This window comes from Doryrhamphus excisus, linkage group LG8, assembly GCF_037039965.1.
Source record: "Doryrhamphus excisus strain RoL-2023G ecotype Guam linkage group LG8, RoL_Dexc_Guam_v1.1, whole genome shotgun sequence".
Taxonomy (NCBI): Eukaryota; Metazoa; Chordata; class Actinopteri; order Syngnathiformes; family Syngnathidae; genus Doryrhamphus; species Doryrhamphus excisus.
The window spans coordinates 241,071-374,427 of record NC_136364.1 but is presented as its reverse complement, the minus strand read 5'-3'; the positions used below and the strand labels follow the sequence as shown (position 1 = coordinate 374,427).

General features: G+C 51.1%; 9 long non-coding RNA genes across 11 annotated transcripts; all 9 read left to right on the top strand.

The window, feature by feature from the left end:
- The first annotated feature begins 23,452 nt into the window (after positions 1-23,452).
- On the top strand, positions 23,453-31,660 carry LOC144899638 (uncharacterized). 2 transcript variants are annotated; one of them, XR_013627931.1, is made up of 8 exons: positions 23,453-24,183; positions 24,252-24,423; positions 25,691-25,747; positions 26,715-26,818; positions 28,919-29,961; positions 30,057-30,198; positions 30,357-30,453; positions 30,794-31,660. It is a non-coding gene; the product is annotated as an uncharacterized LOC144899638 (long non-coding RNA). The 2 variants fall into 2 exon arrangements; XR_013627932.1 differs by having other exon boundaries at positions 24,256-24,423; positions 30,794-31,659.
- A 1,098-nt stretch (positions 31,661-32,758) lies between these two features.
- On the top strand, positions 32,759-34,067 carry LOC144899618 (uncharacterized). Its single transcript, XR_013627892.1, has 3 exons — positions 32,759-32,895; positions 33,121-33,367; positions 33,797-34,067. It is a non-coding gene; the product is annotated as an uncharacterized LOC144899618 (long non-coding RNA).
- Positions 34,068-39,819: 5,752 nt separating this feature from the next.
- On the top strand, positions 39,820-40,154 carry LOC144899697 (uncharacterized). Its single transcript, XR_013628037.1, has 3 exons — positions 39,820-39,840; positions 39,930-40,076; positions 40,136-40,154. It is a non-coding gene; the product is annotated as an uncharacterized LOC144899697 (long non-coding RNA).
- Positions 40,155-40,520: 366 nt separating this feature from the next.
- LOC144899617 (uncharacterized) lies at positions 40,521-41,986 on the top strand. 2 transcript variants are annotated; one of them, XR_013627891.1, is made up of 5 exons: positions 40,521-40,833; positions 40,910-41,022; positions 41,133-41,210; positions 41,630-41,856; positions 41,960-41,986. It is a non-coding gene; the product is annotated as an uncharacterized LOC144899617 (long non-coding RNA). The 2 variants fall into 2 exon arrangements; XR_013627890.1 differs by lacking the exon at positions 41,960-41,986 and having other exon boundaries at positions 41,630-41,878.
- A 10,313-nt stretch (positions 41,987-52,299) lies between these two features.
- Positions 52,300-52,634, top strand: LOC144899695 (uncharacterized). Its single transcript, XR_013628035.1, has 3 exons — positions 52,300-52,320; positions 52,410-52,556; positions 52,616-52,634. It is a non-coding gene; the product is annotated as an uncharacterized LOC144899695 (long non-coding RNA).
- Positions 52,635-53,000: 366 nt separating this feature from the next.
- Positions 53,001-54,395, top strand: LOC144899616 (uncharacterized). Its single transcript, XR_013627889.1, has 4 exons — positions 53,001-53,313; positions 53,390-53,502; positions 53,613-53,690; positions 54,110-54,395. It is a non-coding gene; the product is annotated as an uncharacterized LOC144899616 (long non-coding RNA).
- Positions 54,396-60,956: 6,561 nt separating this feature from the next.
- On the top strand, positions 60,957-61,291 carry LOC144899696 (uncharacterized). The gene is made up of 3 exons (XR_013628036.1): positions 60,957-60,977; positions 61,067-61,213; positions 61,273-61,291. It is a non-coding gene; the product is annotated as an uncharacterized LOC144899696 (long non-coding RNA).
- Positions 61,292-61,657: 366 nt separating this feature from the next.
- LOC144899615 (uncharacterized) lies at positions 61,658-63,052 on the top strand. The gene is made up of 4 exons (XR_013627888.1): positions 61,658-61,970; positions 62,047-62,159; positions 62,270-62,347; positions 62,767-63,052. It is a non-coding gene; the product is annotated as an uncharacterized LOC144899615 (long non-coding RNA).
- Positions 63,053-66,630: 3,578 nt separating this feature from the next.
- LOC144899614 (uncharacterized) lies at positions 66,631-68,549 on the top strand. Its single transcript, XR_013627887.1, has 2 exons — positions 66,631-67,390; positions 67,460-68,549. It is a non-coding gene; the product is annotated as an uncharacterized LOC144899614 (long non-coding RNA).
- The last annotated feature ends 64,808 nt before the right edge of the window (positions 68,550-133,357 follow it).

The following is a 133,357-nucleotide window of genomic DNA, read 5'->3' as shown; positions in this document are numbered from 1 at the left end:
AGCTGGCCCTTTAAGGCTGGCCCTTTAAGCTGGCCCTTTAAGGCTGGCCCTTTAAGGCCGGCCCTTTAAGCTGGCCCTTTAAGGCTGGCCCTTTAAGCTGGCCCTTTAAGCTGGCCCTTTAAGGCTGGCCCTTTAAGGCTGGCCCTTTAAGGCTGGCCCCTTAAGGCTGGCCCTTTAAGCAGGCCCTCTAAGGCTGGCCCTTTAAGCTGGCCCTCTAAGGCTGGCCCTTTAAGGCTGGCCCTTTAAGCTGGCCCTTTAAAGCTGGCCCTTTAAGGCTGGCCCTTTAAGGCTGGCCCTTTAAGCTGGCCCCTTAAGGCTGGCCCTGTAAGCTGGCCCTCTAAGGCTGGCCCTTTAAGCTGGCCCTCTAAGGCTGGCTCTTTAAGGCTTGCCCTTTAAGGCTGGCCCTTTAAGCCGGCCCCTTAAGGCTGGCCCTTTAAGCTGGCCCTTTAAGGCTGGCCCTTTAAGGCTGGCCCTTTAAGGCTGGCCCTTTAAGGCTGGCCCTTTAAGCTGGCCCTTTAAGGCTGGCCCTTTAAGCTGGCCCTTTAAGGCTGGCCCTTTAAGGCCGGCCCTTTAAGCTGGCCCTTTAAGGCTGGCCCTTTAAGCTGGCCCTTTAAGCTGGCCCTTTAAGGCTGGCCCTTTAAGGCTGGCCCTTTAAGGCTGGCCCCTTAAGGCTGGCCCTTTAAGCAGGCCCTCTAAGGCTGGCCCTTTAAGCTGGCCCTCTAAGGCTGGCCCTTTAAGGCTTGCCCTTTAAGGCTGGCCCTTTAAGCTGGCCCCTTAAGGCTGGCCCTTTAAGCTGGCCCTTTAAGGCTGGCCCTTTAAGCTGGCCCTCTAAGGCTGGCCCTTTAAGGCTGGCCCTTTAAGGCTGGCCCTTTAAGCTGGCCCCTTAAGGCTGGCCCTTTAAGCTGGTCCTCTAAGGCTGGCCCTTTAAGCTGGCCCTTTAAGGCTGGGCCTCTAAGGCTGGACCTCAAAGGCTGGCCCTTTAAGCTGGCCCTTTAAGGCTGGCCCTCTAAGGCTGGCCCTTTAAGGCTGGCCCTTTAAGGCTGGCCCTCTAAGGCTGGCCCTTTAAGGCTGGCCCTTTAAGGCTGGCTTTTTAAGCTGGCCACTTAAGGCTGGCCATCTAAGGCTGGCCCTTTAAGATGGCCCTTTAAGGCTGGCCCTTTAAGCTGGCCCTTTAAGGCTGGCCCTTTAAGCTGGCCCTTTAAGGCTGGCCCTCTAAGGCTGGCCCTTTAAGACTGGCCTTTTAAGGCTGGCCCTTTAAGCTGGCCCTTTAAGGCTGGCCCTTTAAGGCTGGCCCTTTAAGGCTGGCCCTTTAGGCTGGCCCTTTAAGGCTGGCCCTTTAAGCTGGCCCTTTAAAGCTGGCCCTTTAAGGCTGGCCCTTTAAGGCTGGCCCTTTAAGCTGGCCCCTTAAGGCTGGCCATCTAAGGCTGGCCCTTTAAGCTGGCCCTTTAAGGCTGGCCCTTTAAGCTGGCCCTTTAAGGCTGGCCCTCTAAGGCTGGCCCTTTAAGACTGGCCCTTTAAGGCTGGCCCTTTAAGCTGGCCCCTTAAGGCTGGCCCTTTAAGCTGGCCCTCTAAGGCTGGCCCTTTAAGCTGGCCCTCTAAGGCTGGCCCTTTAAGCTGGCCATCTAAGGCTGGCCCTTTAAGGCTGGCCCTTTAAGGCTGGCCCTTTAAGGCTGGCCCTTTAAGCTGGCCCCTTAAGGCTGGCCCTCTAAGGCTGGCCCTTTAAGCTGGCCCTTTAAGGCTGGCCCTTTAAGCTGGCCCTCTAAGGCTGGCCCTTTAAGGCTGGCCCTTTAAGGCTGGCCCTTTAAGCTGGCCCCTTAAGGCTGGCCCTCTAAGGCTGGCCCTTTAAGCTGGCCCTTTAAGGCTGGCCCTTTAAGCTGGCCCTTTAAGGCTGGCCCTTTAAGGCCGGCCCTTTAAACTGGCCCTTTAAGGCTGGCCCTTTAAGGCTGGCCCTTTAAGCTGGCCCTTTAAGGCTGGCCCTTTAAGCTGGCCCTTTAAGGCTGGCCCTTTAAGGCTGGCCCTTTAAGGCTGGCCCTTTAAAGCTGGCCCTTTAAGCTGGCCCTCTAAGGCTGGCCCTTTAAGGCTGGCCCTTTAAGCTGGCCCTTTAAGGCTGGCCCTTTAAGGCTGGCCCTTTAAGGCTGGCCCTTTAAGGCTGGCCCTTTAAGGCTGGCCCTTTAAGCTGGCCCTTTAAGGCTGGCCCTTTAAGCTGGCCCTCTAAGGCTGGCCCTTTAAGCTGGCCCTCTAAGGCTGTCCCTTTAAGGCTTGCCCTTTAAGGCTGGCCCTTTAAGCTGGCCCCTTAAGGCTGGCCCTTTAAGCTGGCCCTTTAAGGCTGGCCCTTTAAGCTGGCCCTCTAAGGCTGGCCCTTTAAGCTGGCCCTCTAAGGCTGTCCCTTTAAGGCTGGCCCTTTAAGCTGGCCCTTTAAGGCTGGCCCTTTGAGGCTGGCCCTTTAAGCTGGCCCTTTAAGGCTGGCCCTTTAAGGCTGGCCCTTTAAGGCTGGCCCTTTAAGGCTGGCCCTTTAAGGCTGGCCCTTTAAGCTGGCCCTTTAAGGCTGGCCCTTTGAGGCTGGCCCTTTAAGCTGGCCCCTTAAGGCTGGCCCTTTAAGCTGGCCCTCTAAGGCTGGCCCTTTAAGCTGGCCCTCTAAGGCTGGCCCTCTAAGGCTGGCCCTTTAAGGCTTGCCCTTTAAGGCTGGCCCTTTAAGCTGGCCCCTTAAGGCTGGCCCTTTAAGCTGGCCCTCTAAGGCTGGCCCTTTAAGCTGGCCCTTTACGCTGGCCCTGTAAAGCTGGCCCTCTAAGGCTGGCCCTTTAAGCTGGCCCTTTAAGGCTGGCCCTTTAAGCTGGCCCTCTAAGGCTGGCCCTTTAAGGCTGGCCCTTTAAGCTGGCCCCTTAAGGCTGGCCCTCTAAGGCTGGCCCTTTAAGCTGGCCCTTTAAGGCTGGCCCTTTAAGCTGGCCCTTTAAGGCTGGCCCTTTAAGGCCGGCCCTTTAAGCTGGCCCTTTAAGGCTGGCCCTTTAAGCTGGCCCTTTAAGGCTGGCCCTTTAAGCTGGCCCTTTAAGGCTGGCCCTTTAAGGCTGGCCCTTTAAGGCTGGCCCTTTAAGCTGGCCCCTTAAGGCTGGCCCTTTAAGCAGGCCCTCTAAGGCTGGCCTTTTAAGCTGGCCCTCTAAGGCTGGCCCTTTAAGCTGGCCCCTTAAGGCTGGCCCTTTAAGCTGGCCCTTTAAGGCTGGCCCTTTAAGCTGGCCCTTTAAAGCTGGCCCTTTAAGGCTGGCCCTTTAAGCTGGCCCCTTAAGGCTGGCCCTTTAAGCTGGCCCTCTAAGGCTGGCCCTTTAAGCTCTCCCTCTAAGGCTGGCCCTTTAAGGCTTGCCCTTTAAGGCTGGCCCTTTAAGCTGGCCCCTTAAGGCTGGCCCTTTAAGCTGGCCCTTTAAGGCTGGCCCTTTAAGGCTGGCCCTTTAAGGCTGGCCCTTTAAGGCTGGCCCTTTAAGGCTGGCCCTTTAAGGCTGGCCCTTTAAGCTGGCCCCTTAAGGCTGGCCATCTAAGGCTGGCCCTTTAAGCTGGCCCTTTAAGGCTGGCCCTTTAAGCTGGCCTTTTAAGGCTGGCCCTTTAAGCTGGCCCTTTAAGGCTGGTCCTCTAAGGCTGGCCCTTTAAGACTGGCCCTTTAAGGCTGGCCCTTTAAGGCTGGCCCTTTAAGCTGGCCCCTTAAGGCTGGCCCTTTAAGCTGGCCCTCTAAGGCTGGCCCTTTAAGCTGGCCCTCTAAGGCTGGCCCTTTAAGGCTGGCCCTTTAAGGCTTGCCCTTTAAGGCTGGCCCTTTAAGCTGGCCCTTTAAGGCTGGCCATCTAAGTCTGGCCCTTTAAACTGGCCCTTTAAGGCTGGGCCTCTAAGGCTGGACCTCAAAGGCTGGCCCTTTAAGCTGGCCCTTTAAGGCTGCCCCCCTAAGGCTGGCCCTTTAAGGCTGGCCCTTTAAGGCTGGCCCTTTAAGGCTGGCCCTCTAAGGCTGGCCCTTTAAGGCTGGCCCTTTAAGGCTGGCCCTTTAAGCTGGCCCCTTAAGGCTGGCCATCTAAGGCTGGCCCTTTAAGCTGGCCCTTTAAGGCTGGCCCTTTAAGCTGGCCCTTTAAGGCTGGCCCTTTAAGCTGGCCCTTTAAGGCTGGCCCTCTAAGGCTGGCCCTTTAAGACTGGCCTTTTAAGGCTGGCCCTTTAAGGCTGGCCCTTTAAGCTGGCCCCTTAAGGCTGGCCCTTTAAGCTGGCCCTCTAAGGCTGGCCCTTTAAGCTGGCCCTCTAAGGCTGGCCCTTTAAGGCTGGCCCTTTAAGGCTTGCCCTTTAAGGCTGGCCCTTTAAGCTGGCCCTTTAAGGCTGGCCATTTAAGCTGGCCCTTTAAGGCTGGCCCTTTAAGGCTGGCCCTTTAAGCTGGCCCTTTAAGGCTGGCCCTTTAAGCGGGCCCTTTAAGGCTGGCCCTTTAAGGCTGGCCCTTTAAGGCTGGCCCTTTAAGCTGGCCCCTTAAGGCTGGCCCTTTAAGCAGGCCCTCTAAGGCTGGCCCTTTAAGCTGGCCCTCTAAGGCTGGCCCTTTAAGCTGGCCCCTTAAGGCTGGCCCTTTAAGCTGGCCCTTTAAGGCTGGCCCTTTAAGATGGCCCTTTAAGGCTGGCCCTCTAAGGCTGGCCCTTTAAGACTGGCCCTTTAAGGCTGGCCCTTTAAGGCTGGCCCTTTAAGCTGGCCCCTTAAGGCTGGCCCTTTAAGCTGGCCCTCTAAGGCTGGCCCTTTAAGCTGGCCCTCTAAGGCTGGCCCTTTAAGACTGGCCCTTTAAGGCTGGCCCTTTAAGGCTGGCCCTTTAAGCTGGCCCCTTAAGGCTGGCCCTTTAAGCTGGCCCTCTAAGGCTGGCCCTTTAAGCTGGCCCTCTAAGGCTGGCCCTTTAAGGCTGGCCCTTTAAGGCTTGCCCTTTAAGGCTGGCCCTTTAAGCTGGCCCTTTAAGGCTGGCCATCTAAGTCTGGCCCTTTAAACTGGCCCTTTAAGGCTGGGCCTCTAAGGCTGGACCTCAAAGGCTGGCCCTTTAAGCTGGCCCTTTAAGGCTGGCCCCCTAAGGCTGGCCCTTTAAGGCTGGCCCTTTAAGGCTGGCCCTTTAAGGCTGGCCCTCTAAGGCTGGCCCTTTAAGGCTGGCCCTTTAAGGCTGGCCCTTTAAGCTGGCCCCTTAAGGCTGGCCATCTAAGGCTGGCCCTTTAAGCTGGCCCTTTAAGGCTGGCCCTTTAAGGCTGGCCCTTTAAGCTGGCCCTTTAAGGCTGGCCCTTTAAGCTGGCCCTTTAAGGCTGGCCCTTTAAGGCTGGCCCTTTAAGGCTGGCCCTTTAAGCTGGCCCCTTAAGGCTGGCCCTTTAAGCAGGCCCTCTAAGGCTGGCCCTTTAAGCTGGCCCTCTAAGGCTGGCCCTTTAAGCTGGCCCCTTAAGGCTGGCCCTTTAAGCTGGCCCTTTAAGGCTGGCCCTTTAAGATGGCCCTTTAAGCTGGCCCTCTAAGGCTGGCCCTTTAAGGCTGGCCCTTTAAGCTGGCCCCTTAAGGCTGGCCCTCTAAGGCTGGCCCTTTAAGCTGGCCCTTTAAGGCTGGCCCTTTAAGCTGGCCCTTTAAGGCTGGCCCTTTAAGGCCGGCCCTTTAAGCTGGCCCTTTAAGGCTGGCCCTTTAAGCTGGCCCTTTAAGGCTGGCCCTTTAAGCTGGCCCTTTAAGGCTGGCCCTTTAAGGCTGGCCCTTTAAGGCTGGCCCCTTAAGGCTGGCCCTTTAAGCAAGCCCTCTAAGGCTGGCCCTTTAAGCTGGCCCTCTAAGGCTGGCCCTTTAAGGCTTGCCCTTTAAGGCTGGCCCTTTAAGCTGGCCCCTTAAGGCTGGCCCTTTAAGCTGGCCCTTTAAGGCTGGCCCTTTAAGGCTGGCCCTTTAAGCTGGCCCTTTAAAGCTGGCCCTTTAAGGCTGGCCCTTTAAGGCTGGCCCTTTAAGCTGGCCCCTTAAGGCTGGCCCTGTAAGCTGGCCCTCTAAGGCTGGCCCTTTAAGCTGGCCCTCTAAGGCTGGCCCTTTAAGGCTTGCCCTTTAAGGCTGGCCCTTTAAGCCGGCCCCTTAAGGCTGGCCCTTTAAGCTGGCCCTTTAAGGCTGGCCCTTTAAGGCTGGCCCTTTAAGGCTGGCCCTTTAAGGCTGGCCCTTTAAGCTGGCCCTTTAAGGCTGGCCCTTTAAGCTGGCCCTTTAAGGCTGGCCCTTTAAGGCCGGCCCTTTAAGCTGGCCCTTTAAGGCTGGCCCTTTAAGCTGGCCCTTTAAGCTGGCCCTTTAAGGCTGGCCCTTTAAGGCTGGCCCTTTAAGGCTGGCCCCTTAAGGCTGGCCCTTTAAGCAGGCCCTCTAAGGCTGGCCCTTTAAGCTGGCCCTCTAAGGCTGGCCCTTTAAGGCTTGCCCTTTAAGGCTGGCCCTTTAAGCTGGCCCCTTAAGGCTGGCCCTTTAAGCTGGCCCTTTAAGGCTGGCCCTTTAAGCTGGCCCTCTAAGGCTGGCCCTTTAAGGCTGGCCCTTTAAGGCTGGCCCTTTAAGCTGGCCCCTTAAGGCTGGCCCTTTAAGCTGGTCCTCTAAGGCTGGCCCTTTAAGCTGGCCCTTTAAGGCTGGGCCTCTAAGGCTGGACCTCAAAGGCTGGCCCTTTAAGCTGGCCCTTTAAGGCTGGCCCTCTAAGGCTGGCCCTTTAAGGCTGGCCCTTTAAGGCTGGCCCTCTAAGGCTGGCCCTTTAAGGCTGGCCCTTTAAGGCTGGCCCTTTAAGCTGGCCACTTAAGGCTGGCCATCTAAGGCTGGCCCTTTAAGATGGCCCTTTAAGGCTGGCCCTTTAAGCTGGCCCTTTAAGGCTGGCCCTTTAAGCTGGCCCTTTAAGGCTGGCCCTCTAAGGCTGGCCCTTTAAGACTGGCCTTTTAAGGCTGGCCCTTTAAGCTGGCCCTTTAAGGCTGGCCCTTTAAGGCTGGCCCTTTAAGGCTGGCCCTTTAGGCTGGCCCTTTAAGGCTGGCCCTTTAAGCTGGCCCTTTAAAGCTGGCCCTTTAAGGCTGGCCCTTTAAGGCTGGCCCTTTAAGCTGGCCCCTTAAGGCTGGCCATCTAAGGCTGGCCCTTTAAGCTGGCCCTTTAAGGCTGGCCCTTTAAGCTGGCCCTTTAAGGCTGGCCCTCTAAGGCTGGCCCTTTAAGACTGGCCCTTTAAGGCTGGCCCTTTAAGCTGGCCCCTTAAGGCTGGCCCTTTAAGCTGGCCCTCTAAGGCTGGCCCTTTAAGCTGGCCCTCTAAGGCTGGCCCTTTAAGCTGGCCATCTAAGGCTGGCCCTTTAAGGCTGGCCCTTTAAGGCTGGCCCTTTAAGGCTGGCCCTTTAAGCTGGCCCCTTAAGGCTGGCCCTCTAAGGCTGGCCCTTTAAGCTGGCCCTTTAAGGCTGGCCCTTTAAGCTGGCCCTCTAAGGCTGGCCCTTTAAGGCTGGCCCTTTAAGGCTGGCCCTTTAAGCTGGCCCCTTAAGGCTGGCCCTCTAAGGCTGGCCCTTTAAGCTGGCCCTTTAAGGCTGGCCCTTTAAGCTGGCCCTTTAAGGCTGGCCCTTTAAGGCCGGCCCTTTAAACTGGCCCTTTAAGGCTGGCCCTTTAAGGCTGGCCCTTTAAGCTGGCCCTTTAAGGCTGGCCCTTTAAGCTGGCCCTTTAAGGCTGGCCCTTTAAGGCTGGCCCTTTAAGGCTGGCCCTTTAAAGCTGGCCCTTTAAGCTGGCCCTCTAAGGCTGGCCCTTTAAGGCTGGCCCTTTAAGCTGGCCCTTTAAGGCTGGCCCTTTAAGGCTGGCCCTTTAAGGCTGGCCCTTTAAGGCTGGCCCTTTAAGGCTGGCCCTTTAAGCTGGCCCTTTAAGGCTGGCCCTTTAAGCTGGCCCTCTAAGGCTGGCCCTTTAAGCTGGCCCTCTAAGGCTGTCCCTTTAAGGCTTGCCCTTTAAGGCTGGCCCTTTAAGCTGGCCCCTTAAGGCTGGCCCTTTAAGCTGGCCCTTTAAGGCTGGCCCTTTAAGGCTGGCCCTTTAAGGCTGGCCCTTTAAGGCTGGCCCTTTAAGGCTGGCCCTTTAAGCTGGCCCTTTAAGGCTGGCCCTTTGAGGCTGGCCCTTTAAGCTGGCCCCTTAAGGCTGGCCCTTTAAGCTGGCCCTCTAAGGCTGGCCCTTTAAGCTGGCCCTCTAAGGCTGGCCCTCTAAGGCTGGCCCTTTAAGGCTTGCCCTTTAAGGCTGGCCCTTTAAGCTGGCCCCTTAAGGCTGGCCCTTTAAGCTGGCCCTCTAAGGCTGGCCCTTTAAGCTGGCCCTTTACGCTGGCCCTGTAAAGCTGGCCCTCTAAGGCTGGCCCTTTAAGCTGGCCCTTTAAGGCTGGCCCTTTAAGCTGGCCCTCTAAGGCTGGCCCTTTAAGGCTGGCCCTTTAAGCTGGCCCCTTAAGGCTGGCCCTCTAAGGCTGGCCCTTTAAGCTGGCCCTTTAAGGCTGGCCCTTTAAGCTGGCCCTTTAAGGCTGGCCCTTTAAGGCCGGCCCTTTAAGCTGGCCCTTTAAGGCTGGCCCTTTAAGCTGGCCCTTTAAGGCTGGCCCTTTAAGCTGGCCCTTTAAGGCTGGCCCTTTAAGGCTGGCCCTTTAAGGCTGGCCCTTTAAGCTGGCCCCTTAAGGCTGGCCCTTTAAGCAGGCCCTCTAAGGCTGGCCTTTTAAGCTGGCCCTCTAAGGCTGGCCCTTTAAGCTGGCCCCTTAAGGCTGGCCCTTTAAGCTGGCCCTTTAAGGCTGGCCCTTTAAGCTGGCCCTTTAAAGCTGGCCCTTTAAGGCTGGCCCTTTAAGCTGGCCCCTTAAGGCTGGCCCTTTAAGCTGGCCCTCTAAGGCTGGCCCTTTAAGCTCTCCCTCTAAGGCTGGCCCTTTAAGGCTTGCCCTTTAAGGCTGGCCCTTTAAGCTGGCCCCTTAAGGCTGGCCCTTTAAGCTGGCCCTTTAAGGCTGGCCCTTTAAGGCTGGCCCTTTAAGGCTGGCCCTTTAAGGCTGGCCCTTTAAGGCTGGCCCTTTAAGCTGGCCCCTTAAGGCTGGCCATCTAAGGCTGGCCCTTTAAGCTGGCCCTTTAAGGCTGGCCCTTTAAGCTGGCCTTTTAAGGCTGGCCCTTTAAGCTGGCCCTTTAAGGCTGGTCCTCTAAGGCTGGCCCTTTAAGACTGGCCCTTTAAGGCTGGCCCTTTAAGGCTGGCCCTTTAAGCTGGCCCCTTAAGGCTGGCCCTTTAAGCTGGCCCTCTAAGGCTGGCCCTTTAAGCTGGCCCTCTAAGGCTGGCCCTTTAAGGCTGGCCCTTTAAGGCTTGCCCTTTAAGGCTGGCCCTTTAAGCTGGCCCTTTAAGGCTGGCCATCTAAGTCTGGCCCTTTAAACTGGCCCTTTAAGGCTGGGCCTCTAAGGCTGGACCTCAAAGGCTGGCCCTTTAAGCTGGCCCTTTAAGGCTGCCCCCCTAAGGCTGGCCCTTTAAGGCTGGCCCTTTAAGGCTGGCCCTTTAAGGCTGGCCCTCTAAGGCTGGCCCTTTAAGGCTGGCCCTTTAAGGCTGGCCCTTTAAGCTGGCCCCTTAAGGCTGGCCATCTAAGGCTGGCCCTTTAAGCTGGCCCTTTAAGGCTGGCCCTTTAAGCTGGCCCTTTAAGGCTGGCCCTTTAAGCTGGCCCTTTAAGGCTGGCCCTCTAAGGCTGGCCCTTTAAGACTGGCCTTTTAAGGCTGGCCCTTTAAGGCTGGCCCTTTAAGCTGGCCCCTTAAGGCTGGCCCTTTAAGCTGGCCCTCTAAGGCTGGCCCTTTAAGCTGGCCCTCTAAGGCTGGCCCTTTAAGGCTGGCCCTTTAAGGCTTGCCCTTTAAGGCTGGCCCTTTAAGCTGGCCCTTTAAGGCTGGCCATTTAAGCTGGCCCTTTAAGGCTGGCCCTTTAAGGCTGGCCCTTTAAGCTGGCCCTTTAAGGCTGGCCCTTTAAGCGGGCCCTTTAAGGCTGGCCCTTTAAGGCTGGCCCTTTAAGGCTGGCCCTTTAAGCTGGCCCCTTAAGGCTGGCCCTTTAAGCAGGCCCTCTAAGGCTGGCCCTTTAAGCTGGCCCTCTAAGGCTGGCCCTTTAAGCTGGCCCCTTAAGGCTGGCCCTTTAAGCTGGCCCTTTAAGGCTGGCCCTTTAAGATGGCCCTTTAAGGCTGGCCCTCTAAGGCTGGCCCTTTAAGACTGGCCCTTTAAGGCTGGCCCTTTAAGGCTGGCCCTTTAAGCTGGCCCCTTAAGGCTGGCCCTTTAAGCTGGCCCTCTAAGGCTGGCCCTTTAAGCTGGCCCTCTAAGGCTGGCCCTTTAAGACTGGCCCTTTAAGGCTGGCCCTTTAAGGCTGGCCCTTTAAGCTGGCCCCTTAAGGCTGGCCCTTTAAGCTGGCCCTCTAAGGCTGGCCCTTTAAGCTGGCCCTCTAAGGCTGGCCCTTTAAGGCTGGCCCTTTAAGGCTTGCCCTTTAAGGCTGGCCCTTTAAGCTGGCCCTTTAAGGCTGGCCATCTAAGTCTGGCCCTTTAAACTGGCCCTTTAAGGCTGGGCCTCTAAGGCTGGACCTCAAAGGCTGGCCCTTTAAGCTGGCCCTTTAAGGCTGGCCCCCTAAGGCTGGCCCTTTAAGGCTGGCCCTTTAAGGCTGGCCCTTTAAGGCTGGCCCTCTAAGGCTGGCCCTTTAAGGCTGGCCCTTTAAGGCTGGCCCTTTAAGCTGGCCCCTTAAGGCTGGCCATCTAAGGCTGGCCCTTTAAGCTGGCCCTTTAAGGCTGGCCCTTTAAGGCTGGCCCTTTAAGCTGGCCCTTTAAGGCTGGCCCTTTAAGCTGGCCCTTTAAGTCTGGCCCTTTAAGGCTGGCCCTTTAAGGCTGGCCCTTTAAGCTGGCCCCTTAAGGCTGGCCCTTTAAGCAGGCCCTCTAAGGCTGGCCCTTTAAGCTGGCCCTCTAAGGCTGGCCCTTTAAGCTGGCCCCTTAAGGCTGGCCCTTTAAGCTGGCCCTTTAAGGCTGGCCCTTTAAGATGGCCCTTTAAGGCTGGCCCTCTAAGGCTGGCCCTTTAAGACTGGCCCTTTAAGGCTGGCCCTTTAAGGCTGGCCCTTTAAGCTGGCCCCTTAAGGCTGGCCCTTTAAGCTGGCCCTCTAAGGCTGGCCCTTTAAGCTGGCCCTCTAAGGCTGGCCCTTTAAGGCTGGCCCTTTAAGGCTTGCCCTTTAAGGCTGGCCCTTTAAGCTGGCCCTTTAAGGCTGGCCCTTTAAGCTGGCCCTTTAAGGCTGGCCATCTAAGTCTGGCCCTTTAAACTGGCCCTTTAAGGCTGGGCCTCTAAGGCTGGACCTCAAAGGCTGGCCCTTTAAGCTGGCCCTTTAAGGCTGGCCCCCTAAGGCTGGCCCTTTAAGGCTGGCCCTTTAAGGCTGGCCCTCTAAGGCTGGCCCTTTAAGGCTGGCCCTTTAAGGCTGGCCCTTTAAGCTGGCCCCTTAAGGCTGGCCATCTAAGGCTGGCCCTTTAAGCTGGCCCTTTAAGGCTGGCCCTTTAAGCTGGCCCTTTAAGGCTGGCCCTTTAAGCTGGCCCTTTAAGGCTGGCCCTCTAAGGCTGGCCCTTTAAGACTGGCCTTTTAAGGCTGGCCCTTTAAGGCTGGCCCTTTAAGCTGGCCCCTTAAGGCTGGCCCTTTAAGCTGGCCCTCTAAGGCTGGCCCTTTAAGCTGGCCCTCTAAGGCTGGCCCTTTAAGGCTGGCCCTTTAAGGCTTGCCCTTTAAGGCTGGCCCTTTAAGCTGGCCCTTTAAGGCTGGCCCTTTAAGGCTGGCCCTTTAAGCTGGCCCTTTAAGGCTGGCCCTTTAAGCTGGCCCTTTAAGGCTGGCCCTTTAAGGCTGGCCCTTTAAGCTGGCCCCTTAAGGCTGGCCCTTTAAGCAGGTCCTCTAAGGCTGGCCCTTTAAGCTGGCCCTTTAAGGCTGGGCCTCTAAGGCTGGACCTCAAAGGCTGGCATTTTAAGCTGGCCCTTTAAGGCTGGCCCTCTAAGGCTGGCCCTTTAAGGCTGGCCCTTTAAGGCTGGCCCTCTAAGGCTGGCCCTTTAAGGCTGGCCCTTTAAGGCTGGCCCTTTAAGCTGGCCCTTTAAGGCTGGCCCTTTAAGCTGGCCCTTCAAGCTGGCCCTTTAAGGCTGGCCCTTTAAGCTGGCCCTTTAAGGCTGGCCCTTTAAGCTGGCCCTTTAAGGCTGGCCCTCTAAGGCTGGCCCTTTAAGACTGGCCTTTTAAGGCTGGCCCTTTAAGGCTGGCCCTTTAAGCTGGCCCCTTAAGGCTGGCCTTTTAAGCTGGCCCTCTAAGGCTGGCCCTTTAAGCTGGCCCTCTAAGGCTGGCCCTTTAAGCTGGCCCTCTAAGGCTGGCCCTTTAAGGCTGGCCCTTTAAGGCTTGCCCTTTAAGGCAGGCCCTCTAAGGCTGGCCCTTTAAGGCTTGCCCTTTAAGGCTGGCCCTTTAAGCTGGCCCCTTAAGGCTGGCCCTTTAAGCTGGCCCTCTAAGGCTGGCCCTTTAAGCTGGCCCTGTAAAGCTGGCCCTCTAAGGCTGGCCTTTTAAGCTGGCCCTTTAAGGCTGGCCCTTTAAGCTGGCCCTCTAAGGCTGGCCCTTTAAGGCTGGCCCTTTAAGGCTGGCCCTTTAAGCTGGCCCCTTAGGGCTGGCCCTCTAAGGCTGGCCCTTTAAGCTGGCCCTTTAAGGCTGGCCCTGTAAGCTGGCCCTTTAAGGCTGGCCCTTTAAGGCTGGCCCTTTAAGCTGGCCCTTTAAGGCTGGCCCTTTAAGGCTGGCCCTTTAAGGCTGGCCCTTTAGGCTGGCCCTTTAAGGCTGGCCCTTTAAGCTGGCCCTTTAAAGCTGGCCCTTTAAGGCTGACCCTTTAAGGCTGGCCCTTTAAGCTGGCCCCTTAAGGCTGGCCATCTAAGGCTGGCCCTTTAAGCTGGCCCTTTAAGGCTGGCCCTTTAAGCTGGCCCTTTAAGGCTGGCCCTCTAAGGCTGGCCCTTTAAGACTGGCCCTTTAAGGCTGGCCCTTTAAGCTGGCCCTCTAAGGCTGGCCCTTTAAGCTGGCCCTCTAAGGCTGGCCCTTTAAGGCTTGCCCTTTAAGGCTGGCCCTTTAAGCTGGCCCCTTAAGGCTGGCCCTTTAAGCTGGCCCTTTAAGGCTGGCCCTTTAAGGCTGGCCCTTTAAGGCTGGCCCTTTAAGGCTGGCCCTTTAAGGCTGGCCCTTTAAGCTGGCCCCTTAAGGCTGGCCATCTAAGGCTGGCCCTTTAAGCTGGCCCTTTAAGGCTGGCCCTTTAAGCTGGCCTTTTAAGGCTGGCCCTTTAAGCTGGCCCTTTAAGGCTGGTCCTCTAAGGCTGGCCCTTTAAGACTGGCCCTTTAAGGCTGGCCCTTTAAGGCTGGCCCTTTAAGCTGGCCCCTTAAGGCTGGCCCTTTAAGCTGGCCCTCTAAGGCTGGCCCTTTAAGCTGGCCCTCTAAGGCTGGCCCTTTAAGGCTGGCCCTTTAAGGCTTGCCCTTTAAGGCTGGCCCTTTAAGCTGGCCCTTTAAGGCTGGCCATCTAAGTCTGGCCCTTTAAGGCTGGCCATTTAAGCTGGCCCTTTAAGGCTGGCCCTTTAAGGCTGGCCCTTTAAGCTGGCCCTTTAAGGCTGGCCCTTTAAGCTGGCCCTTTAAGGCTGGCCCTTTAAGGCTGGCCCTTTAAGGCTGGCCCTTTAAGCTGGCCCTTTAAGGCTGGCCCTTTAAGGCTGGCCCTTTAAGGCTGGCCCTTTAAGCTGGCCCTCTAAGGCTGGCCCTTTAAGGCTTGCCCTTTAAGGCTGGCCCTTTAAGCTGGCCCCTTAAGGCTGGCCCTTTAAGCTGGCCCTTTAAGGCTGGCCCTTTAAGGCTGGCCCTTTAAGGCTGGCCCTTTAAGGCTGGCCCTTTAAGCTGGCCCCTTAAGGCTGGCCATCTAAGGCTGGCCCTTTAAGCTGGCCCTTTAAGGCTGGCCCTTTAAGCTGGCCTTTTAAGGCTGGCCCTTTAAGCTGGCCCTTTAAGGCTGGTCCTCTAAGGCTGGCCCTTTAAGACTGGCCCTTTAAGGCTGGCCCTTTAAGGCTGGCCCTTTAAGCTGGCCCTTTAAGGCTGGCCCTTTAAGCTGGCCCTTTAAGGCTGGCCCTTTAAGCTGGCCCTTTAAGGCTGGCCCTCTAAGGCTGGCCCTTTAAGCTGGCCCTTTAAGGCTGGCCCTTTAAGCTGGCCCTGTAAAGCTGGCCCTCTAAGGCTGGCCTTTTAAGCTGGCCCTTTAAGGCTGGCCCTTTAAGCTGGCCCTCTAAGGCTGGCCCTTTAAGGCTGGCCCTTTAAGGCTGGCCCTTTAAGGCTGGCCCCTTAGGGCTGGCCCTCTAAGGCTGGCCCTTTAAGCTGGCCCTTTAAGGCTGGCCCTCTAAGGCTGGCCCTTTAAGACTGGCCTTTTAAGGCTGGCCCTTTAAGGCTGGCCCTTTAAGCTGGCCCCTTAAGGCTGGCCCTTTAAGCTGGCCCTCTAAGGCTGGCCCTTTAAGCTGGCCCCTTAAGGCTGGCCCTTTAAGCTGGCCCTCTAAGGCTGGCCCTTTAAGCTGGCCCTCTAAGGCTGGCCCTTTAAGGCTTGCCCTTTAAGGCTGGCCCTTTAAGGCTGGCCCTTTAAGCTGGCCCTTTAAGGCTGGCCATCTAAGTCTGGCCCTTTAAACTGGCCCTTTAAGGCTGGGCCTCTAAGGCTGGACCTCAAAGGCTGGCCCTTTAAGCTGGCCCTTTAAGGCTGGCCCCCTAAGGCTGGCCCTTTAAGGCTGGCCCTTTAAGGCTGGCCCTTTAAGGCTGGCCCTCTAAGGCTGGCCCTTTAAGGCTGGCCCTTTAAGGCTGGCCCTTTAAGCTGGCCCCTTAAGGCTGGCCATCTAAGGCTGGCCCTTTAAGCTGGCCCTTTAAGGCTGGCCCTTTAAGCTGGCCCTTTAAGGCTGGCCCTTTAAGCTGGCCCTTTAAGGCTGGCCCTTTAAGCTGGCCCTTTAAGGCTGGCCCTTTAAGACTGGCCTTTTAAGGCTGGCCCTTTAAGGCTGGCCCTTTAAGCTGGCCCCTTAAGGCTGGCCCTTTAAGCTGGCCCTCTAAGGCTGGCCCTTTAAGCTGGCCCCTTAAGGCTGGCCCTTTAAGCTGGCCCTCTAAGGCTGGCCCTTTAAGCTGGCCCTCTAAGGCTGGCCCTTTAAGGCTTGCCCTTTAAGGCTGGCCCTTTAAGGCTGGCCCTTTAAGGCTGGCCCTTTAAGCTGGCCCCTTAAGGCTGGCCATCTAAGGCTGGCCCTTTAAGCTGGCCCTTTAAGGCTGGCCCTTTAAGCTGGCCCTTTAAGGCTGGCCCTTTAAGCTGGCCCTTTAAGGCTGGCCCTCTAAGGCTGGCCCTTTAAGCTGGCCCTTTAAGGCTGGCCCTTTAAGCTGGCCCTTTAAGGCTGGCCCTTTAAGCTGGCCCTTTAAGGCTGGCCCTCTAAGGCTGGCCCTTTAAGCTGGCCCTTTAAGGCTGGCCCTTTAAGCTGGCCCTGTAAAGCTGGCCCTCTAAGGCTGGCCTTTTAAGCTGGCCCTTTAAGGCTGGCCCTTTAAGCTGGCCCTCTAAGGCTGGCCCTTTAAGGCTGGCCCTTTAAGGCTGGCCCTTTAAGCTGGCCCCTTAGGGCTGGCCCTCTAAGGCTGGCCCTTTAAGCTGGCCCTTTAAGGCTGGCCCTGTAAGCTGGCCCTTTAAGGCTGGCCCTTTAAGCTGGCCCTTTAAGGCTGGCCCTTTAAGGCTGGCCCTTTAAGGCTGGCCCTTTAAGCTGGCCCTCTAAGGCTGGCCCTTTAAGCTGGCCCTCTAAGGCTGGCCCTTTAAGGCTTGCCCTTTAAGGCTGGCCCTTTAAGCTGGCCCCTTAAGGCTGGCCCTTTAAGGCTGGCCCTTTAAGGCTGGCCCTTTAAGCTGGCCCTTTAAGGCTGGCCCTTTAAGCTGGCCCTGTAAAGCTGGCCCTCTAAGGCTGGCCTTTTAAGCTGGCCCTTTAAGGCTGGCCCTTTAAGCTGGCCCTTCTTCTTCTTCTTCTTCTTAATTTATTTCAGACATGAATACTATGTTACATTATATTCTTTCTCACATATGCACTTACAATATCTATTTATATATATATATATATATATATACATACACAAATATATACATACATATACATACACAAATATCTACATACATACATATATACATATATACACATACACATACATGCATACACACAACACCTCATTACTACACATGTCTGAAAAGGAGCAGGAAGAAGCAAAGCTTATTAAATCCTACCCCTTCTCCACGCCATAGCAGTTACCAATTCAATAAGTTTTTTTTTTTTTTTTGTTTGCTTTTTTTTTCCACACTTATGACAAAACAACAAAAGAAGAGTGGGAACATCGGACACCCCAGCAAAACCCCAGAACATTGCTGAAGCACACCACCAACCCCGCCAGTCAACCCACCTGGCCCCGACCCCCCTAGCCCCTGAGTGCACCCACCGAGTGCCCAGCACCCCAGCAGTCCCCGCACACCCCGCTGCCCTCCAATAAGACGCCATTTTGGCTGAACCCACAAGTATGTGTGATCCCTGGGCGGGCCTACATTTGGATGGATTGTTTGTTCTGTTATCCAACAGACCTCTTCCTCGTGCCACAGACATGTTACCAACATGTGGTCAACGTGACACCCGATGTCCAACCATCATTTACCTCATTATTGTGAGGCCACACGGAATGCTCCCATAAGAAGCACCCACCAAGCCCGGGCGCCCACAGCGCCATCTGCGGCTATTGAGGCCCCAGCCCCGCCAGAGAGCAGCAAGCAGCTGCTGAAGCACCTGAGACCCAGACTCACACCCCCAGTAGCCAGGGGAGGCCAGACAAGGCAGGGTCCACTTTACGAGGCCACAGCACACTCCCGCCCTTCCCAGAGCTTCACCTAGATGCCCGACATCACCCCCCCCTCATGTTGTCTGCCTATAAATGATGTTACCATGATGTAAACATAACAACTGGATTTGTTGCAACTTGGCTCACAGCAACTGTTATGTAATCTATACAATGCGGTTTACAATTTGCTTTCTGGTACTCATGATTCCCTTTCATATTTACTCATAAGATTGTTTATAAATAGTTGTTTAAATCTATTTAGCGTATCACAAGTTTTCATCTTTAAATCTAAATTATTCCATATATCTACTCCGTTGATTGACATACATCTTTGCTTTACATTTGTTCGTACTTTCCCTTTTGTATACACACTCATTCCTCGTAGGTCATATTGACTAGTACGAATCTGAAACATCCCCTGGACAACATTTGGGAGCATGTTTTTATTTACCTTAAACATCATTTGCGCAGTTTTGAAATCAACTAGGTCATAAAATTTTACAATTTGTGAATGTAAAAAGAATTTACTTGTTGGTGCTTGGTAAGCAGCTTGATTGATTATCCTTATTATTCTCTTTTGCATCATGTAAATTGGTTTTGCAATGGTTTTGTAGGTGTGTCCCCAGATTTCAATGCCATAGACAATATATGGCTCTATAAAAGTTCGATATAGTAATTGTAGAGAGTGTTTATTGAGGATATACTTTAGTTTATATAGTATTGCGATTACTTTTGATATTTTGTTTTTTATATGATTTATATGTGATTTCCAGTTGAGTTTGTCATCTACAATAATTCCTAAAAATTTGCTTTCCTTTACGCGTTCAATTTCCGTATTCTCTATTTTAATTTGTGTTTGTTTTATTTTTTTATAGTTTCCAAATATAATATATTTGGTTTTATGTAGGTTTAATGATAATTTATTTGTGGCGAGCCATCTTTTTATGGTTCCGAGCTCCCTCTGCACTGTAACCAGGAGATGTTCCAGATCCCCACCAGTACATAATACATTTGTGTCATCGGCAAACAAAACAAAATGTAACAGCTTAGACACTTTACAGATGTCATTCATATATATAATAAATAATTTAGGACCCAGCACAGAACCTTGTGGTACCCCGCATGTCACATTCAGTAGATCAGATTTATTATCATTTAGTTGCACATATTGTTGTCTATTATTTAAATAATCTTGTAACCACCTTAGTGCTATACCTCTGATCCCATATCTTTCCAGCTTCTTTATTAATAAGTTGTGGTCAATAGTATCGAATGCTTTTTGTAAGTCCATAAAAATACCAATTGCATATTCCTTATTATCTATTGCTGTCGCTATTTTTTCTGTAAGTTCCATGACTGCTAATGTCGTAGATCGCTTTGATCTGAACCCATATTGATGTTCAGTTAGTACTTTTTGTGTTTCTATAAAGTGATCAAGTCTATGGTTAAAAAGTTTCTCTAAAATTTTGGAGAATTGTGGAAGTATAGAGATGGGTCTATAATTAGCGAATATATGTTTATTTCCGGTTTTATATATTGGAATGACTTTTGCTATTTTCATTTGATTAGGAAATATGCCTGTTTGAAATGACTGGTTGCAAATATGGGTCAGAGGTGTAGCTATACAATCTACAACTTCTTTTACTAATTGCATATCAATGCCAGTATAGTCAACTGATTTTTTGTTTTTACATGTATTTACCACATCCACAAGTTCTCTTTCAGTTATTTTCTTGAGGAAGATGGTATTTGGATTTACCTTAATAATATTCTCATCTACATCTTGAGTTGCTGTTGGGTGTACAATTTCTTTTGACAAGTCATGGCCCATATTCACAAAATAGTTGTTAAAGCCATTTGTAATTTCATTAGCTTTGGTTATATGTGGCTGATTCTCTTTAGTAAAGTAATTAGGATAATATAATTTAGTAACTCCTTTTTTAATAATAGTATTAAGCACTTTCCATAAACTCTGTGTGTCATTTTTGTGCTCTTCTAATTGTCTATGATAGTAATCCTTCTTATTGGTTCTCAATATGCTAATTAATTTATTTTTATATTTTTTATATTTATTCTCAGCTTCCTTTGTTCTTGACTGCAGAAACTGTTTGTAAAGTAGGTTTTTCTTTTTACACGCATTTTCCAAACCCCTTGTCATCCAAGGCTTTTCACATTGTATTTTCTTCTTTTTTGTTGTAATGGGACAATGTTTATCATATAATTTGGTAAAAGTTGCCAGAAATTCTTCGTATGCTTTATTAGGGTCATTGTTTGAGTAAATACCTGTCCATCTTTGCTCTTTTAAGTCCTTCTTAAGTGCTTCTATGGATTCAGTTGTTCTATATCTTATGTTGTAGGTATCAGAGTTTGCCTGTGTTTGGGTGTCATATGAACATTGTACTGTTATGAATACAGGTAAATGGTCACTGATGTCATTAAGAAGAAGTCCACTTACTATTTTTTTCTCCATTGCATTGGTAAATATATTATCTATTAGTGTTGCAGTGTCTGTTGTTATTCTACTAGGTTTTAATATGGTAGGAAATAAATTTACACTGTACAGTGATTCAATATAGCTTTTTGTCTTATTGTGTTTATGTGGGTTTAATAGATCTATGTTAAAGTCACCACAGACAATTACCATTTTTCTATCATTCATCTTATGATACATTTCAATAAGTTTATCATTAAATACATCTATACAAGATCCTGGTGTTCTGTAGATGCAACTTATTATTATGTTACTGGTTTTCCCCATATCTATTTCTATTGTGACACATTCCATGATGTTTTCTATTTGCACTGACATATGCTCAATTTTTTTATACTTTAAATCACTGCTCACAAATAGGGCAACTCCTCCTCCCTTCTTATTGCTCCGATTTGTGGTAAATAATTCATACCCATCTAAACTAACATCAGCTTCTTTCTCACTGTCCAACCAAGTCTCTGATATTGCAATCACGTTAAAGGTAGGAATTTGTTTTAAATAGTCCCTGATTTTGGTGAAGTTTCTACTCAAACTTCTGCTGTTGAAGTGTATGACTGAAAAGGTTCCATCCATTAATTTTTTTTCTGTAAATGTCTCATCTGTGTAGTAGTCACAGCTACAGTTAATTGTGTTATAATGATGATTTTCTGAATCAATACTATTGTCTATATCATACATCTTGTGTTCAGTGTATGCAAAAGTTTCCAAATTCAGCTGTTCTAAATCATGATGTTCACTGCTCACGCTGTCTGCCACAGTCTCAATCAGTCCATCATCGTCTAAATCACTGAAGGGAAGTCTATATTCATTGTTCAGTTCCATTATTGGCATCATAGTGTATCATATAAACACAGTTATAATTTGGGATAAATGCACTTTTGTTCATACCCTCATTTACCTCATATATTTCACTCATAATATCAATATCTATATTTATATATGCATCCATGTTCTAATATATGCCCATTTTCTATATCCCACCACAACATATTGTCCATAGCCTGTCTTTCAATCAATTATAACAACAATTGTTCATTTCCTTCTTCTAAGTTGTTCAAGGTCTTTCAAGTCTCTTATCATCCTCGGCTGTGACCCTTCTTGTTCTCTTATCCATATGTTGCCATTTCTGGTCCATGTTGCGAAAATGCTTTTTTGTTTTCTTAGTATCCTTGCCTCTCGTGCAATGTCCCCATTTTTCTTTGTCAAGTGCTCATTTAAGTATACATTTGTACCTTTAAGTTTCTTTGCTTGCATTAACAGTTCATTCCTATGCTTTCTACTGATAAATCTTATGATGATAGCCGGTTTCTCCTTCTCTGTCTTTCTGGGTAATACGTGACAGATAGATATATCAGCACTTTGAATGCTTATGTTCTTACTGTGCAGAAATCCCACTACTTGTTGCTCCAGTGTCAGTAGTTCTTCCCGTGGTGCATCTTCTGTTGTCTCCAAGTTAGCTGTAGCTCGTGCGTAAGTTCGGTGTCGCGTTTCCAGACCTGTTAGTACCAAGTTGTCTCTTTTCGTGTATTGTTCCAATTCGTCCACCCTCTGCTCCAGCACAATAATCCTTCTGTCTTTTTCCATTAGCATAGCCTTCAAGGTTTTTACTTCCTCCACCAGTCCAATTAGTCGTTCCTGTTGTGATGTTAGCTTTGCAAGCTCACCAGACATAAAATTCAATGCTTTTTTAATCTCTTCCATGTCGTCAGCTGCTGCCGTGTCCTTATCTTTGTCCCGTGTATTGCTTCTCCCACTAGGCATTCTCGTTTCACTAGTCAGTGATTTGAGGGGGGGGTAAATAATAATAATAATAATAGTCCGGTGTCTTCCGGGTTTGCGTAAAGCTTCACTCATTTCCCGGTAAGTCAGCATGATGTATTTTGTATGGATGAATTCATTGAAATCTCAAGATATATGATGGTTTGGCAGTAGTTTTAAAGCTCAGTCCGCTATATTGTCAAAAGTGTCACTCTTGTATTTTTTTCCTCTTATACAGCATGATACTCCAAAACAATTAGCTGCACCACATACAGTTGAAATAAAAGTCTATGGTCACGTCGCGGTAAAACAGTTCAACTTTGCAACAACTTTTCACTCCTTTCCCGGTCAGCAAGCATGATGTATTTGGTGTCAATGGATTGGTTGAAATCTCAAGATTCATATAATACCACTGGTTTGGTGCTACCTTTGAGTCCGCTAGATTGTCAAACATGTCCATGTTGCATTTTTCTCTCTTATGCAGTACGCTAGGAGCCTCCAGCACGCTAGGCCTAATGTTTGTAAACATTGCCAATCATGAATTGTTATTAGTAAGGATCATTTGAGATGGTTATGTTTTAATGTGATGTTTTGCTTAATGTCTATAGCCTGTACTATTTACAGCATCATTTAGTTTGTTTTTGTAACCCACATGGAAGTTATGCATCCTTGGAAAATAATGAAAATATATTTTATAATCAAATGATGATTATGAATATTTCTATCATATAAAAATATTCCCCGGTCTTTTATAACGTCCGTGAATGCAACCCAGTCACATGACGGAAGACGGAACGTTCTTCCGCTTGCGCTGCGTCTCAGCCAATCAGGTTCGCCAGGGCCGCAATCAAATACACCGGTGCGCTCTCCCTCACACACACTGGTGAGGAGACAGGCTACAGGACGCTGCTAACACGGTTAGTCTCGAACAAACTACTTCAACTTATATATATTGTTGATCGTTCTCTAAAACTTTGTGCATTATAAAACTTGTAGAAGCCGCGTGCCGTCGCTGCAGACATCTGGGTTCTAGAGGGGACTGAATTACGAGGGAATCGGTGAGTCTGGATGCTATTGTTGCGTGTGGTTAGCTTATGTAGCGTTAGCATATCAATGCGATCGGCAACCAACTTCGCTGCTGTAATGCGATTCATTGTTATGCTAACCCCCAAAACGATAATCAAACTTTTTAACTTGATTAACTGTTTAAATATTGAGCCACTGCTTTTGATTACTGTGTATTCTGAATGTTATGCACCTTAAATTGCATTTTAAAACAATCCTCTTTAAAGCTAAACCGGGGTTGATCATTGAAAATGTATTTTTATATTCTGATTTTGCATACTGATTCATTGATTTGTGTACACTGAGCTAGCTGATGATAATTATGACTGATTTACTGATAGTGGTCCTGTCTGTGATATACAGGCCAGGTGTGCCTGGTTGGGGACCCCGAGGCGAGCTAGACCCAAAGAGAACCGAACCACTTCAACATCCTCCTGCGGTCTGGTAGGGGTGTTGGCAGCCAGTTCTCTCCCACCTATGCACTGGTCACTTTATCTGTTCACATATGAACTCTGTTGCGCGCGATCATGGACAATTTCCACATATACCATGGACTCTGGGTTCCTATGAGATGGACATTCGCTCCACACATTGTTGTGGCCACTGACCCTTTATTGTGAATACTGTGATTTTGTGCTTTGTGTGATTTGAAGGGCGTTTACACCCTGGACTGTGCTGAACCACTGTTGAATTGTGATTTCTTTATTTGTAAGAAACAAATGAACTAGATTGAAAGACTGAAGTGCACTTCATCAAACAGCTATAGGAATTCCCAAAACCTCTATACCATTTTACTGCCGTTTGTAAATATTGTCAATAATTTGTCACTGTTTGCACTTAAAGCAAATAATAAGGCACCAAGCCACTTAAAAGTACATTTTGTGTCTTGTGTGATATTACTGTACCTCAACCTCCCTAGAGCCGAGCATAGATCTTCTGAGCTAGTCCGTACTTGTATTTAATTCATCTTGACCTTTTCTTGCATTTCTCATACGTATATGCTACATTTTCACAAAATGCAATTTGATATTGTAATACTTACTGTAATACATTACCGTTGTGGTGTACTGGCCACCGGTCCAGGGTGTACCCCGCCTCTCGCCCCCAAGTCAGCCGTACTATGTACTATGTACTATGACTGTTGTGATCAGAGGTGTAAATGTTCAGAAATCCCATGTGTTTGATTGTAGGACCTTCTGGGCTGTGACCTGTCTGAGACTTCAGGACCATAGACAGCGATGGTCACAGACTGAGTCAGTCTTAAAGGTACTATATGTAAGAAATGTGTAGATTGATTGATTTTTGAAAAAATGGGACATGGGAGATGATAGCCGTATGGCTAATTTGCACTTCCCATTGGCAGCTTGGTTTTGAACATATAAATCACATTATTCATAAAACATGCAAGGTTATGTGTTTCATGCGTATTACTATATTGCAACTTGCCCAAGTGCACACTAGATGCTGTAAAGTGCTATTTTCATTTGACAATTCTCCAAACATTTTACAATCATGAAATACCAACAATGGTCATTTTATAATACTGAGAGAACTAGACTCTAAAAATGATTCATGGGATTAGTTAGTTGAGCTTAAAATCAAGAGCTTTTTCAACATAAAAGAATAAGGTTGTTACATGGACTTATTATAACAAGTTGGTAACTTATTTGAAGAAGTTGGTCCAGCTGAAAATATGGGCTTAGTTAGTTGAGTTGAGTTAAAATCAAGAGCTTTTTCAACATAAAACGATAAACTTGTGTCACTGACTTATTAAAACAAGTTGTTAACTTATTTGAAGAAGTTGGCCCAGCTGAAAATAGAAAAATAGAAATGTTAACTTAAATATGTATGTATATTTTGAAGCAAACTTTTGAACAAATTCAAATACAAAAACTTTATCTGTCCCCAGGGGTAATTCAAAGGCCACATTAAACATGCCGTTTCAAAACAAGAGCACCGCTCATGTTTCATGTTCATAGTAATGGGAGCTTTTATTTTGAAAAAAACAGGGAAGACGTTCTATTGTACGATGTCTCCGAGATGTCAGGACCAAACGTTTCTCCGAATTTTCTGGATGAAGGTAAGCTACAGGGTCACATTCTCACTTAAAAGGTTGTTAAAACTTGATGAAATGACATATTCCCACAGCTAGAGCCAAATGTTCAACAGCTTTCAGAAGCTGCTCTGCTCCTGCTCCTGCTTCTGGTTTTATCCTGCAATCACGTACAGAGAGGAGCCAGACTGCGACTGCTATTAATGCCTGTTGGAAAATCCCCAAAATCCCAAGAAAAAAACAAGAGTTTCTATGGAGCAATACGAGGTAAGTAACTGTTTTTGCTTTATTTTGTTCATAACGGCTACTAACTGTATCAGCAAATGTTGCACTAATTCGTGTTAACGCAGACATCATTGAAATGAAGCTAATGTAGCCATTTTGTAAAATGGTAGCTTCATAGCTGCCTATAACTGCATGTTACAAAACTTTAGAACTGAAGCTGTTCATAAATGTCCTTTTGCCCGCGCTCTCTCGCCCAGCGCCGCCCCTCGACCGTTTATCGTCAGACAAAGACGTCTGTGGCAGCCGAACGATTTGAATTAGCGGTAAACGTTAGTTAGTATATCACTCTTATCAAGGTAAGAGAAATGAGTGTATTGTTTTGTTCACATTTTTTCCAAGTTTGGACTACATTGATGAAGTTTGGCCAGCTAGTAGTTTCTGTTTTAAGTGACGTGTTGGTGTGTGTCTATGAGAGGTTAAGGCACCCACATTAGTTGTAGATACGCCATAGAACAAGTTTCCTTTTAGTAAGGCTGCAGTAGGCCTGGCTATTTTTCTCTTTTGCTATTGAGACAGGTGGCATTTTCTGAAGTTAGGAATGAATGTATACACACAAAATGTGTGTATAGTGGTGTGTAGTGTTTTTTTTTCTCATTTAGCTCACTTTAAAAGTCCAAAATATTGTGAAGCAGTTCAACCATATTTCAAATCCTTTAGAACCCAAGACAAAGGATCATTTTTGTGCAGTTGGTTGCAAGCACATTTTTCACACTTTTTCCATCTTCAATTTAGAAACACATCATAGGCAATATATTTTAAGTCATAAGTCATGCTGCACACGCTGTAAGCACTAAAGCTATGAATCACTAAACAATTCCAAATGTCATGAAAAAATTCAAAGCCGTTTAAATAGAGCTTTGTTTAGTTTTAAAAATGAATTGGACCTGTAAACTTGTGTCAAGAAAAAGTGATCTTTGAAAGCATTATAGGCTTAGACCATGGTGGCCATGGTGGAGAACTTCTCCCTTGCCTCCATTGGGAGCGTTATTGGGAGCGTTATTGCTCGTTTAAAACATGGGGCAGCCTGAGAACCCATCTGTCAAGAAGCCATTCAACTCGTGAGACAGGGACACGCAGAGAAGTTCTGTCTTTGAAATGTTCATGTTGCTCTTTAAACACCATCTCCACAGAAAGAGAATACTTTGAACACATTGGCCGTCATTTAAAAAAGCAGGAAACAGTGTCTTGTGTTTTTGAAAATTGCTCTTGCTCTCAAAACAAACATTTCTGGAACATTTGCCTCTCATAGGAGCCGGAAACACACTCCTCATTCCCTGGATGACTTCAAGCCTGAGCTCTTGCAGAGGTACTGTATGTTCATCTTTCAAATACAGGGGTCCTTTTGATATGATCCTTTTGACGAGGATATGGAGGTTACAGTGAGTGAAGATCCTGAAGATGAAGAAATGAGAGAACTGCCACTGCAACTTCATTGAAAAAAATGTAGCCCACCTGCTGTTGAAAATGGAAAGCATATTCAATGTACCACAAAGGTGTATTCATGAGTTAGTGGAAGAACTGCACTTTATTTCTTCATCAGCTTCAGGTCCTCTTTTGAAAGATATTTTACAGTCATGCTTAAAGAGGCATAATTGTTGATGAAAAGTTGATGATGTGATCATCTCAGAGATGGCGACAGACCTATCTGTGCAAGTCTAAGCCAATGACATTAGCTCTAGGACATACTGCTCCTCTTTCCACCTTTCCACCTACAAAAGAAGGGAGCATTTTTCCATGGTGGAACCTACAGAATATCTAATCATGTCTTCTCAGTTCTTCTCAGGGAGAAGAAAAGTTTCCAACATGTACCAATTTGAAAGTCCTTGCATGAGGTTTTGAAGAAAAAAAGAGATCCAGGATTTGCTCAAACATAGCTCTGAAGCAGACAGCAGCTCTGACACTCACTACAATTCATTTCATGATGGCATACATTTGAAAATCAATAAATTGCTATGAGAAAAGAATCCAGCCATTTCTCTCATTCTGTATGTGGATGATTTTGAAGTGTGTAATCCACTTGGCACATCAAGAAAAAAACACAAAATGACTGCTGTGTATTGGGTTTTAGCCAATGTGCCACCATTGCTCAGATCCTCGCTCACATCAATCTACCTTGCCATTCTCTGCAAGGCTGATGATGTTCAAAAGTTTGGCTATAGTGCTGTGTTAGAACCACTGCTTAAGGACCTTCCTTGCCAGCCTAGAAGAAGAAGGACTTTACATTCCTTCAATAGGTCTACGAGTCAAAGGTACTGTGTATTGTGTCGTTGCAGATAACCTTGGTGCCCACTCTATTGGAGGGTTTGTGGAGAGCTTCTCACGTCTCACAAGTACACACACCTGCAGGTTCTGTCTTGGAGAAAGATCTCAATTCCAGGTGAGTGAAGTTAAAACAGGAACAACACAAGAGCACAGGTTGCATGTTCAGACAGCACAGAGAGATACAAGTGCATTCTTCTCATTGTTATGGAGTAAAGAGACAGTGCCCACTGACTGACAAACTCAAATATTTCAATGTTTTATCTGGCTATCCACCTGATTTGCTACATGATCTCTTTGAAGGCGTTGTGCCTTTAGAGTTAGCACTATGCCTAAATGTGTTCATCAAAGAGAAATATTTCACACTCGAGGAATGAAATCAATGAATCAAAGAGTTCCCATACAGATGGACAGATAGAACGGATGCACCGCAACCAGTTCCACTGACTTTTGCTGCAAGAAAAACTGTTGGTGGAAATGCCCATGAAAACTGGGCTTTGCTTCGCCTCCTTCCCCTGATAGTTGGAGAAAGAATCCCTGAGAATGAACCAGCATGGCTGATCCTTCTGAACCTTAAGGACATAGTTGAACTTGTCCTTTCTCCTGTTCACACAGACCTCGCTGTTTGTTTCCTTGAAAGCAAGATTTCTGAGCATCGGCACAGATTCCTGGAGGTTTTCCCTCAGGAAAGCATCATTTTCTTGAACACTACCCACACCAGCCAGATGAAAGCTTTTGGTCCACTTGGTTCATTTGGTTCACTTTGTGGACTATGCGCTTTGAAGCTAAGCACAGCTTTTTGAAGCGTGTGGTCAGACATACGCATAGCTTCCGAAACATTCTGTTGTCTCTTGCAGTGAAGCATCAGTTAATGATTGCATACCATCTACATGGCAGTAAAATTGTTCAGTCTCTACAAGTAGCAAAAGTGTCAACAGTGGATTTGACTGTGCTGAGGGAAGACATTAAGAAAGCAGTGGAATGAAAATTCCCTGGTGAATCATTTGTCCACATGGCAAACACAGTGTGCTACAGTGGCACCAGTTATTCCACTGGCATGATCTTGGCACGTGGTTCAACAGGTGGTCTGCCAGATTTTGTAGAATTGATGCAGCTTGTTGTCATAAATGGCAAGGTTGGCTTCATTGTCAAATGTTTCAATTCATGGTATATTGAGCATCTTAGAAACACAACAAGTGTTTTCAAGCTCATTGAGCCTCGTGAGTTGTTTGACATCTTCCCCATGGCAGCATACGGTGTTGCAGGGAAGCGTATGGTGACCCAGAAGTGCTACATGAATGTACCATAGATTGCAAAGGGGTCAGTATAACTCATCATTTGTTTGAGTTTATAGGAGAGACCTCAAAAATGGCATCATCCTCTCTGTATATGGGGTTACTGTCTCATTACAAAAACAAAGTTGTTGTTTTTTTTTCAATGAACGTGCTTGCCCCACACTTGAGCACAAATGATCATTTTCACTTGCAGGTGTAGTGAGAATATACAACTCCTTGAATGTGTGTATTCCAATCATATTTTTGTGACGAAGTGTGATAATGTTCAACCTATAATCAAACATGAGACAATATTAGTTTGTCAATTTGCCAGAAGCATGGTAAGACTTTTAAACCCAGACCACACTGATTCTCGCTGAGGAGAGGATGTTAGGCTCTTGATGACTATGCCAATATGGAGATCTGAAATTATGATTTGTAGTAGTTGTAAATATGAGCTCCATAATACTGACACGAGATGGACAACAAGATGGTACAAGATCTTTGTAGTTTGACTTTTATGACATTATTCTTCAGGGGGAAATGTTCAAGTGAACAAAGCTTTGTTCCTATCCTTGTCTTTGCCACAGAAATAAAAGTCTTCAACATTTAATCATAGTATAAGCAGGCATATAGGATTCTTTGCATTGGCTTTTGTAGAAGTATACTTATGGACACAAATCTAAGACTTGGTGTGAAGTTTGATGATGAGGAAATGTCACGGATGTGTGATGTCAAATTTCTTGGAGACTGAATCAACCAGTACTTGTCAGCATACTAGTTTACTATATGATAAATGTGATGAAAATTCAAAGTCCAAAGCTTTTATTTATCTAGAGTCATTTTTAGTGGTCATATTCTTCTCCCATACTGAATGATGATGATTATATGATGTGTCTGCATGTATTCTAGAACCCAAACTGATGTCATGTTTTCTCTAATAGATACCCTGATGTCTCCTCAAGCCAAACTTGGGATCATTCTTCAGGACCGTGAAATTGGCAAACTGGACTTACCGGATGGAATCCCTGATGAACTTGAGTCTATTGTGAGGGAGAAATTTGGGCTTGATGGGAACTTTACCTTGCATTATAAGGATGCTGACTTTGGAGAGGAATATTTTTCTCTTACCTCAACAAGTGACACCAAGGACAAGGATACCATTAAGGTGGTTCACATTGTTGAACCTCCTACAGTTACTCTGACCTTTACTGATGGGTACTGACAGTTCCTTTGAAAGTGCATCAGTAGCCTCGCTCCCTACTTCTGAGACCTCTGTCCATCCTGCTAGCAGCAGCTGTTGCTCTGGATCGCAGGACACACTGATCACACTTTCATCACCTGAACAGGTTACTCACCGTACACAGTGTTGGCCCACTACATTTCCTGTACCTAATTTTGCTTACGACACAGAGCTTGTGCTGGCCTCAGGAAATGAAGTTTTCAAGAAGGATGGAATTCAGCTCAACTTTGCCACAATCCTTTGCCTCCAGACATCCTTGAGAAGCTGGCTGAAAGCATCTTACCCCACTAGTGCGCAGTTTAACCATGTTGCTGAGGCACTGATTCAGAAGCATCCTTGCCTTAAAGAACCAGGGTCATATAATGGATGCTACGCATGGCAACAAAGACTAAAACATAAAATGGCCAGCTATAGATCTAAATGGAGAGGGCTAGGATGCCCTGAGCTTGATGTGAACTCTCTCAGAAAGAAGCGAGCATAGAGCATGAGAAAGCCCCTGCAAAGAATATCCAAAAAAAAAGCCAAGAAGGGCAGGCAGAGGTGAACTATTTACCTCCTCACCCACAAGGAGAAACAGAAGGAACTTTGGAGCTCCTTGATGAAGTAAAGAAGAGGAACAACTGCCAGGTCATCAGTGAGAAAATGGCAAAGACTTTCTCCATTCGCAGGCAGGAAGTTGCACCACAAGCACCACAAATCTGTGACATAAGAGACCGATGGCCGGCTCTTTTCGATGCAACTCAGGTTAATATTGTTTTATAAAATGGTTTGCAGTATGTGCTATGTCAGTCAATTTACTACATGAACAAATTGCACCTTTTTATTTGTATTTTATACAGATAAATGAAGAATTCAGAAGGATCACCACTGGTTGCCTTGAGAGAACATTCATGGCAAAACTGGACCAGTATACCCCAAAAATAATGGCACTGGTGTCCTCAAGAGGAGGAGATTCAGCACATAAAGAACATGCTGCTAGAGGTATAAATAAATGTAACAAGGTTCATTTCAAATAGAAAAAAAAATCGCTTTATTTTTAGGAGGTGTTGATGGGTTAGTTAAATAAATATTTCAATCAATAAATCATAAATTCATCTTTTTAAAGATTGTTTCATTTTCTTGTATTATTTTATTTACAGGACCAGTCGGTAGAAAGTAGGAGAGAAGCTGCAATCCGTAGCCTAATCGTGTACCTGAGAGAACAGGAGGAGGATCTCTTTAAAGAACAGCTGCTAAGTAATCCAACACTTCAAGGATTTAACCTGGGCAGTATTTAGGGGGGGCAGACTGAATGACTGGGTGCAACTGAATGATAGGAACCAAAATCAGGACCATCAGTGATATATTCAGGAAGTTTTGTGAAAAGTGAAAGTTTTCTACGTTTTATCAGGGCTTTATGGGCAGCGTTTGTTTGTCAAAAGTATGTCATTAAAAATGTTTGTTTTGCTACTAAACAGCCATCCCCAAAGCCCACGTTAAATCCTGAAGTTAACCCAAGTGCAGATTCACTGTACATTATTCTTGTTTTTACATAAGACAAAAAACACTGATGTTGACTCTGATCTACTTATGCCAGAATGGTGATGAAGTGATGAAGATTGTTGTGAGCAGAGGGGCATCTGAACCAGCCAACGCAACAGTGGTGATTGAGGGAGCAGAAGTCCTGGATGGCCTGACTGTCCCAAGAGCATGTGCCTTGCTCATGGGACTAATGTATGCACTCAACCCGAGTTACCCAAAAGAGTTACCTGAAAAGCACTTTTGAGGTATTTCAAAAGATATTCCTTGAGCTGGATGCTCTGAGAGCAAGTCCCAAGGTAATGTCTCTAAAAGCTAAACTGCTGCACTGAAAATTAGGCTGCATTCTAATTTCACTGTTATGTTTAATGCAGTTTAATACAAGTCATTTCTTTGAAGGATCATTTTGAAGACTAGTTTGTCATTTTTTTTTTTTACTTTTGAGCTGTTAGCTGTCAATATTTAGACCTACATACATACGTACACATTTGATATATTCTGTGTTCTTTTTTGGAAGAAGTATGACTGCTATGTAAAATATGTTTCAATATTCTTCAGGAAGAAATATGTATAATATGTAATATTTGATTTCATGTCTTCATTTGGAGCTCCTCCATGTTTATTTGATGGTAAACAGTTGGACAAGTTGGCCATTATATGCAGTGGTGGAGTGAGTACACGACTTCAGTACTTGAGTAAGAGTACAAATCCTCCTTGTCAAATTTACTCCACTACAAGTAAAAGTAGCTCTGTCAAAATGTTACTCGAGTAAGAGTATGAAATCAATTTTCTACTCGAGTAAAGTACAAATCCTTAAAATCTGTACTCAAGTAAATTTACTCCGTTACTTTCCACCACTGATTATATGTAATAAACAAGTTTGACCATTAAACTGACTGAACTGTATTTATGTTCATAAAATTAACGTTATTGATAAAAAAAACAATTGAGAAAACAATTTGAAATATTTGTGATGAGGAATGAAAAACAAATGAGCTGGAATAGCTTAAATTAATTATATTGACAACTTCATTGAACTTTAACCATTTTATTAAAATTGAGTTGGTTCACCTGAATTGAACTTGAACCATTTTATTAAAATGAAGTTGGTTCACCTTAATTAACTGTTTGCAGGATGAAGTAAATCATGTCGGTTGTCCTTAAATAACTTAGTTAATAACATTAAAAGACTTGTTGGATTTACTGAAAGGTTTTAGTTGGAATTTCTTAAAAAGATTGACGCAAATTGTTACCTTCATTGAATTAAGCTGAGCCACTATATTTTTTTTTAGAGTGTATAGAACAGAAATATAAAGTGCTTGTTGAATTGCACGTTGCTCTCCTGCCTAAGAATAAAAGATAAATGATGACAGAATTACAGACTTATGACATACTACAATAATGAATTAGCAGTTATAATTTGTGGCTACCCAACTATGTAAAAATGCAACATTATAACATACAATAGATAATAACACACAACAAATCAGCAGCAGTGGACAAGTTAAAAATGATCACAATCAGTGGCAACGGGTTTGATTTTCCAAAGTTGAAGATGCTTGGAAAATGAAGCAATAGTGGGTAGATCAGGCACTTGGTGTGGAGTTCCAAGAATTTGTCGCTCCGTAGGAAAAAGTTGCTTGACCAAAGGTCCTTCTCCTTAAAAGAACAGTGGGTTAGCACAGCAAATCAGAGACCTTTTCTCCAAAAATAACAGGTGGACGAGAGCTTGGATGACTCTGACCTATCTCGCTTATGGGCGGTACAAAGTCAAAGTCTTCTTTTGGAAGCCTCAGTCCTCCTGTGGGCGTCTCTTTCCCGAGTGAATGGTCTTATATGGTAGAAGCACATGCATGCAGAAGCCAACTTTTAACATACACTTGCATACTTGCACTTAAGTGCGTTCACACTGTGTACAAGCAGAACAGAGACACCTAGTGCCAAAAACGCAGAACTACAGCACACAGACTTCCCACAATGCCATTTTTCTTAAAGGGCCATGACGCACTTTCCGGAAACGATGGTCGCAACATTCAGATGAAGCACGGACGGCCGGAAGCCCCGCCCGGCACGCTATAGAGCGGTTTCAAATAAAAGAGGGACGGCCTGAGGGCAACCTGCTTCTTACGCACTTTGAAGAAAATTGAACAAGTGTGAGTAGTAAGTACGCAAACTCTCTGTACTCTTTGTACACGCTATTAAAACATTATAATTGTTAAATGGCTTTAAGTGACCTTTAAACGGCATACATTGAGCTAGCTTAAGTAGCACACGGCCTTCAACTTCAGAGGCTCATATTCAAAAAACTAAAGCAGACAGCAGGCTGAATTCTATATAGTTTGAAAGCATATTGACTGCGCTTTCCCTCCTTTTTTTGTTTTACAGAACTCCCTTCTATGGCAGGAGGCTGGTCCACCGGTCACACCTGTAATTGATTGCAGCAGCTACTCACAGTGAACATGGCCACCTTGTGCCATGCCATTCTGCGCATGCGTCAGAGGATCGTTTGAGCTCAGACTTCCCAAGGCGAAGTTCGAGGGCGCCATGTTTTCACGGGAAGACAATGGAAGACGACGGAAGACGACGTGGACAGTCGTTTAACAAGGAAATTCATCGATGTGGAGCCATATGGGTAGGTCATATGCTTATCTGACTTGTTTTCTGTCACCTTTCCTGTTCCTGTTCAATGTTTACGTCAGTGTCATAATGTGACATACGCGACGTTAGCATTAGCTTACCTTTAGCCTGCCAGCCAGCTAGCTAGCTAGCGAGCTAGCTCGCTATCAACTGCGAGCTGTTTTCGGTTGCAGAACAGGAGATTTTTATGTTTATTAAATGTGTAAGGATTCGTCCCTTTTATATATGTTATGTGATTATTTTGGCAGCAGCAGTGTCCTCTAAGCCATGGGAACCGCGTGTAGCGCAAACATTTGTTGAAGTATGCTAGCGACCTGAGTCTTGTGGATACCGTCGGGGAGCGGGAGTTTTTGTTTGTGACAAGTATTCCATGGAAGTGAATTTTGGAACTTTAATTTCACCTATACACATACACCATCTCTAGACACCTGGGGTGAAGGACGCGCCACAGAGAGGCCGCCGCCGGGGTCAAGGTGGCCAACCCCTACAGAAGGTAACATTACAATATGTATATGGTTATTTGAATCTGGAAATGGCAGTTTAGCCTTTTAAGTTTTATTGATTTAAAGAGTTGGATAATGGAGTTCCTCAACGATATCCCGTTGTGAGGAAAAAAGAGTTTTGTTTAGGTTAGGTTTCAAGACACAGATGAAAAATGTGTATTAACCCATAGATGCATAAGTGGGTCAAAAATGACCCAGTCAGGTTGTTTTCTTGAAATATCTTCATAATGAATTTTTTTTTTATCATTTCATATTCCAGTTATTCCGAAAAAAACATGTTTTCAATATAATACCATTCAAATTTTTAACTTAGCTTTTATACATTTCAAGAAATATGGACTCTTATGGAAGAGTGTAGGGTCCAGTCACTCATGCATCTTAGGGTTAAGAACTAAGTTGATTTTGAGTGTTTTGTTTAAAAAAAAAAAAAACAAAAAAAAAAACCCAACAAATATTGTCAAGCAGCTTTGTCGTTTGGACTACTAACCATTGTGATGATTTTAGATTTTGTAGTTGCCATAATTGAAATGATTTCTCCATCCATTTAACAGAATGCTGAAGGATGTTGACGCTCAAGAATTTGGTCCCAACAGCTTAGACAAGGTAAGATTACAGTACAGCTGTTGAATGACACCAACATGGTTTAGCATGGTTTAGTTATTCATTCATTTTCTATGTCTCTTATCCTCACTAGGGTGGGGGTATGCTGGAGCCTGATTTGGGGCGAGAGGCGGGGTACACCCTGGACCGGTGGCCAGCCAATCCCAGGGCACATACAGTACATCCGGAAAGTATTCACAGCGCTTCACTTTTTCCACATTTTGTCAAGTTACAGCCTCATTCCCAATTGTATTAATTTAATCTCTTACCTCAAAATTCTACACAAAATACTCCATTATGACAATGTGAAAAAGTTTTTTTTTTTTTACTTTTTTGAATTTATTAAAAATAGAAAACAAAAAAATCACATTTACATAAGTATTCACAGCCTTTGCCATGAAGCTCAAAATTGAGCTCAGGTGCATCTTTTTTCCACTGATCATCCTTGAGATAATAACTGTCTATATAAGGTCCCACAGTTGACTGTGCATGTCAGAGCACAAACGCTAAGCATGAAGTCAAAAGAACTGTCTGTAGACCTGCGAGACAGGATTGTCTTGAGGCACAAATCTGGGGAAGGATACAGAAACATTTCTGCTGCTTTGAAGGTCCCAATGAGCACAGTGGCCTCCATCCCTACAGTGAAGCATGGTGGTGGCAGCATCATGCTGTGGGGATGTTTTTCAGCAGCAGGAACTGGCAGACTAGTCAGGATAGAAGGAAAAATGAATGCAACAATATATAGAGATATCCTGGATGAAAATATTGCTGCATTCATTTTTCCTTCTATCCTGGCTAGTCGAATAATGGGGGCCACTGTGCTCATTGGGACCTTCAAAGCAGCAGAAATGTTTCTGTATCCTTCCCCAGATTTGTGCCTCAAGACAATCCTGTCTCGCAGGTCTACAGACAGTTCTTTTGACTTCATGCTTGGCGTTTGTGCTCTGACATGCACAGTCAACTGTGGGACCTTATATAGACAGTTATTGTATTTCCAAATCATGTCCAGTCAACTGAATTTACTGCAGGTGGACTCCAATTGAGTGTATAGTAGACACCAAACGTCCAGAAGGAGGCGACTGGCACACTAGTGTGGGAAGTCCATACCTGCATGAGGAAAGTGGAAGTCAAAAAATAATCATTCTAATAATACGATTCCCAATTAAGGGAATAAATCCCAGGTCTTTGGTTTAGTTATGAAATGTTGAATTCATTTCACAGGTGCCTCAACCTGTGGCTGTGTTGTGTTTTTGTGCACCGTCATCTGGAAGTAAATACAGCTTTACTACAAATGCAGTGAAGCTGTTCTGGTTTGAAATAATGTTTTGTAGAAGATGTGTTAAGATCATTTCATTCAAAGAAGGCCATCTTAAAAAAATACTACACAATCATATTAGAAAAGTGGTGTAGGTGGTAGCTTAAATCATGTAAATATTACTTATAATTTGCTCCAAATAAAGTCAGGGAAAACTAGTTAAACAATCCTGAAAAGCGAGTACATTTATATGGATTTTGAAGTAGATTCAAAGGTAGTTTGGGGTCAAATTTACTAGCAAAGAGTACCTTTTTCATTCAAAAAAAGTAAATTTGACCAGAGTATTTCCCAAGGAAAAGTTGCTTGGGAATTGTGCGTGCAAATTGTTACCTAGCTTTTCTCAAGTAAATGGCACTCCAAATTTTTTTTCAGTGTACTGCCCAGTGGACCGCGACCTCCTCCAGCTGTTTTTGGGAGTTCTTTTGTCTCTGGACTGCTCCATGGTATGCCTTCTGCCCCCATCGCCTTGCTTTTCCTTTTTTGGACTGCACTAATGAATACAGATATTCTGGCTGCCACATGAATTACATGTGCAGCATTCTCCATCCATTTAACAGAATACTGAAGGATGTTGACGCTCAAGAATTTGGTCCCAACAGCTTAGACAAGGTAAGATTACAGTACAGCTGTTGAATGACACCAACATGGTTTAGTTATTCATTCATTTTCTATGTCTCTTATCCTCACTAGGGTGGGGGTATGCTGGAGCCTGATTTGGGGCGAGAGGCGGGGTACACCCTGGACCGGTGGCCAGCCAATCCCAGGGCACATACAGTGCATCCGGAAAGTATTCACAGCGCTTCACTTTTTCCACATTTTGTCAAGTTACAGCCTCATTCCCAATTGTATTAATTTAATCTCTTACCTCAAAATTCTACACAAAATACTCCATTATGACAATGTGAAAAAGTTTTTTTTTTACTTTTTTGAATTTATTAAAAATAGAAAACAAAAAAATCACATTTACATAAGTATTCACAGCCTTTGCCATGAAGCTCAAAATTGAGCTCAGGTGCATCTTTTTTCCACTGATCATCCTTGAGATAATAACTGTCTATATAAGGTCCCACAGTTGACTGTGCATGTCAGAGCACAAACGCCAAGCATGAAGTCAAAAGAACTGTCTGTAGACCTGCGAGACAGGATTGTCTTGAGGCACAAATCTGGGGAAGGATACAGAAACATTTCTGCTGCTTTGAAGGTCCCAATGAGCACAGTGGCCCCCATTATTCGACTAGCCAGGATAGAAGGAAAAATGAATGCAGCAATATTTTCATCCAGGATATCTCTATATATTGTTGCATTCATTTTTCCTTCTATCCTGACTAGTCTGCCAGTTCCTGCTGCTGCTGCATGATGCTGCCACCACCATGCTTCACTGTAGGGATGGAGGCCACTGTGCTCATTGGGACCTTCAAAGCAGCTGAAGTGTTTCTGTATCCTTCCCCAGATTTGTGCCTCAAGACAATCCTGTCTCGCTGGTCTACAGACAGTTCTTTTGACTTCATGCTTGGCGTTTGTGCTCTGACATGCACAGTCAACTGTGGGACCTTATATAGACAGTTATTATATTTCCAAATCATGTCCAATCAACTGAATTTACTGCAGGTGGACTCCAACTGAGTGTATAGTAGACACCAAACGTCCAGAAGGAGGCGACTGGCACACTAGTGTGGGAAGTCCATACCTGCATGAGGAAAGTGGAAGTCAAAAATAATCATTCTAATAATACGATTCCCAATTAAGGGAATAAATCCCAGGTCTTTGGTTTAGTTATGAAATGTTGAATTAATTTCACAGGTGCCTCAACCTGTGGCTGTGTTGTGTTTTTGTGCACCGCCATCTGGAAGTAAATACAGCTTTAGTACAAATGCAGTGAAGCTGTTCTGGTTTGAAATAATGTTTTGTAGAAGATGTGTTAAGATCATTTCATTCAAAGAAGGCCATCTTAAAAAAAATACTACACAATCATATTAGAAAAGTGGTGTAGGTGGTAGCTTAAATCATGTAAATATTACTTATAATTTGCTCCAAATAAAGTCAGGGAAAACTAGTTAAACAATCCTGAAAAGCGAGTACATTTATATGGATTTTGAAGTAGATTCAAAGGTAGTTTGGGGTCAAATTTACTAGCAAAGAGTACCTTTTTCATTCAAAAAAAGTAAATTTGACCAGAGTATTTCCCAAGGAAAAGTTGCTTGGGAATTGTGCGTGCAAATTGTTACCTAGCTTTGCTCAAGTAAATGGCACTCCAAATTTTTTTTCAGTGTACTGCCCAGTGGACCGCGACCTCCTCCAGCTGATTTTGGGAGTTCTTTTGTCTCTGGACTGCTCCATGGTATGCCTTCTGCCCCCATCGCCTTGCTTTTCCTTTTTTGGACTGCACTAATGAATACAGATATTCTGGCTGCCACATGAATTACATGTGCAGCATTCTCCATCCATTTAACAGAATACTGAAGGATGTTGACGCTCAAGAATTTGGTCCCAACAGCTTAGACAAGGTAAGATTACAGTACAGCTGTTGAATGACACCAACATGGTTTAGGTTATTCTATGCTTTACAGTGTCAAAACCTTTTTTCAAGTCGAAGATTGGTTTGAAATTGGAAACGGACAAGGATCTACGTTCTTATATATTGAATGACAGCTGATGCCTTCCATACACAAGGAAAAACTGCCGCAGAAATTGAGAGAGTGAGATTTGTGGTTACAGGAGTTATTGATGTACAATTGAGTTCTTTCAACATAAAAGTATCAATGCCCAATCTGCATCTTTTGTTTTAGAATATTTAATCCTTAATCCATTTGTAGAAAGCTTGCTGGCCACAGTAAAGTAGCAACTCGTCACATTATGAATACATGTACCAGATGATAAATGATGAGTTTTGTTGCTCCATCAGGTTACATCTGGAGGTGTTTGATAAAGACATGGACATGAAGGATGACTTTATGGGAAGGTACTGCTTCCAGTACACATTAGTAGTGTTGTTATTATCGATACTGTCACATACTGCAACTGCTTGATAATACTGCTTACTACCTCCAGCGCAGCGATGCCAGTATTGAGAAGAGCACCGCCATCCTCCTTTATCTACACTTTATTGTCCGATTCACAAGAAAAATTATGTCACACACTTACAGTATATTAAAGACAGGTTGTAGAATTTGATATGGTTGGAATCATTTAGAACATTCATGTAGAACGCAAATGATATTAAATATATATGTATAAATATCAAATATTGCAGTGTAAATAAATAAAAATAAACATGAATTAGAGAAAAGAAATCCATTCCATTATCAAGTGGTTGAAATAATTGTCATGTTTCTCAACATGCAGGCTGAAGGTCAAACTGAAGGACATAATTGATTCTCAGTACACGGATCAGGTATGGAAACGGCTTATATTATTGTCATTGAATTGTTCAAGCATTCAAAGGATTGTGTGTGTTTTATGTATCAGTGTATCAGTACACGCTCAGTGATGTCAAGTCAGGTCGCGTTCACCTGATCCTGGAATGGCTTCCAACAGCCTCGGAGGCAGACCAACTGGATAAGGGGGGTGCTTCCAGAAGAAGAAAAAGCGTACTAATGCTTCATTCAACTATAAAAAATACTAATATCGAACCATTCTCTTCAGATTCTCAAGTTCTACTCCAGGCAGTCCTACCAGAACAAAGCCGTTCCATCTGTGGGACTTTTGTTTGTCTTCATCGAACAAGCAGATGGTTTACCAGTAAGTGAGTCGAGGAGGTACTGAGGAGGCATGATCTGTGTTTTATTATGACCCATGTGGCGTGTCAACAGGTGGAAAAGAGTGGAAAAGAGCCAAAAGTGGGAGCGGATATGCTTCTTGGAAAAACATCCCACAAAACTACTGTGAGACTACTAAGCGTGGCAACTAGCCAAATAATAACCAGGGTATTGGCATCCGGGACTAACACGTCCATCTTTGCTGTAGGTGTGTGATCGCACGACATCACCTCAGTGGAATGAGGCGTTCTGCTTCCTGGTTCATGACCCTAGAGAAGAGAATGTTGTTGTCAAGGTAAGTTAACAATATTATTTTTAGTATTTCCACCATGTGATATCAACAAACTTGACTTGTATTACTACCTTTACACTTTGTTTCTCCAGCTCTCTCACAGCTGGACGTTGCCCATGGGTTCCTTAGTCGTCCCAATCAGAGAGCTGCTCTCGGAACCAGAACTGGTCCTGGATCAGTGGTTCCATCTGGATGGCGCCTCCCCAGAGAGTCAGATTCTTCTTCGAGCTGAACTCAAGGTAGGCGATCTCTCATTCTAGTCTTAACTCGCACCAGACTTCACATGCAATTGTTGCAGATGCTGATTCCGAGCAAATGTCCTCGTGGTGATCATGAGGCTAAATTCACTTCCAAAGACTCCGACCGCTCGACTGAGCAGCAGAAACGGGAGGCAGATGTGATGCAAAAGTGAGCGCTGCGTATATCCAAGCACACTAGTCTCAGGTCTTATTTGGTTTTCATGCTACATTGGGTTCTTAGGTCAAGTTTGGTGGACACTCCGGTAGAAACTCTTTTCTATGTCTTATCCTCACTAGGGTTGGGGTATGCTGGAGCCTGATTTGGGGCGAGAGGCGGGGTACACCCTGGACCGGTGGCCAGCCAATCCCAGGGCACATACAGTGCATCCGGAAAGTATTCACAGCGCTTCACTTTTTCCACATTTTGTCAAGTTACAGCCTCATTCCAAATTGTATTAATTTAATCTCTTACCTCAAAATACTCCACTCCACTAATGAACTGCACTAATGAATACAGATATTCTTGCTGCCACATGAATTACATGTGCAGCATTTTTGGTAGGTTGAGCGTTGTTGCGCTTCCACCTGAATTGGCATCAGCTGTTGGGGCTCGATTGCGAGGCGGTGCCAGGGTTATTGATGGGTCTTGGCGTCACCGGGGCGCTCATTGTTCCTTGCTGTTCACCTGTCGAGGCTGTGTTGGCGCGCTCCGGTGGCGGGCTCTGGTCTGTCGTGCCATCAGCAGCGTATGTGAAAGGTAGGCATAAAATTACTGGGCGTGTACCGGTGACGGTGCATCATGTGACCGCAGCCATGGTTGTTTTAATTTGCAGCGGGGTTGGTTGTTGAGGACCTGGCGTGCATTTTGGAGGGCTTGCAGGAAGTGCAGTGTCAGCCTCTTGAGGCTAGGATTGCACTGGCTGTGTGTTAAGCTACCTTTGCTCCGGTAAGCTGCCGATGCTTTAAACAAGCAGAAAGCTAACTTTAGCACCACATGTTGTCTGTCTCAAAGTTAAATGATCTGGTTAGATAATTATTTTTCTTTTTTGTGGTTAGCACAGAGAGGTTGTCACGTTCCGGCTTGGGAGCTTTACGGCACGACCCCAGGATGCAGAGATGAGGACCCAATAGCAGGTAAAAAGGCATTTATTGTTGATACTATGCAGCAGACCAACGCACTAGCATGTTCAACAGAGAAAACAACATCAATGACCCAACAAAGAAAGGAGCGCGCACCTGAACCAAATAGGCATCACAAATAATGAGAAACAGGTGCGGGAGATAATGGACATCAACTGAAAACACAGCAGAGCAACACAGGAAGGAAATACAAAACAAGGGCATGAACGAGGAACTGAGGAAAACTAAGAGCTGTCACAAGGGGGTGACAGACGTTAAACTATTTGTTGGCAAATTCAGGTTCAACATTCAGTGTGTGTGTAAAATGTTGCAGATTGAATAGTTTAACAGGCTAACACACATAATATTGTTTGAAGCAATGTCGGTTCATATTCAGGTTCATATTCCTGGATTCTATTTTTCAATTTCTCTAGGGTTCTCAACGGAAAGCGAATTCTGACTCCCAATGCCGAAGGGCCTCTGTGGCCTGGGTTGGTGGGGGAGTGGGGGGAACCGATTCCCCTCGCGCCATCAGATCCAAGAGCAGGGACAGCTGGTCACCGTAATCGTCGGATTCCTCTCCCGGTGGCTGACCTTGGTCGAGGTTTTTCTCTTTCCTCGTGCGGTAGCGCTGGAGTCTCAGGGGTTTTGTCCTCTGGCGGTAAGGATGTTTTGCAGGTCTTGGGATGAGGATTTACAGGTTTTACAGGTTTTACAGGGTTCACAGGGTTCATATTCCTGGATTCTATTTTTCAATTTCTTAGGGTTCTCAACGGAAAGCGAATTCTGACTCCCAACGCCGAAGGGCCTCTGTGGCCTGGGTTGGTGGGGGAGTGGGGGGAACCGATTCCCCTCGCGCCATCAGATCCAAGAGCAGGGACAGCTGGTCACCGTAATCGTCGGATTCCTCTCCCGGTGGCTGACCTTGGTCGAGGTTTTTCTCTTTACTCGTGCGGTAGCGCTGGAGTCTCAGGGGTTTTGTCCTTCGGCGGTAAGGATGTTTTGCAGGTCTTGGGATAAGGTTTTACAGGTTTTACAGGTTTTACAGGTTTTACAGGTTTTACAGGTTTTACAGGTTTTACAGGTTTTACAGGTTTTACAGGTTTTACAGGTTTTACAGGTTTTACAGGTTTTACAGGTTTTACAGGTTTCACAGGTTTCACAGGTTTCACAGGTTTCACAGGTTTCACAGGTTTCACAGGTTTCAATTTCTTAGGGTTCTCAACGGAAAGCGAATTCTGACTCCCAACGCCGAAGGGCCTCTGTGGCCCGGGTTGGTGGGGGAGTGGGGGGAACCAATTCCCCTCGCGCCATCAGATCCAAGAGCAGGGACAGCTGGTCACCGTAATGGTCGGATTCCTCTCCCGGTGGCTGACCTTGGTCGAGGTTTTTCTCTTTACTCGTGCGGTAGCGCTGGAGTCTCAGGGGTTTTGTCCTTCGGCGGTAAGCATGTTTTGCAGGTCTTGGGATGAGGTTTTACAGGTTTTACAGGTTCATATTCCTGGATTCTATTTTTCAATTTCTTAGGGTTCTCAACAGAAAGCGAATTCTGACTCCCAACGCCGAAGGGCCTCTGTGGCCCGGGTTGGTGGGGGAGTGGGGGGAACCGATTCCCCTCGCGCCATCAGATCCAAGAGCAGGGACAGCTGGTCACCGTAATCGCCGGATTCCTCTCCCGGTGGCTGACCTTGGTCAAGGTTTTTCTCTTTCCTCGTGCGTTTGCGCTGGGTGCTGACCCAGGGGGTAGCGCTGGAGTCTCAGGGGTTTTGTCCTTTGGCGGTAAGGATGTTTTGCAGGTCTTGGGATGGAATGAGGGCACCCAAGTTTGTTTGGCTTGGGGGTCTCAACGGAAAGCTTGCAGCTGAATTTGTGTAGGCAGAAGTCGGTTCTATGTTTATACGACCTTTCGTTGGGGAGTTACTGGCGAAAAACGTCGCCCATTGAGATTGCATTGTTGGAAGCAGCAGTCCATTAAAGTGACCACGAGATGGTGGTATTTACCGAGTAGAATAGCATTACTTTAAAGTGACCCCTAGTTGGCAGTACATAGCAAGTAGAAATAGCAGCCTCCCCCCTCCCTCACCCCCTGCCTTCCTCATTTGGGCCCAGCCTTCCACACCCCAGTCCCCGAGCCCCCCAGCCTTCTACATTTAGGCCCAGCCTCCCCCGTCCCACACCCCAGCCCCCCACTCCCTCGCCCCAGCCCCCCCAGCCTTCTTACACTTGTGCCCAACCTGTGGAGGGCAGTAATACGCCTTGGAGCGTTGAAACAAAAGAGGAAGAAGACAGACTGGCAGAGAATGGTGGTATCAACGGACCAGCTAACCGAAGGAAACATGAGTAGTCTGCGCTGCGCCGTTGGGTAAGTAGTCAACATAGATCTCGTTTGAATGTTTGGGTTAGGGTTTTAGGGCTATGGTTGGAGGAGGGTTTTAGGGCCGAGTTAGGGCTGGCTAGGGCGAGTTGGGGCCAGGGCTCTTTAGGGCTGGCTAGGGCGAGTTGGGGCCAGGGCTGGCTAGGGCGAGTTGGGGCTAGGGCGAGTTGGGGCCAGGGCTGGCTAGGGCGAGTTGGGGCCAGGGCTCTTTAGGGCTGGCTAGGGCTCGTTAGGGCCAGATATAAATTTGACCATCCATTTAACAGAATACTGAAGGATGTTGACGCTCAAGAATTTGGTCCCAACAGCTTAGACAAGGTAAGATTACAGTACAGCTGTTGAATGACACCAACATGGTTTAGTTATTCATTCATTTTCTATGTCTCTTATCCTCACTAGGGTGGGGGTATGCTGGAGCCTGATTTGGGGCGAGAGGCGGGGTACACCCTGGACCGGTGGCCAGCCAATCCCAGGGCACATACAGCGCATCCGGAAAGTATTCACAGCGCTTCACTTTTTCCACATTTTGTCAAGTTACAGCCTCATTCCAAATTGTATTAATTTAATCTCTTACCTCAAAATACTCCATTATGACAATGTGAAAAAGGTTATTATATTTCCAAATCATGTCCAATCAACTGAATTTACTGCAGGTGGACTCCAATTGAGTGTATAGTAGACACCAAAAGTCCAGAAGGAGGCGACTGGCACACTAGTGTGGGAAGTCCATACCTGCATGAGGAAAGTGGAAGTCAAAAAATAATCATTCTAATAATACGATTCCCAATTAAGGGAATAAATCCCAGGTCTTTGGTTTAGTTATGAAATGTTGAATTCATTTCACAGGTGCCTCAACCTGTGGCTGTGTTGTGTTTTTGTGCACCGTCATCTGGAAGTAAATACAGCTTTAGTACAAATGCAGTGAAGCTGTTCTGGTTTGAAATAATGTTTTGTAGAAGATGTGTTAAGATCATTTCATTCAAAGAAGGCCATCTTAAAAAATACTACACAATCATATTCAAATAAAGTCAGGGAAAACTAGTTAAACAATCCTGAAAAGCGAGTACATTTATATGGATTTTGAAGTAGATTCAAAGGTAGTTTGGGGTCAAATTTACTAGCAAAGAGTACCTTTTTCATTCAAAAAAAGTAAATTTGACCAGAGTATTTCCCAAGGAAAAGTTGCTTGGGAATTGTGCGTGCAAATTGTTACCTAGCTTTTCTCAAGTAAATGGCACTCCAAATTTTTTTTCAGTGTACTGCCCAGTGGACCGCGACCTCCTCCAGCTGCTTTTGGGAGTTCTTTTGTCTCTGGACTGCTCCATGGTATGCCTTCTGCCCCCATCGCCTTGCTTTTCCTTTTTTGGACTGCACTAATGAATACAGATATTCTGGCTGCCACATGAATTACATGTGCAGCATTCTCCATCCATTTAACAGAATACTGAAGGATGTTGACGCTCAAGAATTTGGTCCCAACAGCTTAGACAAGGTAAGATTACAGTACAGCTGTTGAATGACACCAACATGGTTTAGTTATTCATTCATTTTCTATGTCTCTTATCCTCACTAGGGTGGGGGTATGCTGGAGCCTGATTTGGGGCGAGAGGCGGGGTACACCCTGGACCGGTGGCCAGCCAATCCCAGGGCACATACAGTACATCCGGAAAGTATTCACAGCGCTTCACTTTTTCCACATTTTGTCAAGTTACAGCCTCATTCCCAATTGTATTAATTTAATCTCTTACCTCAAAATTCTACACAAAATACTCCATTATGACAATGTGAAAAAGTTTTTTTTTTTTTACTTTTTTGAATTTATTAAAAATAGAAAACAAAAAAATCACATTTACATAAGTATTCACAGCCTTTGCCATGAAGCTCAAAATTGAGCTCAGGTGCATCTTTTTTCCACTGATCATCCTTGAGATAATAACTGTCTATATAAGGTCCCACAGTTGACTGTGCATGTCAGAGCACAAACGCTAAGCATGAAGTCAAAAGAACTGTCTGTAGACCTGCGAGACAGGATTGTCTTGAGGCACAAATCTGGGGAAGGATACAGAAACATTTCTGCTGCTTTGAAGGTCCCAATGAGCACAGTGGCCTCCATCCCTACAGTGAAGCATGGTGGTGGCAGCATCATGCTGTGGGGATGTTTTTCAGCAGCAGGAACTGGCAGACTAGTCAGGATAGAAGGAAAAATGAATGCAACAATATATAGAGATATCCTGGATGAAAATATTGCTGCATTCATTTTTCCTTCTATCCTGGCTAGTCGAATAATGGGGGCCACTGTGCTCATTGGGACCTTCAAAGCAGCAGAAATGTTTCTGTATCCTTCCCCAGATTTGTGCCTCAAGACAATCCTGTCTCGCAGGTCTACAGACAGTTCTTTTGACTTCATGCTTGGCGTTTGTGCTCTGACATGCACAGTCAACTGTGGGACCTTATATAGACAGTTATTGTATTTCCAAATCATGTCCAGTCAACTGAATTTACTGCAGGTGGACTCCAATTGAGTGTATAGTAGACACCAAACGTCCAGAAGGAGGCGACTGGCACACTAGTGTGGGAAGTCCATACCTGCATGAGGAAAGTGGAAGTCAAAAAATAATCATTCTAATAATACGATTCCCAATTAAGGGAATAAATCCCAGGTCTTTGGTTTAGTTATGAAATGTTGAATTCATTTCACAGGTGCCTCAACCTGTGGCTGTGTTGTGTTTTTGTGCACCGTCATCTGGAAGTAAATACAGCTTTACTACAAATGCAGTGAAGCTGTTCTGGTTTGAAATAATGTTTTGTAGAAGATGTGTTAAGATCATTTCATTCAAAGAAGGCCATCTTAAAAAAATACTACACAATCATATTAGAAAAGTGGTGTAGGTGGTAGCTTAAATCATGTAAATATTACTTATAATTTGCTCCAAATAAAGTCAGGGAAAACTAGTTAAACAATCCTGAAAAGCGAGTACATTTATATGGATTTTGAAGTAGATTCAAAGGTAGTTTGGGGTCAAATTTACTAGCAAAGAGTACCTTTTTCATTCAAAAAAAGTAAATTTGACCAGAGTATTTCCCAAGGAAAAGTTGCTTGGGAATTGTGCGTGCAAATTGTTACCTAGCTTTTCTCAAGTAAATGGCACTCCAAATTTTTTTTCAGTGTACTGCCCAGTGGACCGCGACCTCCTCCAGCTGTTTTTGGGAGTTCTTTTGTCTCTGGACTGCTCCATGGTATGCCTTCTGCCCCCATCGCCTTGCTTTTCCTTTTTTGGACTGCACTAATGAATACAGATATTCTGGCTGCCACATGAATTACATGTGCAGCATTCTCCATCCATTTAACAGAATACTGAAGGATGTTGACGCTCAAGAATTTGGTCCCAACAGCTTAGACAAGGTAAGATTACAGTACAGCTGTTGAATGACACCAACATGGTTTAGTTATTCATTCATTTTCTATGTCTCTTATCCTCACTAGGGTGGGGGTATGCTGGAGCCTGATTTGGGGCGAGAGGCGGGGTACACCCTGGACCGGTGGCCAGCCAATCCCAGGGCACATACAGTGCATCCGGAAAGTATTCACAGCGCTTCACTTTTTCCACATTTTGTCAAGTTACAGCCTCATTCCCAATTGTATTAATTTAATCTCTTACCTCAAAATTCTACACAAAATACTCCATTATGACAATGTGAAAAAGTTTTTTTTTTACTTTTTTGAATTTATTAAAAATAGAAAACAAAAAAATCACATTTACATAAGTATTCACAGCCTTTGCCATGAAGCTCAAAATTGAGCTCAGGTGCATCTTTTTTCCACTGATCATCCTTGAGATAATAACTGTCTATATAAGGTCCCACAGTTGACTGCATGTCAGAGCACAAACGCCAAGCATGAAGTCAAAAGAACTGTCTGTAGACCTGCGAGACAGGATTGTCTTGAGGCACAAATCTGGGGAAGGATACAGAAACATTTCTGCTGCTTTGAAGGTCCCAATGAGCACAGTGGCCTCCATCCCTACAGTGAAGCATGGTGGTGGCAGCATCATGCTGTGGGGATGTTTTTCAGCAGCAGGAACTGGCAGACTAGTCAGGATAGAAGGAAAAATGAATGCAACAATATATAGAGATATCCTGGATGAAAATATTGCTGCATTCATTTTTCCTTCTATCCTGGCTGGTCGAATAATGGGGGCCACTGTGCTCATTGGGACCTTCAAAGCAGCAGAAATGTTTCTGTATCCTTCCCCAGATTTGTGCCTCAAGACAATCCTGTCTCGCAGGTCTACAGACAGTTCTTTTGACTTCATGCTTGGCGTTTGTGCTCTGACATGCACAGTCAACTGTGGGACCTTATATAGACAGTTATTGTATTTCCAAATCATGTCCAGTCAACTGAATTTACTGCAGGTGGACTCCAATTGAGTGTATAGTAGACACCAAACGTCCAGAAGGAGGCGACTGGCACACTAGTGTGGGAAGTCCATACCTGCATGAGGAAAGTGGAAGTCAAAAAATAATCATTCTAATAATACGATTCCCAATTAAGGGAATAAATCCCAGGTCTTTGGTTTAGTTATGAAATGTTGAATTCATTTCACAGGTGCCTCAACCTGTGGCTGTGTTGTGTTTTTGTGCACAGTCATCTGGAAGTAAATACAGCTTTAGTACAAATGCAGTGAAGCTGTTCTGGTTTGAAATAATGTTTTGTAGAAGATGTGTTAAGATCATTTCATTCAAAGAAGGCCATCTTAAAAAAATACTACACAATCATATTAGAAAAGTGGTGTAGGTGGTAGCTTAAATCATGTAAATATTACTTATAAATTGCTCCAAATAAAGTCAGGGAAAACTAGTTAAACAATCCTGAAAAGCGAGTACATTTATATGGATTTTGAAGTAGATTCAAAGGTAGTTTGGGGTCAAATTTACTAGCAAAGAGTACCTTTTTCATTCAAAAAAAGTAAATTTGACCAGAGTATTTCCCAAGGAAAAGTTGCTTGGGAATTGTGCGTGCAAATTGTTACCTAGCTTTTCTCAAGTAAATGGCACTCCAAATTTTTTTTCAGTGTACTGCCCAGTGGACCGCGACCTCCTCCAGCTGCTTTTGGGAGTTCTTTTGTCTCTGGACTGCTCCATGGTATGCCTTCTGCCCCCATCGCCTTGCTTTTCCTTTTTTGGACTGCACTAATGAATACAGATATTCTGGCTGCCACATGAATTACATGTGCAGCATTCTCCATCCATTTAACAGAATACTGAAGGATGTTGACGCTCAAGAATTTGGTCCCAACAGCTTAGACAAGGTAAGATTACAGTACAGCTGTTGAATGACACCAACATGGTTTAGTTATTCATTCATTTTCTATGTCTCTTATCCTCACTAGGGTGGGGGTATGCTGGAGCCTGATTTGGGGCGAGAGGCGGGGTACACCCTGGACCGGTGGCCAGCCAATCCCAGGGCACATACAGTACATCCGGAAAGTATTCACAGCGCTTCACTTTTTCCACATTTTGTCAAGTTACAGCCTCATTCCCAATTGTATTAATTTAATCTCTTACCTCAAAATTCTACACAAAATACTCCATTATGACAATGTGAAAAAGTTTTTTTTTTTACTTTTTTGAATTTATTAAAAATAGAAAACAAAAAAATCACATTTACATAAGTATTCACAGCCTTTGCCATGAAGCTCAAAATTGAGCTCAGGTGCATCTTTTTTCCACTGATCATCCTTGAGATAATAACTGTCTATATAAGGTCCCACAGTTGACTGTGCATGTCAGAGCACAAACGCCAAGCATGAAGTCAAAAGAACTGTCTGTAGACCTGCGAGACAGGATTGTCTTGAGGCACAAATCTGGGGAAGGATACAGAAACATTTCTGCTGCTTTGAAGGTCCCAATGAGCACAGTGGCCCCCATTATTCGACTAGCCAGGATAGAAGGAAAAATGAATGCAGCAATATTTTCATCCAGGATATCTCTATATATTGTTGCATTCATTTTTCCTTCTATCCTGACTAGTCTGCCAGTTCCTGCTGCTGCTGCATGATGCTGCCACCACCATGCTTCACTGTAGGGATGGAGGCCACTGTGCTCATTGGGACCTTCAAAGCAGCTGAAGTGTTTCTGTATCCTTCCCCAGATTTGTGCCTCAAGACAATCCTGTCTCGCTGGTCTACAGACAGTTCTTTTGACTTCATGCTTGGCGTTTGTGCTCTGACATGCACAGTCAACTGTGGGACCTTATATAGACAGTTATTATATTTCCAAATCATGTCCAATCAAATGAATTTACTGCAGGTGGACTCCAACTGAGTGTATAGTAGACACCAAACGTCCAGAAGGAGGCGACTGGCACACTAGTGTGGGAAGTCCATACCTGCATGAGGAAAGTGGAAGTCAAAAATAATCATTCTAATAATACGATTCCCAATTAAGGGAATAAATCCCAGGTCTTTGGTTTAGTTATGAAATGTTGAATTCATTTCACAGGTGCCTCAACCTGTGGCTGTGTTGTGTTTTTGTGCACCGCCATCTGGAAGTAAATACAGCTTTAGTACAAATGCAGTGAAGCTGTTCTGGTTTGAAATAATGTTTTGTAGAAGATGTGTTAAGATCATTTCATTCAAAGAAGGCCATCTTAAAAAAAATACTACACAATCATATTAGAAAAGTGGTGTAGGTGGTAGCTTAAATCATGTAAATATTACTTATAATTTGCTCCAAATAAAGTCAGGGAAAACTAGTTAAACAATCCTGAAAAGCGAGTACATTTATATGGATTTTGAAGTAGATTCAAAGGTAGTTTGGGGTCAAATTTACTAGCAAAGAGTACCCTTTTCATTCAAAAAAAGTAAATTTGACCAGAGTATTTCCCAAGGAAAAGTTGCTTGGGAATTGTGCGTGCAAATTGTTACCTAGCTTTGCTCAAGTAAATGGCACTCCAAATTTTTTTTCAGTGTACTGCCCAGTGGACCGCGACCTCCTCCAGCTGATTTTGGGAGTTCTTTTGTCTCTGGACTGCTCCATGGTATGCCTTCTGCCCCCATCGCCTTGCTTTTCCTTTTTTGGACTGCACTAATGAATACAGATATTCTGGCTGCCACATGAATTACATGTGCAGCATTCTCCATCCATTTAACAGAATACTGAAGGATGTTGACGCTCAAGAATTTGGTCCCAACAGCTTAGACAAGGTAAGATTACAGTACAGCTGTTGAATGACACCAACATGGTTTAGGTTATTCTATGCTTTACAGTGTCAAAACCTTTTTTCAAGTTGAAGATTGGTTTGAAATTGGAAACGGACAAGGATCTACGTTCTTATATATTGAATGACAGCTGATGCCTTCCATACACAAGGAAAAACTGCCGCAGAAATTGAGAGAGTGAGATTTGTGGTTACAGGAGTTATTGATGTACAATTGAGTTCTTTCAACATAAAAGTATCAATGCCCAATCTGCATCTTTTGTTTTAGAATATTTAATCCTTAATCCATTTGTAGAAAGCTTGCTGGCCACAGTAAAGTAGCAACTCGTCACATTATGAATACATGTACCAGATGATAAATGATGAGTTTTGTTGCTCCATCAGGTTACATCTGGAGGTGTTTGATAAAGACATGGACATGAAGGATGACTTTATGGGAAGGTACTGCTTCCAGTACACATTAGTAGTGTTGTTATTATCGATACTGTCACATACTGCAACTGCTTGATAATACTGCTTACTACCTCCAGCGCAGCGATGCCAGTATTGAGAAGAGCACCGCCATCCTCCTTTATCTACACTTTATTGTCCGATTCACAAGAAAAATTATGTCACACACTTACAGTATATTAAAGACAGGTTGTAGAATTTGATATGGTTGGAATCATTTAGAACATTCATGTAGAACGCAAATGATATTAAATATATATGTATAAATATCAAATATTGCAGTGTAAATAAATAAAAATAAACATGAATTAGAGAAAAGAAATCCATTCCATTATCAAGTGGTTGAAATAATTGTCATGTTTCTCAACATGCAGGCTGAAGGTCAAACTGAAGGACATAATTGATTCTCAGTACACGGATCAGGTATGGAAACGGCTTATATTATTGTCATTGAATTGTTCAAGCATTCAAAGGATTGTGTGTGTTTTATGTATCAGTGTATCAGTACACGCTCAGTGATGTCAAGTCAGGTCGCGTTCACCTGATCCTGGAATGGCTTCCAACAGCCTCGGAGGCAGACCAACTGGATAAGGGGGGTGCTTCCAGAAGAAGAAAAAGCGTACTAATGCTTCATTCAACTATAAAAAATACTAATATCGAACCATTCTCTTCAGATTCTCAAGTTCTACTCCAGGCAGTCCTACCAGAACAAAGCCGTTCCATCTGTGGGACTTTTGTTTGTCTTCATCGAACAAGCAGATGGTTTACCAGTAAGTGAGTCGAGGAGGTACTGAGGAGGCATGATCTGTGTTTTATTATGACCCATGTGGCGTGTCAACAGGTGGAAAAGAGTGGAAAAGAGCCAAAAGTGGGAGCGGATATGCTTCTTGGAAAAACATCCCACAAAACTACTGTGAGACTACTAAGCGTGGCAACTAGCCAAATAATAACCAGGGTATTGGCATCCGGGACTAACACGTCCATCTTTGCTGTAGGTGTGTGATCGCACGACATCACCTCAGTGGAATGAGGCGTTCTGCTTCCTGGTTCATGACCCTAGAGAAGAGAATGTTGTTGTCAAGGTAAGTTAACAATATTATTTTTAGTATTTCCACCATGTGATATCAACAAACTTGACTTGTATTACTACCTTTACACTTTGTTTCTCCAGCTCTCTCACAGCTGGACGTTGCCCATGGGTTCCTTAGTCGTCCCAATCAGAGAGCTGCTCTCGGAACCAGAACTGGTCCTGGATCAGTGGTTCCATCTGGATGGCGCCTCCCCAGAGAGTCAGATTCTTCTTCGAGCTGAACTCAAGGTAGGCGATCTCTCATTCTAGTCTTAACTCGCACCAGACTTCACATGCAATTGTTGCAGATGCTGATTCCGAGCAAATGTCCTCGTGGTGATCATGAGGCTAAATTCACTTCCAAAGACTCCGACCGCTCGACTGAGCAGCAGAAACGGGAGGCAGATGTGATGCAAAAGTGAGCGCTGCGTATATCCAAGCACACTAGTCTCAGGTCTTATTTGGTTTTCATGCTACATTGGGTTCTTAGGTCAAGTTTGGTGGACACTCCGGTAGAAACTCTTTTCTATGTCTTATCCTCACTAGGGTTGGGGTATGCTGGAGCCTGATTTGGGGCGAGAGGCGGGGTACACCCTGGACCGGTGGCCAGCCAATCCCAGGGCACATACAGTGCATCCGGAAAGTATTCACAGCGCTTCACTTTTTCCACATTTTGTCAAGTTACAGCCTCATTCCAAATTGTATTAATTTAATCTCTTACCTCAAAATACTCCACTCCACTAATGAACTGCACTAATGAATACAGATATTCTTGCTGCCACATGAATTACATGTGCAGCATTTTTGGTAGGTTGAGCGTTGTTGCGCTTCCACCTGAATTGGCATCAGCTGTTGGGGCTCGATTGCGAGGCGGTGCCAGGGTTATTGATGGGTCTTGGCGTCACCGGGGCGCTCATTGTTCCTTGCTGTTCACCTGTCGAGGCTGTGTTGGCGCGCTCCGGTGGCGGGCTCTGGTCTGTCGTGCCATCAGCAGCGTATGTGAAAGGTAGGCATAAAATTACTGGGCGTGTACCGGTGACGGTGCATCATGTGACCGCAGCCATGGTTGTTTTAATTTGCAGCGGGGTTGGTTGTTGAGGACCTGGCGTGCATTTTGGAGGGCTTGCAGGAAGTGCAGTGTCAGCCTCTTGAGGCTAGGATTGCACTGGCTGTGTGTTAAGCTACCTTTGCTCCGGTAAGCTGCCGATGCTTTAAACAAGCAGAAAGCTAACTTTAGCACCACATGTTGTCTGTCTCAAAGTTAAATGATCTGGTTAGATAATTATTTTTCTTTTTTGTGGTTAGCACAGAGAGGTTGTCACGTTCCGGCTTGGGAGCTTTACGGCACGACCCCAGGATGCAGAGATGAGGACCCAATAGCAGGTAAAAAGGCATTTATTGTTGATACTATGCAGCAGACCAACGCACTAGCATGTTCAACAGAGAAAACAACATCAATGACCCAACAAAGAAAGGAGCGCGCACCTGAACCAAATAGGCATCACAAATAATGAGAAACAGGTGCGGGAGATAATGGACATCAACTGAAAACACAGCAGAGCAACACAGGAAGGAAATACAAAACAAGGGCATGAACGAGGAACTGAGGAAAACTAAGAGCTGTCACAAGGGGGTGACAGACGTTAAACTATTTGTTGGCAAATTCAGGTTCAACATTCAGTGTGTGTGTAAAATGTTGCAGATTGAATAGTTTAACAGGCTAACACACATAATATTGTTTGAAGCAATGTCGGTTCATATTCAGGTTCATATTCCTGGATTCTATTTTTCAATTTCTCTAGGGTTCTCAACGGAAAGCGAATTCTGACTCCCAATGCCGAAGGGCCTCTGTGGCCTGGGTTGGTGGGGGAGTGGGGGGAACCGATTCCCCTCGCGCCATCAGATCCAAGAGCAGGGACAGCTGGTCACCGTAATCGTCGGATTCCTCTCCCGGTGGCTGACCTTGGTCGAGGTTTTTCTCTTTCCTCGTGCGGTAGCGCTGGAGTCTCAGGGGTTTTGTCCTCTGGCGGTAAGGATGTTTTGCAGGTCTTGGGATGAGGATTTACAGGTTTTACAGGTTTTACAGGTTTTACAGGTTTTACAGGGTTCACAGGGTTCACAGGGTTCATATTCCTGGATTCTATTTTTCAATTTCTTAGGGTTCTCAACGGAAAGCGAATTCTGACTCCCAACGCCGAAGGGCCTCTGTGGCCTGGGTTGGTGGGGGAGTGGGGGGAACCGATTCCCCTCGCGCCATCAGATCCAAGAGCAGGGACAGCTGGTCACCGTAATCGTCGGATTCCTCTCCCGGTGGCTGACCTTGGTCGAGGTTTTTCTCTTTACTCGTGCGGTAGCGCTGGAGTCTCAGGGGTTTTGTCCTTCGGCGGTAAGGATGTTTTGCAGGTCTTGGGATAAGGTTTTACAGGTTTTACAGGTTTTACAGGTTTTACAGGTTTTACAGGTTTTACAGGTTTTACAGGTTTTACAGGTTTTACAGGTTTTACAGGTTTTACAGGTTTCACAGGTTTCACAGGTTTCACAGGTTTCACAGGTTTCACAGGTTTCACAGGTTTCAATTTCTTAGGGTTCTCAACGGAAAGCGAATTCTGACTCCCAACGCCGAAGGGCCTCTGTGGCCCGGGTTGGTGGGGGAGTGGGGGGAACCAATTCCCCTCGCGCCATCAGATCCAAGAGCAGGGACAGCTGGTCACCGTAATGGTCGGATTCCTCTCCCGGTGGCTGACCTTGGTCGAGGTTTTTCTCTTTACTCGTGCGGTAGCGCTGGAGTCTCAGGGGTTTTGTCCTTCGGCGGTAAGCATGTTTTGCAGGTCTTGGGATGAGGTTTTACAGGTTTTACAGGTTCATATTCCTGGATTCTATTTTTCAATTTCTTAGGGTTCTCAACAGAAAGCGAATTCTGACTCCCAACGCCGAAGGGCCTCTGTGGCCCGGGTTGGTGGGGGAGTGGGGGGAACCGATTCCCCTCGCGCCATCAGATCCAAGAGCAGGGACAGCTGGTCACCGTAATCGCCGGATTCCTCTCCCGGTGGCTGACCTTGGTCAAGGTTTTTCTCTTTCCTCGTGCGTTTGCGCTGGGTGCTGACCCAGGGGGTAGCGCTGGAGTCTCAGGGGTTTTGTCCTTTGGCGGTAAGGATGTTTTGCAGGTCTTGGGATGGAATGAGGGCACCCAAGTTTGTTTGGCTTGGGGGTCTCAACGGAAAGCTTGCAGCTGAATTTGTGTAGGCAGAAGTCGGTTCTATGTTTATACGACCTTTCGTTGGGGAGTTACTGGCGAAAAACGTCGCCCATTGAGATTGCATTGTTGGAAGCAGCAGTCCATTAAAGTGACCACGAGATGGTGGTATTTACCGAGTAGAATAGCATTACTTTAAAGTGACCCCTAGTTGGCAGTACATAGCAAGTAGAAATAGCAGCCTCCCCCCTCCCTCACCCCCTGCCTTCCTCATTTGGGCCCAGCCTTCCACACCCCAGTCCCCGAGCCCCCCAGCCTTCTACATTTAGGCCCAGCCTCCCCCGTCCCACACCCCAGCCCCCCACTCCCTCGCCCCAGCCCCCCCAGCCTTCTTACACTTGTGCCCAACCTGTGGAGGGCAGTAATACGCCTTGGAGCGTTGAAACAAAAGAGGAAGAAGACAGACTGGCAGAGAATGGTGGTATCAACGGACCAGCTAACCGAAGGAAACATGAGTAGTCTGCGCTGCGCCGTTGGGTAAGTAGTCAACATAGATCTCGTTTGAATGTTTGGGTTAGGGTTTTAGGGCTATGGTTGGAGGAGGGTTTTAGGGCCGAGTTAGGGCTGGCTAGGGCGAGTTGGGGCCAGGGCTCTTTAGGGCTGGCTAGGGCGAGTTGGGGCCAGGGCTGGCTAGGGCGAGTTGGGGCTAGGGCGAGTTGGGGCCAGGGCTGGCTAGGGCGAGTTGGGGCCAGGGCTCTTTAGGGCTGGCTAGGGCTCGTTAGGGCCAGATATAAATTTGACCATCCATTTAACAGAATACTGAAGGATGTTGACGCTCAAGAATTTGGTCCCAACAGCTTAGACAAGGTAAGATTACAGTACAGCTGTTGAATGACACCAACATGGTTTAGTTATTCATTCATTTTCTATGTCTCTTATCCTCACTAGGGTGGGGGTATGCTGGAGCCTGATTTGGGGCGAGAGGCGGGGTACACCCTGGACCGGTGGCCAGCCAATCCCAGGGCACATACAGCGCATCCGGAAAGTATTCACAGCGCTTCACTTTTTCCACATTTTGTCAAGTTACAGCCTCATTCCAAATTGTATTAATTTAATCTCTTACCTCAAAATACTCCATTATGACAATGTGAAAAAGGTTATTATATTTCCAAATCATGTCCAATCAACTGAATTTACTGCAGGTGGACTCCAATTGAGTGTATAGTAGACACCAAAAGTCCAGAAGGAGGCGACTGGCACACTAGTGTGGGAAGTCCATACCTGCATGAGGAAAGTGGAAGTCAAAAAATAATCATTCTAATAATACGATTCCCAATTAAGGGAATAAATCCCAGGTCTTTGGTTTAGTTATGAAATGTTGAATTCATTTCACAGGTGCCTCAACCTGTGGCTGTGTTGTGTTTTTGTGCACCGTCATCTGGAAGTAAATACAGCTTTAGTACAAATGCAGTGAAGCTGTTCTGGTTTGAAATAATGTTTTGTAGAAGATGTGTTAAGATCATTTCATTCAAAGAAGGCCATCTTAAAAAATACTACACAATCATATTCAAATAAAGTCAGGGAAAACTAGTTAAACAATCCTGAAAAGCGAGTACATTTATATGGATTTTGAAGTAGATTCAAAGGTAGTTTGGGGTCAAATTTACTAGCAAAGAGTACCTTTTTCATTCAAAAAAAGTAAATTTGACCAGAGTATTTCCCAAGGAAAAGTTGCTTGGGAATTGTGCGTGCAAATTGTTACCTAGCTTTTCTCAAGTAAATGGCACTCCAAATTTTTTTTCAGTGTACTGCCCAGTGGACCGCGACCTCCTCCAGCTGCTTTTGGGAGTTCTTTTGTCTCTGGACTGCTCCATGGTATGCCTTCTGCCCCCATCGCCTTGCTTTTCCTTTTTTGGACTGCACTAATGAATACAGATATTCTGGCTGCCACATGAATTACATGTGCAGCATTCTCCATCCATTTAACAGAATACTGAAGGATGTTGACGCTCAAGAATTTGGTCCCAACAGCTTAGACAAGGTAAGATTACAGTACAGCTGTTGAATGACACCAACATGGTTTAGTTATTCATTCATTTTCTATGTCTCTTATCCTCACTAGGGTGGGGGTATGCTGGAGCCTGATTTGGGGCGAGAGGCGGGGTACACCCTGGACCGGTGGCCAGCCAATCCCAGGGCACATACAGTACATCCGGAAAGTATTCACAGCGCTTCACTTTTTCCACATTTTGTCAAGTTACAGCCTCATTCCCAATTGTATTAATTTAATCTCTTACCTCAAAATTCTACACAAAATACTCCATTATGACAATGTGAAAAAGTTTTTTTTTTTACTTTTTTGAATTTATTAAAAATAGAAAACAAAAAAATCACATTTACATTCACAGCCTTTGCCATGAAGCTCAAAATTGAGCTCAGGTGCATCTTTTTTCCACTGATCATCCTTGAGATAATAACTGTCTATATAAGGTCCCACAGTTGACTGTGCATGTCAGAGCACAAACGCCAAGCATGAAGTCAAAAGAACTGTCTGTAGACCTGCGAGACAGGATTGTCTTGAGGCACAAATCTGGGGAAGGATACAGAAACATTTCTGCTGCTTTGAAGGGCCCAATGAGCACAGTGGCCCCCATTATTCGACTAGCCAGGATAGAAGGAAAAATGAATGCAGCAATATTTTCATCCAGGATATCTCTATATATTGTTGCATTCATTTTTCCTTCTATCCTGACTAGTCTGCCAGTTCCTGCTGCTGCTGCATGATGCTGCCACCACCATGCTTCACTGTAGGGATGGAGGCCACTGTGCTCATTGGGACCTTCAAAGCAGCTGAAGTGTTTCTGTATCCTTCCCCAGATTTGTGCCTCAAGACAATCCTGTCTCGCTGGTCTACAGACAGTTCTTTTGACTTCATGCTTGGCGTTTGTGCTCTGACATGCACAGTCAACTGTGGGACCTTATATAGACAGTTATTATATTTCCAAATCATGTCCAATCAAATGAATTTACTGCAGGTGGACTCCAACTGAGTGTATAGTAGACACCAAACGTCCAGAAGGAGGCGACTGGCACACTAGTGTGGGAAGTCCATACCTGCATGAGGAAAGTGGAAGTCAAAAATAATCATTCTAATAATACGATTCCCAATTAAGGGAATAAATCCCAGGTCTTTGGTTTAGTTATGAAATGTTGAATTAATTTCACAGGTGCCTCAACCTGTGGCTGTGTTGTGTTTTTGTGCACCGCCATCTGGAAGTAAATACAGCTTTAGTACAAATGCAGTGAAGCTGTTCTGGTTTGAAATAATGTTTTGTAGAAGATGTGTTAAGATCATTTCATTCAAAGAAGGCCATCTTAAAAAAAATACTACACAATCATATTAGAAAAGTGGTGTAGGTGGTAGCTTAAATCATGTAAATATTACTTATAATTTGCTCCAAATAAAGTCAGGGAAAACTAGTTAAACAATCCTGAAAAGCGAGTACATTTATATGGATTTTGAAGTAGATTCAAAGGTAGTTTGGGGTCAAATTTACTAGCAAAGAGTACCCTTTTCATTCAAAAAAAGTAAATTTGACCAGAGTATTTCCCAAGGAAAAGTTGCTTGGGAATTGTGCGTGCAAATTGTTACCTAGCTTTGCTCAAGTAAATGGCACTCCAAATTTTTTTTCAGTGTACTGCCCAGTGGACCGCGACCTCCTCCAGCTGATTTTGGGAGTTCTTTTGTCTCTGGACTGCTCCATGGTATGCCTTCTGCCCCCATCGCCTTGCTTTTCCTTTTTTGGACTGCACTAATGAATACAGATATTCTGGCTGCCACATGAATTACATGTGCAGCATTCTCCATCCATTTAACAGAATACTGAAGGATGTTGACGCTCAAGAATTTGGTCCCAACAGCTTAGACAAGGTAAGATTACAGTACAGCTGTTGAATGACACCAACATGGTTTAGGTTATTCTATGCTTTACAGTGTCAAAACCTTTTTTCAAGTTGAAGATTGGTTTGAAATTGGAAACGGACAAGGATCTACGTTCTTATATATTGAATGACAGCTGATGCCTTCCATACACAAGGAAAAACTGCCGCAGAAATTGAGAGAGTGAGATTTGTGGTTACAGGAGTTATTGATGTACAATTGAGTTCTTTCAACATAAAAGTATCAATGCCCAATCTGCATCTTTTGTTTTAGAATATTTAATCCTTAATCCATTTGTAGAAAGCTTGCTGGCCACAGTAAAGTAGCAACTCGTCACATTATGAATACATGTACCAGATGATAAATGATGAGTTTTGTTGCTCCATCAGGTTACATCTGGAGGTGTTTGATAAAGACATGGACATGAAGGATGACTTTATGGGAAGGTACTGCTTCCAGTACACATTAGTAGTGTTGTTATTATCGATACTGTCACATACTGCAACTGCTTGATAATACTGCTTACTACCTCCAGCGCAGCGATGCCAGTATTGAGAAGAGCACCGCCATCCTCCTTTATCTACACTTTATTGTCCGATTCACAAGAAAAATTATGTCACACACTTACAGTATATTAAAGACAGGTTGTAGAATTTGATATGGTTGGAATCATTTAGAACATTCATGTAGAACGCAAATGATATTAAATATATATGTATAAATATCAAATATTGCAGTGTAAATAAATAAAAATAAACATGAATTAGAGAAAAGAAATCCATTCCATTATCAAGTGGTTGAAATAATTGTCATGTTTCTCAACATGCAGGCTGAAGGTCAAACTGAAGGACATAATTGATTCTCAGTACACGGATCAGGTATGGAAACGGCTTATATTATTGTCATTGAATTGTTCAAGCATTCAAAGGATTGTGTGTGTTTTATGTATCAGTGTATCAGTACACGCTCAGTGATGTCAAGTCAGGTCGCGTTCACCTGATCCTGGAATGGCTTCCAACAGCCTCGGAGGCAGACCAACTGGATAAGGGGGGTGCTTCCAGAAGAAGAAAAAGCGTACTAATGCTTCATTCAACTATAAAAAATACTAATATCGAACCATTCTCTTCAGATTCTCAAGTTCTACTCCAGGCAGTCCTACCAGAACAAAGCCGTTCCATCTGTGGGACTTTTGTTTGTCTTCATCGAACAAGCAGATGGTTTACCAGTAAGTGAGTCGAGGAGGTACTGAGGAGGCATGATCTGTGTTTTATTATGACCCATGTGGCGTGTCAACAGGTGGAAAAGAGTGGAAAAGAGCCAAAAGTGGGAGCGGATATGCTTCTTGGAAAAACATCCCACAAAACTACTGTGAGACTACTAAGCGTGGCAACTAGCCAAATAATAACCAGGGTATTGGCATCCGGGACTAACACGTCCATCTTTGCTGTAGGTGTGTGATCGCACGACATCACCTCAGTGGAATGAGGCGTTCTGCTTCCTGGTTCATGACCCTAGAGAAGAGAATGTTGTTGTCAAGGTAAGTTAACAATATTATTTTTAGTATTTCCACCATGTGATATCAACAAACTTGACTTGTATTACTACCTTTACACTTTGTTTCTCCAGCTCTCTCACAGCTGGACGTTGCCCATGGGTTCCTTAGTCGTCCCAATCAGAGAGCTGCTCTCGGAACCAGAACTGGTCCTGGATCAGTGGTTCCATCTGGATGGCGCCTCCCCAGAGAGTCAGATTCTTCTTCGAGCTGAACTCAAGGTAGGCGATCTCTCATTCTAGTCTTAACTCGCACCAGACTTCACATGCAATTGTTGCAGATGCTGATTCCGAGCAAATGTCCTCGTGGTGATCATGAGGCTAAATTCACTTCCAAAGACTCCGACCGCTCGACTGAGCAGCAGAAACGGGAGGCAGATGTGATGCAAAAGTGAGCGCTGCGTATATCCAAGCACACTAGTCTCAGGTCTTATTTGGTTTTCATGCTACATTGGGTTCTTAGGTCAAGTTTGGTGGACACTCCGGTAGAAACTCTTTTCTATGTCTTATCCTCACTAGGGTTGGGGTATGCTGGAGCCTGATTTGGGGCGAGAGGCGGGGTACACCCTGGACCGGTGGCCAGCCAATCCCAGGGCACATACAGTGCATCCGGAAAGTATTCACAGCGCTTCACTTTTTCCACATTTTGTCAAGTTACAGCCTCATTCCAAATTGTATTAATTTAATCTCTTACCTCAAAATACTCCACTCCACTAATGAACTGCACTAATGAATACAGATATTCTTGCTGCCACATGAATTACATGTGCAGCATTTTTGGTAGGTTGAGCGTTGTTGCGCTTCCACCTGAATTGGCATCAGCTGTTGGGGCTCGATTGCGAGGCGGTGCCAGGGTTATTGATGGGTCTTGGCGTCACCGGGGCGCTCATTGTTCCTTGCTGTTCACCTGTCGAGGCTGTGTTGGCGCGCTCCGGTGGCGGGCTCTGGTCTGTCGTGCCATCAGCAGCGTATGTGAAAGGTAGGCATAAAATTACTGGGCGTGTACCGGTGACGGTGCATCATGTGACCGCAGCCATGGTTGTTTTAATTTGCAGCGGGGTTGGTTGTTGAGGACCTGGCGTGCATTTTGGAGGGCTTGCAGGAAGTGCAGTGTCAGCCTCTTGAGGCTAGGATTGCACTGGCTGTGTGTTAAGCTACCTTTGCTCCGGTAAGCTGCCGATGCTTTAAACAAGCAGAAAGCTAACTTTAGCACCACATGTTGTCTGTCTCAAAGTTAAATGATCTGGTTAGATAATTATTTTTCTTTTTTGTGGTTAGCACAGAGAGGTTGTCACGTTCCGGCTTGGGAGCTTTACGGCACGACCCCAGGATGCAGAGATGAGGACCCAATAGCAGGTAAAAAGGCATTTATTGTTGATACTATGCAGCAGACCAACGCACTAGCATGTTCAACAGAGAAAACAACATCAATGACCCAACAAAGAAAGGAGCGCGCACCTGAACCAAATAGGCATCACAAATAATGAGAAACAGGTGCGGGAGATAATGGACATCAACTGAAAACACAGCAGAGCAACACAGGAAGGAAATACAAAACAAGGGCATGAACGAGGAACTGAGGAAAACTAAGAGCTGTCACAAGGGGGTGACAGACGTTAAACTATTTGTTGGCAAATTCAGGTTCAACATTCAGTGTGTGTGTAAAATGTTGCAGATTGAATAGTTTAACAGGCTAACACACATAATATTGTTTGAAGCAATGTCGGTTCATATTCAGGTTCATATTCCTGGATTCTATTTTTCAATTTCTCTAGGGTTCTCAACGGAAAGCGAATTCTGACTCCCAATGCCGAAGGGCCTCTGTGGCCTGGGTTGGTGGGGGAGTGGGGGGAACCGATTCCCCTCGCGCCATCAGATCCAAGAGCAGGGACAGCTGGTCACCGTAATCGTCGGATTCCTCTCCCGGTGGCTGACCTTGGTCGAGGTTTTTCTCTTTCCTCGTGCGGTAGCGCTGGAGTCTCAGGGGTTTTGTCCTCTGGCGGTAAGGATGTTTTGCAGGTCTTGGGATGAGGATTTACAGGTTTTACAGGTTTTACAGGTTTTACAGGGTTCACAGGGTTCACAGGGTTCATATTCCTGGATTCTATTTTTCAATTTCTTAGGGTTCTCAACGGAAAGCGAATTCTGACTCCCAACGCCGAAGGGCCTCTGTGGCCTGGGTTGGTGGGGGAGTGGGGGGAACCGATTCCCCTCGCACCATCAGATCCAAGAGCAGGGACAGCTGGTCACCGTAATCGTCGGATTCCTCTCCCGGTGGCTGACCTTGGTCGAGGTTTTTCTCTTTACTCGTGCGGTAGCGCTGGAGTCTCAGGGGTTTTGTCCTTCGGCGGTAAGGATGTTTTGCAGGTCTTGGGATAAGGTTTTACAGGTTTTACAGGTTTTACAGGTTTTACAGGTTTTACAGGTTTTACAGGTTTTACAGGTTTTACAGGTTTCACAGGTTTTACAGGTTTTACAGGTTTCACAGGTTTCACAGGTTTCACAGGTTTCACAGGTTTCACAGGTTTCACAGGTTTCACAGGTTTCACAGGTTTCACAGGTTTCACAGGTTTCACAGGTTTCACAGGTTTCACAGGTTTCACAGGTTTCAATTTCTTAGGGTTCTCAACGGAAAGCGAATTCTGACTCCCAACGCCGAAGGGCCTCTGTGGCCCGGGTTGGTGGGGGAGTGGGGGGAACCAATTCCCCTCGCGCCATCAGATCCAAGAGCAGGGACAGCTGGTCACCGTAATGGTCGGATTCCTCTCCCGGTGGCTGACCTTGGTCGAGGTTTTTCTCTTTACTCGTGCGGTAGCGCTGGAGTCTCAGGGGTTTTGTCCTTCGGCGGTAAGCATGTTTTGCAGGTCTTGGGATGAGGTTTTACAGGTTTTACAGGTTTTACAGGTTCATATTCCTGGATTCTATTTTTCAATTTCTTAGGGTTCTCAACAGAAAGCGAATTCTGACTCCCAACGCCGAAGGGCCTCTGTGGCCCGGGTTGGTGGGGGAGTGGGGGGAACCGATTCCCCTCGCGCCATCAGATCCAAGAGCAGGGACAGCTGGTCACCGTAATCGCCGGATTCCTCTCCCGGTGGCTGACCTTGGTCAAGGTTTTTCTCTTTCCTCGTGCGTTTGCGCTGGGTGCTGACCCAGGGGGTAGCGCTGGAGTCTCAGGGGTTTTGTCCTTTGGCGGTAAGGATGTTTTGCAGGTCTTGGGATGGAATGAGGGCACCCAAGTTTGTTTGGCTTGGGGGTCTCAACGGAAAGCTTGCAGCTGAATTTGTGTAGGCAGAAGTCGGTTCTATGTTTATACGACCTTTCGTTGGGGAGTTACTGGCGAAAAACGTCGCCCATTGAGATTGCATTGTTGGAAGCAGCAGTCCATTAAAGTGACCACGAGATGGTGGTATTTACCGAGTAGAATAGCATTACTTTAAAGTGACCCCTAGTTGGCAGTACATAGCAAGTAGAAATAGCAGCCTCCCCCCTCCCTCACCCCCTGCCTTCCTCATTTGGGCCCAGCCTTCCACACCCCAGTCCCCGAGCCCCCCAGCCTTCTACATTTAGGCCCAGCCTCCCCCGTCCCACACCCCAGCCCCCCACTCCCTCGCCCCAGCCCCCCCAGCCTTCTTACACTTGTGCCCAACCTGTGGAGGGCAGTAATACGCCTTGGAGCGTTGAAACAAAAGAGGAAGAAGACAGACTGGCAGAGAATGGTGGTATCAACGGACCAGCTAACCGAAGGAAACATGAGTAGTCTGCGCTGCGCCGTTGGGTAAGTAGTCAACATAGATCTCGTTTGAATGTTTGGGTTAGGGTTTTAGGGCTATGGTTGGAGGAGGGTTTTAGGGCCGAGTTAGGGCTGGCTAGGGCGAGTTAGGGCGAGTTGGGGCCAGGGCTGGCTAGGGCGAGTTAGGGCGAGTTGGGGCCAGGGCTGGCTAGGGCGAGTTGGGGCTAGGGCGAGTTGGGGCCAGGGCTGGCTAAGGCGAGTTGGGGCCAGGGCTCTTTAGGGCTGGCTAGGGCGAGTTAGGGCGAGTTGGGGCCAGGGCTGGCTAGGGCGAGTTGGGGCTAGGGCGAGTTGGGGCCAGGGCTGGCTAGGGCGAGTTGGGGCCAGGGCTCTTTAGGGCTGGCTAGGGCTCGTTAGGGCCAGATATAAATTTGACCATCCATTTAACAGAATACTGAAGGATGTTGACGCTCAAGAATTTGGTCCCAACAGCTTAGACAAGGTAAGATTACAGTACAGCTGTTGAATGACACCAACATGGTTTAGTTATTCATTCATTTTCTATGTCTCTTATCCTCACTAGGGTGGGGGTATGCTGGAGCCTGATTTGGGGCGAGAGGCGGGGTACACCCTGGACCGGTGGCCAGCCAATCCCAGGGCACATACAGCGCATCCGGAAAGTATTCACAGCGCTTCACTTTTTCCACATTTTGTCAAGTTACAGCCTCATTCCAAATTGTATTAATTTAATCTCTTACCTCAAAATACTCCATTATGACAATGTGAAAAAGGTTATTATATTTCCAAATCATGTCCAATCAACTGAATTTACTGCAGGTGGACTCCAATTGAGTGTATAGTAGACACCAAAAGTCCAGAAGGAGGCGACTGGCACACTAGTGTGGGAAGTCCATACCTGCATGAGGAAAGTGGAAGTCAAAAAATAATCATTCTAATAATACGATTCCCAATTAAGGGAATAAATCCCAGGTCTTTGGTTTAGTTATGAAATGTTGAATTAATTTCACAGGTACCTCAACCTGTGGCTGTGTTGCGTTTTTGTGCACCGTCATCTGGAAGTAAATACAGCTTTAGTACAAATGCAGTGAAGCTGTTCTGGTTTGAAATAATGTTTTGTAGAAGATGTGTTAAGATCATTTCATTCAAAGAAGGCCATCTTAAAAAATACTACACAATCATATTCAAATAAAGTCAGGGAAAACTAGTTAAACAATCCTGAAAAGCGAGTACATTTATATGGATTTTGAAGTAGATTCAAAGGTAGTTTGGGGTCAAATTTACTAGCAAAGAGTACCTTTTTCATTCAAAAAAAGTACATTTGACCAGAGTATTTCCCAAAGGAAAAGTTGCTTGGGAATTGTGCGTGCAAATTGTTACCTAGCTTTTCTCAAGTAAATGGCACTCCAAATTTTTTTTCAGTGTACTGCCCAGTGGACCGCGACCTCCTCCAGCTGTTTTTGGGAGTTCTTTTGTCTCTGGACTGCTCCATGGTATGCCTTCTGCCCCCATCGCCTTGCTTTTCCTTTTTTGGACTGCACTAATGAATACAGATATTCTGGCTGCCACATGAATTACATGTGCAGCATTCTCCATCCATTTAACAGAATACTGAAGGATGTTGACGCTCAAGAATTTGGTCCCAACAGCTTAGACAAGGTAAGATTACAGTACAGCTGTTGAATGACACCAACATGGTTTAGTTATTCATTCATTTTCTATGTCTCTTATCCTCACTAGGGTGGGGGTATGCTGGAGCCTGATTTGGGGCGAGAGGCGGGGTACACCCTGGACCGGTGGCCAGCCAATCCCAGGGCACATACAGTACATCCGGAAAGTATTCACAGCGCTTCACTTTTTCCACATTTTGTCAAGTTACAGCCTCATTCCAAATTGTATTAATTTAATCTCTTACCTCAAAATACTCCATTATGACAATGTGAAAAAGTATTTTTTTTACTTTTTTGAATTTATTAAAAATAGAAAACAAAAAATCACATTTACATAAGTAGTCACAGCCTTTGCCATGAAGCTCAAAATTGAGCTCAGGTGCATCTTTTTTCCACTGATCATCCTTGAGATCTTTCTACAGCGTAATTGGAGTCCACCTGCAGTAAATTCAGTTGATTGGACATGATTTGGAAAATATAATAACTGTCTATATAAGGTCCCACAATATTTTCATCCAGGATATCTCTATATATTGCTGCATTCATTTTTCCTTCTATCCTGACTAGTCGAATAATGGGGGCCACTGTGCTCATTGGGACCTTCAAAGCAGCAGAAATGTTTCTGTATCCTTCCCCAGATTTGTGCCTCAAGACAATCCTGTCTCGCAGGTCTACAGACAGTTCTTTTGACTTCATGCTTGGCGTTTGTGCTCTGACATGCACAGTCAACTGTGGGACCTTATATAGACAGTTATTGTATTTCCAAATCATGTCCAATCAACTGAATTTACTGCAGGTGGACTCCAATTGAGCTGTAGAAAGATCTGTGAATACTTATGTAAATGTGATTTTTTTGGTTTTCTATTTTTAATATATTCAAAACATGAATGTAACATGACAAAATGTAGAAAAAGTGAAGCGCTGTGAATACTTTCCGGATGCACTGTACCTTCATGGAGACAAACGTGTGACGTCTCATGTAAGGTTAGTTGTTGTGACCTTTGACCCGTACTGTGCACTTTGCTTCCTCTGTCTTTCTTGTGGTTGGTTCAGGACTGAGCGATGACATCCTAGAGACTCATTTGGATCTCGACGTGGACCCCATGCTGTACGACTCTGCTGCAAACTCAGACGAGGATGTCGTGTACTCCAGCAGCCCTTTCACTGACTCTCAACTGTTGGACGTATCTTTGCTGCCGCCCGCTCTCTGACATCCCTGCTTTGGACATGGAGGATTGTCCTTGTCTTCAATTGCTGCTTGGAACCCCAGCCAAGCCCGCCTCACCCATGTGTGTGATGAAATGGCATTGTGTATATTATGCAATAAAAAATAAGTCAACTAAAGAGACCCACTCCAAAGGGCTGGCCTCTATGTGGTTTATATACGGTATGAATATATGGGTTGGTCAAGTAGTTCAAGGTGGAGGACAGCTGGGCTATGGTGGGTCCCGTGCCTGTATCTAGTGCGGTTAAAATAGAAGGGTGACCGAGCCAGAACCATGCCGAGGGCAAAGGAGTAGCCCCAAGGAAACCCCTCACCCCCTCCACACCCAATTGTAGACCAGCCCCCAAGGTTCCTAACGCAGCAGGGAGGATACTTAATAGGTATCATAGCTACATGACAACCTTCCCTCAATCGTTGGAACAAAGTGACAATTTGAAATCACTGCAGTACTGCCATAACGCCACTAGGTGACAGCATTGCTCCGCTAACACCCTCATAACTCCGAGTTAACTCCCAAGACCCAAAGTTTCCACCGTTTTGGGAAATGTGGTGCGTAAATCCGTGTAAAAATTGGCCATGAAGCTCAAGCATGCGACGAAACGATGAACATGCACACTGTAAGAAGGCGAATAGATGTTACACGCATTATTTTCATGATTTCTGCTTTTCCATCAACTATTTGTTTTTAGTAGAGATGGTGAAATGAGCCCGAAGCCTCGAAGTGTGTCAAGTCTTCCTGAGTCACACTGCTTCCAAATGGTGACCATTTCATCACGTGACCGCTGACGTCATGAGCATCTTATGTCACAGCGCGCATTGAAACGGACTGGTTATTTTGGCGCTAACTTGTGCATATAATGACCACCAAGCAATTGAACTGTTAATGACATGAACTAATTAAAGCATTTTTGTTTGTAATGGCGATCTGTCTTTCACTCGTTGTAGCGAGATTGCTTTGCCTTCCTTCTTCCACCAGATGTCGCTAATATTGCCTTTGACGGAGACAACGCTCCCAATGTGTTCCGGGACAATGTGAAGGACAACAAAGCTCAAGTTTTCATCTTCCGAGTACACTCGGACGTTAGGAACACACCATTTCCAGCACATGCATATTTCAACTGCTAAACACATTGCTAGACAGTAGAGTGGGATGAATGCCAATAGTGAACTTTTACTGCAACTATGAAGGATGGCCATCTTGAATTGGATGTATAAGTGTTGGATTATTTACCGGTAAATTTTGTAAAGTGGACTGACATGTTGCTACATGTTTCTGGCCTGAAAGGGCCAGCCTTAGAGGGCCAGCCTTAAAGGGCCAGCCTTAAAGGGCCAGCCTTAAAGGCCCAGCTTAAAGGGCCAGCCTTAGAGGGTCAGCTTTAAAGGGCCAGCTTAAAGGGCCAGCCTTATAGGGCCAGCTTAAAGGGCCAGCCTTAGAGGGCCAGCCTTAAAGGGCAAGCCTTAAAGGGCAAGCCTTAAAGGGCCAGCCTTAGAGGGCCAGCCTTAAAGGGCCAGCTTAAAGGGCCAGCCTTAAAGGGCCAGCCTTAAAGGGCCAGCTTAAAGGGCCAGCCTTAAAGGGCCAGCTTAAAGGGCCAGCCTTAAAGGGCAAGCCTTAAAGGGCCAGCCTTAAAGGGCCAGCCTTAGAGGGCCAGCTTAAAGGGCCAGCCTTAGAGGGCCAGCTTAAAGGGCCAGCCTTAAGGGGCCAGCTTAAAGGGCCAGCCTTAAAGGGCCAGCCTTAAAGGGCCAGTCCTAAAGGGCCAGCCTTAGAGGGCCAGCCTTAAAGGGCCAGCCTTAAAGGGCCAGCTTAAAGGGCCAGCCTTAAAGGGCCAGCCTTAAAGGGCCAGCTTAAAGGGCCAGCCTTAAAGGGCCAGCTTAAAGGGCCAGCCTTAAAGGGCAAGCCTTAAAGGGCCAGCCTTAAAGGGCCAGCCTTAGAGGGCCAGCTTAAAGGGCCAGCCTTAGAGGGCCAGCTTAAAGGGCCAGCCTTAAGGGGCCAGCTTAAAGGGCCAGCCTTAAAGGGCCAGCCTTAAAGGGCCAGTCCTAAAGGGCCAGCCTTAGAGGGCCAGCCTTAAAGGGCCAGCTTAAAGGGCCAGCCTTAAAGGGCCAGCCTTAAAGGGCCAGACTTAAAGGGCCAGCTTAAAGGGCCAGCCTTAAAGGGCCATCTTAAAGGGCCAGCCTTAAAGGGCCAGCCTTAGAGGGCCAGCTTAAAGGGCCAGCCTTAAAGGGCCAGCTTAAAGGGCCAGCCTTAGAGGGCCAGCTTAAAGGGCCAGCCTTAAAGGGCCAGCTTAAAGGGCCAGCCTTAGAGGGCCAGCTTAAAGGGCCAGCCTTAAAGGGCCAGCTTAAAGGGCCAGCCTTAGAGGGCCAGCCTTAAGGGGCCAGCTTAAAGGGCCAGCTTAAAGGGCCAGCCTTAGATGGCCAGCTTAAAGGGCCAGCCTTAGAGGGCCAGCTTAAAGGGCCAGCCTTAAGGGGCCAGCTTAAAGGGCCAGCCTTAAAGGGCCAGCCTTAAAGGGCCAGCCTTAGAGGGCCAGCCTTAAGGGGCCAGCTTAAAGGGCCAGCTTAAAGGGCCAGCCTTAGAGGGCCAGCTTAAAGGGCCAGCCTTAAGGGGCCAGCTTAAAGGGCCAGCCTTAAAGGGCCAGCCTTAAAGGGCCAGCCTTAGAGGGCCAGCCTTAGAGGGCCAGCCTTAAAGGGCCAGCCTTAGAGCGCCAGCTTAAAGGGCCAGCCTTAAAGGGCCAGCCTTAGAGGGCCAGCCTTAGAGGGCCAGCTTAAAGGGCCAGCCTTAAAGGGCCAGCCTTAAAGGGCCAGCTTTAAAGGGCCAGCCATAAAGGGCCAGCTTAAAGGGCCAGCCTTAAAGGGCCAGCCTTAAAGGGCCAGCCTTAAAGGGCCAGCCTTAGAGGGCCAGCTTAAAGGGCCAGCCTTAGAGGGCCAGCTTAAAGGGCCAGCCTTAAGGGGCCATCTTAAAGGGCCAGCCTTAGAGGGCCAGCTTTACAGGGCCAGCTTAAAGGGCCAGCCTTAAGGGGCCAGCTTAAAGGGCCAGCCTTAAAGGGCCAGCTTAAAGGGCCAGCCTTAAAGGGCCAGCTTAAAGGGCCAGCCTTAAAGGGCCAGCCTTAAAGGGCCAGCTTAAAGGGCCAGCCTTAAAGGGCCAGCCTTAAAGGGCCAGCTTAAAGGGCCAGCCTAAAGGGCCAGCCTTAGAGGGCCAGCTTAAAGGGCCAGCCTTAAGGGGCCAGCTTAAAGGGCCAGCCTTAAAGGGCCAGCCTTAAAGGGCCAGTCTTAAAGGGCCAGCCTTAGAGGGCCAGCCTTAGAGGGCCAGCCTTAAAGGGCCAGCTTAAAGGGCCAGCCTTAGAGGGCCAGCTTAAAGGGCCAGCCTTAAGGGGCCAGCTTAAAGGGCCAGCCTTAAAGGGCCAGCTTAAAGGGCCAGCCTTAAAGGGCCAGCCTTAAAGGGCCAGCTTAAAGGGCCAGCCTTAAAGGGCCAGCTTAAAGGGCCAGCCTTAAAGGGCAAGCCTTAAAGGGCCAGCCTTAAAGGGCCAGCCTTAGAGGGCCAGCTTAAAGGGCCAGCCTTAGAGGGCCAGCTTAAACAGCCAGCCTTAAGGGGCCAGCTTAAAGGGCCAGCCTTAAAGGGCCAGCCTTAAAGGGCCAGTCTTAAAGGGCCAGCCTTAGAGGACCAGCCTTAAAGGGCCAGCTTAAAGGGCCAGCTTAAAGGGCCAGCCTTAAGGGGGAGGGCTTAAAGGGCCAGCCTTAAAGGGCCTGCCTTAAAGGGCCAGCTTTAAAGGGCCAGCTTAAAGGGCCAGCCTTAAAGGGCCAGCCTTAAAGGGCCAGCTTAAAGGGCCAGCCTTAAGGGGCCAGCTTAAAGGGCCAGCCTTAAAGGGCAAGCCTTAAAGGGCCAGCCTTAGAGGGCCAGCTTAAAGGGCCAGCCTTAGAGGGCCTGCTTAAAGGGCCAGCCTTAAGGGGCCAGCTTAAAGGGCCAGCCTTAAAGGGCCAGCCTTAAAGGGCCAGCTTAAAGGGCCAGCCTTAAAGGGCCAGCTTAAAGGGCCAGCCTTAAAGGGCCAGCTTAAAGGGCCGGCCTTAAAGGGCCAGCCTTAAGGGGCCAGCTTAAAGGGCCAGCTTAAAGGGCCAGCCTTAGAGGGCCAGCTTAAAGGGCCAGCCTTAAGGGGCCAGCTTAAAGGGCCGGCCTTAAAGGGCAAGCCTTAAAGGGCCAGCCTTAGAGGGCCAGCTTAAAGGGCCAGCCTTAGAGGGCCAGCTTAAAGGGCCAGCCTTAAGGGGCCAGCTTAAAGGGCCAGCCTCAAAGGGCCAGCCTTAAAGGGCCAGCTTAAAGGGCCAGCCTCAAAGGGCCAGCCTTAAAGGGCCAGCTTAAAGGGCCAGCCTTAAAGGGCCAGCTTAAAGGGCCAGCCTTAAAGGGCCAGCTTAAAGGGCCAGCTTTAAAGGGCCAGCTTAAAGGGCCAGCCTTAAAGGGCCAGCCTTAAAGGGCCAGCCTTAAAGGGCCAGCCTTAGAGGGCCAGCTTAAAGGGCCAGCCTTAAGGGGCCAGCTTAAAGGGCCAGCTTAAAGGGCCAGCCTTAGAGGGCCAGCTTAAAGGGCCAGCCTTAAGGGGCCAGCTTAAAGGGCCAGCCTTAAAGGGCAAGCCTTAAAGGGCCAGCCTTAGAGGGCCAGCTTAAAGGGCCAGCCTTAGAGGGCCAGCTTAAAGGGCCAGCCTTAAGGGGCCAGCCTTAAAGGGCCAGCCTTAAAGGGCCAGCCTTAAGGGACCAGCTTAAAGGGCCAGCCTTAAAGGGCCAGTCTTAAAGGGCCAGCCTTAGAGGGCCAGCCTTAAAGGGCCAGCTTAAAGGGCCAGCCTTAAAGGGCCAGCTTAAAAGGCCAGCCTTAAAGGGCCAGCTTAAAGGGCCAGCCTTAGATGGCCAGCCTTAAGGGGCCAACTTAAAGGGCCAGCCTTAAAGGGCCAGCCTTAAAGGGCCAGCCTTAAAGGGCCAGCCTTAAAGGGCCAGCCTTAAAGGGCCAGCTTAAAGGGCCAGCTTAAAGGGCCAGCCTTAGAGGGCCAGCTTAAAGGGCCAGCCTTAAGGGGCAAGCTTAAAGGGCCAGCCTTAAAGGGCAAGCCTTAAAGGGCCAGCCTTAGAGGGCCAGCCTTAGAGGGCCAGCTTAAAGGGCCAGCCTTAGAGGGCCAGCTTAAAGGGCCAGCCTTAAGGGGCCAGCTTAAAGGGCCAGCCTCAAAGGGCCAGCCTTAAAGGGCCAGCTTAAAGGGCCAGCCTTAAAGGGACAGCTTAAAGGGCCAGCCTTAAAGGGCCAGCCTTAAAGGGCCAGCTTAAAGGGCCAGCCTTAAAGGGCAAGCCTTAAAGGGCCAGCCTTAAAGGGCCAGCCTTAAAGGGCCAGCTTAAAGGGCCAGCCTTAAAGGGCCAGCCTTAAAGGGCCAGCTTAAAGGGCCAGCCTTAAAGGGCCAGCTTAAAGGGCCAGCCTTAGAGGGCCAGCTTAAAGGGCCAGCCTTAAGGGGCCATCTTAAAGGGCCAGCCTTAAAGGGCCAGCCTTAAAGGGCCAGTCTTAAAGGGCCAGCCTTAGAGGGCCAGCCTTAAAGGGCCAGCTTAAAGGGCCAGCCTTAGAGGGCCAGCTTAAAGGGCCAGCCTTAAGGGGCCAGCTTAAAGGGCCAGCCTTAAAGGGCCAGCTTAAAGGGCCAGCCTTAAAGGGCCAGCCTTAAAGGGCCAGCTTAAAGGGCCAGCCTTAAAGGGCCACCTTAAAGGGCCAGCCTTAAAGGGCAAGCCTTAAAGGGCCAGCCTTAAAGGGCCAGCCTTAGAGGGCCAGCTTAAAGGGCCAGCCTTAGAGGGCCAGCTTAAACAGCCAGCCTTAAGGGGCCAGCTTAAAGGGCCAGCCTTAAAGGGCCAGCCTTAAAGGGCCAGTCTTAAAGGGCCAGCCTTAGAGGACCAGCCTTAAAGGGCCAGCTTAAAGGGCCAGCTTAAAGGGCCAGCCTTAAGGGGGAGGGCTTAAAGGGCCAGCCTTAAAGGGCCTGCCTTAAAGGGCCAGCTTTAAAGGGCCAGCTTAAAGGGCCAGCCTTAAAGGGCCAGCCTTAAAGGGCCAGCTTAAAGGGCCAGCCTTAAGGGGCCAGCTTAAAGGGCCAGCCTTAAAGGGCAAGCCTTAAAGGGCCAGCCTTAGAGGGCCAGCTTAAAGGGCCAGCCTTAGAGGGCCTGCTTAAAGGGCCAGCCTTAAGGGGCCAGCTTAAAGGGCCAGCCTTAAAGGGCCAGCCTTAAAGGGCCAGCTTAAAGGGCCAGCCTTAAAGGGCCAGCTTAAAGGGCCAGCCTTAAAGGGCCAGCTTAAAGGGCCGGCCTTAAAGGGCCAGCCTTAAGGGGCCAGCTTAAAGGGCCAGCTTAAAGGGCCAGCCTTAGAGGGCCAGCTTAAAGGGCCAGCCTTAAGGGGCCAGCTTAAAGGGCCAGCCTTAAAGGGCAAGCCTTAAAGGGCCAGCCTTAGAGGGCCAGCTTAAAGGGCCAGCCTTAGAGGGCCAGCTTAAAGGGCCAGCCTTAAGGGGCCAGCTTAAAGGGCCAGCCTCAAAGGGCCAGCCTTAAAGGGCCAGCTTAAAGGGCCAGCCTTAAAGGGACAGCTTAAAGGGCCAGCCTTAAAGGGCCAGCCTTAAAGGGCCAGCTTAAAGGGCCAGCCTTAAAGGGCAAGCCTTAAAGGGCCAGCCTTAAAGGGCCAGCCTTAAAGGGCCAGCTTAAAGGGCCAGCCTTAAAGGGCCAGCCTTAAAGGGCCAGCTTAAAGGGCCAGCCTTAAAGGGCCAGCTTAAAGGGCCAGCCTTAGAGGGCCAGCTTAAAGGGCCAGCCTTAAGGGGCCATCTTAAAGGGCCAGCCTTAAAGGGCCAGCCTTAAAGGGCCAGTCTTAAAGGGCCAGCCTTAGAGGGCCAGCCTTAAAGGGCCAGCTTAAAGGGCCAGCCTTAGAGGGCCAGCTTAAAGGGCCAGCCTTAAGGGGCCAGCTTAAAGGGCCAGCCTTAAAGGGCCAGCTTAAAGGGCCAGCCTTAAAGGGCCAGCCTTAAAGGGCCAGCTTAAAGGGCCAGCCTTAAAGGGCCACCTTAAAGGGCCAGCCTTAAAGGGCAAGCCTTAAAGGGCCAGCCTTAAAGGGCCAGCCTTAGAGGGCCAGCTTAAAGGGCCAGCCTTAGAGGGCCAGCTTAAACAGCCAGCCTTAAGGGGCCAGCTTAAAGGGCCAGCCTTAAAGGGCCAGCCTTAAAGGGCCAGTCTTAAAGGGCCAGCCTTAGAGGACCAGCCTTAAAGGGCCAGCTTAAAGGGCCAGCTTAAAGGGCCAGCCTTAAGGGGGAGGGCTTAAAGGGCCAGCCTTAAAGGGCCTGCCTTAAAGGGCCAGCTTTAAAGGGCCAGCTTAAAGGGCCAGCCTTAAAGGGCCAGCCTTAAAGGGCCAGCTTAAAGGGCCAGCCTTAAGGGGCCAGCTTAAAGGGCCAGCCTTAAAGGGCAAGCCTTAAAGGGCCAGCCTTAGAGGGCCAGCTTAAAGGGCCAGCCTTAGAGGGCCTGCTTAAAGGGCCAGCCTTAAGGGGCCAGCTTAAAGGGCCAGCCTTAAAGGGCCAGCCTTAAAGGGCCAGCTTAAAGGGCCAGCCTTAAAGGGCCAGCTTAAAGGGCCAGCCTTAAAGGGCCAGCTTAAAGGGCCGGCCTTAAAGGGCCAGCCTTAAGGGGCCAGCTTAAAGGGCCAGCTTAAAGGGCCAGCCTTAGAGGGCCAGCTTAAAGGGCCAGCCTTAAGGGGCCAGCTTAAAGGGCCAGCCTTAAAGGGCAAGCCTTAAAGGGCCAGCCTTAGAGGGCCAGCTTAAAGGGCCAGCCTTAGAGGGCCAGCTTAAAGGGCCAGCCTTAGAGGGCCAGCTTAAATGGCCAGCCTTAAGGGGCCAGCTTAAAGGGCCAGCCTCAAAGGGCCAGCCTTAAAGGGCCAGCTTAAAGGGCCAGCCTTAAAGGGCCAGCTTAAAGGGCCAGCCTTAAAGGGCCAGCCTTAAAGGGCCAGCTTAAAGGGCCAGCTTTAAAGGGCCAGCTTAAAGGGCCAGCCTTAAAGGGCAAGCCTTAAAGGGCCAGCCTTAAAGGGCCAGCCTTAGAGGGCCAGCTTAAAGGGCCAGCCTTAGAGGGCCAGCTTAAAGGGCCAGCCTTAAGGGGCCAGCTTAAAGGGCCAGCCTTAAAGGGCCAGCCTTAAAGGGCCAGTCTTAAAGGGCCAGCCTTAGAGGGCCAGCCTTAAAGGGCCAGCCTTAAAGGGCCAGCCTTAAAGGTCCAGCCTTAAAGGGCCAGCCTTAGAGGGCCAGCCTTAAAGGGCCAGCTTTAAAGGGCCAGTCTTAAAGGGCCAGCCTTAGAGGGCCAGCCTTAAAGGGCCAGCTTAAAGGGCCAGCCTTAAAGGGCCAGCTTAAAGGGCCAGCCTTAGAGGGCCAGCCTTAAGGGGCCAGCCTTAAAGGGCCAGTCTTAAAGGGCCAGCCTTAGAGGGCCAGCTTTAAAGGGCCAGCTTAAAGGGCCAGCCTTAAAGGGCCAGCCTTAAAGGGCCAGGTTAAAGGGCCAGCCTTAGAGGGCAAGCCTTAAGGGGCCAGCTTAAAGGGCCAGCCTTATAGGGCCAGCCTTAAAGGGCCAGCTTAAAGGGCCAGCCTTAAAGGGCCAGCTTAAAGGGCCAGCCTTAAAGGGCCAGCCTTAGAGGGCCAGCTTAAAGGGCCAGCCTTAGAGGGCCAGCCTTAAAGGGCCAGCCTTAAAGGGCCAGCTTAAAGGGCCAGCTTTAAAGGGCCAGCTTAAAGGGCCAGCCTTAAAGGGCCAGCCTTAAAGGGCCAGCCTTAAAGGGCCAGCCTTAGAGGGCCAGCTTAAAGGGCCAGCCTTAAGGGGCCAGCTTAAAGGGCCAGCTTAAAGGGCCAGCCTTAGAGGGCCAGCTTAAAGGGCCAGCCTTAAGGGGCCAGCTTAAAGGGCCAGCCTTAAAGGGCAAGCCTTAAAGGGCCAGCCTTAGAGGGCCAGCTTAAAGGGCCAGCCTTAGAGGGCCAGCTTAAAGGGCCAGCCTTAAGGGGCCAGCCTTGAAGGGCCAGCCTTAAAGGGCCAGCCTTAAGGGACCAGCTTAAAGGGCCAGCCTTAAAGGGCCAGTCTTAAAGGGCCAGCCTTAGAGGGCCAGCCTTAAAGGGCCAGCTTAAAGGGCCAGCCTTAAAGGGCCAGCTTAAAAGGCCAGCCTTAAAGAGCCAGCTTAAAGGGCCAGCCTTAGATGGCCAGCCTTAAGGGGCCAACTTAAAGGGCCAGCCTTAAAGGGCCAGCCTTAAAGGGCCAGCCTTAAAGGGCCAGCCTTAAAGGGCCAGCCTTAAAGGGCCAGCTTAAAGGGCCAGCTTAAAGGGCCAGCCTTAGAGGGCCAGCTTAAAGGGCCAGCCTTAAGGGGCCAGCTTAAAGGGCCAGCCTTAAAGGGCAAGCCTTAAAGGGCCAGCCTTAGAGGGCCAGCCTTAGAGGGCCAGCTTAAAGGGCCAGCCTTAGAGGGCCAGCTTAAAGGGCCAGCCTTAAGGGGCCAGCTTAAAGGGCCAGCCTCAAAGGGCCAGCCTTAAAGGGCCAGCTTAAAGGGCCAGCCTTAAAGGGCCAGCTTAAAGGGCCAGCCTTAAAGGGCCAGCCTTAAAGGGCCAGCTTAAAGGGCCAGCCTTAAAGGGCAAGCCTTAAAGGGCCAGCCTTAAAGGGCCAGCCTTAAAGGGCCAGCTTAAAGGGCCAGCCTTAAAGGGCCAGCCTTAAAGGGCCAGCTTAAAGGGCCAGCCTTAGAGGGCCAGCTTAAAGGGCCAGCCTTAAGGGGCCAGCTTAAAGGGCCAGCCTTAAAGGGCCAGCTTAAAGGGCCAGCCTTAAAGGGCCAGCCTTAAAGGGCCAGCTTAAAGGGCCAGCCTTAAAGGGCCAGCTTAAAGGGCCAGCCTTAAAGGGCAAGCCTTAAAGGGCCAGCCTTAAAGGGCCAGCCTTAGAGGGCCAGCTTAAAGGGCCAGCCTTAGAGGGCCAGCTTAAAGGGCCAGCCTTAAAGGGCCAGCCTTAAAGGGCCAGTCTTAAAGGGCCAGCCTTAGAGGACCAGCCTTAAAGGGCCAGCTTAAAGGGCCAGCTTAAAGGGCCAGCCTTAAGGGGGAGGGCTTAAAGGGCCAGCCTTAAAGGGCCTGCCTTAAAGGGCCAGCTTTAAAGGGCCAGCTTAAAGGGCCAGCCTTAAAGGGCCAGCCTTAAAGGGCCAGCTTAAAGGGCCAGCCTTAAGGGGCCAGCTTAAAGGGCCAGCCTTAAAGGGCAAGCCTTAAAGGGCCAGCCTTAGAGGGCCAGCTTAAAGGGCCAGCCTTAGAGGGCCTGCTTAAAGGGCCAGCCTTAAGGGGCCAGCTTAAAGGGCCAGCCTTAAAGGGCCAGCCTTAAAGGGCCAGCTTAAAGGGCCAGCCTTAAAGGGCCAGCTTAAAGGGCCAGCCTTAAAGGGCCAGCTTAAAGGGCCGGCCTTAAAGGGCCAGCCTTAAGGGGCCAGCTTAAAGGGCCAGCTTAAAGGGCCAGCCTTAGAGGGCCAGCTTAAAGGGCCAGCCTTAAGGGGCCAGCTTAAAGGGCCAGCCTTAAAGGGCAAGCCTTAAAGGGCCAGCCTTAGAGGGCCAGCTTAAAGGGCCAGCCTTAGAGGGCCAGCTTAAAGGGCCAGCCTTAAGGGGCCAGCTTAAAGGGCCAGCCTCAAAGGGCCAGCCTTAAAGGGCCAGCTTAAAGGGCCAGCCTCAAAGGGCCAGCCTTAAAGGGCCAGCTTAAAGGGCCAGCCTTAAAGGGCCAGCTTAAAGGGCCAGCCTTAAAGGGCCAGCTTAAAGGGCCAGCTTTAAAGGGCCAGCTTAAAGGGCCAGCCTTAAAGGGCCAGCCTTAAAGGGCCAGCCTTAAAGGGCCAGCCTTAGAGGGCCAGCTTAAAGGGCCAGCCTTAAGGGGCCAGCTTAAAGGGCCAGCTTAAAGGGCCAGCCTTAGAGGGCCAGCTTAAAGGGCCAGCCTTAAGGGGCCAGCTTAAAGGGCCAGCCTTAAAGGGCAAGCCTTAAAGGGCCAGCCTTAAAGGGCCAGCCTTAAAGGGCCAGCTTAAAGGGCCAGCCTTAAAGGGCCAGCCTTAAAGGGCCAGCTTAAAGGGCCAGCCTTAAAGGGCCAGCTTAAAGGGCCAGCCTTAGAGGGCCAGCTTAAAGGGCCAGCCTTAAGGGGCCATCTTAAAGGGCCAGCCTTAGAGGGCCAGCTTAAAGGGCCAGCCTTAGAGGGCCAGCTTAAACAGCCAGCCTTAAGGGGCCAGCTTAAAGGGCCAGCCTTAAAGGGCCAGCCTTAAAGGGCCAGTCTTAAAGGGCCAGCCTTAGAGGACCAGCCTTAAAGGGCCAGCTTAAAGGGCCAGCTTAAAGGGCCAGCCTTAAGGGGGAGGGCTTAAAGGGCCAGCCTTAAAGGGCCTGCCTTAAAGGGCCAGCTTTAAAGGGCCAGCTTAAAGGGCCAGCCTTAAAGGGCCAGCCTTAAAGGGCCAGCTTAAAGGGCCAGCCTTAAGGGGCCAGCTTAAAGGGCCAGCCTTAAAGGGCAAGCCTTAAAGGGCCAGCCTTAGAGGGCCAGCTTAAAGGGCCAGCCTTAGAGGGCCTGCTTAAAGGGCCAGCCTTAAGGGGCCAGCTTAAAGGGCCAGCCTTAAAGGGCCAGCCTTAAAGGGCCAGCTTAAAGGGCCAGCCTTAAAGGGCCAGCTTAAAGGGCCAGCCTTAAAGGGCCAGCTTAAAGGGCCGGCCTTAAAGGGCCAGCCTTAAGGGGCCAGCTTAAAGGGCCAGCTTAAAGGGCCAGCCTTAGAGGGCCAGCTTAAAGGGCCAGCCTTAAGGGGCCAGCTTAAAGGGCCAGCCTTAAAGGGCAAGCCTTAAAGGGCCAGCCTTAGAGGGCCAGCTTAAAGGGCCAGCCTTAGAGGGCCAGCTTAAAGGGCCAGCCTTAAGGGGCCAGCTTAAAGGGCCAGCCTCAAAGGGCCAGCCTTAAAGGGCCAGCTTAAAGGGCCAGCCTTAAAGGGCCAGCTTAAAGGGCCAGCCTTAAAGGGCCAGCCTTAAAGGGCCAGCTTAAAGGGCCAGCTTTAAAGGGCCAGCTTAAAGGGCCAGCCTTAAAGGGCAAGCCTTAAAGGGCCAGCCTTAAAGGGCCAGCCTTAGAGGGCCAGCTTAAAGGGCCAGCCTTAGAGGGCCAGCTTAAAGGGCCAGCCTTAAGGGGCCAGCTTAAAGGGCCAGCCTTAAAGGGCCAGCCTTAAAGGGCCAGCCTTAAAGGGCCAGCCTTAAAGGTCCAGCCTTAAAGGGCCAGCCTTAGAGGGCCAGCCTTAAAGGGCCAGCTTTAAAGGGCCAGTCTTAAAGGGCCAGCCTTAGAGGGCCAGCCTTAAAGGGCCAGCTTAAAGGGCCAGCCTTAAAGGGCCAGCTTAAAGGGCCGGCCTTAAAGGGCCAGCCTTAAAGGGCCAGCTTAAAGGGCCAGCCTTAAAGGGCCAGCTTAAAGGGCCAGCCTTAGAGGGCCAGCCTTAAGGGGCCAGCTTAAAGGGCCAGCCTTAAAGGGCCAGCCTTAGAGGGCCAGCTTAAAGGGCCAGCCTTAGAGGGCCAGTCTTAAGGGGCCAGCTTAAAGGGCCAGCCTTAAAGGGCCAGCCTTAGATGGCCAGCTTAAAGGGCCAGCCTTAGAGGGCCAGCCTTAAAGGGCCAGCTTAAAGGGCCAGCTTAAAGGGCCAGCCTTAAGGGGGAGGGCTTAAAGGGCCAGCCTTAAAGGGCCTGCCTTAAAGGGCCAGCTTTAAAGGGCCAGCTTAAAGGGCCAGCCTTAAAGGGCCAGCCTTAAAGGGCCAGCTTAAAGGGCCAGCCTTAAGGGGCCAGCTTAAAGGGCCAGCCTTAAAGGGCAAGCCTTAAAGGGCCAGCCTTAGAGGGCCAGCTTAAAGGGCCAGCCTTAGAGGGCCTGCTTAAAGGGCCAGCCTTAAGGGGCCAGCTTAAAGGGCCAGCCTTAAAGGGCCAGCCTTAAAGGGCCAGCTTAAAGGGCCAGCCTTAAAGGGCCAGCTTAAAGGGCCAGCCTTAAAGGGCCAGCTTAAAGGGCCGGCCTTAAAGGGCCAGCCTTAAGGGGCCAGCTTAAAGGGCCAGCTTAAAGGGCCAGCCTTAGAGGGCCAGCTTAAAGGGCCAGCCTTAAGGGGCCAGCTTAAAGGGCCAGCCTTAAAGGGCAAGCCTTAAAGGGCCAGCCTTAGAGGGCCAGCTTAAAGGGCCAGCCTTAGAGGGCCAGCTTAAAGGGCCAGCCTTAAGGGGCCAGCTTAAAGGGCCAGCCTCAAAGGGCCAGCCTTAAAGGGCCAGCTTAAAGGGCCAGCCTTAAAGGGCCAGCTTAAAGGGCCAGCCTTAAAGGGCCAGCCTTAAAGGGCCAGCTTAAAGGGCCAGCTTTAAAGGGCCAGCTTAAAGGGCCAGCCTTAAAGTGCAAGCCTTAAAGGGCCAGCCTTAAAGGGCCAGCCTTAGAGGGCCAGCTTAAAGGGCCAGCCTTAGAGGGCCAGCTTAAAGGGCCAGCCTTAAGGGGCCAGCTTAAAGGGCCAGCCTTAAAGGGCCAGCCTTAAAGGGCCAGTCTTAAAGGGCCAGCCTTAGAGGGCCAGCCTTAAAGGGCCAGCCTTAAAGGGCCAGCCTTAAAGGGCCAGCCTTAGAGGGCCAGCCTTAAAGGGCCAGCTTTAAAGGGCCAGTCTTAAAGGGCCAGCCTTAGAGGGCCAGCCTTAAAGGGCCAGCTTAAAGGGCCAGCCTTAAAGGGCCAGCTTAAAGGGCCGGCCTTAAAGGGCCAGCCTTAAAGGGCCAGCTTAAAGGGCCAGCCTTAAAGGGCCAGCTTAAAGGGCCAGCCTTAGAGGGCCAGCCTTAAGGGGCCAGCTTAAAGGGCCAGCCTTAAAGGGCCAGCCTTAGAGGGCCAGCTTAAAGGGCCAGCCTTAGAGGGCCAGCCTTAAGGGGCCAGCTTAAAGGGCCAGCCTTAAAGGGCCAGCCTTAGATGGCCAGCTTAAAGGGCCAGCCTTAGAGGGCCAGCTTAAAGGGCAAGCCTTAAGGGGCCAGCTTAAAGGGCCAGCCTTAAAGGGCCAGCCTTAAAGGGCCAGTCTTAAAGGGCCAGCCTTAGAGGGCCAGCTTTAAAGGGCCAGCTTAAAGGGCCAGCCTTAAAGGGCCAGCCTTAAAGGGCCAGGTTAAAGGGCCAGCCTTAGAGGGCAAGCCTTAAGGGGCCAGCTTAAAGGGCCAGCCTTATAGGGCCAGCCTTAAAGGGCCAGCTTAAAGGGCCAGCCTTAAAGGGCCAGCTTAAAGGGCCAGCCTTAAAGGGCCAGCCTTAGAGGGCCAGCTTAAAGGGCCAGCCTTAGAGGGCCAGCTTAAAGGGCCAGCCTTAAGGGACCAGCTTAAAGGGCCAGCCTTAAAGGGCCAGTCTTAAAGGGCCAGCCTTAGAGGGCCAGCCTTAAAGGGCCAGCTTAAAGGGCCAGCCTTAAAGGGCCAGCTTAAAGGGCCAGCCTTAAGGGGCCAGCTTAAAGGTCCAGCCTTAAAGGGCAAGCCTTAAAGGGCCAGCCTTAGAATGCCAGCCTTAGAGGGCCAGCTTAAAGGGCCAGCCTTAGAGGGCCAGCTTAAAGGGCCAGCCTTAAGGGGCCAGCTTAAAGGGCCAGCCTCAAAGGGCCAGCCTTAAAGGGCCAGCCTTGAAGGGCCAGCTTAAAGGGCCAGCCTTAAAGGGCCAGCTTAAAGGGCCAGCCTTAAAGGGCCAGCCTTAAAGGGCCAGCTTAAAGGGCCAGCCTTAAAGGGCCAGCTTAAAGGGCCAGCCTTAAAGGGCCAGCCTTAGAGGGCCAGCTTAAAGGGCCAGCCTTAGAGGGCCAGCTTAAAGGGCCAGCCTTAAGGGACCAGCTTAAAGGGCCAGCCTTAAAGGGCCAGCCTTAAAGGGCCAGCTTAAAGGGCCAGCTTAAAGGGCCAGCCTTAGAGGGCCAGCTTAAAGGGCCAGCCTTAAAGGGCCAGCTTAAAGGGCCAGCCTTAAAGGGCAAGCCTTAAAGGGCCAGCCTTAGAGGGCCAGCCTTAGAGGGCCAGCTTAAAGGGCCAGCCTTAGAGGGCCAGCTTAAAGGGCCAGCCTTAGAGGGCCAGCTTAAAGGGCCAGCCTCAAAGGGCCAGCCTTAAAGGGCCAGCCTTAAAGGGCCAGCTTAAAGGGCCAGCCTTAAAGGGCCAGCTTAAAGGGCCAGCCTTAAAGGGCCAGCCTTAAAGGGCCAGCTTAAAGGGCCAGCCTTAAAGGGCCAGCTTAAAGGGCCAGCCTTAAAGGGCAAGCCTTAAAGGGCCAGCCTTAAAGGGCCAGCCTTAAAGGGCCAGCTTAAAGGGCCAGCCTTAAAGGGCCAGCTTAAAGGGCCAGCCTTAAAGGGCCAGCTTAAAGGGCCAGCCTTAGAGGGCCAGCTTAAAGGGCCAGCCTTAAGGGGCCAGCTTAAAGGGCCAGCCTTAAAGGGCCAGCCTTAAAGGGCCAGTCTTAAAGGGCCAGCCTTAGAGGGCCAGCCTTAAAGGGCCAGCTTAAAGGGCCAGCCTTAAAGGGCCAGCCTTAGAGGGCCAGCTTAAAGGGCCAGCCTTAGAGGGCCAGCTTAAAAGGCCAGCCTTAAGGGGCCAGCTTAAAGGGCCAGCCTTAAAGGGCCAGCCTTAAGGGGCCAGCTTAAAGGGCCAGCCTTAAGGGGCCAGCTTAAAGGGCCAGCCTTAAAGGGCCAGCCTTAAAGGGCCAGCTTAAAGGGCCAGCCTTAAAGGGCCAGCTTAAAGGGCCAGCCTTAGAGGGCCAGCTTAAAGGGCCAGCCTTAAGTGGCCAGCTTAAAGGGCCAGCCTTAAAGGGCAAGCCTTAAAGGGCCAGCCTTAGAGGGCCAGCTTAAAGGGCCAGCCTTAGAGGGCCAGCTTAAAGGGCCAGCCTTAAGGGGCCAGCTTAAAGGGCCAGCCTCAAAGGGCCAGCCTTAAAGGGCCAGCCTCAAAGGGCCAGCCTTAAAGGGCCAGCTTAAAGGGCCAGCCTTAAAGGGCCAGCTTAAAGGGCCAGCCTTAAAGGGCCAGCCTTAAAGGGCAAGCCTTAAAGGGCCAGCCTTAGAGGGCCAGCTTAAAGGGCCAGCCTTAGAGGGCCAGCTTAAAGGGCCAGCCTTAAGGGGCCAGCTTAAAGGGCCAGCCTCAAAGGGCCAGCCTTAAAGGGCCAGCCTCAAAGGGCCAGCCTTAAAGGGCCAGCTTAAAGGGCCAGCCTTAAAGGGCCAGCTTAAAGGGCCAGCCTTAAAGGGCCAGCTTAAAGGGCCAGCTTTAAAGGGCCAGCTTAAAGGGCCAGCCTTAAAGGGCCAGCCTTAAAGGGCCAGCCTTAAAGGGCCAGCCTTAGAGGGCCAGCTTAAAGGGCCAGCCTTAAAGGGCCAGCCTTAAAGGGCCAGCCTTAGAGGGCCAGCTTAAAGGGCCAGCCTTAAGGGGCCAGCTTAAAGGGCCAGCCTTAAAGGGCCAGCCTTAAAGGGCCAGTCTTAAAGGGCCAGCCTTAGAGGGCCAGCCTTAAAGGGCCAGCTTAAAGGGCCAGCCTTAAAGGGCCAGCCTTAGAGGGCCAGCTTAAAGGGCCAGCCTTAGAGGGCCAGCTTAAAAGGCCAGCCTTAAGGGGCCAGCTTAAAGGGCCAGCCTTAAAGGGCCAGCCTGAAGGGGCCAGCTTAAAGGGCCAGCCTTAAGGGGCCAGCTTAAAGGGCCAGCCTTAAAGGGCCAGCCTTAAAGGGCCAGCTTAAAGGGCCAGCCTTAAAGGGCCAGCTTAAAGGGCCAGCCTTAGAGGGCCAGCTTAAAGGGCCAGCCTTAAGGGGCCAGCTTAAAGGGCCAGCCTTAAAGGGCAAGCCTTAAAGGGCCAGCCTTAGAGGGCCAGCTTAAAGGGCCAGTCTTAGAGGGCCAGCTTAAAGGGCCAGCCTTAAGGGGCCAGCTTAAAGGGCCAGCCTCAAAGGGCCAGCCTTAAAGGGCCAGCCTCAAAGGGCCAGCCTTAAAGGGCCAGCTTAAAGGGCCAGCCTTAAAGGGCCAGCTTAAAGGGCCAGCCTTAAAGGGCCAGCCTTAAAGGGCAAGCCTTAAAGGGCCAGCCTTAGAGGGCCAGCTTAAAGGGCCAGCCTTAGAGGGCCAGCTTAAAGGGCCAGCCTTAAAGGGCAAGCCTTAAAGGGCCAGCCTTAGAGGGCCAGCCTTAGAGGGCCAGCTTAAAGGGCCAGCCTTAGAGGGCCAGCTTAAAGGGCCAGCCTTAAGGGGCCAGCTTAAAGGGCCAGCCTCAAAGGGCCAGCCTTAAAGGGCCAGCTTAAAGGGCCAGCCTTAAAGGGCCAGCTTAAAGGGCCAGCCTTAAAGGGCAAGCCTTAAAGGGCCAGCCTTAAAGGGCCAGCCTTAGAGGGCCAGCCTTAAAGGGCCAGCCTTAGAGGGCCAGCTTAAAGGGCCAGCCTTAGAGGGCCAGCTTAAACAGCCAGCCTTAAGGGGCCAGCTTAAAGGGCCAGCCTTAAAGGGCCAGCCTTAAAGGGCCAGTCTTAAAGGGCCAGCTTTAAAGGGCCAGCTTAAAGGGCCAGCCGTAAAGGGCCAGCCTTAAAGGGCCAGCTTAAAGGGCCAGCCTTAAGGGGCCAGCTTAAAGGGCCAGCCTTAAAGGGCAAGACTTAAAGGGCCAGCCTTAGAGGGCCAGCTTAAAGGGCCAGCCTTAGAGGGCCTGCTTAAAGGGCCAGCCTTAAGGGGCCAGCTTAAAGGGCCAGCCTTAAAGGGCCAGCCTTAAAGGGCCAGCTTAAAGGGCCAGCCTTAAAGGGCCAGCTTAAAGGGCCAGCCTTAAAGGGCCAGCTTAAAGGGCCGGCCTTAAAGGGCCAGCCTTAAGGGGCCAGCTTAAAGGGCCAGCTTAAAGGGCCAGCCTTAGAGGGCCAGCTTAAAGGGCCAGCCTTAAGGGGCCAGCTTAAAGGGCCAGCCTTAAAGGGCAAGCCTTAAAGGGCCAGCCTTAGAGGGCCAGCTTAAAGGGCCAGCCTTAGAGGGCCAGCTTAAAGGGCCAGCCTTAAGGGGCCAGCTTAAAGGGCCAGCTTAAAGGGCCAGCCTTAAAGGGCCAGCTTAAAGGGCCAGCCTTAAAGGGCCAGCCTTAAAGGGCCAGCTTAAAGGGCCAGCTTTAAAGGGCCAGCTTAAAGGGCCAGCCTTAAAGGGCAAGCCTTAAAGGGCCAGCCTTAAAGGGCCAGCCTTAGAGGGCCAGCTTAAAGGGCCAGCCTTAGAGGGCCAGCTTAAAGGGCCAGCCTTAAGGGGCCAGCTTAAAGGGCCAGCCTTAAAGGGCCAGCCTTAAAGGGCCAGTCTTAAAGGGCCAGCCTTAGAGGGCCAGCCTTAAAGGGCCAGCCTTAAAGGGCCAGCCTTAAAGGGCCAGCCTTAGAGGGCCAGCCTTAAAGGGCCAGCTTTAAAGGGCCAGTCTTAAAGGGCCAGCCTTAGAGGGCCAGCCTTAAAGGGCCAGCTTAAAGGGCCAGCCTTAAAGGGCCAGCTTAAAGGGCCGGCCTTAAAGGGCCAGCCTTAAAGGGCCAGCTTAAAGGGCCAGCCTTAAAGGGCCAGCTTAAAGGGCCAGCCTTAGAGGGCCAGCCTTAAGGGGCCAGCTTAAAGGGCCAGCCTTAAAGGGCCAGCCTTAGAGGGCCAGCTTAAAGGGCCAGCCTTAGAGGGCCAGCCTTAAGGGGCCAGCTTAAAGGGCCAGCCTTAAAGGGCCAGCCTTAGATGGCCAGCTTAAAGGGCCAGCCTTAGAGGGCCAGCTTAAAGGGCAAGCCTTAAAGGGCCAGCTTAAAGGGCCAGCCTTAAAGGGCCAGCCTTAAAGGGCCAGTCTTAAAGGGCCAGCCTTAGAGGGCCAGCTTTAAAGGGCCAGCTTAAAGGGCCAGCCTTAAAGGGCCAGCCTTAAAGGGCCAGGTTAAAGGGCCAGCCTTAGAGGGCAAGCCTTAAGGGGCCAGCTTAAAGGGCCAGCCTTATAGGGCCAGCCTTAAAGGGCCAGCTTAAAGGGCCAGCCTTAAAGGGCCAGCTTAAAGGGCCAGCCTTAAAGGGCAAGACTTAAAGGGCCAGCCTTAGAGGGCCAGCTTAAAGGGCCAGCCTTAGAGGGCCTGCTTAAAGGGCCAGCCTTAAGGGGCCAGCTTAAAGGGCCAGCCTTAAAGGGCCAGCCTTAAAGGGCCAGCTTAAAGGGCCAGCCTTAAAGGGCCAGCTTAAAGGGCCAGCCTTAAAGGGCCAGCTTAAAGGGCCGGCCTTAAAGGGCCAGCCTTAAGGGGCCAGCTTAAAGGGCCAGCTTAAAGGGCCAGCCTTAGAGGGCCAGCTTAAAGGGCCAGCCTTAAGGGGCCAGCTTAAAGGGCCAGCCTTAAAGGGCCAGCCTTAGAGGGCCAGCCTTAGAGGGCCAGCTTAAAGGGCCAGCCTTAGAGGGCCAGCTTAAAGGGCCAGCCTTAAGGGGCCAGCTTAAAGGGCCAGCTTAAAGGGCCAGCCTTAAAGGGCCAGCTTAAAGGGCCAGCCTTAAAGGGCCAGCCTTAAAGGGCCAGCTTAAAGGGCCAGCTTTAAAGGGCCAGCTTAAAGGGCCAGCCTTAAAGGGCAAGCCTTAAAGGGCCAGCCTTAAAGGGCCAGCCTTAGAGGGCCAGCTTAAAGGGCCAGCCTTAGAGGGCCAGCTTAAAGGGCCAGCCTTAAGGGGCCAGCTTAAAGGGCCAGCCTTAAAGGGCCAGCCTTAAAGGGCCAGTCTTAAAGGGCCAGCCTTAGAGGGCCAGCCTTAAAGGGCCAGCCTTAAAGGGCCAGCCTTAAAGGGCCAGCCTTAGAGGGCCAGCCTTAAAGGGCCAGCTTTAAAGGGCCAGTCTTAAAGGGCCAGCCTTAGAGGGCCAGCCTTAAAGGGCCAGCTTAAAGGGCCAGCCTTAAAGGGCCAGCTTAAAGGGCCGGCCTTAAAGGGCCAGCCTTAAAGGGCCAGCTTAAAGGGCCAGCCTTAAAGGGCCAGCTTAAAGGGCCAGCCTTAGAGGGCCAGCCTTAAGGGGCCAGCTTAAAGGGCCAGCCTTAAAGGGCCAGCCTTAGAGGGCCAGCTTAAAGGGCCAGCCTTAGAGGGCCAGCCTTAAGGGGCCAGCTTAAAGGGCCAGCCTTAAAGGGCCAGCCTTAGATGGCCAGCTTAAAGGGCCAGCCTTAGAGGGCCAGCTTAAAGGGCAAGCCTTAAGGGGCCAGCTTAAAGGGCCAGCCTTAAAGGGCCAGCCTTAAAGGGCCAGTCTTAAAGGGCCAGCCTTAGAGGGCCAGCTTTAAAGGGCCAGCTTAAAGGGCCAGCCTTAAAGGGCCAGGTTAAAGGGCCAGCCTTAGAGGGCAAGCCTTAAGGGGCCAGCTTAAAGGGCCAGCCTTATAGGGCCAGCCTTAAAGGGCCAGCTTAAAGGGCCAGCCTTAAAGGGCCAGCTTAAAGGGCCAGCCTTAAAGGGCCAGCCTTAGAGGGCCAGCTTAAAGGGCCAGCCTTAGAGGGCCAGCTTAAAGGGCCAGCCTTAAGGGACCAGCTTAAAGGGCCAGCCTTAAAGGGCCAGTCTTAAAGGGCCAGCCTTAGAGGGCCAGCCTTAAAGGGCCAGCTTAAAGGGCCAGCCTTAAAGGGCCAGCTTAAAGGGGCAGCCTTAAGGGGCCAGCTTAAAGGTCCAGCCTTAAAGGGCAAGCCTTAAAGGGCCAGCCTTAGAATGCCAGCCTTAGAGGGCCAGCTTAAAGGGCCAGCCTTAGAGGGCCAGCTTAAAGGGCCAGCCTTAAGGGGCCAGCTTAAAGGGCCAGCCTCAAAGGGCCAGCCTTAAAGGGCCAGCCTTAAAAGGCCAGCTTAAAGGGCCAGCCTTAAAGGGCCAGCTTAAAGGGCCAGCCTTAAAGGGCCAGCCTTAAAGGGCCAGCTTAAAGGGCCAGCCTTAAAGGGCCAGCTTAAAGGGCCAGCCTTAAAGGGCCAGCCTTAGAGGGCCAGCTTAAAGGGCCAGCCTTAGAGGGCCAGCTTAAAGGGCCAGCCTTAAGGGACCAGCTTAAAGGGCCAGCCTTAAAGGGCCAGCCTTAAAGGGCCAGCTTAAAGGGCCAGCTTAAAGGGCCAGCCTTAGAGGGCCAGCTTAAAGGGCCAGCCTTAAAGGGCCAGCTTAAAGGGCCAGCCTTAAAGGGCAAGCCTTAAAGGGCCAGCCTTAGAGGGCCAGCCTTAGAGGGCCAGCTTAAAGGGCCAGCCTTAGAGGGCCAGCTTAAAGGGCCAGCCTTAGAGGGCCAGCCTTAGAGGGCCAGCTTAAAGGGCCAGCCTGAAAGGGCCAGCCTTAAAGGGCCAGCCTTAAAGGGCCAGCTTAAAGGGCCAGCCTTAAAGGGCCAGCTTAAAGGGCCAGCCTTAAAGGGCCAGCTTAAAGGGCCAGCCTTAAAGGGCCAGCCTTAAAGGGCCAGTCTTAAAGGGCCAGCCTTAGAGGGCCAGCCTTAAAGGGCCAGCTTAAAGGGCCAGCCTTAAAGGGCCAGCCTTAGAGGGCCAGCTTAAAGGGCCAGCCTTAGAGGGCCAGCTTAAAAGGCCAGCCTTAAGGGGCCAGCTTAAAGGGCCAGCCTTAAAGGGCCAGCCTTAAGGGGCCAGCTTAAAGGGCCAGCCTTAAGGGGCCAGCTTAAAGGGCCAGCCTTAAAGGGCCAGCCTTAAAGGGCCAGCTTAAAGGGCCAGCCTTAAAGGGCCAGCTTAAAGGGCCAGCCTTAGAGGGCCAGCTTAAAGGGCCAGCCTTAAGTGGCCAGCTTAAAGGGCCAGCCTTAAAGGGCAAGCCTTAAAGGGCCAGCCTTAGAGGGCCAGCTTAAAGGGCCAGCCTTAGAGGGCCAGCTTAAAGGGCCAGCCTTAAGGGGCCAGCTTAAAGGGCCAGCCTCAAAGGGCCAGCCTTAAAGGGCCAGCCTCAAAGGGCCAGCCTTAAAGGGCCAGCTTAAAGGGCCAGCCTTAAAGGGCCAGCTTAAAGGGCCAGCCTTAAAGGGCCAGCCTTAAAGGGCAAGCCTTAAAGGGCCAGCCTTAGAGGGCCAGCTTAAAGGGCCAGCCTTAGAGGGCCAGCTTAAAGGGCCAGCCTTAAGGGGCCAGCTTAAAGGGCCAGCCTCAAAGGGCCAGCCTTAAAGGGCCAGCCTCAAAGGGCCAGCCTTAAAGGGCCAGCTTAAAGGGCCAGCCTTAAAGGGCCAGCTTAAAGGGCCAGCCTTAAAGGGCCAGCTTAAAGGGCCAGCTTTAAAGGGCCAGCTTAAAGGGCCAGCCTTAAAGGGCCAGCCTTAAAGGGCCAGCCTTAAAGGGCCAGCCTTAGAGGGCCAGCTTAAAGGGCCAGCCTTAAAGGGCCAGCCTTAAAGGGCCAGCCTTAGAGGGCCAGCTTAAAGGGCCAGCCTTAAGGGGCCAGCTTAAAGGGCCAGCCTTAAAGGGCCAGCCTTAAAGGGCCAGTCTTAAAGGGCCAGCCTTAGAGGGCCAGCCTTAAAGGGCCAGCTTAAAGGGCCAGCCTTAAAGGGCCAGCCTTAGAGGGCCAGCTTAAAGGGCCAGCCTTAGAGGGCCAGCTTAAAAGGCCAGCCTTAAGGGGCCAGCTTAAAGGGCCAGCCTTAAAGGGCCAGCCTGAAGGGGCCAGCTTAAAGGGCCAGCCTTAAGGGGCCAGCTTAAAGGGCCAGCCTTAAAGGGCCAGCCTTAAAGGGCCAGCTTAAAGGGCCAGCCTTAAAGGGCCAGCTTAAAGGGCCAGCCTTAGAGGGCCAGCTTAAAGGGCCAGCCTTAAGGGGCCAGCTTAAAGGGCCAGCCTTAAAGGGCAAGCCTTAAAGGGCCAGCCTTAGAGGGCCAGCTTAAAGGGCCAGTCTTAGAGGGCCAGCTTAAAGGGCCAGCCTTAAGGGGCCAGCTTAAAGGGCCAGCCTCAAAGGGCCAGCCTTAAAGGGCCAGCCTCAAAGGGCCAGCCTTAAAGGGCCAGCTTAAAGGGCCAGCCTTAAAGGGCCAGCTTAAAGGGCCAGCCTTAAAGGGCCAGCCTTAAAGGGCAAGCCTTAAAGGGCCAGCCTTAGAGGGCCAGCTTAAAGGGCCAGCCTTAGAGGGCCAGCTTAAAGGGCCAGCCTTAAAGGGCAAGCCTTAAAGGGCCAGCCTTAGAGGGCCAGCCTTAGAGGGCCAGCTTAAAGGGCCAGCCTTAGAGGGCCAGCTTAAAGGGCCAGCCTTAAGGGGCCAGCTTAAAGGGCCAGCCTCAAAGGGCCAGCCTTAAAGGGCCAGCTTAAAGGGCCAGCCTTAAAGGGCCAGCTTAAAGGGCCAGCCTTAAAGGGCAAGCCTTAAAGGGCCAGCCTTAAAGGGCCAGCCTTAGAGGGCCAGCCTTAAAGGGCCAGCCTTAGAGGGCCAGCTTAAAGGGCCAGCCTTAGAGGGCCAGCTTAAACAGCCAGCCTTAAGGGGCCAGCTTAAAGGGCCAGCCTTAAAGGGCCAGCCTTAAAGGGCCAGTCTTAAAGGGCCAGCTTTAAAGGGCCAGCTTAAAGGGCCAGCCGTAAAGGGCCAGCCTTAAAGGGCCAGCTTAAAGGGCCAGCCTTAAGGGGCCAGCTTAAAGGGCCAGCCTTAAAGGGCAAGACTTAAAGGGCCAGCCTTAGAGGGCCAGCTTAAAGGGCCAGCCTTAGAGGGCCTGCTTAAAGGGCCAGCCTTAAGGGGCCAGCTTAAAGGGCCAGCCTTAAAGGGCCAGCCTTAAAGGGCCAGCTTAAAGGGCCAGCCTTAAAGGGCCAGCTTAAAGGGCCAGCCTTAAAGGGCCAGCTTAAAGGGCCGGCCTTAAAGGGCCAGCCTTAAGGGGCCAGCTTAAAGGGCCAGCTTAAAGGGCCAGCCTTAGAGGGCCAGCTTAAAGGGCCAGCCTTAAGGGGCCAGCTTAAAGGGCCAGCCTTAAAGGGCAAGCCTTAAAGGGCCAGCCTTAGAGGGCCAGCTTAAAGGGCCAGCCTTAGAGGGCCAGCTTAAAGGGCCAGCCTTAAGGGGCCAGCTTAAAGGGCCAGCTTAAAGGGCCAGCCTTAAAGGGCCAGCTTAAAGGGCCAGCCTTAAAGGGCCAGCCTTAAAGGGCCAGCTTAAAGGGCCAGCTTTAAAGGGCCAGCTTAAAGGGCCAGCCTTAAAGGGCAAGCCTTAAAGGGCCAGCCTTAAAGGGCCAGCCTTAGAGGGCCAGCTTAAAGGGCCAGCCTTAGAGGGCCAGCTTAAAGGGCCAGCCTTAAGGGGCCAGCTTAAAGGGCCAGCCTTAAAGGGCCAGCCTTAAAGGGCCAGTCTTAAAGGGCCAGCCTTAGAGGGCCAGCCTTAAAGGGCCAGCCTTAAAGGGCCAGCCTTAAAGGGCCAGCCTTAGAGGGCCAGCCTTAAAGGGCCAGCTTTAAAGGGCCAGTCTTAAAGGGCCAGCCTTAGAGGGCCAGCCTTAAAGGGCCAGCTTAAAGGGCCAGCCTTAAAGGGCCAGCTTAAAGGGCCGGCCTTAAAGGGCCAGCCTTAAAGGGCCAGCTTAAAGGGCCAGCCTTAAAGGGCCAGCTTAAAGGGCCAGCCTTAGAGGGCCAGCCTTAAGGGGCCAGCTTAAAGGGCCAGCCTTAAAGGGCCAGCCTTAGAGGGCCAGCTTAAAGGGCCAGCCTTAGAGGGCCAGCCTTAAGGGGCCAGCTTAAAGGGCCAGCCTTAAAGGGCCAGCCTTAGATGGCCAGCTTAAAGGGCCAGCCTTAGAGGGCCAGCTTAAAGGGCAAGCCTTAAAGGGCCAGCTTAAAGGGCCAGCCTTAAAGGGCCAGCCTTAAAGGGCCAGTCTTAAAGGGCCAGCCTTAGAGGGCCAGCTTTAAAGGGCCAGCTTAAAGGGCCAGCCTTAAAGGGCCAGCCTTAAAGGGCCAGGTTAAAGGGCCAGCCTTAGAGGGCAAGCCTTAAGGGGCCAGCTTAAAGGGCCAGCCTTATAGGGCCAGCCTTAAAGGGCCAGCTTAAAGGGCCAGCCTTAAAGGGCCAGCTTAAAGGGCCAGCCTTAAAGGGCAAGACTTAAAGGGCCAGCCTTAGAGGGCCAGCTTAAAGGGCCAGCCTTAGAGGGCCTGCTTAAAGGGCCAGCCTTAAGGGGCCAGCTTAAAGGGCCAGCCTTAAAGGGCCAGCCTTAAAGGGCCAGCTTAAAGGGCCAGCCTTAAAGGGCCAGCTTAAAGGGCCAGCCTTAAAGGGCCAGCTTAAAGGGCCGGCCTTAAAGGGCCAGCCTTAAGGGGCCAGCTTAAAGGGCCAGCTTAAAGGGCCAGCCTTAGAGGGCCAGCTTAAAGGGCCAGCCTTAAGGGGCCAGCTTAAAGGGCCAGCCTTAAAGGGCCAGCCTTAGAGGGCCAGCCTTAGAGGGCCAGCTTAAAGGGCCAGCCTTAGAGGGCCAGCTTAAAGGGCCAGCCTTAAGGGGCCAGCTTAAAGGGCCAGCTTAAAGGGCCAGCCTTAAAGGGCCAGCTTAAAGGGCCAGCCTTAAAGGGCCAGCCTTAAAGGGCCAGCTTAAAGGGCCAGCTTTAAAGGGCCAGCTTAAAGGGCCAGCCTTAAAGGGCAAGCCTTAAAGGGCCAGCCTTAAAGGGCCAGCCTTAGAGGGCCAGCTTAAAGGGCCAGCCTTAGAGGGCCAGCTTAAAGGGCCAGCCTTAAGGGGCCAGCTTAAAGGGCCAGCCTTAAAGGGCCAGCCTTAAAGGGCCAGTCTTAAAGGGCCAGCCTTAGAGGGCCAGCCTTAAAGGGCCAGCCTTAAAGGGCCAGCCTTAAAGGGCCAGCCTTAGAGGGCCAGCCTTAAAGGGCCAGCTTTAAAGGGCCAGTCTTAAAGGGCCAGCCTTAGAGGGCCAGCCTTAAAGGGCCAGCTTAAAGGGCCAGCCTTAAAGGGCCAGCTTAAAGGGCCGGCCTTAAAGGGCCAGCCTTAAAGGGCCAGCTTAAAGGGCCAGCCTTAAAGGGCCAGCTTAAAGGGCCAGCCTTAGAGGGCCAGCCTTAAGGGGCCAGCTTAAAGGGCCAGCCTTAAAGGGCCAGCCTTAGAGGGCCAGCTTAAAGGGCCAGCCTTAGAGGGCCAGCCTTAAGGGGCCAGCTTAAAGGGCCAGCCTTAAAGGGCCAGCCTTAGATGGCCAGCTTAAAGGGCCAGCCTTAGAGGGCCAGCTTAAAGGGCAAGCCTTAAGGGGCCAGCTTAAAGGGCCAGCCTTAAAGGGCCAGCCTTAAAGGGCCAGTCTTAAAGGGCCAGCCTTAGAGGGCCAGCTTTAAAGGGCCAGCTTAAAGGGCCAGCCTTAAAGGGCCAGCCTTAAAGGGCCAGGTTAAAGGGCCAGCCTTAGAGGGCAAGCCTTAAGGGGCCAGCTTAAAGGGCCAGCCTTATAGGGCCAGCCTTAAAGGGCCAGCTTAAAGGGCCAGCCTTAAAGGGCCAGCTTAAAGGGCCAGCCTTAAAGGGCCAGCCTTAGAGGGCCAGCTTAAAGGGCCAGCCTTAGAGGGCCAGCTTAAAGGGCCAGCCTTAAGGGACCAGCTTAAAGGGCCAGCCTTAAAGGGCCAGTCTTAAAGGGCCAGCCTTAGAGGGCCAGCCTTAAAGGGCCAGCTTAAAGGGCCAGCCTTAAAGGGCCAGCTTAAAGGGGCAGCCTTAAGGGGCCAGCTTAAAGGTCCAGCCTTAAAGGGCAAGCCTTAAAGGGCCAGCCTTAGAATGCCAGCCTTAGAGGGCCAGCTTAAAGGGCCAGCCTTAGAGGGCCAGCTTAAAGGGCCAGCCTTAAGGGGCCAGCTTAAAGGGCCAGCCTCAAAGGGCCAGCCTTAAAGGGCCAGCCTTAAAAGGCCAGCTTAAAGGGCCAGCCTTAAAGGGCCAGCTTAAAGGGCCAGCCTTAAAGGGCCAGCCTTAAAGGGCCAGCTTAAAGGGCCAGCCTTAAAGGGCCAGCTTAAAGGGCCAGCCTTAAAGGGCCAGCCTTAGAGGGCCAGCTTAAAGGGCCAGCCTTAGAGGGCCAGCTTAAAGGGCCAGCCTTAAGGGACCAGCTTAAAGGGCCAGCCTTAAAGGGCCAGCCTTAAAGGGCCAGCTTAAAGGGCCAGCTTAAAGGGCCAGCCTTAGAGGGCCAGCTTAAAGGGCCAGCCTTAAAGGGCCAGCTTAAAGGGCCAGCCTTAAAGGGCAAGCCTTAAAGGGCCAGCCTTAGAGGGCCAGCCTTAGAGGGCCAGCTTAAAGGGCCAGCCTTAGAGGGCCAGCTTAAAGGGCCAGCCTTAGAGGGCCAGCCTTAGAGGGCCAGCTTAAAGGGCCAGCCTGAAAGGGCCAGCCTTAAAGGGCCAGCCTTAAAGGGCCAGCTTAAAGGGCCAGCCTTAAAGGGCCAGCTTAAAGGGCCAGCCTTAAAGGGCCAGCTTAAAGGGCCAGCCTTAAAGGGCCAGCCTTAAAGGGCCAGCTTAAAGGGCCAGCCTTAAAGGGCCAGCTTAAAGGGCCAGCCTTAAAGGGCAAGCCTTAAAGGGCCAGCCTTAAAGGGCCAGCATTAGAGGGCCAGCTTAAAGGGCCAGCCTTAGAGGGCCAGCTTAAAGGGCCAGCCTTAAGGGGCCAGCTTAAAGGGCCAGCCTTAAAGGGCCAGCCTTAAAGGGCCAGTCTTAAAGGGCCAGCCTTAGAGGGCCAGCCTTAAAGGGCCAGCCTTAAAGGGCCAGCCTTAAAGGGCCAGCCTTAGAGGGCCAGCCTTAAAGGGCCAGCTTTAAAGGGCCAGCCTTAGAGGGCCAGCCTTAAAGGGCCAGCTTAAAGGGCCAGCCTTAAAGGGCCAGCTTAAAGGGCCGGCCTTAAAGGGCCAGCCTTAAAGGGCCAGCTTAAAGGGCCAGCCTTAAAGGGCCAGCTTAAAGGGCCAGCCTTAGAGGGCCAGCCTTAAGGGGCCAGCTTAAAGGGCCAGCCTTAAAGGGCCAGCCTTAGAGGGCCAGCTTAAAGGGCCAGCCTTAGAGGGCCAGCCTTAAGGGGCCAGCTTAAAGGGCCAGCCTTAAAGGGCCAGCCTTAGATGGCCAGCTTAAAGGGCCAGCCTTAGAGGGCCAGCTTAAAGGGCAAGCCTTAAGGGGCCAGCTTAAAGGGCCAGCCTTAAAGGGCCAGCCTTAAAGGGCCAGTCTTAAAGGGCCAGCCTTAGAGGGCCAGCTTTAAAGGGCCAGCTTAAAGGGCCAGCCTTAAAGGGCCAGCTTAAAGGGCCGGCCTTAGAGGGCCAGCTTAAAGGGCCAGCCTTAAGGGGCCAGCTTAAAGGGCCAGCCTTAAAGGGCAAGCCTTAAAGGGCCAGCCTTAGAGGGCCAGCTTAAAGGGCCAGCCGTAGAGGACCTGCTTAAAGGGCCAGCCTTAAGGGGCCAGCTTAAAGGGCCAGCCTTAAAGGGCCAGCCTTAAAGGGCCAGCTTAAAGGGCCAGCCTTAAAGGGCCAGCTTAAAGGGCCAGCCTTAAAGGGCCAGCTTAAAGGGCCGGCCTTAAAGGGCCAGCCTTAAAGGGCCAGCTTAAAGGGCCAGCCTTAAAGGGCCATCTTAAAGGGCCAGCCTTAGAGGGCAAGCCTTAAGGGGCCAGCTTAAAGGGCCAGCCTTAAAGGGCCAGCCTTAGAGGGCCAGCTTAAAGGGCCAGCCTTAAAGGGCCAGCTTAAAGGGCCAGCCTTAGAGGGCCAGCCTTAAGGGGCCAGCTTAAAGGGCCAGCCTTAAAGGGCCAGCCTTAGATGGCCAGCTTAAAGGGCCAGCCTTAGAGGGCCAGCTTAAAGGGCAAGCCTTAAGGGGCCAGCTTAAAGGGCCAGCCTTAAAGGGCCAGCCTTAAAGGGCCAGTCTTAAAGGGCCAGCCTTAGAGGGCCAGCTTTAAAGGGCCAGCTTAAAGGGCCAGCCTTAAAGGGCCAGCTTAAAGGGCCGGCCTTAGAGGGCCAGCTTAAAGGGCCAGCCTTAAGGGGCCAGCTTAAAGGGCCAGCCTTAAAGGGCAAGCCTTAAAGGGCCAGCCTTAGAGGGCCAGCTTAAAGGGCCAGCCGTAGAGGACCTGCTTAAAGGGCCAGCCTTAAGGGGCCAGCTTAAAGGGCCAGCCTTAAAGGGCCAGCCTTAAAGGGCCAGCTTAAAGGGCCAGCCTTAAAGGGCCAGCTTAAAGGGCCAGCCTTAAAGGGCCAGCTTAAAGGGCCGGCCTTAAAGGGCCAGCCTTAAAGGGCCAGCTTAAAGGGCCAGCCTTAAAGGGCCATCTTAAAGGGCCAGCCTTAGAGGGCAAGCCTTAAGGGGCCAGCTTAAAGGGCCAGCCTTAAAGGGCCAGCCTTAGAGGGCCAGCTTAAAGGGCCAGCCTTAAAGGGCCAGCTTAAAGGGCCAGCCTTAGAGGGCCAGCTTTACAGGGCCAGCTTAAAGGGCCAGCCTCAAAGGGCCAGCCTTAAAGGGCCAGCCTTAAAGGGCCAGCTTAAAGGGCCAGCCTTAAAGGGCCAGCTTAAAGGGCCAGCCTTAAAGGGCCAGCTTAAAGGGCCAGCCTTAAAGGGCCAGCTTAAAAGGCCAGCCTTAAAGGGCCAGCTTAAAGGGCCAGCCTTAGATGGCCAGCCTTAAGGGGCCAGCTTAAAGGGCCAGCCTTAAAGGGCCAGCCTTAAAGGGCCAGCCTTAAAGGGCCAGCCTTAAAGGGCCAGCCTTAAAGGGCCAGCTTAAAGGGCCAGCTTAAAGGGCCAGCCTTAGAGGGCCAGCTTAAAGGGCCAGCCTTAGAGGGCCAGCTTAAAGGGCCAGCCTCAAGGGGCCAGCTTAAAGGGCCAGCCTTAAAGGGCCAGCCTCAAAGGGCCAGCCTTAAAGGGCCAGCCTTAAAGGGCCAGCTTAAAGGGCCAGCCTTAAAGGGCCAGCTTAAAGGGCCAGCCTTAAAGGGCCAGCCTTAAAGGGCCAGCTTAAAGGGCCAGCCTTAAAGGGCCAGCTTAAAGGGCCAGCCTTAAAGGGCAAGCCTTAAAGGGCCAGCCTTAAAGGGCCAGCCTTAAAGGGCCAGCTTAAAGGGCCAGCCTTAAAGGGCCAGCTTAAAGGGCCAGCCTTAAAGGGCCAGCCTTAGAGGGCCAACTTAAAGGGCCAGCCTTAGAGGGCCAGCTTAAAGGGCCAGCCTTAAGGGGCCAGCTTAAAGGGCCAGCCTTAAAGGGCCAGCCTTAAAGGGCCAGTCTTAAAGGGCCAGCCTTAGAGGGCCAGCCTTAAAGGGCCAGCTTAAAGGGCCAGCCTTAAAGGGCCAGCTTAAAGGGCCAGCCTTAAAGGGCCAGCCTTAAAGGGCAAGCCTTAAAGGGCCAGCCTTAGAGGGCCAGCTTAAAGGGCCAGCCGTAGAGGACCTGCTTAAAGGGCCAGCCTTAAGGGGCCAGCTTAAAGGGCCAGCCTTAAAGGGCAAGCCTTAAAGGGCCAGCCTTAGAGGGCCAGCTTAAAGGGCCAGCCTTAGAGGGCCAGCTTAAAGGGCCAGCCTTATTGGGCCAGCTTAAAGGGCCAGCCTCAAAGGGCCAGCCTTAAAGGGCCAGCTTAAAGGGCCAGCCTTAAAGGGCCAGCCTTAAAGGGCCAGCTTAAAGGGCCAGCCTTAAAGGGCAAGCCTTAAAGGGCCAGCCTTAGAGGGCCAGCTTAAAGGGCCAGCCTTAGAGGGCCAGCTTAAAGGGCCAGCCTTAAGGGGCCAGCTTAAAGGGCCAGCCTTAGATGGCCAGCCTTAAGGGGCCAGCTTAAAGGGCCAACCTTAAAGGGCCAGCCTTAAAGGGCCAGCCTTAAAGGGCCAGCCTTAAAGGGCCAGCCTTAAAGGGCCAGCCTTAAAGGGCCAGCTTAAAGGGCCAGCCTTAAGGGGCCAGCTTAAAGGGCAAGCCTTAAAGGGCCAGCCTTAGAGGGCCAGCCTTAGAGGGCCAGCTTAAAGGGCCAGCCTTAGAGGGCCAGCTTAAAGGGCCAGCCTTAAGGGGCCAGCTTAAAGGGCCAGCATTAAAGGGCCAGCCTTAAAGGGCCAGCTTTAAAGGGCCAGCTTAAAGGGCCAGCCTTAAAGGGCCAGCCTTAAAGGGCCAGCTTAAAGGGCCAGCCTTAAGGGGCCAGCTTAAAGGGCCAGCCTTAAAGGGCAAGCCTTAAAGGGCCAGCCTTAGAGGGCCAGCTTAAAGGGCCAGCCTTAGAGGGCCTGCTTAAAGGGCCAGCCTTAAGGGGCCAGCTTAAAGGGCCAGCCTTAAAGGGCCAGCCTTAAAGGGCCAGCTTAAAGGGCCAGCCTTAAAGGGCCAGCTTAAAGGGCCGGCCTTAAAGGGCCAGCCTTAAAGGGCCAGCTTATAGGGCCAGCCTTAAAGGGCCAGCCTCAAAGGGCCAGCCTTATAGGGCCAGCCTTAAAGGGCCAGCTTAAAGGGCCAGCCTTAAAGGGCCAGCTTAAAGGGCCAGCCTTAGAGGGCCAGCCTTAAAGGGCCAGCTTAAAGGGCCAGCCTTAAAGGGCCAGCTTAAAGGGCCAGCCTTAAAGGGCCAGCTTAAAGGGCCAGCCTTAGATGGCCAGCCTTAAGGGGCCAGCTTAAAGGGCCAGCCTTAAGGGGCCAGCTTAAAGGGCCAGCCTTAAAGGGCCAGCCTTAAAGGGCCAGCCTTAAAGGGCCAGCCTTAAAGGGCCAGCCTTAAAGGGCCAGCTTAAAGGGCCAGCCTTAAGGGGCCAGCTTAAAGGGCCAGCCTTAAAGGGCAAGCCTTAAAGGGCCAGCCTTAGAGGGCCAGCTTAAAGGGCCAGCCTTAGAGGGCCAGCTTAAAGGGCCAGCCTTAAGGGGCCAGCTTAAAGGGCCAGCCTTAAAGGGCCAGCCTTAGAGGGCCAGCCTTAAGGGGCCAGCTTAAAGGGCCAGCCTTAAAGGGCCAGCCTTAAAGGGCCAGCCTTAGATGGCCAGCTTAAAGGGCCAGCCTTAGAGGGCCAGCTTAAAGGGCCAGCCTTAGAGGGCCAGCTTAAAGGGCCAGCCTTAAGGGGCCAGCTTAAAGGGCCAGCCTTAAAGGGCCAGTCTTAAAGGGCCAGCCTTAGAGGGCCAGCCTTAAAGGGCCAGCTTAAAGGGCCAGCCTTAAAGGGCCAGCTTAAAGGGCCAGCCTTAGATGGCCAGCCTTAAGGGGCCAGCTTAAAGGGCCAGCCTTAAAGGGCCAGCTTAAAGGGCCAGCCTTAAAGGGCCAGCTTAAAGGGCCAGCCTTAAAGGGCCAGCCTTAAAGGGCCAGCCTTAAAGGGCCAGCTTAAAGGGCCAGCCTTAAAGGGCCAGCCTTAAAGGGCCAGCTTACAGGGCCAGCCTTAAAGGGCCAGCTTAAAGGGCCAGCCTTAGAGGGCCAGCCCGAAGGGGCCAGCTTAAAGGGCCAGCCTTAAAGGGCCAGCCTTAAAGGGCCAGCCTTAGAGGGCCAGCTTAAAGGGCCAACCTTAAAGGGCCAGCTTAAAAGGCCAGCCTTAGAGGGCCAGCTTTAAAGGGCCAGCTTAAAGGGCCAGCCTTAAAGGGCCAGCTTAAAGGGCCAGCCTTAGAGGGCCAGCTTAAAGGGCCAGCCTTAAGGGGCCAGCTTAAAGGGCCAGCCTTAAAGGGCAAGCCTTAAAGGGCCAGCCTTAGAGGGCCTGCCTTAAAGGGCAAGCCTTAAAGGGCCAGCCTTAAAGGGCCAGCCTTAGAGGGCCAGCTTAAAGGGCCAGCCTTAGAGGGCCAGCTTAAAGGGCCAGCCTTAAGGGGCCAGCTTAAAGGGCCAGCCTTAAAGGGCCAGCCTTAAAAGGCCAGTCTTAAAGGGCCAGCCTTAGAGGGCCAGCCTTAAAGGGCCAGCTTAAAGGGCCAGCCTTAAAGGGCCAGCTTAAAGGGCCAGCCTTAAAGGGCCAGCTTAAAGGGCCAGCCTTAGATGGCCAGCCTTAAGGGGCCAGCTTAAAGGGCCAGCCTTAAAGGGCCAGCCTTAGAGGGCCAGCCTTAAAGGGCCAGCCTTAAAGGGCCAGCCTTAAAGGGCCAGCCTTAGATGGCCAGCCTTAAAGGGCCAGCTTAAAGGGCCAGCCTTAAAGGGCCAGCTTACAGGGCCAGCCTTAAAGGGCAAGCCTTAAAGGGCCAGCCTCAAAGGGCCAGCCTTAGAGGGCCAGCTTAAAGGGCCAGCTTAAAGGGCCAGCCTTAAGGGGCCAGCTTAAAGGGCCAGCCTTAAAGGGCCAATCTTAAAGGGCCAGTCTTAAAGGGCCAGCCTTAGAGGGCCAGCCTTAAAGGGCCAGCTTAAAGGGCCAGCCTTAAAGGGCCAGCTTAAAGGGCCAGCCTTAAAGGGCCAGCTTAAAGGGCCAGCCTTAGATGGCCAGCCTTAAGGGGCCAGCTTAAAGGGCCAGCCTTAAAGGGCCAGCCTTAAAGGGCCAGCCTTAAAGGGCCAGCCTTAAAGGGCCAGCCTTAAAGGGCCAGCTTAAAGGGCCAGCCTTAAGGGGCCAGCTTAAAGGGCCAGCCTTAAAGGGCAAGCCTTAAAGGGCCAGCCTTAAAGGGCCAGCCTTAAAGGGCCAGCTTAAAGGGCCAGCCTTAAAGGGCCAGCTTAAAGGGCCAGCCTTAAAGGGCCAGCCTTAAAGGGCCAGCTTAAAGGGCCAGCCTTAGAGGGCCAGCTTAAAGGGCCAGCCTTAAGGGGCCAGCTTAAAGGGCCAGCCTTAAGGGGCCAGCTTAAAGGGCCAGCCTTAAGGGGCCAGCTTAAAGGGCCAGCCTTAAAGGGCAAGCCTTAAAGGGCCAGCTTTAGAGGGCCAGCTTAAAGGGCCAGCCTTAGAGGGCCAGCTTAAAGGGCCAGCCTTAAGGGGCCAGCTTAAAGGGCCAGCCTCAAAGGGCCAGCCTTAAAGGGCCAGCTTAAAGGGCCAGCCTTAAAGGGCCAGCTTAAAGGGCCAGCCTTAAAGGGCCAGCCTTAAAGGGCCAGCTTAAAGGGCCAGCCTTAAAGGGCCAGCTTAAAGGGCCAGCCTTAAAGGGCAAGCCTTAAAGGGCCAGCCTTAAAGGGCCAGCCTTAGAGGGCCAGCTTAAAGGGCCAGCCTTAGAGGGCCAGCTTAAAGGGCCAGCTTTAAGGGGCCAGCTTAAAGGGCCAGCCTTAAAGGGCCAGCCTTAAAGGGCCAGTCTTAAAGGGCCAGCCTTAGAGGACCAGCCTTAAAGGGCCAGCTTAAAGGGCCAGCCTTAAAGGGCCAGCTTAAAGGGCCAGCCTTAAAGGGCCAGCTTAAAGGGCCAGCCTTAGAGGGCCAGCCCTAAGGGGCCAGCTTAAAGGGCCAGCCTTAAAGAGCCAGCCTTAAAGGGCCAGCCTTAGAGGGCCAGCTTAAAGGGCCAGCCTTAAAGGGCCAGCTTAAAAGGCCAGCCTTAGAGGGCCAGCTTTACAGGGCCAGCTTAAAGGGCCAGCCTTAAAGGGCCAGCTTAAAGGGCCAGCCTTAGAGTGCCAGCTTAAAGGGCCAGCCTTAAAGGGCCAGCCTTAAAAGGCCAGCCTTAAAGGGCCAGCCTTAAAGGGCCAGCCTTAAAGGGCCAGCTTAAAGGGCCAGCCTTAGATGGCCAGCCTTAAGGGGCCAGCTTAAAGGGCCAGCCTTAAAGGGCCAGCCTTAAAGGGCCAGCTTTAAAGGGCCAGCTTAAAGGGCCAGCCTTAAAGGGCCAGCTTAAAGGGCCAGCCTTAAAGGGCCAGCCTTAAAGGGCCAGCCTTAAAGGGCCAGCTTACAGGGCCAGCCTTAAAGGGCCAGCTTAAAGGGCCAGCCTTAGAGGGCCAGCCCTAAGGGGCCAGCTTAAAGGGCCAGCCTTAAAGGGCCAGCCTTAAAGGGCCAGCCTTAGAGGGCCAGCTTAAAGGGCCAGCCTTAAAGGGCCAGCTTAAAAGGCCAGCCTTAGAGGGCCAGCTTTACAGGGCCAGCTTAAAGGGCCAGCCTTAAAGGGCCAGCTTAAAGGGCCAGCCTTAAAGGGCCAGCCTTAAAGGGCCAGCCTTAAAGGGCCAGCTTAAAGGGCCAGCCTTAAACGGCCAGCCTTAAAGGGCCAGCCTTAAAGGGCCAGCCTTAAAGGGAAAGCTTAAAGGGCCAGCCTTAGAGGGCCAGCCCTAAGGGGCCAGCTTAAAGGGCCAGCCTTAAAGGGCCAGCCTTAAAGGGCCAGCCTTAGAGGGCCAGCTTAAAGGGCCAGCCTTAAAGGGCCAGCTTAAAAGGCCAGCCTTAGAGGGCCAGCTTTACAGGGCCAGCTTAAAGGGCCAGCCTTAAAGGGCCAGCTTAAAGGGCCAGCCTTAGAGGGCCAGCTTAAAGGGCCAGCCTTAAGTGGCCAGCTTAAAGGGCCAGCCTTAAAGGGCAAGCCTTAAAGGGCCAGCCTTAGAGGGCCTGCCTTAAAGGGCAAGCCTTAAAGGGCCAGCCTTAAAGGGCCAGCCTTAAAGGGCCAGCTTAAAGGGCCGGCCTTAAAGGGCCAGCTTAAAGGGCCAGCCTTAAAGGGCCAGCCTTAAAGGGCCAGCATAAAGGGCCAGCCTTAGAGGGCCAGCTTAAAGGGCCAGCCTTAAGGGGCCAGCTTAAAGGGCCAGCCTTAAGGGGCCAGCTTAAAGGGCCAGCCTTAAAGGGCAAGCCTTAAAGGGCCAGCTTTAGAGGGCCAGCTTAAAGGGCCAGCCTTAGAGGGCCAGCTTAAAGGGCCAGCCTTAAGGGGCCAGCTTAAAGGGCCAGCCTCAAAGGGCCAGCCTTAAAGGGCCAGCTTAAAGGGCCAGCCTTAAAGGGCCAGCTTAAAGGGCCAGCCTTAAAGGGCCAGCCTTAAAGGGCCAGCTTAAAGGGCCAGCCTTAAAGGGCCAGCTTAAAGGGCCAGCCTTAAAGGGCAAGCCTTAAAGGGCCAGCCTTAAAGGGCCAGCCTTAGAGGGCCAGCTTAAAGGGCCAGCCTTAGAGGGCCAGCTTAAAGGGCCAGCTTTAAGGGGCCAGCTTAAAGGGCCAGCCTTAAAGGGCCAGCCTTAAAGGGCCAGTCTTAAAGAGCCAGCCTTAGAGGACCAGCCTTAAAGGGCCAGCTTAAAGGGCCAGCCTTAAAGGGCCAGCTTAAAGGGCCAGCCTTAAAGGGCCAGCTTAAAGGGCCAGCCTTAGAGGGCCAGCCCTAAGGGGCCAGCTTAAAGGGCCAGCCTTAAAGGGCCAGCCTTAAAGGGCCAGCCTTAGAGGGCCAGCTTAAAGGGCCAGCCTTAAAGGGCCAGCTTAAAAGGCCAGCCTTAGAGGGCCAGCTTTACAGGGCCAGCTTAAAGGGCCAGCCTTAAAGGGCCAGCTTAAAGGGCCAGCCTTAGAGTGCCAGCTTAAAGGGCCAGCCTTAAAGGGCCAGCCTTAAAAGGCCAGTCTTAAAGGGCCAGCCTTAAAGGGCCAGCCTTAAAGGGCCAGCTTAAAGGGCCAGCCTTAGATGGCCAGCCTTAAGGGGCCAGCTTAAAGGGCCAGCCTTAAAGGGCCAGCCTTAAAGGGCCAGCTTTAAAGGGCCAGCTTAAAGGGCCAGCCTTAAAGGGCCAGCTTAAAGGGCCAGCCTTAAAGGGCCAGCCTTAAAGGGCCAGCCTTAAAGGGCCAGCTTAAAGGGCCAGCCTTAAAGGGCCAGCCTTAAAGGGCCAGCTTACAGGGCCAGCCTTAAAGGGCCAGCTTAAAGGGCCAGCCTTAGAGGGCCAGCCCTAAGGGGCCAGCTTAAAGGGCCAGCCTTAAAGGGCCAGCCTTAAAGGGCCAGCCTTAGAGGGCCAGCTTAAAGGGCCAGCCTTAAAGGGCCAGCTTAAAAGGCCAGCCTTAGAGGGCCAGCTTTACAGGGCCAGCTTATAGGGCCAGCCTTAAAGGGCCAGCTTAAAGGGCCAGCCTTAAAGGGCCAGCCTTAAAGGGCCAGCCTTAAAGGGCCAGCTTAAAGGGCCAGCCTTAAAGGGCCAGCCTTAAAGGGCCAGCTTACAGGGCCAGCCTTAAAGGGAAAGCTTAAAGGGCCAGCCTTAGAGGGCCAGCCCTAAGGGGCCAGCTTAAAGGGCCAGCCTTAAAGGGCCAGCCTTAAAGGGCCAGCCTTAGAGGGCCAGCTTAAAGGGCCAGCCTTAAAGGGCCAGCTTAAAAGGCCAGCCTTAGAGGGCCAGCTTTACAGGGCCAGCTTAAAGGGCCAGCCTTAAAGGGCCAGCTTAAAGGGCCAGCCTTAGAGGGCCAGCTTAAAGGGCCAGCCTTAAGGGGCCAGCTTAAAGGGCCAGCCTTAAAGGGCAAGCCTTAAAGGGCCAGCCTTAGAGGGCCTGCCTTAAAGGGCAAGCCTTAAAGGGCCAGCCTTAAAGGGCCAGCCTTAAAGGGCCAGCTTAAAGGGCCAGCCTTAAAGGGCCAGCTTAAAGGGCCAGCTTAAAGGGCCAGCCTTAAGGGGCCAGCTTAAAGGGCCAGCCTTAAAGGGCCAGCCTTAAAAGGCCAGTCTTAAAGGGCCAGCCTTAGAGGGCCAGCCTTAAAGGGCCAGCTTAAAGGGCCAGCCTTAAGGGGCCAGCTTAAAGGGCCAGCCTTAAAGGGCAAGCCTTAAAGGGCCAGCCTTAGAGGGCCAGCTTAAAGGGCCAGCCTTAGAGGGCCAGCTTAAAGGGCCAGCCTTAAGGGGCCAGCTTAAAGGGCCAGCCTCAAAGGGCCAGCCTTAAAAGGCCAGCTTAAAGGGCCAGCCTTAAAGGGCCAGCTTAAAGGGCCAGCCTTAAAGGGCCAGCCTTAAAGGGCCAGCTTAAAGGGCCAGCCTTAAAGGGCCAGCTTAAAGGGCCAGCCTTAAAGGGCAAGCCTTAAAGGGCCAGCCTTAAAGGGCCAGCCTTAGAGGGCCAGCTTAAAGGGCCAGCCTTAGAGGGCCAGCTTAAAGGGCCAGCCTTAAGGGGCCAGCTTAAAGGGCCAGCCTTAAAGGGCCAGCCTTAAAGGGCCAGTCTTAAAGGGCCAGCCTTAGAGGACCAGCCTGAAAGGGCCAGCTTAAAGGGCCAGCCTTAAAGGGCCAGCTTAAAGGGCCAGCCTTAAAGGGCCAGCTTAAAGGGCCAGCCTTAGAGGGCCAGCCCTAAGGGGCCAGCTTAAAGGGCCAGCCTTAAAGGGCCAGCCTTAAAGGGCCAGCCTTAGAGGGCCAGCTTAAAGGGCCAGCCTTAAAGGGCCAGCTTAAAAGGCCAGCCTTAGAGGGCCAGCTTTACAGGGCCAGCTTAAAGGGCCAGCCTTAAAGGGCCAGCTTAAAGGGCCAGCTTAAAGGGCCAGCCTTAAAGGGCCAGCCTTAAAGGGCCAGCCTTAGAGGGCCAGCTTAAAGGGCCAGCCTTAAAAGGCCAGCTTAAAGGGCCAGCCTTAGAGTGCCAGCTTAAAGGGCCTGCCTTAAAGGGCCAGCTTAAAAGGCCAGCCTTAGAGGGCCAGCTTTACAGGGCCAGCTTAAAGGGCCAGCCTTAAAGGGCCAGCTTAAAGGGCCAGCCTTAAAGGGCCAGCCTTAAAGGGCCAGCCTTAAAGGGCCAGCTTAAAGGGCCAGCCTTAAAGGGCCAGCCTTAAAGGGCCAGCTTACAGGGCCAGCCTTAAAGGGCCAGCTTAAAGGGCCAGCCTTAGAGGGCCAGCCCTAAGGGGCCAGCTTAAAGGGCCAGCCTTAAAGGGCCAGCCTTAAAGGGCCAGCCTTAGAGGGCCAGCTTAAAGGGCCAGCCTTAAAGGGCCAGCTTAAAAGGCCAGCCTTAGAGGGCCAGCTTTACAGGGCCAGCTTAAAGGGCCAGCCTTAAAGGGCCAGCTTAAAGGGCCAGCCTTAGAGGGCCAGCTTAAAGGGCCAGCCTTAAGGGGCCAGCTTAAAGGGCCAGCCTTAAAGGGCAAGCCTTAAAGGGCCAGCCTTAGAGGGCCTGCCTTAAAGGGCAAGCCTTAAAGGGCCAGCCTTGAAGGGCCAGCCTTAGAGGGCCAGCTTAAAGGGCCAGCCTTAGAGGGCCAGCTTAAAGGGCCAGCCTTAAGGGGCCAGCTTAAAGGGCCAGCCTTAAAGGGCCAGCCTTAAAAGGCCAGTCTTAAAGGGCCAGCCTTAGACGGCCAGCCTTAAAGGGCCAGCTTAAAGGGCCAGCCTTAAAGGGCCAGCTTAAAGGGCCAGCCTTAAAGGGCCAGCTTAAAGGGCCAGCCTTAGATGGCCAGCCTTAAGAGGCCAGCTTAAAGGGCCAGCCTTAGAGGGCCAGCCTTAAAGGGCCAGCCTTAAAGGGCCAGCCTTAAAGGGCCAGCTTTAGAGGGCCAGCCTTAAAGGGCCAGCTTAAAGGGCCAGCCTTTGAGGTCCAGCCTTAGAGGCCCAGCCTTAAAGGGCCAGCTTAAAGGGCCAGCCTTAGAGGACCAGCTTAAAGGGCCAGCCTTAAGGGGCCAGCTTAAAGGGCCAGCCTTAAAGGGCCAGCCTTAAAGGGCCAGCTTAAAGGGCCAGCCTTAAAGGGCCAGCCTTAAAGGGCCAGCTTAAATGGCCAGCCTTAAAGGGCCAGCTTAAAGGGCCAGCCTTAAAGGGCAAGCCTTAAAGGGCCAGCCTTAAAGGGCCAGCCTTAGAGGGCCAGCTTAAAGGGCCAGCCTTAGAGGGCCAGCTTAAAGGGCCAGCCTTAAGGGGCCAGCTTAAAGGGCCAACCTTAAAAGGCCAGTCTTAAAGGGCCAGCCTTAGAGGGCCAGCCTTAAAGGGCCAGCTTAAAGGGCCAGCCTTAAAGGGCCAGCTTAAAGGGCCAGCCTTAAAGTGCCAGCTTAAAGGGCCAGCCTTAGATGGCCAGCCTTAAGGGGCCAGCTTAAAGGGCCAGCCTTAAAGGGCTAGCCTTAAAGGGCCAGCCTTAGAGGGCCAGCCTTAAAGGGCCAGCCTTAAAGGGCCAGCCTTAAAGGGCCAGCCTTAGGGGGCCAGCCTTAAAGGGCCAGCTTAAAGGGCCAGCCTTAGAGGGCCAGCTTAAAGGGCCAGCCTTAGAGGGCCAGCTTAAAGGGCCAGCCTTAAGGGGCCAGCTTAAAGGGCCAGCCTTAAAGGGCCAATCTTAAAGGGCCAGTCTTAAAGGGCCAGCCTTAGAGGGCCAGCCTTAAAGGGCCAGCTTAAAGGGCCAGCCTTAAAGGGCCAGCTTAAAGGGCCAGCCTTAAAGGGCCAGCTTAAAGGGCCAGCCTTAGATGGCCAGCCTTAAGGGGCCAGCTTAAAGGGCCAGCCTTAAAGGGCCAGCCTTAAAGGGCCAGCCTTAAAGGGCCAGCCTTAAAGGGCCAGCTTAAAGGGCCAGCCTTAAGGGGCCAGCTTAAAGGGCCAGCCTTAAAGGGCAAGCCTTAAAGGGCCAGCCTTAAAGGGCCAGCCTTAAAGGGCCAGCTTAAAGGGCCAGCCTTAAAGGGCCAGCTTAAAGGGCCAGCCTTAAAGGGCCAGCCTTAAAGGGCCAGCTTAAAGGGCCAGCCTTAGAGGGCCAGCTTAAAGGGCCAGCCTTAAGGGGCCAGCTTAAAGGGCCAGCCTTAAAGGGCAAGCCTTAAAGGGCCAGCCTTAAAGGGCAAGCCTTAAAGGGCCAGCTTTAGAGGGCCAGCCTTAGAGGGCCAGCTTAAAGGGCCAGCCTTAGAGGGCCAGCTTAAAGGGCCAGCCTTAAGGGGCCAGCTTAAAGGGCCAGCCTCAAGGGGCCAGCTTAAAGGGCCAGCCTCAAAGGGCCAGCCTTAAAGGGCCAGCCTTAAAGGGCCAGCTTAAAGGGCCAGCCTTAAAGGGCCAGCTTAAAGGGCCAGCCTTAAAGGGCCAGCTTAAAGGGCCAGCCTTAAAGGGCCAGCTTAAAGGGCCAGCCTTAAAGGGCAAGCCTTAAAGGGCCAGCCTTAAAGGGCCAGCCTTAGAGGGCCAGCTTAAAGGGCCAGCCTTAGAGGGCCAGCTTAAAGGGCCAGCCTTAAGGGGCCAGCTTAAAGGGCCAGCCTTAAAGGGCCAGCCTTAAAGGGCCAGTCTTAAAGGGCCAGCCTTAGAGGGCCAGCCTTAAAGGGCCAGCTTAAAGGGCCAGCCTTATAGGGCCAGCTTAAAGGGCCAGCCTTAAAGGGCCAGCTTAAAGGGCCAGCCTTAGATGGCCAACCTTAAGGGGCCAGCTTAAAGGGCCAGCCTTAAAGGGCCAGCCTTAAAGGGCCAGCCTTAAAGGGCCAGCTTAAAGGGCCAGCCTTAAAGGGCCAGCTTAAAGGGCCAGCCTTAAAGGGCCAGCCTTAAAGGGCCAGCTTAAATGGCCAGCCTTAAAGGGCCAGCTTAAAGGGCCAGCCTTAAAGGGCAAGCCTTAAAGGGCCAGCCTTAAAGGGCCAGCCTTAGAGGGCCAGCTTAAAGGGCCAGCCTTAGAGGGCCAGCTTAAAGGGCCAGCCTTAAAGGGCCAGCTTAAAGGGCCAGCCTTAAAGGGCCAGCTTAAAGGGCCAGCCTTAAAGGGCCAGCTTAAAGGGCCAGCCTTAGATGGCCAGCCTTAAGGGGCCAGCTTAAAGGGCCAGCCTTAAAGGGCAAGCCTTAAAGGGCCAGCCTTAAAGGGCCAGCCTTAAAGGGCCAGCTTAAAGGGCCAGCCTTAAAGGGCCAGCTTAAAGGGCCAGCCTTAAAGGGCCAGCCTTAAAGGGCCAGCTTAAAGGGCCAGCCTTAGAGGGCCAGCTTAAAGGGCCAGCCTTAAGGGGCCAGCTTAAAGGGCCAGCCTTAAAGGGCAAGCCTTAAAGGGCCAGCCTTAGAGGGCCAGCTTAAAGGGCCAGCCTTAGAGGGCCAGCTTAAAGGGCCAGCCTTAAGGGGCCAGCTTAAAGGGCCAGCCTCAAAGGGCCAGCCTTAAAGGGCCAGCTTAAAGGGCCAGCCTTAAAGGGCCAGCTTAAAGGGCCAGCCTTAAAGGGCCAGCCTTAAAGGGCCAGCTTAAAGGGCCAGCCTTAAAAGGCCAGCTTAAAGGGCCAGCCTTAAAGGGCAAGCCTTAAAGGGCCAGCCTTAAAGGGCCAGCCTTAGAGGGCCAGCTTAAAGGGCCAGCCTTAGAGGGCCAGCTTAAAGGGCCAGCCTTAAGGGGCCAGCTTAAAGGGCCAGCCTTAAAGGGCCAGCCTTAAAGGGCCAGTCTTAAAGGGCCAGCCTTAGAGGACCAGCCTTAAAGGGCCAGCTTAAAGGGCCAGCCTTAAAGGGCCAGCTTAAAGGGCCAGCCTTAAAGGGCCAGCTTAAAGGGCCAGCCTTAGATGGCCAGCCTTAAGGGGCCAGCTTAAAGGGCCAGCCTTAAAGGGCCAGCCTTAAAGGGCCAGCCTTAAAGGGCCAGCCTTAAAGGGCCAGCTTAAAGGGCCAGCCTTAAGGGGCCAGCTTAAAGGGCCAGCCTTAAAGGGCAAGCCTTAAAGGGCCAGCCTTAGAGGGCCAGCTTAAAGGGCCAGCCTTAGAGGGCCAGCTTAAAGGGCCAGCCTTAAGGGGCCAGCTTAAAGGGCCAGCCTTAAAGGGCCAGCTTTAAAGGGCCAGCTTAAAGGGCCAGCCTTAAAGGGCCAGCTTAAAGGGCCAGCCTTAAGGGGCCAGCTTAAAGGGCCAGCCTTAAAGGGCAAGCCTTAAAGGGCCAGCCTTAGAGGGCCAGCTTAAAGGGCCAGCCTTAGAGGGCCTGCTTAAAGGGCCAGCCTTAAGGGGCCAGCTTAAAGAGCCAGCCTTAAAGGGCCAGCCTTAAAGGGCCAGCCTTAAAGGGCCAGCTTAAAGGGCCAGCCTTAAAGGGCCAGCTAAAAGGGCCAGCCTTAAAGGGCCAGCTTAAAGGGCCGGCCTTAAAGGGCCAGCCTTAAAGGGCCAGCTTAAAGGGCCAGCCTTAAAGGGCCAGCTTAAAGGGCCAGCCTTAGAGGGCCAGCCTTCAGGGGCCAGCTTAAAGGGCCAGCCTTAAAGGGCCAGCCTTAGAGGGCCAGCTTAAAGGGCCAGCCTTAAAGGGCCAGCCTTAGAGGGCCAGCCTTAGAGGGCCAGCTTTACAGGGCCAGCTTAAAGGGCCAGCCTTAAAGGGCCAGCTTAAAGGGCCAGCCTCAAAGGGCCAGCCTTAAAGGGCCAGCTTAAAGGGCCAGCCTTAAAGGGCCAGCTTAAAGGGCCAGCCTTAAAGGGCCAGCCTTAAAGGGCCAGCTTAAAGGGCCAGCCTTAAAAGGCCAGCTTAAAGGGCCAGCCTTAAAGGGCAAGCCTTAAAGGGCCAGCCTTAAAGGGCCAGCCTTAGAGGGCCAGCTTAAAGGGCCAGCCTTAGAGGGCCAGCTTAAAGGGCCAGCCTTAAGGGGCCAGCTTAAAGGGCCAGCCTTAAAGGGCCAGCCTTAAAGGGCCAGTCTTAAAGGGCCAGCCTTAGAGGACCAGCCTTAAAGGGCCAGCTTAAAGGGCCAGCCTTAAAGGGCCAGCTTAAAGGGCCAGCCTTAAAGGGCCAGCTTAAAGGGCCAGCCTTAGATGGCCAGCCTTAAGGGGCCAGCTTAAAGGGCCAGCCTTAAAGGGCCAGCCTTAAAGGGCCAGCCTTAAAGGGCCAGCCTTAAAGGGCCAGCTTAAAGGGCCAGCCTTAAGGGGCCAGCTTAAAGGGCCAGCCTTAAAGGGCAAGCCTTAAAGGGCCAGCCTTAGAGGGCCAGCTTAAAGGGCCAGCCTTAGAGGGCCAGCTTAAAGGGCCAGCCTTAAGGGGCCAGCTTAAAGGGCCAGCCTTAAAGGGCCAGCTTTAAAGGGCCAGCTTAAAGGGCCAGCCTTAAAGGGCAAGCCTTAAAGGGCCAGCCTTAGAGGGCCAGCTTAAAGGGCCAGCCTTAGAGGGCCTGCTTAAAGGGCCAGCCTTAAGGGGCCAGCTTAAAGAGCCAGCCTTAAAGGGCCAGCCTTAAAGGGCCAGCCTTAAAGGGCCAGCTTAAAGGGCCAGCCTTAAAGGGCCAGCTAATAGGGCCAGCCTTAAAGGGCCAGCTTAAAGGGCCGGCCTTAAAGGGCCAGCCTTAAAGGGCCAGCTTAAAGGGCCAGCCTTAAAGGGCCAGCTTAAAGGGCCAGCCTTAGAGGGCCAGCCTTCAGGGGCCAGCTTAAAGGGCCAGCCTTAAAGGGCCAGCCTTAGAGGGCCAGCTTAAAGGGCCAGCCTTAAAGGGCCAGCTTAAAGGGCCAGCCTTAGAGGGCCAGCTTTACAGGGCCAGCTTAAAGGGCCAGCCTTAAAGGGCCAGCTTAAAGGGCCAGCCTTAGAGGGCCAGCTTAAAGGGCCAGCCTTAAGGGGCCAGCTTAAAGGGCCAGCCTTAAAGGGCAAGCCTTAAAGGGCCAGCCTTACAGGGCCAGCCTTAGAGGGCCAGCTTAAAGGGCCAGCATTAGAGGGCCAGCTTAAAGGGCCAGCCTTAAGGGGCCAGCTTAAAGGGCCAGCCTCAAAGGGCCAGCCTTAAAGGGCCAGCCTTAAAGGGCCAGCTTAAAGGGCCAGCCTTAAAGGGCCAGCTTAAAGGGCCAGCCTTAAAGGGCCAGCCTTAAAGGGCCAGCTTAAAGGGCCAGCCTTAAAGGGCCAGCTTAAAGGGCCAGCCTTAAAGGGCAAGCCTTAAAGGGCCAGCCTTAAAGGGCCAGCCTTAGAGGGCCAGCTTAAAGGGCCAGCCTTAGAGGGCCAGCTTAAAGGGCCAGCCTTAAGGGGCCAGCTTAAAGGGCCAGCCTTAAAGGGCCAGCCTTAAAGGGCCAGTCTTAAAGGGCCAGCCTTAGAGGGCCAGCCTTAAAGGGCCAGCTTAAAGAGCCAGCCTTATAGGGCCAGCTTAAAGGGCCAGCCTTAAAGGGCCAGCTTAAAGGGCCAGCCTTAGATGGCCAGCCTTAAGGGGCCAGCTTAAAGGGCCAGCCTTAAAGGGCCAGCCTTAAAGGGCCAGCCTTAAAGGGCCAGCCTTAGATGGCCAGCCTTAAGGGGCCAGCTTAAAGGGCCAGCCTTAAAGGGCCAGCCTTAAAGGGCCAGCTTAAAGGGCCAGCCTTAAGGGGCCAGCTTAAAGGGCCAGCCTTAAAGGGCAAGCCTTAAAGGGCCAGCCTTAAAGGGCCAGCCTTAAAGGGCCAGCTTAAAGGGCCAGCCTTAAAGGGCCAGCTTAAAGGGCCAGCCTTAAAGGGCCAGCCTTAAAGGGCCAGCTTAAAGGGCCAGCCTTAGAGGGCCAGCTTAAAGGGCCAGCCTTAAGGGGCCAGCTTAAAGGGCCAGCCTTAAAGGGCAAGCCTTAAAGGGCCAGCCTTAGAGGGCCAGCTTAAAGGGCCAGCCTTAGAGGGCCAGCTTAAAGGGCCAGCCTTAAGGGGCCAGCTTAAAGGGCCAGCCTCAAAGGGCCAGCCTTAAAGGGCCAGCTTAAAGGGCCAGCCTTAAAGGGCCAGCTTAAAGGGCCAGCCTTAAAGGGCCAGCTTAAAGGGCCAGCCTTAAAGGGCAAGCCTTAAAGGGCCAGCCTTAAAGGGCCAGCCTTAGAGGGCCAGCTTAAAGGGCCAGCCTTAGAGGGCCAGCTTAAAGGGCCAGCCTTAAGGGGCCAGCTTAAAGGGCCAGCCTTAAAGGGCCAGCCTTAAAGGGCCAGTCTTAAAGGGCCAGCCTTAGAGGACCAGCCTTAAAGGGCCAGCTTAAAGGGCCAGCCTTAAAGGGCCAGCTTAAAGGGCCAGCCTTAAAGGGCCAGCTTAAAGGGCCAGCCTTAGATGGCCAGCCTTAAGGGGCCAGCTTAAAGGGCCAGCCATAAAGGGCCAGCCTTAAAGGGCCAGCCTTAAAGGGCCAGCCTTAAAGGGCCAGCTTAAAGGGCCAGCCTTAAGGGGCCAGCTTAAAGGGCCAGCCTTAAAGGGCAAGCCTTAAAGGGCCAGCCTTAGAGGGCCAGCTTAAAGGGCCAGCCTTAAAGGGCCAGCTAAAAGGGCCAGCCTTAAGGGGCCAGCTTAAAGGGCCGGCCTTAAAGGGCCAGCCTTAAAGGGCCAGCTTAAAGGGCCAGCCTTAAAGGGCCAGCTTAAAGGGCCAGCCTTAGAGGGCCAGCCTTAAGGGGCCAGCTTAAAGGGCCAGCCTTAAAGGGCCAGCCTTAGAGGGCCAGCTTAAAGGGCCAGCCTTAAAGGGCCAGCTTAAAGGGCCAGCCTTAGAGGGCCAGCTTTACAGGGCCAGCTTAAAGGGCCAGCCTTAAAGGGCCAGCTTAAAGGGCCAGCCTTAGAGGGCCAGCTTAAAGGGCCAGCCTTAAGGGGCCAGCTTAAAGGGCCAGCCTTAAAGGGCAAGCCTTAAAGGGCCAGCCTTAGAGGGCCAGCCTTAGAGGGCCAGCTTAAAGGGCCAGCCTTAGAGGGCCAGCTTAAAGGGCCAGCCTTAAGGGGCCAGCTTAAAGGGCCAGCCTCAAAGGGCCAGCCTTAAAGGGCCAGCTTAAAGGGCCAGCCTTAAAGGGCCAGCTTAAAGGGCCAGCCTTAAAGGGCCAGCCTTAAAGGGCCAGCCTTAAAGGGCCAGCCTTAAAGGGCCAGCTTAAAGGGCCAGCCTTTGAGGTCCAGCCTTAGAGGCCCAGCCTTAAAGGGCCAGCTTAAAGGGCCAGCCTTAGAGGACCAGCTTAAAGGGCCAGCCTTTGAGGTCCAGCCTTAGAGGCCCAGCCTTAAAGGGCCAGCTTAAAGGGCCAGCCTTAGAGGACCAGCTTAAAGGGCCAGCCTTAAGGGGCCAGCTTAAAGGGCCAGCCTTAAAGGGCCAGCCTTAAAGGGCCAGCCTTAAAGGGCCAGCTTAAAGGGCCAGCCTTAAAGGGCCAGCCTTAAAAGGCCAGTCTTAAAGGGCCAGCCTTAGAGGGCCAGCTTAACGGGCCAGCCTTAAAGGGCCAGCTTAAAGGGCCAGCCTTAAAGGGCCAGCTTAAAGGGCCAGCCTTAGATGGCCAGCCTTAAGGGGCCAGCTTAAAGGGCCAGCCTTAAAGGGCCAGCCTTAGAGGGCCAGCCTTAAAGGGCCAGCCTTAAAGGGCCAGCCTTAGAGGGCCAGCCTTAAAGGGCCAGCTTAAAGGGCCAGCCTTTGAGGTCCAGCCTTAGAGGCCCAGCCTTAAAGGGCCAGTTTAAAGGGCCAGACTTAGCTGGCCAGCCTTAAAGGGCCAGCTTAAAGGGCCAGCCTCAGAGGGCCAGCTTAAAGGGCCAGCCTTAGAGGGCCTGCTTAAAGGGCCAGCCTTAAGGGGCCAGCTTAAAGAGCCAGCCTTAAAGGGCCAGCCTTAAAGGGCCAGCCTTAAAGGGCCAGCTTAAAGGGCCAGCCTTAAAGGGCCAGCTAAAAGGGCCAGCCTTAAAGGGCCAGCCTAAAGGGCCGGCCTTAAAGGGCCAGCCTTAAAGGGCCAGCTTAAAGGGCCAGCCTTAAAGGGCCAGCTTAAAGGGCCAGCCTTAGAGGGCCAGCTTAAAGGGCCAGCCTTAAGGGGCCAGCTTAAAGGGCCAGCCTTAAAGGGCAAGCCTTAAAGGGCCAGCCTTAGAGGGCCAGCCTTAGAGGGCCAGCTTAAAGGGCCAGCCTTAGAGGGCCAGCTTAAAGGGCCAGCCTTAGAGGGCCAGCTTTACAGGGCCAGCGTAAAGGGCCAGCTTAAAGGGCCAGCCTTAGAGGGCCAGCTTAAAGGGCCAGCCTTAAGGGGCCAGCTTAAAGGGCCAGCCTTAAAGGGCAAGCCTTAAAGGGCCAGCCTTAGAGGGCCAGCCTTAGAGGGCCAGCTTAAAGGGCCAGCCTTAGAGGGCCAGCTTAAAGGGCCAGCCTTAAGGGGCCAGCTTAAAGGGCCAGCCTCAAAGGGCCAGCCTTAAAGGGCCAGCTTAAAGGGCCAGCCTTAAAGGGCCAGCCTTAAAGGGCCAGCCTTAAAGGGCCAGCCTTAAAGGGCCAGCCTTAAAGGGCCAGCTTAAAGGGCCAGCCTTAAGGGGCCAGCTTAAAAGGCCAGCCTTAAAGGGCAAGCCTTAAAGGGCCAGCCTTAGAGGGCCAGCTTAAAGGGCCAGCCTTAGAGGGCCAGCTTAAAGGGCCAGCCTTAAAGGGCCAGCTTAAAGGGCCAGCCTTAAAGGGCCAGCCTTAAAGGGCCAGCCTTAAAGGGCCAGCCTTAAAGGGCCAGCTTAAAGGGCCAGCCTTTGAGGTCCAGCCTTAGAGGCCCAGCCTTAAAGGGCCAGTTTAAAGGGCCAGACTTAGCTGGCCAGCCTTAAAGGGCCAGCTTAAAGGGCCAGCCTTAGAGGGCCTGCTTAAAGGGCCAGCCTTAAGGGGCCAGCTTAAAGAGCCAGCCTTAAAGGGCCAGCCTTAAAGGGCCAGCCTTAAAGGGCCAGCTTAAAGGGCCAGCCTTAAAGGGCCAGCTAAAAGGGCCAGCCTTAAAGGGCCAGCTTAAAGGGCCGGCCTTAAAGGGCCAGCCTTAAAGGGCCAGCTTAAAGGGCCAGCCTTAAAGGGCCAGCTTAAAGGGCCAGCCTTAGAGGGCCAGCCTTAAGGGGCCATCTTAAAGGGCCAGCCTTAAAGGGCCAGCCTTAGAGGGCCAGCTTAAAGGGCCAGCCTTAAAGGGCCATCTTAAAGGGCCAGCCTTAGAGGGCCAGCTTTACAGGGCCAGCTTAAAGGGCCAGCCTTAAAGGGCCAGCTTAAAGGGCCAGCCTTAGAGGGCCAGCTTAAAGGGCCAGCCTTAAGGGGCCAGCTTAAAGGGCCAGCCTTAAAGGGCAAGCCTTAAAGGGCCAGCCTTAGAGGGCCAGCCTTAGAGGGCCAGCTTAAAGGGCCAGCCTTAGAGGGCCAGCTTAAAGGGCCAGCCTTAAGGGGCCAGCTTAAAGGGCCAGCCTCAAAGGGCCAGCCTTAAAGGGCCAGCCTTAAAGGGCCAGCTTAAAGGGCCAGCCTTAAAGGGCCAGCTTAAAGGGCCAGCCTTAAAGGGCCAGCCTTAAAGGGCCAGCCTTAGCGGGCCAGCCTTAAAGGGCCAGCTTAAAGGGCCAGCCTTTGAGGTCCAGCCTTAGAGGCCCAGCCTTAAAGGGCCAGCTTAAAGGGCCAGCCTTAGAGGACCAGCTTAAAGGGCCAGCCTTTGAGGTCCAGCCTTAGAGGCCCAGCCTTAAAGGGCCAGCTTAAAGGGCCAGCCTTAGAGGACCAGCTTAAAGGGCCAGCCTTAAGGGGCCAGCTTAAAGGGCCAGCCTTAAAGGGCCAGCCTTAAAGGGCCAGCCTTAAAGGGCCAGCTTAAAGGGCCAGCCTTAAAGGGCCAGCCTTAAAAGGCCAGTCTTAAAGGGCCAGCCTTAGAGGGCCAGCTTAAAGGGCCAGCCTTAAAGGGCCAGCTTAAAGGGCCAGCCTTAAAGGGCCAGCTTAAAGGGCCAGCCTTAGATGGCCAGCCTTAAGGGGCCAGCTTAAAGGGCCAGCCTTAAAGGGCCAGCCTTAAAGGGCCAGCCTTAGAGGGCCAGCCTTAAAGGGCCAGCCTTAAAGGGCCAGCCTTAAAGGGCCAGCCTTAGAGGGCCAGCCTTAAAGGGCCAGCTTAAAGGGCCAGCCTTTGAGGTCCAGCCTTAGAGGCCCAGCCTTAAAGGGCCAGTTTAAAGGGCCAGACTTAGCTGGCCAGCCTTAAAGGGCCAGCTTAAAGGGCCAACCTTAGATGGCCAGCCTTAAAGGGCCAGCTTAAAGGGCCAGCTTTAAGGGCCAGCTTAAAAGGCCAGCCTTAGAGGGCCAGCCTTAAAGGGCCAGCCTTAAAGGGCCAGCCTTAAAGAGCCAGCCTTAGAGGGCCAGCCTTAAAGGGCCAGCCTTAGAGGGCCAGCTTAAAGGGCCAGCCTTAAAGGGCCAGCTTAAAGGGCCAGCCTTAGAGGGCCAGCTTAAAGGGCCAGCCTTAAAGGGCCAGCTTAAAGGGCCAGCCTTAGAGGGCCAGCCTTAAGGGGCCAGCTTAAAGGGCCAGCTTAAAGGGCCAGCCTTAGATGGCCAGCCTTAAGGGGCCAGCTTAAAGGGCCAGCATTAAAGGGCCAGCCTTAAAGGGCCAGCCTTAAAGGGCCAGCCTTAGAGGGCCAGCTTAAAGGGCCAGCCTTAAGGGGCCAGCTTAAAGGGCCAGCCTTAAAGGGCCAGCCTTAAAGGGCCAGCCTTTAAGGGCCAGCCTTAGAGGGCCAGCTTAAAGGGCCAGCCTTAGAGGGCCAGCTTAAAGGGCCAGCCTTAAGGGGCCAGCTTAAAGGGCCAGCCTTAAAGGGCCAGCCTTAAAGGGCCAGCTTGAATGGCCAGCCTTAAAGGGCCAGCTTAAAGGGCCAGCCTTAGAGGGCCAGCCTTAAGGGGCCAGCTTAAAGGGCCAGCCTTAAAGGGCCAGCCTTAAAGGGCCAGCCTTAGAGGGCCAGCTTAAAGGGCCAGCCTTAAAGGGCCAGCTTAAAGGGCCAGCCTTAGAGGGCCAGCCTTAAGGGGCCAGCTTAAAGGGCCTGCCTTAAAGGGCCAGCCTTAGAGGGCCAGCTTAAAGGGCCAGCCTTAAAGGGCCAGTTTAAAGGGCCAGCCTTAGAGGGCCAGCCTTAAGGGGCCAGCTTAAAGGGCCAGCCTTAAAGGGCCATCTTAAAGGGCCAGCCTTAAGGGGCCAGCTTAAAGGGCCAGCCTTAGAGGGCCAGCTTAAAGGGCCAGCCTTAAGTGGCCAGCTTAAAGGGCCAGCCTTAAAGGCCCAGCCTTAAAGGGCCAGTCTTAAAGGGCCAGCTTTACAGGGCCAGCTTAAAGGGCCAGCCTTAAAGGCACAGCTTAAAGGGCCAGCCTTAGAGGGCCAGCTTAAAGGGCCAGCCTTAAGGGGCCAGCTTAAAGGGCCAGCCTTAAAGGGCCAGCCTTAAAGGGCCAGCCTCAGAGGGCCAGCCTTAAAGGGCCAGCTTAAAGGGCCAGCTTTAAAGGGCCAGCTTAAAGGGCCAGCCTTAAAGGGCCAGCCTTAAAGGGCCAGCTTAAAGGGCCAGCCTTAAAGGGCCAGACTTAGAGGGCCAGACTTAAAGGGCCATCTTAAAGGGCCAGGCTTAAAGGGCCAGCTTAAAGGGCCAGCCTTAGAGGACCAGCATAAAGGGCCAGCCTTAAGGGGCCAGCTTAAAGGGCCAGCCTTAAAGGGCCAGCCTTAAAGGGCCAGCTTAAAGGGCCAGCCTTAGAGGACCAGCTTAAAGGGCCAGCCTTAAGGGGCCAGCTTAAAGGGCCAGCCTTAAAGGGCAAGCCTTAAAGGGCCAGCCTTAAAGGGCCAGCCTTAGAGGGCCAGCTTAAAGGGCCAGCCTTAGAGGGCCAGCTTAAAGGGCCAGCCTAAAGGGGCCAGCTTAAAGGGCCGGCCTTAAAGGGCCAGCCTTAAAGGGCCAGCTTAAAGGGCCAGCCTTAAAAGGCCAGCTTAAAGGGCCAGCCTTAGAGGGCCAGCCTTAAGGGGCCAGCTTAAAGGGCCAGCCTTAAAGGGCCAGCCTTAAAGGGCCAGCCTTAGAGGGCCAGCTTAAAGGGCCAGCCTTAAAGGGCCAGTTTAAAGGGCCAGCCTTAGAGGGCCAGCCTTAAGGGGCCAGCTTAAAGGGCCAGCCTTAAAGGGCCATCTTAAAGGGCCAGCCTTAAGGGGCCATCTTAAAGGGCCAGCCTTAGAGGGCCAGCTTAAAGGGCCAGCCTTAACTGGCCAGCTTAAAGGGCCAGCCTTAAAGGCCCAGCCTTAAAGGGCCAGTCTTAAAGGGCCAGCTTTACAGGGCCAGCTTAAAGGGCCAGCCTTAAAGGCACAGCTTAAAGGGCCAGCCTTCGAGGGCCAGCTTAAAGGGCCAGCCTTAAGGGGCCAGCTTAAAGGGCCAGCCTTAAAGGGCCAGCCTTAAAGGGCCAGCCTCAGAGGGCCAGCCTTAAAGGGCCAGCTTAAAGGGCCAGCTTTAAAGGGCCAGCTTAAAGGGCCAGCCTTAAAGGGCCAGCCTTAAAGGGCCAGCTTAAAGGGCCAGCCTTAAAGGGCCAGACTTAGAGGGCCAGACTTAAAGGGCCATCTTAAAGGGCCAGGCTTAAAGGGCCAGCTTAAAGGGCCAGCCTTAAGGGGCCAGCTTAAAGGGCCAGCCTTAAAGGGCCAGCCTTAGAGGGCCAGCTTAAAGGGCCAGCCTTAGAGGGCCAGCTTAAAGGGCCAGCCTAAAGGGGCCAGCTTAAAGGGCCGGCCTTAAAGGGCCAGCTTAAAGGGCCAGCCTTAAAAGGCCAGCTTAAAGGGCCAGCCTTAGATGGCAAGCCTTAAAGGGCCAGCCTTAAAGGGCCAGCCTTAGAGGGCCAGCTTAAAGGGCCAGCCTTAGAGGGCCAGCTTAAAGGGCCAGCCTTAAGGGGCCAGCTTAAAGGGCCGGCCTTAAAGGGCCAGCCTTAAAGGGCCAGCTTAAAGGGCCAGCCTTAAAGGGCCAGCCTTAGATGGCCAGCCTTAAGGGTCCAGCTTAAAGGGCCAGCCTTAAAGGGCCAGCCTTAAAGGGCCAGCCTTAAAGGGCCAGCTTAAAGGGCAAGCCTTAAAGGGCCAGCTTAAAGGGCCAGCCTTAGAGGGCCAGCCTTAAGGGGCCAGCTTAAAGGGCCAGCCTTAAAGGGCCAGCCTTAAAGGGCCAGCCTTAGAGGGCCAGCTTAAAGGGCCAGCCTTAAAGGGCCAGCTTAAAGGGCCAGCCTTAGAGGGCCAGCCTTAAGGAGCCAGCTTAAAGGGCCAGCCTTAAAGGGCCAGCCTTAAAGGGCCAGCCTTAAAGGGCCAGCCTTAGATGGCCAGCTTAAAGGGCCAGCCTTAAAGGGCCAGCCTTAAGGGGCCAGCTTAAAGGGCCAGCTTTACAGGGCCAGCTTAAAGGGCCAGCCTTAAAGGGCCAGCTTAAAGGGCCAGCCTTAGAGGGCCAGCTTAAAGGGCCAGCCCTAGAGGGCCAGCTTAAAGGGCCAGCCTTAAGGGGCCAGCTTAAAGGGCCAGCCTTAAAGGGCCAGCCTTAAAGGGCCAGCCTTAGAGGGCCAGCCTTAAAGGGCCAGCTTAAAGGGCCAGCCTTAAAGGGCCATCTTAAAGGGCCAGCCTTAAAGGGCCAGCCTTAAAGGGCCAGCTTAAAGGGCCAGCCTTAAAGGGCCAGCTTAAAGGGCCAGCCTTAAGGGGCCAGCTTAAAGGGCCAGCCTTAAAGGGCCAGCCTTAAAGGGCCAGCCTTAAAGGTCCAGACTTAGATGGCCAGCTTAAAGGGCCAGCCTTAAAGGGCCAGCCTTAAGGGGCCAGCTTAAAGGGCCAGCTTTACAGGGCCAGCTTAAAGGGCCAGCCTTAAAGGGCCAGCTTAAAGGGCCAGCCTTAGAGGGCCAGCTTAAAGGGCCAGCCCTAGAGGGCCAGCTTAAAGGGCCAGCCTTAAGGGGCCAGCTTAAAGGGCCAGCCTTAAAGGGCCAGCCTTAAAGGGCCAGCCTTAGAGGGCCAGCCTTAAAGGGCCAGCCTTAAAGGGCCAGCTTAAAGGGCCAGCCTTAAAAGGCCAGCTTAAAGGGCCAGCCTTAGATGGCAAGCCTTAAAGGGCCAGCCTTAAAGTGCCAGCTTAAAGGGCCAGCCTTAGAGGGCCAGCTTAAAGGGCCAGCCCTAGAGGGCCAGCTTAAAGGGCCAGCCTTAAGGGGCCAGCTTAAAGGGCCAGCCTTAAAGGGCCAGCCTTAAAGGGCCAGCCTTAGAGGGCCAGCCTTAAAGGGCCAGCTTAAAGGGCCAGCCTTAAAGGGCCAGCCTTACAGGGCCAGCTTAAAGGGCCAGCCTTAAAGGGCCAGCTTAAAGGGCCAGCCTTAAAGGGCCAGCTTAAAGGGTCAGCCTTAAGGGGCCAGCTTAAAGGGCCAGCCTTAAAGGGCCAGCCTTAAAGGGCCAGCCTTAAAGGGCCAGCCTTAGATGGCCAGCTTAAAGGGCCAGCCTTAAAGGGCCAGCCTTAAGGGGCCAGCTTAAAGGGCCAGCTTAAAGGGCCAGCTTTACAGGGCCAGCTTAAAGGGCCAGCCTTAAAGGGCCAGCTTAAAGGGCCAGCCTTAGAGGGCCAGCTTAAAGGGCCAGCCCTAGAGGGCCAGCTTAAAGGGCCAGCCTTAAGGGGCCAGCTTAAAGGGCCAGCCTTAAAGGGCCAGCCTTAAAGGGCCAGCCTTAGAGGGCCAGCCTTAAAGGGCCAGCTTAAAGGGCCAGCCTTAAAGGGCCAGCTTAAAGGGCCAGCCTAAAAGGGCCAGCCTTAAAGGGCCAGCTTAAAGGGCCAGCCTTAAAGGGCCAGCCTTAGAGGGCCAGACTTAAAGGGCCATCTTAAAGGGCCAGCTTAAAGGGCCAGCTTTAAGGGCCAGCTTAAAGGGCCAGCCTTAGATGGCCAGCCTTAAAGGGCCAGCTTAAAGGGCCAGCCTTAAAGGGCCAGCTTAAAGGGCCAGCCTTAGAGGGCCAGCTTAAAGGGCCAGCCTTAAGGGGCAAGCTTTAAAGGGCCAGTCTTAAAGGGCCAGCCTTAGAGGGCCAGCCTTAAAGGGCCAGCTTAAAGGGCCAGCCTTAAAGGGCCAGCTTAAAGGGCCGGCCTTAAAGGGCCAGCCTTAAAGGGCCAGCTTAAAGGGCCAGCCTTAAAGGGCCAGCTTAAAGGGCCAGCCTTAGAGGGCCAGCCTTAAGGGGCCAGCTTAAAGGGCCAGCCTTAAAGGGCCAGCCTTAAAGGGCCAGCCTTAGAGGGCCAGCTTAAAGGGCCAGCCTTAGAGGGCCAGCTTAAAGGGCCAGCCTTAAGGGGCCAGCTTAAAGGGCCAGCCTTAAAGGGCCAGCCTTAAAGGGCCAGCCTTAAAGGGCCAGTCTTAAAGGGCCAGCCTTAGAGGGCCAGCTTTAAAGGGCCAGCTTAAAGGGCCAGCCTTAAAGGGCCAGCTTAAAGGGCCAGCCTTAAAGGGCCAGCTTAAAGGGCCAGCCTTAAAGGGCCAGCTTAAAGAGCCAGCCTTAGAGAGCCAGCCTTAGAGGGCCAGCCTTAAGGGGCCAGCTTAAAGGGCCAGCCTTAAAGGGCCAGCCTTAAAGGGCCAGCCTTAGAGGGCCAGCTTAAAGGGCCAGCCTTAAAGGGCCAGCTTAAAGGGCCAGCCTTAGAGGGCCAGCCTTAAGGGGCCAGCTTAAAGGGCCAGCCTTAAGGGGCCAGCTTTAAAGGGCCAGTCTTAAAGGGCCAGCCTTAGAGGGCCAGCCTTGAAGGGCCAGCTTAAAGGGCCAGCCTTAAAGGGCCAGCTTAAAGGGCCGGCCTTAAAGGGCCAGCCTTAAAGGGCCAGCTTAAAGGGCCAGCCTTAAAGGGCCAGCTTAAAGGGCCAGCCTTAAAGGGCAAGCCTTAAAGGGCCAGCCTTAAAGGGCCAGCCTTAGAGGGCCAGCTTAAAGGGCCAGCCTTAGAGGGCCAGCTTAAAGGGCCAGCCTTAAGGGGCCAGCTTAAAGGGCCAGCCTTAAAGGGCCAGCCTTAAAGGGCCAGTCTTAAAGGGCCAGCCTTAGAGGGCCAGCTTTAAAGGGCCAGCTTAAAGGGCCAGCCTTAAAGGGCCAGCCTTAAAGGGCCATCTTAAAGGGCCAGCCTTAAAGGGCCAGCTTAAAAGGCCAGCCTTAAAGGGCAAGCCTTAAAGGGCCAGCCTTAAAGGGCCAGCCTTAGAGGGCCAGCTTAAAGGGCCAGTCTTAGAGGGCCAGCTTAAAGGGCCAGCCTTAAGGGGCCAGCTTTAAAGGGCCAGTCTTAAAGGGCCAGCCTTAGAGGGCCAGCCTTAAAGGGCCAGCCTTAAAGGGCCAGCTTAAAGGGCCAGCCTTAAAGGGCCAGCTTAAAGGGCCAGCCTTAAAGGGCCAGCCTTAAAGGGCCAGCTTAAAGGGCCAGCCTTAAAGGGCCAGCCTTAGAGGGCCAGACTTAAAGGGCCATCTTAAAGGGCCAGGCTTAAAGGGCCAGCTTAAAGGGCCAGCCTTAGAGGGCCAGCTTAAAGGGCCAGCTTTAAGGGGCCAGCTTAAAGGGCCAGCCTTAAGGGGCCAGCTTAAAGGGCCAGCCTTAAAGGGCAAGCCTTAAAGGGCCAGCCTTAAAGGGCCAGCTTTAGAGGGCCAGCTTAAAGGGCCAGCCTTAAAGGGACAGCCTTAAAGGGCCAGCTTAAAGGGCCAGCCTTAAAGGGCCAGCTTAAAGGGCCAGCCTTAAAGGGCAAGCCTTAAAGGGCCAGCCTTAAAGGGCCAGCCTTAGAGGGCCAGCTTAAAGGGCCAGCCTTAGAGGGCCAGCTTAAAGGGCCAGCCTTAAGGGGCAAGCTTTAAAGGGCCAGTCTTAAAGGGCCAGCCTTAGAGGGCCAGCCTTAAACGGCCAGCTTAAAGGCCCAGCCTTAAAGGGCCAGCTTAAAGGGCCGGCCTTAAAAGGCCAGCCTTAAAGGGCCAGCTTAAAGGGCCAGCCTTAAAGGGCCAGCTTAAAGGGCCAGGCTTAGAGGGCCAGCCTTAAGGGGCCAGCTTAAAGGGCCAGCCTTAAAGGGCCAGCCTTAGAGGGCCAGCTTAAAGGGCCAGCCTTAGAGGGCCAGCTTAAAGGGCCAGCCTTAAGGGGCCAGCTTAAAGGGCCAGCCTTAAAGGGCCAGCCTTAAAGGGCCAGCCTTAAAGGGCCAGTCTTAAAGGGCCAGCCTTAGAGGGCCAGCTTTAAAGGGCCAGCTTAAAGGGCCAGCCTTAAAGGGCCAGCTTAAAGGGCCAGCCTTAAAGGGCCAGCCTTAGAAGGCCAGCTTAAAGGGCCAGCCTTAAGGGGCCAGCTTTAAAGGGCCAGTCTTAAAGGGCCAGCCTTAGAGGGCCAGCCTTAAAGGGCCAGCTTAAAGGGCCAGCCTTAAAGGGCCAGCTTAAAGGGCCGGCCTTAAAGGGCCAGCCTTAAAGGGCCAGCTTAAAGGGCCAGCCTTAAAGGGCCAGCTTAAAGGGCCAGCCTTAGAGGGCCAGCCTTAAGGGGCCAGCTTAAAGGGCCAGCCTAAAGGGCCAGCCTTAAAGGGCAAGCCTTAAAGGGCCAGCCTTAGAGGGCCAGCTTAAAGGGCCAGCCTTAGAGGGCGAGCTTAAAGGGCCAGCCTTAAGGGGCCAGCTTAAAGGGCCAGCCTTAAAGGGCCAGCCTTAAAGGGCCAGCCTTAAAGGGCCAGCTTAAAGGGCCAGCCTTAAAGGGCCAGCTTAAAGGGCCAGCCTTAAAGGGCCAGCCTTAAATAGCCAGCTTGAATGGCCAGCCTTAAAGGGCCAGCTTAAAGGGCCAGCCTTAAAGGGCCAGCTTAAAGGGCCAGCCTTAGAGGGCCAGCCTTAAGGGGCCAGCTTAAAGGGCCAGCCTTAAAGGGCCAGCCTTAGAGGGCCAGCTTAAAGGGCCAGCCTTAAAGGGCCAGCTTAAAGGGCCAGCCTTAGAGGGCCAGCCTTAAAGGGCCAGCTTAAAGGGCCAGCCTTAAAGGGCCAGCCTTAAAGGGCCAGCCTTAAAGGGCCATCCTAAGATGGCCAGCTTAAAGGGCCAGCCTTAGAGGGCCAGCTTAAAGGGCCAGCCTTAAGGGGCCAGCTTAAAGGGCCAGCCTTAAAGGGCCAGTCTTAAAGGGCCAGCCTTAGAGGGCCAGCTTTACAGGGCCAGCTTAAAGGGCCAGCCTTAAAGGGCCAGCTTAAAGGGCCAGCCTTAGAGGGCCAGCTTAAAGGGCCAGCCTTAAGGGGCCATCTTAAAGGGCCAGCCTTAAAGGGCAAGCCTTAAAGGGCCAGCCTTAAAGGGCCAGCCTTAGAGGGCCAGCTTAAAGGGCCGGCCTTGAAGGGCCAGCCTTAAAGGGCCAGCTTAAAGGGCCAGCCTTAAAGGGCCAGCTTAAAGAGCCAGCCTTAGAGGGCCAGCCTTAAGGGGCCAGCTTAAAGGGCCAGCCTTAAAGGGCCAGCCTTAAAGGGCCAGCCTTAGAGGGCCAGCTTAAAGGGCCAGCCTTAAAGGGCCAGCTTAAAGGGCCAGCCTTAGAGGGCCAGCCATAAGGGGCCAGCTTAAAGGGCCAGCCTTAAGGGGCCAGCTTTAAAGGGCCAGTCTTAAAGGGCCAGCCTTAGAGGGCCAGCCTTAAAGGGCCAGCTTAAAGGGCCAGCCTTAAAGGGCCAGCTTAAAGGGCCGGCCTTAAAGGGCGAGCCTTAAAGGGCCAGCTTAAAGGGCCAGCCTTAAAGGGCCAGCTTAAAGGGCCAGCCTTAGAGGGCCAGCCTTAAAGGGCCAGCTTAAAGGGCCAGCCTTAAAGGGCCAGCCTTAAAGGGCCATCTTAAAGGGCCAGGCTTAAAGGGCCAGCTTAAAGGGCCAGCCTTAAGGGGCCAGCTTAAAGGGCCAGCCTTAAAGGGCCAGTCTTAAAGGGCCAGCCTTAGAGGGCCAGCTTTACAGGGTCAGCTTAAAAGGCCAGCCTTAGAGGGTCAGCCTTAAAGGGCCAGCTTAAAGGGCCAGCCTTAAAGGGCCAGCTTAAAGGGCCAGCCTTAAAGGGCCAGCCTTAAAGGGCCAGCCTTAGATGGCCAGCTTAAAGGGCCAGCCTTAGAGGGCCAGCTTAAAGGGCCAGCCTTAAGGGGCCAGCTTAAAGGGCCAGCCTTAAAGGGCCAGTCTTAAAGGGCCAGCCTTAGAGGGCCAGCTTTACAGGGTCAGCTTAAAGGGCCAGCCTTAAAGGGCCAGCTTAAAGGGCCAGCCTTAAAGGGCCAGTCTTAAAGGGCCAGCCATAGAGGACCAGCCTTAAAGGGCCAGCTTAAAGGGCCAGCCTTAAAGGGCCAGCTTAAAGGGCCAGCCTTAAAGGGCCAGCTTAAAGGGCCAGCCTTAGATGGCCAGCCTTAAGGGGCCAGCTTAAAGGGCCAGCCTTAAAGGGCCAGCCTTAAAGGGCCAGCCTTAAAGGGCCAGCCTTAAAGGGCCAGCCTTAAAGGGCCAGCTTAAAGGGCCAGCCTTAAGGGGCCAGCTTAAAGGGCCAGCCTTAAAGGGCCAGCTTAAAGGGCCAGCCTTAAAGGGCCAGCTTAAAGGGCCAGCCTTAGATGGCCAGCCTTAAGGGGCCAGCTTAAAGGGCCAGCCTTAAAGGGCCAGCCTTAAAGGGCCAGCCTTAAAGGGCCGGCCTTAAAGGGCCAGCCTTAAAGGGCCAGCCTTAAAGGGCCAGCCTTAGAGGGCCAGCCTTAAAGGGCCAGCTTAAAGGGCCAGCCTTTGAGGTCCAGCCTTAGAGGCCCAGCCTTAAAGGGCCAGTTTAAAGGGCCAGACTTAGATGGCCAGCCTTAAAGGGCAAGCTTAAAGGGCCAACCTTAGATGGCCAGCCTTAAAGGGCCAGCTTAAAGGGCCAGCTTTAAGGGCCAGCTTAAAAGGCCAGCCTTAGAGGGCCAGCCTTAAAGGGCCAGCCTTAAAGGGCCAGCCTTAAAGGGCCAGCCTTAGAGGGCCAGCCTTAAAGGGCCAGCCTTAGAGGGCCAGCTTAAAGGGCCAGCCTTAAAGGGCCAGCTTAAAGGGCCAGCCTTAGAGGGCCAGCTTAAAGGGCCAGCCTTAAAGGGCCAGCTTAAAGGGCCAGCCTTAAGGGGCCAGCTTAAAGGGCCAGCTTAAAGGGCCAGCCTTAGATGGCCAGCCTTAAGGGGCCAGTTTAAAGGGCCAGCCTTAAAGGGCCAGCCTTAAAGGGCCAGCCTTAAAGGGCCAGTCTTAAAGGGCCAGCCTTAGAGGGCCAGCTTTAAAGGGCCAGCTTAAAGGGCCAGCCTTAGAGGGCCAGCTTAAAGGGCCAGCCTTAGAGGGCCAGCTTAAAGGGCCAGCCTTAAGGGGCCAGCTTAAAGGGCCAGCCTTAAAGGGCCAGCCTTAAAGGGCCAGCCTTTAAGGGCCAGCCTTAGAGGGCCAGCTTAAAGGGCCAGCCTTAGAGGGCCAGCTTAAAGGGCCAGCCTTAAGGGGCCAGCTTAAAGGGCCAGCCTTAAAGGGCCAGCCTTAAAGGGCCAGCTTGAATGGCCAGCCTTAAAGGGCCAGCCTTAAAGGGCCAGCTTAAAGGGCCAGCCTTAAAGGGCCAGCTTAAAGGGCCAGCCTTAGAGGGCCAGCCTTAAGGGGCCAGCTTAAAGGGCCAGCCTTAAAGGGCCAGCCTTAAAGGGCCAGCCTTAGAGGGCCAGCTTAAAGGGCCAGCCTTAAAGGGCCAGTTTAAAGGGCCAGCCTTAGAGGGCCAGCATTAAGGGGCCAGCTTAAAGGGCCAGCCTTAAAGGGCCATCTTAAAGGGCCAGCCTTAAGGGGCCATCTTAAAGGGCCAGCCTTAGAGGGCCAGCTTAAAGGGCCAGCCTTAAGTGGCCAGCTTAAAGGGCCAGCCTTAAAGGCCCAGCCTTAAAGGGCCAGTCTTAAAGGGCCAGCTTTACAGGGCCAGCTTAAAGGGCCAGCCTTAAAGGCACAGCTTAAAGGGCCAGCCTTAGAGGGCCAGCTTAAAGGGCCAGCCTTAAGGGGCCAGCTTAAAGGGCCAGCCTTAAAGGGCCAGCCTTAAAGGGCCAGCCTCAGAGGGCCAGCCTCAGAGGGCCAGCTTTAAAGGGCCAGCTTAAAGGGCCAGCCTTAAAGGGCCAGCCTTAAAGGGCCAGCTTAAAGGGCCAGCCTTAAAGGGCCAGACTTAGAGGGCCAGACTTAAAGGGCCATCTTAAAGGGCCAGGCTTAAAGGGCCAGCTTAAAGGGCCAGCCTTAGAGGACCAGCTTAAAGGGCCAGCCTTAAGGGGCCAGCTTAAAGGGCCAGCCTTAAAGGGCCAGCCTTAAAGGGCCAGCTTAAAGGGCCAGCCTTAGAGGACCAGCTTAAAGGGCCAGCCTTAAGGGGCCAGCTTAAAGGGCCAGCCTTAAGGGGCCAGCTTAAAGGGCCAGCCTTAAAGGGCCAGCCTTAGAGGGCCAGCTTAAAGGGCCAGCCTTAGAGGGCCAGCTTAAAGGGCCAGCCTAAAGGGGCCAGCTTAAAGGGCCGGCCTTAAAGGGCCAGCCTTAAAGGGCCAGCTTAAAGGGCCAGCCTTAAAAGGCCAGCTTAAAGGGCCAGCCTTAGATGGCAAGCCTTAAAGGGCCAGCCTTAAAGGGCCAGCCTTAGAGGGCCAGCTTAAAGGGCCAGCCTTAGAGGGCCAGCTTAAAGGGCCAGCCTTAAGGGGCCAGCTTAAAGGGCCGGCCTTAAAGGGCCAGCCTTAAAGGGCCAGCTTAAAGGGCCAGCCTTAAAGGGCCAGCTTAAAGGGCCAGCCTTAGATGGCCAGCCTTAAGGGTCCAGCTTAAAGGGCCAGCCTTAAAGGGCCAGCCTTAAAGGGCCAGCCTTAAAGGGCCAGCTTAAAGGGCAAGCCTTAAAGGGCCAGCTTAAAGGGCCAGCCTTAGAGGGCCAGCCTTAAGGGGCCAGCTTAAAGGGCCAGCCTTAAAGGGCCAGCCTTAAAGGGCCAGCCTTAGAGGGCCAGCTTAAAGGGCCAGCCTTAAAGGGCCAGCTTAAAGGGCCAGCCTTAGAGGGCCAGCCTTAAGGAGCCAGCTTAAAGGGCCAGCCTTAAAGGGCCAGCCTTAAAGGGCCAGCCTTAAAGGGCCAGCCTTAGATGGCCAGCTTAAAGGGCCAGCCTTAAAGGGCCAGCCTTAAGGGGCCAGCTTAAAGGGCCAGCTTTACAAGGCCAGCTTAAAGGGCCAGCCTTAAAGGGCCAGCTTAAAGGGCCAGCCTTAGAGGGCCAGCTTAAAGGGCCAGCCCTAGAGGGCCAGCTTAAAGGGCCAGCCTTAAGGGGCCAGCTTAAAGGGCCAGCCTTAAAGGGCCAGCCTTAAAGGGCCAGCCTTAGAGGGCCAGCCTTAAAGGGCCAGCTTAAAGGGCCAGCCTTAAAGGGCCATCTTAAAGGGCCAGCCTTAAAGGGCCAGCCTTAAAGGGCCAGCTTAAAGGGCCAGCCTTAAAGGGCCAGCTTAAAGGGCCAGCCTTAAGGGGCCAGCTTAAAGGGCCAGCCTTAAAGGGCCAGCCTTAAAGGGCCAGCCTTAAAGGTCCAGCCTTAGATGGCCAGCTTAAAGGGCCAGCCTTAAAGGGCCAGCCTTAAGGGGCCAGCTTAAAGGGCCAGCTTTACAGGGCCAGCTTAAAGGGCCAGCCTTAAAGGGCCAGCTTAAAGGGCCAGCCTTAGAGGGCCAGCTTAAAGGGCCAGCCCTAGAGGGCCAGCTTAAAGGGCCAGCCTTAAGGGGCCAGCTTAAAGGGCCAGCCTTAAAGGGCCAGCCTTAAAGGGCCAGCCTTAGAGGGCCAGCCTTAAAGGGCCAGCCTTAAAGGGCCAGCTTAAAGGGCCAGCCTTAAAAGGCCAGCTTAAAGGGCCAGCCTTAGATGGCAAGCCTTAAAGGGCCAGCCTTAAAGTGCCAGCTTAAAGGGCCAGCCTTAGAGGGCCAGCTTAAAGGGCCAGCCCTAGAGGTCCAGCTTAAAGGGCCAGCCTTAAGGGGCCAGCTTAAAGGGCCAGCCTTAAAGGGCCAGCCTTAAAGGGCCAGCCTTAGAGGGCCAGCCTTAAAGGGCCAGCTTAAAGGGCCAGCCTTAAAGGGCCAGCCTTAAAGGGCCAGCTTAAAGGGCCAGCCTTAAAGGGCCAGCTTGAAGGGCCAGCCTTAAAGGGCCAGCTTAAAGGGCCAGCCTTAAGGGGCCAGCTTAAAGGGCCAGCCTTAAAGGGCCAGCCTTAAAGGGCCAGCCTTAAAGGGCCAGCCTTAGATGGCCAGCTTAAAGGGCCAGCCTTAAAGGGCCAGCCTTAAGGGGCCAGCTTAAAGGGCCAGCTTTACAGGGCCAGCTTAAAGGGCCAGCCTTAAAGGGCCAGCTTAAAGGGCCAGCCTTAGAGGGCCAGCTTAAAGGGCCAGCCCTAGAGGGCCAGCTTAAAGGGCCAGCCTTAAGGGGCCAGCTTAAAGGGCCAGCCTTAAAGGGCCAGCCTTAAAGGGCCAGCCTTAGAGGGCCAGCCTTAAAGGGCCAGCTTAAAGGGCCAGCCTTAAAGGGCCAGCTTAAAGGGCCAGCCTAAAAGGGCCAGCCTTAAAGGGCCAGCTTAAAGGGCCAGCCTTAAAGGGCCAGCCTTAGAGGGCCAGACTTAAAGGGCCATCTTAAAGGGCCAGCTTAAAGGGCCAGCTTAAAGGGCCAGCTTAAAGGGCCAGCCTTAGATGGCCAGCCTTAAAGGGCCAGCTTAAAGGGCCAGCCTTAAAGGGCCAGCTTAAAGGGCCAGCCTTAGAGGGCCAGCTTAAAGGGCCAGCCTTAAGGGGCAAGCTTTAAAGGGCCAGTCTTAAAGGGCCAGCCTTAGAGGGCCAGCCTTAAAGGGCCAGCTTAAAGGGCCAGCCTTAAAGGGCCAGCTTAAAGGGCCGGCCTTAAAGGGCCAGCCTTAAAGGGCCAGCTTAAAGGGCCAGCCTTAAAGGGCCAGCTTAAAGGGCCAGCCTTAGAGGGCCAGCCTTAAGGGGCCAGCTTAAAGGGCCAGCCTTAAAGGGCCAGCCTTAAAGGGCCAGCCTTAGAGGGCCAGCTTAAAGGGCCAGCCTTAGAGGGCCAGCTTAAAGGGCCAGCCTTAAGGGGCCAGCTTAAAGGGCCAGCCTTAAAGGGCCAGCCTTAAAGGGCCAGTCTTAAAGGGCCAGCCTTAGAGGGCCAGCTTTAAAGGGCCAGCTTAAAGGGCCAGCCTTAAAGGGCCAGCTTAAAGGGCCAGCCTTAAAGGGCCAGCTTAAAGGGCCAGCCTTAGAGGGCCAGCTTAAAGGGCCAGCCTTAAGGGGCCAGCCTTAAAGGGCCAGCTTAAAGGGCCAGCTTAAAGAGCCAGCCTTAGAGAGCCAGCCTTAGAGGGCCAGCCTTAAGGGGCCAGCTTTAAAGGGCCAGCTTAAAGGGCCAGCTTAAAGAGCCAGCCTTAGAGAGCCAGCCTTAGAGGGCCAGCCTTAAGGGGCCAGCTTAAAGGGCCAGCCTTAAAGGGCCAGCCTTAAAGGGCCAGCCTTAGAGGGCCAGCTTAAAGGGCCAGCCTTAAAGGGCCAGCTTAAAGGGCCAGCCTTAGAGGGCCAGCCTTAAGGGGCCAGCTTAAAGGGCCAGCCTTAAGGGGCCCGCTTTAAAGGGCCAGTCTTAAAGGGCCAGCCTTAGAGGGCCAGCCTTGAAGGGCCAGCTTAAAGGGCCAGCCTTAAAGGGCCAGCTTAAAGGGCCGGCCTTAAAGGGCCAGCCTTAAAGGGCCAGCTTAAAGGGCCAGCCTTAAAGGGCCAGCACAAAGGGCCAGCCTTAGAGGGCCAGCCTTAAGGGGCCAGCTTAAAGGGCCAGCCTTAAAGGGCCAGCCTTAAAAGGCCAGCCTTAGAGGGCCAGCTTAAAGGGCCAGCCTTAAAGGGCCAGCCTTAAAGGGCCAGCTTAAAGGGCCAGCCTTAAAGGGCAAGCCTTAAAGGGCCAGCCTTAAAGGGCCAGCCTTAGAGGGCCTGCTTAAAGGGCCAGCCTTAGAGGGCCAGCTTAAAGGGCCAGCCTTAAGGGGCCAGCTTAAAGGGCCAGCCTTAAAGGGCCAGCCTTAAAGGGCCAGTCTTAAAGGGCCAGCCTTAGAGGGCCAGCTTTAAAGGGCCAGCTTAAAGGGCCAGCCTTAAAGGGCCAGCCTTAAAGGGCCATCTTAAAGGGCCAGCCTTAAAGGGCCAGCTTAAAAGGCCAGCCTTAAAGGGCAAGCCTTAAAGGGCCAGCCTTAAAGGGCCAGCCTTAGAGGGCCAGCTTAAAGGGCCAGTCTTAGAGGGCCAGCTTAAAGGGCCAGCCTTAAGGGGCCAGCTTTAAAGGGCCAGTCTTAAAGGGCCAGCCTTAGAGGGCCAGCCTTAAAGGGCCAGCCTTAAAGGGCCAGCCTAAAGGGCCAGCCTTAAAGGGCCAGCTTAAAGGGCCAGCCTTAAAGGGCCAGCCTTAAAGGGCCAGCTTAAAGGGCCAGCCTTAAAGGGCCAGCCTTAGAGGGCCAGACTTAAAGGGCCATCTTAAAGGGCCAGGCTTAAAGGGCCAGCTTAAAGGGCCAGCCTTAGAGGGCCAGCTTAAAGGGCCAGCTTTAAGGGGCCAGCTTAAAGGGCCAGCCTTAAGGGGCCAGCTTAAAGGGCCAGCCTTAAAGGGCAAGCCTTAAAGGGCCAGCCTTAAAGGGCCAGCCTTAGAGGGCCAGCTTAAAGGGCCAGCCTTAAAGGGACAGCCTTAAAGGGCCAGCTTAAAGGGCCAGCCTTAAAGGGCCAGCTTAAAGGGCCAGCCTTAAAGGGCAAGCCTTAAAGGGCCAGCCTTAAAGGGCCAGCCTTAGAGGGCCAGCTTAAAGGGCCAGCCTTAGAGGGCCAGCTTAAAGGGCCAGCCTTAAGGGGCAAGCTTTAAAGGGCCAGTCTTAAAGGGCCAGCCTTAGAGGGCCAGCCTTAAAGGGCCAGCTTAAAGGCCCAGCCTTAAAGGGCCAGCTTAAAGGGCCGGCCTTAAAAGGCCAGCCTTAAAGGGCCAGCTTAAAGGGCCAGCCTTAAAGGGCCAGCTTAAAGGGCCAGGCTTAGAGGGCCAGCCTTAAGGGGCCAGCTTAAAGGGCCAGCCTTAAAGGGCCAGCCTTAGAGGGCCAGCTTAAAGGGCCAGCCTTAGAGGGCCAGCTTAAAGGGCCAGCCTTAAGGGGCCAGCTTAAAGGGCCAGCCTTAAAGGGCCAGCCTTAAAGGGCCAGTCTTAAAGGGCCAGCCTTAGAGGGCCAGCTTTAAAGGGCCAGCTTAAAGGGCCAGCCTTAAAGGGCCAGCTTAAAGGGCCAGCCTTAAAGGGCCAGCCTTAGAGGGCCAGCTTAAAGGGCCAGCCTTAAGGGGCCAGCTTTAAAGGGCCAGTCTTAAAGGGCCAGCCTTAGAGGGCCAGCCTTAAAGGGCCAGCTTAAAGGGCCAGCCTTAAAGGGCCAGCTTAAAGGGCCGGCCTTAAAGGGCCAGCCTTAAAGGGCCAGCTTAAAGGGCCAGCCTTAAAGGGCCAGCTTAAAGGGCCAGCCTTAGAGGGCCAGCCTTAAGGGGCCAGCTTAAAGGGCCAGCCTAAAGGGCCAGCCTTAAAGGGCAAGCCTTAAAGGGCCAGCCTTTCAGGGCCAGCCTTAGAGGGCCAGCTTAAAGGGCCAGCCTTAGAGGGCGAGCTTAAAGGGCCAGCCTTAAGGGGCCAGCTTAAAGGGCCAGCCTTAAAGGGCCAGCCTTAAAGGGCCAGCCTTAAAGGGCCAGCTTAAAGGGCCAGCATTAAAGGGCCAGCTTAAAGGGCCAGCCTTAAAGGGCCAGCCTTAAATAGCCAGCTTGAATGGCCAGCCTTAAAGGGCCAGCTTAAAGGGCCAGCCTTAAAGGGCCAGCTTAAAGGGCCAGCCTTAGAGGGCCAGCCTTAAGGGGCCAGCTTAAAGGGCCAGCCTTAAAGGGCCAGCCTTAGAGGGCCAGCTTAAAGGGCCAGCCTTAAAGGGCCAGCTTAAAGGGCCAGCCTTAGAGGGCCAGCCTTAAAGGGCCAGCTTAAAGGGCCAGCCTTAAAGGGCCAGCCTTAAAGGGCCATCCTAAGATGGCCAGCTTAAAGGGCCAGCCTTAGAGGGCCAGCTTAAAGGGCCAGCCTTAAGGGGCCAGCTTAAAGGGCCAGCCTTAAAGGGCCAGTCTTAAAGGGCCAGCCTTAGAGGGCCAGCTTTACAGGGCCAGCTTAAAGGGCCAGCCTTAAAGGGCCAGCTTAAAGGGCCAGCCTTAGAGGGCCAGCTTAAAGGGCCAGCCTTAAGGGGCCAGCTTAAAGGGCCAGCCTTAAAGGGCAAGCCTTAAAGGGCCAGCCTTAAAGGGCCAGCCTTAGAGGGCCAGCTTAAAGGGCCGGCCTTGAAGGGCCAGCCTTAAAGGGCCAGCTTAAAGGGCCAGCCTTAAAGGGCCAGCTTAAAGAGCCAGCCT